Source organism: Acanthaster planci, linkage group LG13 (genome assembly GCF_054643075.1).
Source record: "Acanthaster planci isolate LZ-2023a linkage group LG13, COTS_SCS, whole genome shotgun sequence".
In the NCBI taxonomy this organism is placed as follows: Eukaryota; Metazoa; Echinodermata; class Asteroidea; order Valvatida; family Acanthasteridae; genus Acanthaster; species Acanthaster planci.
In genome coordinates, this window is record NC_141789.1 from 6,922,114 (window position 1) to 7,036,660 (window position 114,547).

Below are 114,547 nucleotides of genomic sequence, written 5' to 3' on the forward strand. Positions count from 1 at the left end.
CTCTCTAAAGCCTTTCATGCTATTAACTATTCTATTCTCTCTAAACTTAATTACTACGATATCAGGGGCCCTTCTCACCTGTTTTTTGACTATCTTTCAGATAGGTGCCAATACACTGCCATCCAAAATGTTGAGTCTCCTCAACTCAATATTCAGCATGGAGTCCCTCAAAGGTCCATTCTTGGTCCTCTTAGGCCTGTGCCGGGTACCCGCCCGTCGATTTCAAAACCCGGTTCCATTTTTCCGGGCCGGGTACCCGTAAAAAAGTAAATAAATTAGGAACAAACATTCATACATAAAATGTCTGTGAAATTTCTTACTGAAGGACAGACTTCATGGAAAACCGCCGTGCCGATGAAAACCCGGTCCCGCGGTCATACATGAAACTTGAATTCGGTCATCGACAGCTAATTTTGTTACCCACTCCGCCCATTGCACCGCAAGTCGTTTTCCTAGTCCCGGAATTTCCTAGTTCACAAGAGCGAAAAAACCACTAAAATTCACGGGCGATAGGTCACTCGCAACGTATTTCTTTAAATTGAATAGTCATCTAATGTCCGCTTAATCAAAATGACTTTTTTAGAGTTTCCGTTTTTGTTAATTTAGCGAGAACTGCAAGCTTTTCCCCTACTCTCGGATCGCGCGGCGTTACCACGCAAAGTCGTTGCGAACTCAACTACACGGGCGCAGCAGAAATGTATGTGACGTAATGGGTTCGTCAACTGTGCGGCGTGGGGAGGATAACGTTGATAGCTCACTGTACGGTTTAAAAGTCGAGTCAAACCGTACGCAATTTCTACCTTTTTAATTCATTAATATTCTTATTTTTCATCTAATTTTCTCAAAATTAAAAGATTCTCTATTAGAAAAGCAACTTTTTACAATGGTTTTGGCTGAAAATGGATTTTTCGTGTGGTTACTTTTCATTTGTGAAGACGTTTTTGTCTCGATCCTAAACCGATCCAGAACTAGGAAAGGTGTCATCATCACTTTCGTCGATCGATCCTGTGAATCTAAATATAAAAACTTAGATTTTGAAAAAAAATTGAAGTATATCCAAAACACAAAGTTGACTTCTGACCATATTTCACTCGAAATTGAGGATTTTTCAGCTGCAGTCTTACTGAATAATTTTCGCGACCCGGAACTAGGAAAATGACTGTACCAAACCTATATGAACAAGAGACCAAAGGAGTTTTGTCTTATGAGGGGGAAGCGTTGTTGATGTACACTTGCATGACTGTATTTGTAACTATCAAACCCTGTCGGCCTAAATGACTTTTGTGTGGAATAAGTAATGCTTACTGTTTGAATTAAGAGTATTGTAACGCAATGCATAGCCCACTGGTGCGCTTTCAAGCGTTTGTTGCTTAGCAACGTTGTGCGCGCTGGCGTGTATATAAGCGACCGCGTGCTAAGAGTCGCTCTCTTCCCGCTGCAACAGTCACCGTGTTGAGTTGGAAAGTAACTTCCTGCTGCAGCTGCCACCAAGTACGGTGAGGGGTTCTGATCAGAGATAAAGTGTACTTTTTAATCGTCCTGTCAATTACATTTATTTAAGTAGTCGCAGTAGGGGAGCCTCACAATTTGTGTGAGCTTGATTTGTGATTGTTAATAAATCCTGGCACCTATAATTTTGTGAAGCACTGTGCGCCTATAGGAGAATAAAGCATCAAAGCAAAGGGTAGGCACAAACTGGTGTCCGCCCCCATTTCTTCCCCGGTGGTCCCCCGTCTGTTAGTCCCGTGTGGTGCGAGGGTGTGTGAGTGTGTTTTGGCAGTGGTGAGCTACGGGCCTGGCGGTAGACTTCCGCCAAAACGGATCTGCGTCTCGGGCCGTGGAGGTCAGGCCGCTCACCGCTATCGGTCGAGACCGACCCGGGCAGTCGTCAGAGGCTAGTACCGCTACAGTATTTTTGTCAAATAAAACAATATGAATGAAAATTACTCTATGTCGGGATGGACGACGAAGCAAGAGCGGACTGTGTAATATTCCTGCGATACTGGGACTCCACGCGGCGAGCGGGAAGTAGTGATCACGCACAAATTGTGCGGTTGATCGGCCTCTTTTTATAATCAAAGCACTAAATGTGCGCTACAAACCCAAAGAGTCAGAGAACCAGTTTAGTTAAGTTTTATACCAAGAAATATTCCGTTTCAAAATTATTTTTAAATTAAAGCAACTTGAATTTCCTAAGTCATTCAGCGGAACTGTGGATGAGGAATTGACCAAAAAAGCAGGAATGATTTTTTCTGTATGTACTAAAGCATTTCAAATCCAAGTATTTTTTCATTCGAAAAAAAGGGAAATGTTGACAGGTGCAAGTCATAATACAGTCGGCCAATCAAATATCACTTGTCGAAGTACTTATGCATTAAAATCTCGACAATTTGAACCTCAGGGGAATGGAGTTATCCTGAAAAAGTATTTATAAAACTAAACCACTTCATCGTGGTACGTACCTTCGTGTGGCAAAACTTTTGTATCGCTTAGTCATTTAACCTCGTGAAGCGCTGCTATTTTTTCATTTGGGCTTCCTTATGTGTGGTCACATGACCTTTCTTTTTACGGTCACATGGCTGCTGCAGTGTCAGCGATTGGCCGATGACTGCTTAAAGGGGGCCCGCGTTGCAATCAGGTTAGTTTCAGCGTCTTGAAAGCCAGGATTACACAGTTGCAGCTACGTTGATTTATGCAACGTGCTGGTCCTCGTCAGAAAAGAAATGAACTTGCAATGACTCCTGACCCTATTGTGACACTGTCGCTGTGGAGTTGGCGGGGCACCCCGAAACGAACGAACCAGTTCTTCACCAGACAGTGAGCAACCGTTCTTGCCTTCTGGTCCTTGCATGGGACAGCCTGTGTGAACTTCGTGAAGACGTCCGTGAGGACTAATACATTCTCCACGTTGTTCAAGCCTGGCTCCAAGACGGTGAAGTCTATAGCAAGGATCTCAAGTGGCCGTCTCGCAATCAGTGAACCCATCGATGAATGTAGTTTCTTTCCGGCCTTGGCAAGAATACACCTCTGGCAGTTCTTGCAGTGCTCCTCAACATCATTGATCATTCCTGGCCAAAAACACCTACTACGGACAAGTGCAAGTGTCCTTTCCACTCCTTGATGCCCAGCCTGGTCATGGACTGCTTCTAGAACTCTCTTTCTTAGGACTAGAGGAAGTAGAAGCTGGAGAACATCACCGGAAGCTCCCTTGCTCCTTTTGTACAGGACATTATCTCTGGCCTCCAGCTGGTCCCAAAACTTCAGTAGCTTCCGGGATGACTTCTCCTCTCTCATCAGTTGGCTAACATGTGGCCGCTGTCCTTTCTCCCAATATGTCCAGAGTGGACCGATCTGCTTGTCATTTCTCTGGAGGGCGTACAGGTCTTCTGAGGAAATGGATGGCAATGTGGAAATCGAAGCAGGTGCTGCCTCTTCTGACCTTGCTCGAAGCTCGTTCACTCCAGCATCAGGCAGGGTACTTCTCATGTGTGACAGTGTCCTCGGCGGGATGGAGGTAGTTGCCCGAGAGGAGGAAACGGCCTCTCTGGCAGACATCTCTTCAAGTTGTGCATCACCAGATTCACCACCGTTGGTCGTCTTTCTGCTAAGGGCATCAGCGTTCCCGTTGCTCCTTCCGGATCTGTACTTGATTGTGAACTGGAACAGCTCCAGCAGCCCACCTGGTTTCCGTCGCTCCAAGCTTGGTGTTCGTCTTGAGATAACTGAGGGGGTTGTTATCAGTGTAGACAACAAAATTCGCCCCAAGAAGAAGATCTCGGAACTTATCAGTCATAGCCCACCGCAAAGCAAGCAACTCCAGCTTCATGTTGCTGTAGTTCTACATGTTCCGCTCATTCTCCCTAAGGCCTCTGCTGGCATATCCGATGACTACCAGGCCCCGCTCTTGCTGCTGAGACAGTACTGCGCCGAGACCTTGATAACTGGCGTCAACTTCCAGAATGAAGGGACGAGTGAAGTCAGGGTAGCCAAGAAGGGGCGCCGTTGTCAGGAGGGACTTCAAGGCATCGAAGGACTTGTCGCAAGATTCATCCCATGCTTCTGTAATCGACCTTGACTGGGCGACCTTCTTGCACCGCCTCTTCCCAGATCCTCCAAGGAGTGCATGAAGTGGGTTAGCGACTTGGGCAAACCCTGGTACAAATCGGCGATAATAGCCAGCAAGGCCGAGGAACCCTCGAAGCTCACGCTCAGTAACAGGCTTCTTCCAGTCTGCAACAGCTCTGATCTTCTCAGGGTCTGGAGATATCCCTCCGTCAGAAATCAAATGGCCCAAGTACCTCAGCTTCTCTGTGAACAGGTTGCATTTCTCTGGCTTGACTTTCAAACCGAGCTCGTTGAGGCGGAGAAGCACCTGTTGTAGTCTCTCCAGTGTCTCTTCAAATGTACAGCCGAAGACAAGTATGTCATCGAGGTACACGATGAGAGACTGAAGTTCTCATCACCAAATGCCTTGTCCATCAACCGCATGAATGTGGCCGGCGCATTGCAGAGGCCGAAGGGCATACGAGTGAATTCGTACAGCCCCCCGGTCCCAACACGGAAAGCCGTCTTCTCGACATCTTCTGCTGCAACCGGAATTTGATGAAATCCATGGGCCAGATCAAGACTACAGAAGAACTTTGCCCCTCCAAGAACATCAAGCGCCTCATCAATACGGGGAAGGGGGTATGCGTCTTTGCGTGTCTTAGCATTTAGGGCTCTATAGTCCACACACAGCCGGAGCTTCCCATCACGCTTCCTCACAAGTACAACTGGAGAAGCATAAGGGCTCGACGACTCTCTGATAATACCCCTGTCGAGAGACTTCTGCAAGTAGTCGCGTACTTCCGCCCACTGGTGAGGTGGTATCCGCCGGTGAGGTGTGCGAACAGGCAAATCGTCAGTTGTCGTGATTGTGTGGGATATTTTGTCGCAATACCCGATGTCGTCCTCATCTCTACTGAATGTGCTGACGTGGCTGGCAATTAACTGGCGGAGTTTGCTTTGCTGGTCTCTGGTGATCCCTGTGCCGATCTTCATCCTTGACATCAGCTGCTGAACCCCATCGGAATGATGAGCCACTTCTCCGTCGCCTACTTGCATCTCCCAAGTTGCTTCTGGCAATCCACTGCGGCACTCAATGAATACACTACTCAGTGTGGCCAGCGGAGTCCTTGGCTGCAGGTACAGGTTGTCTTGGGTGAAGTTGGCAACTTGCACTGGAATTTGCCGCTACTGTCGATGGAGACTAGAGTTGGAGGTACAGCCAGACCATTCGGAAGGTGAGTGACATCTGCCTCGAACTGCTCAACCATCGCCTCGTAGACCTGGTTTCTTGCGGCTGGTCTCACCGAACATTCCACCGTGAGAAGAGAGTTCGCAGGGATGAGGATTGGCTTCGAACCAACTGTACGGACTTTTCCCGTAAAGTCTGGCAAAAGGGAGACCCCACTTCTCACTTCCTCGTATAAGGCAAGAACATGAGCCCATTTTCGTCCCTCACTCCCAGCGTGCAGTGCCTCCAGGTAGTTTGCACCATCATCAACTTGGCGTAGTGTGTCCCGAATGTCCCTGAATATATTGGACCCAATGACTCCTGGCACTTTCTTCTTTCTGTCTGCAATTGATGTACTAGTGGGGTCCTTCACTATCAGGAAACCCGTGTTGGGGAACACATGGCCTAATGCGGAGAGTGACAGCTCTGCATAACCAACATAGGGGATGGCCAGACCTTGCGCTCCAGAGAGGCTGATGAAGGCAGTCACGTCTACTAATTCTGTCTCCGAGAAGTGATCTCTGAAGAAGGACTTAGTAATCGTCGAGACTTGCGCTCCCGTGTCAAGTAGACAGCGCACCTCCGTGGCACCAAATTGAACAACCGCTTCTGGACATTGCCCTATTGCTTTCCTGTAGATTGAGCCACTAGTGTTCCTTTCTGGGCCTGCCGTATGGCTCTCAATGACAGGCCTTTCTAGTTTAACTGCTGGGGGCTGAACTGCTGGGCAGCGGACTGCTGGGGACCAAACATCTGTGCAGCAGGCTGCTGGGGGTTTATCTGTGGCATCTGGGGCTGTTGGGGGTTTATCTGTGGCATCTGGGGCTGCTGGGCGATGGATTGCTGTGCCAGGGGTTGCTGAGCAACCAATGACTGCATGTCCTGGTGTGTCCACGGGAAGATGACCCATATCTCCCTGCTGGTGGATGCTGGGGGCAATCTCTTTTGAGGTGCTCGGTCGACTGGCAAGTGTAGCACCGCCGTTGTCCCTGGTTCCACTGACGACCTGGCTGCCGATCCGTCATTAGCTTGAGTAATGTGTCAATCTGCTGCTGTTGCCTCTCTAGTTTCTTGCCCTGCTCCTCAAGAAGAGACTTCAGGCCTCCGGTGCTCTCTGTTGCCTTCACCTCATGTACTGTTGCCTCCCTCTGGTGTTTGACTTGGCTGTTGCCAAGCCACTCGATGGCGCGGTCCCTGGCCTCAAAAAATGACAAAGTGGGGGAGTCAATATTCAGTCGCCGGAGCTCTCGCCGCAAGCCCTCATCTCTCACTGCCTCCGCCAGCCGCCCCTTGAGGGTCTTTTCTCGCACTGCCTCAAAGGAGTTGTCTAGCCTCGTCATGGTGTTGAACAGCTCCACCAACTCCAGAGAGCAGGACAAGAGGTCTTCCTGCAGACCTTGACGGTAGGAAAAGAACTTCTGCTGGATTTGGGGTAGCGTGTCTCCGTCACCAAAAACCTTGAGTAGGATGCGGAGGATTTGCTCAGGCTTCCCTTTGACTGCGTCACCTCTGCCGAGTACTTCTTGACGGGCTCTGCCGGCAAGGTGGTCGATGATGAATGCTGCTCCATCTTCCTCCTTGAGGTGCCTCGCTGTCAGCTGGCCCCGAACATCACTCACCCACTCTTGCACCGAAGGGTCGTTGGCCTTCTCCGGTTTGCCCCTGAAGCGCTCAAGTCGTCTCCCGGCCGCAACAAAAATCTGCTTGGGGGTGGAGGTCAACTGCATGGAAGAGCTGCCCACGGTATCCGTCTGCCGTTCCTCTTTCTCCTTCTGCAATGCCATCTTCATTGCTTCCAGTTCAGCTCGAAGTTGCGCCACCGTTTCGCTCTCCATCTCTGACGGTACAAGCAGTTCACCGGGTAGACGTCAAACCACTTCTGTCAGCTCATCCTTGACTGGGGGTTACCATGTGTGCACCATCCTGTCCACGACGCCATTTGTGACACAGGGGAAAGTCAAGGCCATTGACGCATGGTCTGGTTTCTTTCCAAATCTTTAATGGTGCAGAAAGCTAAAACCAAAACAAGAAAAACCCTGAAACGAGAAACAAAATAATGCAAGATAAGTACTAAACCGATGGATGTACCATTCTGGCAAAGAACAATCAAACACATATTAAAGTTATAAAAAAATCTGCAGTTCCTTTAAACACAACATGATGCACTAGGCTCGAACGCACAGGGCACGTATATGCTTTTACCTGCACTCCAGTAATAAGCAACAAAAACAAATCACACAGTGACTGGCACACCAGTCTATCCAGCCTACATGCACTGCCACTAAGTCTTCCCACAGTGCTTAACTAAGCAGGAACAATGGGCTTCCTAGTAAGGGGCAATAAACAGTGGTGGCTGACTTCCTCCTTGCTGCACTAAAGGATAGCAAGACTATTTACACATCATTGAATATGCGGCAACTTGAGGATTAAAGACTTCCTGTGCCATGTGCCACATGGGCAGTGTGCCTTACACATGCACCAAATGGATAACTTCAAGAAATCATTAAACCGCAATGGTATAGTCAAAATACGTAAAGGAAGAAAGAAATCATTATAAAAAAGAAAACTGATCCTGCCACTCTCAAAATGGCTTTAACTTTGCCTCTCGTGGATTTCAGTAAATTATTTAAAAAGTGATTCAAAAGTAAAATGTAAAAATAGAAAATGCAACAAACAGAGCTCACATAAATGTTACACAAAATGCCATCTTAAAAGCACTCATGTTCATTATTGATCTTCAATGCCTTAAAATACAACAAAGACGTTCCTGGCTGTCCCCAGATCGCTGAAAACTATCAAAGAACTAGATAATTTAAGTTAAGGCAGCCAGGGAGTTTCTAACTAACTTAAAGAAAAGTCAATCGAGCTAAGGAAAATAATAAGTTAAAGACACTAATTATACAGTATAAGATGGACACTAAATACACAATAAGAATATAAGAAAGTACACTTACCCCGGTCAACCTTGGATAGAATACAAAAGATGAACTGGACTAAATTGCGGGGACAGGCATCATGGCACTTGTTGGCTATGTGGCAGCTGAAGGATGACTCTGGACGGTGCTTACTGGCTGAAGACTCAGTGTGTTATGAGACAAAGGGCAATATACTACAAAGGTGCCTAGGGGGGTCACTAAATGAACTCACACTGAATGGTTGACTGAGCACAGCCAACTGAGGGTGCTATACAAATAACATACAAAAGTGACCTGTCACATTATATAGACTTCCGATTCTTTCAACGCCGTTTGAAGCATTTTGGTGGCGGTTTTTTTAATCAGAAACTTCAAAATAAGTGGATGTAATGGTGTGGGCATTGTTCGAGTTACGGTGGTATTTTTGTACATAAAACTTTAAGCCTTTTAACCCGTGACGTACATAGCACTGATCTGCTCGGCACGTGACACGGCCAGCGCTCGCCATTTGTGCATGCCACATGCGTTCCGCGTGTCCGTGGTCATGCAGCATCTGGGACATTTCCTTTAAGCGTTTGCAGGTGCGTATATCATGTAGGTGGTTTGCAGCTCTGTTCTTTTTTCTGACGTTTCCCGTGAAGATTTATTTTTCTGTTTCATACACCCACAAAAAATTTGCAAACTGAAGGTAACAATTTCGTTTGATAAAAAGGTAGGAGAGATTAACTCCGACGTTTAGAACAATGTTCTGCTTGCTTCGTATGTACCAAAAAGAACCGTGTTTCGGGCACATGATCCACCGGGTTGCGCGCAATGCCATTTGTTATCAGGCGATCTCTTTTCCGGGTACCCGGGTACCCGATGTTAACAAAAAACGGGTACCCGGTTCTAAAAATACCCGCAAATGCACACCCCTAGGTCCTCTACTCTTCTTGATCTATGTTAATGGCCTTTGTTTTTCTTCTCCAACCCTACACTTTACTCTTTTTGCTGATGACACCACGATTTTCTGATCCAGCCCTAGTGTCTCCTCATCGGTTGAAATGCTCGATTCTGAACTTACCAATGTTTCCTCTTGGTTTAAAGCCAATAAAGTCTCTCTGAATTTCTCCAAAACAAACTTCATCTTCTTTAGCAAGGCTGCTTGTTCTAAAACCATCGACTTACCTTCAGTAAAGATCGACGGTATTCCCATCACAAGGGTCAATTCGGCGAAATTCTTAGGTGTCTTTGTCAACCCTAAACTCACTTGGACAGAGCACATCTCTTCTATTACTAATATCGTTTCTCGCAACACAGGCATATTGTCCAAACTTCGTCTCTGTCTACGTCTTAGTTCTTCTTTATAATTCCCTTATCTCACCTTACTTGAATTATTGCAATATTGTCTGGTCGTATACATCTAACACAAAGCTACACTCTCTATACATCACTCAAAAGCGAGCTATCCGGTCGTATTTGCACTCTAACACACCATCGGGAACACTCTGCACCTCTATTTGCACGGTTAAATACTCTTACTATTCACGACTTAAAAAACCGATGAGATATTTATTTATGTACAAATACACACATAATCTTCTGCCCAACAGTTTCTCTTGTTTCTTTTCTTCAATCCAAGATACGCACGGTTATTCTACCAGATCCCGTCACGATTTGTATGTTCCATTCACCCCCAACCTGTACTCCATTTCTACTCTTCGCTTCTATGGTTCCCGTCTCTGGAACACCACTGATAAGGAAATCAGAACAATGCCATCCGTTGGCTTCTTCAAGTACTCCTACAAAAGAGCTCTCCTCTCACAATATGTTACATAGCTTCCAATCCTTAGACAATGTCTTCTTTTTTTTCACTCTTTATCTCGCCTTTACTTCTGTATCTATTCATGTTACTGCTCATTTTCAGTCTTTACTTGTGTTTTGGATGTTCAGTCTAGTCTTTACAGTTTATCTTTTTTTCCTTCTTTTGGGGGGCCTGTTTTCAGTATTTTTGTCCCTTGTCCAATTGTCTGTCCTTAGGCTGTTCTCTACAAACCCTTGCTTATATGAACAGCTCCAAATTTTCTATCTTTTAAAGTTTTCTCTATTTTCTCTTATTATATTACAATGTATTTATGGCTTGTATTTATATTACGTGTATTCTTGATTCGTATTTTAATGAAAGTATGGAAATAAATGTTTTGAATTGAATAATAGCACAATATATGGTTCGACTAGAATAGAAACACAAAACAAGAAAAGTTACATGCACACATATACTGTGGACAACATAACATGTCCCTAAATGTGCATAGTTTCCATTAAAATAAACTTATTGGCATCGCAAAGGGTTTTACTAAACTGACTCCATAAGTTCATACAGGTAAAGTTGAAACAAAATTACATGAGCACATAACGATGCCATTAAATAGCGGCCCCGCCCATGCATGTAGGCCTACTAAACAACACACCAGGCGGCGTGGCTATAAACATCAAACTTTACACAAGAAATATCTCTGGTTTAAAGGCTTTTACTTCAAAGTTCTTTACTGTACTTTCGTTCTAATGTGTAAACAAAATAATAACTCACTTTGCTAAGCTGTCCCAGAGACATAAAGGGAAAATAATGGCGAATTTGGCCGCATGCAAATAGTGTCAGGTGTCTTACGTGACAAATAGACAAGGAATGAGTAAAGGAAAGCGCCCTCTGGCGTGACCAACAATCTGCACCAGAAAAATGAAATAGCGCACTCTCGCAGGCCTTACAAACAACAACAAAAACACTTCTGGCTTCTACATCGACAATTTTTCTACATTTGGTCAGCCTAGAATATGTCAGTTTTGTATGAAATTGCAATAGGGGAATTTGTACCCAAGCAATCTAAGCTGTAAAATGAAATTAACCCTTGTTATAGTGTATGTACAGTCATATTGAAATTGGAAAATTTGGGACTGTTAGAGTTCATGAATTTCAGAGCCAGAGAATATACAATATATCCCAAAAAATTAACATTTCATTTGAGAAGCCCGTTTTAATCTTAACTATGGGTTTTACCTTTGTACCGGAGTCTGGATATATGAGGGCTACGGAGCTGTCATGTGTTGACTGGGCAAAACGTAAAACCTGAGGGTGCCAAACTACATATCTTAGGGAAGGGTACTGTCCTTCATGTTACCATCATTCAACTACTATATGCAAAATTTTCATTCAGACATTGTGTTTATATTTCATTTATCTATGTATTGTCATGTAATTAAGAACACACGTATTTTTTTGTAAATGATGACAATGTTGAAATAAAGTTGATTTTATTTTGATTTGACTTTAGTCAGCGTGTTTACGAGTGACGCCGATTTACTCGTGCTTGACATGCATAATATGTGGGCGCGAGTATGCGGCTTTGGAAATACGGACGCGACTGACTTAACGTTCATGTTTATTCATCTTGAATAGCCAAACAGCGTCATTTTTCATATTCTACACGACCCAAGAGCTAGGCTAGTGAAGGAACGCTCATGCAGCCCATGGAGTCGAGGCCGGGTGACCAGACCCTTGATTCGTAGTCTGGATACCAGACCAGATGATCTGGCTACTCTGCAAATCATCTACGGATACAGTATTACCCAATGTCCACGTGACCAAGACTGAAGGACTTCTTCCAGTTTTCCGGAAATCACCGAAACATTCCGAAGTCGTCCCGTCTATATTCAGCATGTTCAGATTGAAAAATATCACCCAAATTCCAAACATCGCCCAAACCCCCAAAGGTGCCCTTAACCCCGCGGGAACGCAACCAGAGATCACGGTCCCGCGCCCACAGGGAGCTCTCTGACAAATACTATTACGTTTCAAAAATAAACCGCCAGACCAAAAATCGAGAATGCCAGGTCAACGAAGAAAGCAAAAACAAAAGCCAAGTAGCAGGGAATGGTTCAGTGACAATCTTAAAAACTTGAAAAATCTTTCAATATCTCTCTCTGCCGCGTTCTCTCAAAAAAAGTTTTAAAAATCTAAAATCCCAAAATTGACGACAGACCATGGATCTCATTTTCGCCAGCCAATTCGAATACGCCAAGATGGTGGCCGCGCACTCCGCTTGGTTACTTGTTTCGGAATCGACCGCCGGCGCGGACGAAGACGTCATAGCTCACGCTAAAAAAAAGACAGCAGCATCACATCTTCTTGGTGAGGGAGATAAAAGACGGTCCTAAATATTATTGTATCACCCACAACAGATATTTATTCCTAGTTATTTACTTTAATGATTCGCGGTGCCCTCTGTTTACAAAAAATGAAAAATATTTCATTCCACATACAAACCATATCCAACCATGCTTAACCAAAATTATATCATAACCGACGGTCACGAACGTCTCAATGCCGACATTGTAGCCCAACCGTCGTATACAGTCCCTTTGACCCCAACAAACTCGCGATAGCAGAACCTGTGGTGAAAGAAAGTGAAACGATAACGCAGGGCTGTTCACTCATTTTTTTATATTAACGATGACATAGCAAAATGTCTGTTGATCATGATGCCAAAAACGATTTGTTACGGTCTAAGTCCCAGTCTATAAATTTGGCACTAGAGACAAAATTCCCGAAAATATCGTTGGACATCAAATTTGCTATCAATTCAAACAGCCTACGATCGCTTACAAAGCCAGTCGTGATTTAGACGACTCAAAACAGATAGACTTTGTGGTTAACTGCCCTACACAAATAAAAAGGCATTTATGTCAAGCTACATACCGCAACCACGCTGTTTGACCAGTGTAAAAAGAATTAGCGAAAGATCAATTTGACGACTATATTAATAAATATTGCAACGCAGAGTCTTTCATTACGGCACACATGGAACTTTGTCTTGTGGCGCAAGCGTTAGATATAAGGTCGAAAAGGCTATTTTAAATATTAACAATGCCAATGTCATTTCAGATAAAACAGCATTGCAATTTGTTAAGAGAATTTGACAGTGATAGCAGGGACTCAGACTCGGAGTAAACTTTGAACAAACAACATATATATAAAATATCGAATCATCTATAGCATGAATGAATGCTACAAAATTAGTTATTATTTTACTTAAAACCTCCTTGAACTTTGACCAAACGTCAAGCAAGGTCGGGGATCTGTTTCAAGTCTCGGAAAAACACTGGAGAGACGCTATCAATAAATCTAGTTTATTATAAAACAACATGTCGAATCAGACAGAAACGCACACTTTTTTTGGTCTGAAAATCCACAGACGTTTAAATTGAAACACGTCATCGACAATACAAAAGGCGACAAAGGCATTTTAGTCAAAAACATATGTGACCCACTGTGTTAAAATGAGTCTTACATTGCCAGAGCCACTTTTTAGCTTTTTCGCCGTTTGCAAAAAATGCATTCTTTTTGTTTGGTTTTATTTTGCTTTTTCGCAGTTTTGCAAAAAAGCCTTTGGAATCTTCAGGATTTTGGGGGGGAGGGGGTTCTTCTTTTTGGGCCCAAAGTCCATAGACTTTGCACACGTTTTTTTTTCTGTGCAGGACTTTTGCCATAAATCGTTGTCGCACAGCATTCAAGGTTGGCATATACATAGTCATTATCGCATAGATTTATGCCAAAACATGACGTCAAGATGACGTCATCAAGTGATTTATTATTGATTTTTAAATATTTATTTCAGCCCATTTACTTTGTACAAGTTTTCGAGGCACTATTTTGGTACTTTAGTAATCGTTGATCGTCGTCAAAGTTACAGCATGCACTATAAAACGAAGATACTACTGAAATATTTACGTCATGATGACGTCATTAAGTGATTTTTTATTAACTATTGAATATTTAAATAATCTGTTAAATTTCTAAAAAAATCCATATAAAATAAACCTTGGCCTCCCGCAACATTCTTTTTGCAGCAAGTGGCAGGATAAAATGTGGCCTTGAATTCATCTCGTGTGGGTCATATCACGTGACCCTTCCTTCCGGTCGAAACCGGAAGTGGTTTATTGTTTAAAATGGTAATAGGTATCAAGTTGTTTTCAACTGTGTAAGTCTGTCGGGGTATTGTATTCTTCAATTCATCTACCGATGACGTCACCTAATTATCGAGCGCCCTCAAGCGACAGGTTAAAATTCCTAAAAATGAATTTTGAATAGATGTCTGTCGTGAAGTTTGTCCGAATCGGCTGAAAATTGATGTAGATGATCATCTTTACCCTGTCAACACGTGTGTGAAGATAGGGGCTGATTACGTCATCAGACCGGAAGTTACAATAAAAACTTCTTTTATTCTTCAAAATCCGGTGGAAATCAACCGTACGAGATATAAGCGTGAATTTTGCATGAGATGACAGGTAAAACATTGGGGTCAGCTGCATGAAGTGCATAACTGGTGTACTTTTTCACACATGTGAAGCACCGCCGACAAAACCCCCCTTAAAATATAAATGGCCAACGCAGAAATCCAATTTCGGCCAGAGCTGTGCATATGCTACTGTGTGTGTGTGGACGCCCAATATCTGCCTGCAACATAGACGGCGCAGAGTGCGTCGGGTCATCAGTAGACAAGTCATGTGACATTAAAGGTGTATCCTTCAAAGCCTTATATCTCCAAAAGTACATGTCCCAACGGGATGAAACTTTGCACATATGCAATCACGACGATGGCCTTTTCAATGAAAAGCGAAAAGCCCTTTTTCTGTTGCAAACAGACATAGAACCTCTCGTTGGCTTTTTCGCAAATTTGCGAAAAAGGTATTCTTTTTGTTTTGATTTTTTTCTTTTTCTTCTTCTTCTTCTGCCCAAAAGGCCATTTAATTTGTGCACGTTTTTTCTGGCCACCACTTTAGTGCCTAAACAACTTCCAAATGTCATTAAACTTGTGCAAAGAAGCATGACGTCATGATGACATCATCAAGTGATTTTTTTTTTATTTATTTTTCAATATTTTTTCGGCCCATTCACTTTGTACACGATTTTGAGGCACTATTTTCTTACCTTAGTAGTCGTTGGTCACCGTCAAACTTGCAACATGTACTAACTATCAAACAAAGATAATTAAAGATAATCTTTAAAACACTCCTCAATCCTTCACCTGGTAGAGGACTGAGGAGTGTTAGGGTTACAGCATTGTATTTCCTAAACAGAGTCCCAATTGCTTTGAAACTTCGGCGCAAGATTACAATAAGAACGAAGGAGAAATCAGGTACTTTACGCTGTGTTATTTTATTTGAAATATGCCGAAGAGTCCGAATATGAAGTAATATTTCATAAAAAAATTTTCAGTTCAAGCACAAATCACGTGACATGAACTTAAAGGAGCAGTGTTTCTGCAAACGAGTTTATGGCCCATTGACTTTGTACACGTTTTCAAGGTACAATTTTAAAACCTTTCCGACGTTTGATCGATGGAAAAATAATAGCTAACAGAGACCCCGATGCAAGATTTATAGCTTATGTATGACCTCACGATGAAGTCATTGCCTTATTTTTATATTCATTTTTGAATATTTAATTTTTCCCCATAGCTTTATACACGTTTTCCTACCTAACACAAGTGAACAAGTAGTCTTTAACTTTGGCGCAAGATTACTATGACACCGAAAGAGAAATCGAGTACTTTACGCTCTGTTATTTTATTTGAAATATGCTTAAGAGTCGGAATATGAAGTAATATTTAATTAAAATTGTTCAGTTTAAGTGCAAATCACGTGACATGAACTTAAATGAGCCGAGTTTCCGCAAATGAGTTTTTTGCCCCAGACTTTGTACACGTTTTCAAGGTACAATTTTAAAACCTTTCCGATGTTTGACGGTTATCAAAGTGACAGCCAACAAAGACCGTGATACAAAAACTATTGTAAGTAAAGGACGTTATGATGACGTCATCAAGTGATATTTTTTTTTTAATTGATTTTTCAATATTTTTTTCGGCCTATTCACTTTGTACACGTTTTTGAGGCACAGTTTTGGTCACTTGGCAATCTTTAATCATTATCAAACTTACACCAAATGACGACCCACATGCAAAGTATTTTCCAAATTGATGACGTCATCATGACGTCATTATATGATTTGGTATGCATTTTTAAATCTTTAATTTTCCCCATAAACTTTGTACATAGATTTCAAGTTGCAATATCTTCAGCTAGCAGACCTGAATCGGTCTAAAAGTTACACCAAGCACAGATGATCAGGCAACTATTCTACCAAAGTAGTGATGTCCTTATGAAGTCATCATGTAAATTATTTTGAAATTTTCAATCTTTATTTTTTCCCATAGCTTTTCTTAGACAGATTTGAAACGGCTTCATTAACTAAACTACGTGCCCGACCGGGTTGAAACCTTGCATGTATTCACAAAGGGATGTGTTTGAGATGAAAATTGGCATGGTGTGTTGACAATGTCACGTGACATTGAAAGGGTGCTCTTTAAAGCATTATATTTCCTAAACAGAGTCCCAATTGCTTTGAAACCTTGCGTGTATCTTATACATGCTCCACCACACTTTTATTCCCTTATTATTAAAATCAATATATCTTCTAAACTACATGTCAAATTCGGCTGAAACCTTTTATCTATTGTATCTATAAATGCATATGTTTTAGTCAAAAACTCACACGATTTGCAGATGACATCATCATATGATCAGGCACATGAACATCATCACGATATCACATTGAGGCACTATTTTCGTATCTTAGTAGTCGTTGATTGCCGTCAAACTTGCAACATGTACTAATTATAAAACAAAGTTAATTCTGAATTATTTACATAATGATGACTTCATCAAGTGATTTATCATTAAATTTTGAATAAATTTTGAATATATAAATATTGACCTCGTGTGGGTCAAATCACGTAACCCTTCCTTCCGGTCGAACCCGGAAGTGGCCTTATTGTTTAAAAGTGGTAATAGGTATCGAGTTGTTTTCAACGGTGTTAGCCTGCTGGGGTATAGCATTTTTCACATTATCTACTGATGACGTCACTTAATTGTCGAGCGCCCTCTAGCGACAGGTTAAAATTTCCGAAAAATGAATTTTGAATGGATGTCTGTGGCGAAGTTTGTCCGAATCGCCTGAAAATTGATGTACATGACCATCTTTACTCAGTCAACACATGTGAGAAGTTTAGGGCTGATGACGTCATCGGACGGGAAGTTTCAATAAAAACTTTTTGATTCTTCAAAATTCGGTAAAAAATCAACCATAAGCGATATAAGCGTGAATTGTGCACGAGATGACAGCTAAAACATTGGAGTCAGCTGCATGAAGTGCATAACTGGCGTGCTTTTTACACACGTGAAGCGCCGCCGACAAAAACCCCCTAAAATATAAATTGCCAACTCGAAAATCCATTAGCATGCTGTGCATATGCTACTGTGTGTGTGTGGACGCCCAATATCTGCCTGCAACATAGACGGCACACAGTGCGTAGAGTATTATACTCGGGACTTGGCAAAATGCCGACCACGTGCTGCCAAGAGCGGATCGCATTCTATGGAACGCCAAAAGGGACAGGTGTTTAAGATATCTAATCTGTGCCTTTTCCGCGATAAGTAATATGTTTTGCATTGTATATTGTATTGTACATGTCATATTGGGTTGAAACCTTGCAAGCAATTAGGAAGGAAAGGTTTACGAACGGAAATTGACCTCAGGTGATGACAATACGCCAGAGTATACATTGGGCCTTCACTTCATCTTGTGTGGGTCAAATCACGTGACTCTTCCTTCAAGTGGAAACGGGAAGTAGGCTTATTGTTTAAAGTGGTAATAGGTATTAATTTTTTTCTATGGAATTAGTCTGTCGGTATTAGTGCTGGGTTGAAACCTTGCTATATCTCCTGAAGTATATGTCCAATTGGGTTCAAACCTTGCAGATATCTTGAAAAGCAACTGCTTTAGACGAATATTTACCTCATGTGAAAATGACCTCGTTAAGTGACAAATCACGTGATATTAAAGGTGCATACTTTAAAGTACTACATCTCCAGATGTATACGTTCAATTGGTTTCAAACCTTGCAGATATCTTGGAAAGGAAGTGCTTTAGGCAAACATTGACCTCATCTGATGATGACAAATCATTAAGTGACAAATCGCGTGATATTAAAGGTGCATCCCTGAAAGTACTATAAGTCTTATAGATGAAATTGACCTTATGTAATAATGACGTCATCAGATAACCATGTCATGTGACATTAAGGGGGCACTCTCCCAGGCGCTATGTCTCTTGAAGTACATGTATGACTGGGTTCGAAACTTGAACCTTTCTGGGCATGCTCAAATCATTTCACCAAAAGGTTTATGCTATAGCTGAATTGGTCAAATTTCAAAAGGCGAAAAAGCCCCCTGTTCTGTTGGCAAACAGACAGATAAGCTCTCGTTTTTTCTTCTTTTTCTTCTTGTGCCCATACCTTTGTACACAGTTTTTCTTCGCGGCACTTTAGTCCCTTTGCAAGAGTCAATCTTCATCAAAGTTGCCTTAAGCAAAGACCCTATTGCATAGATGTGCTCCGAAGCATGACGTCATGATGACGTCATCAACTTATTTATTATTGATTTTTAAATATTTATTAGAGCCCATTCACTTTGTACACGTTTTTGATTTCAGTACCTTAGTAATCCTTGATCGTCGTCAAAGTTACAGCAAGCACTGACTATGAAACGAAGATAATACTGAAATATTGACGTCATGATGACGTCATCTAGTGATTTATTATTAAATACTGAATACTGAAATATTCCGTTAAATTTATAACGGTCACGTGATATGACCCACACGAGATGAATTCAAGACCACAATTTATCCTGCCAGTTGCTGCAATCAGAATGTTGCGGGAGGCCACGGTTGATTTTATATGGATTTTTATAAATTTATGGATATGGATTTTTAATAAATCACTTGATGACGTCATTGTAACGTCATAATTCGGCATACATCTATGCAATAATGACTATGTCTATGCCAACTTTGAATGCTGTGCGACAAAGATTAATGGTTTTCACCATTTTTACCTGCACAGGAAACACGTGTGCAAAGTCTATGGGCTTTGGGCCCAAAGAGAAGAAGAACCCCCCCCCAAAAAAAATCTGAAGATTCCAAAGACTTTTTGAAATTTAAATCCTGAAGATTCCAGAGGCTTTTTCGCAAAATTGCGAAAATAAAAGGAATCTTGCCAATAAAAGGAATCTTTACAAAAAGAATGCCTTTTTCGCAAACTGCGAAAAATCCAAAAATACTAACAAAAACAATACTGCTTCAGCAGTGAAGCCGAAGCAGCTAACAATGATACCATATTCTAATACTGGCCGAGTATAACCCATATAGATAGTAATGAGGTCTGTCACCGGTAAATCAAAACACTTAAGACATCTTAGCTTATATAATTTACAATTGTATTTCTTGATCATTTCATTATTACATGTGCATCCCACTTTAAGTCACATTGGACTATAATTCCAAGGATCCTAGTAGTATTGATTGATTGATCAAATCCAATTGAAATTGGTTATGATAAACATGGTTGTTTTGAAAAGGAAACTGTCGTTTTAAAGCATTTGTTTCTGTTTAACCTCATATCATTGGTATTAGACCAATCCCAAAAATCCTTGAATACATCTTGAATAACAGACGGTCGCGTGGGACTCCAACAATCGACCAAGGTTAAGTCATCTACATTCTTGATGACAGAAATCGATGAATCGGTACATACATCATTAATCATTATTGAAAACAGGATAGGCCTTAGTTAAGTTGCGTACCCTGAGCTACCCCAGCATTAACTGTACTCCATTCAGATCTGGTCCCGAAATATTTAATACACTGAGAAAAAATCAAAATCCAACTAATAATAGTAGGCCTTACACTGAATTGAAATAATTTATGAGCTATAATATTATGGTCTATGCGATCAAACGCCTTTGAGAAATATGTTAAGACCACTGTAGACGTTGCCTTAGGATTTTCTGCATTTGCATAAATTTCATGAAGTAAGCCAATAAGGTAATGTGAAATAGACAATCCGCGGCGATTCCCATATTGGTTTGGGTCTATATTCATTTCTGAGTCTTCCAAAAGCCACTTCGAAATAAATGATTCCGCAGTTTTTGCAAAGTGGCTAGTCAGCGCGATAGGTCTTAAGTTCTCTAAGGTTACAGGATGCGACCTAGGGATTGGCACAATCTCAGAACATAACCACCGATTTAGCACTCGAGCACTTCTAAATGAGGTATTCAAAATATGAGTTAACGGATAGCACAACTCATACGCGAACTCACGTATAATGCGCACTGATAAATCATCAGAGACACCGGCCTTACCTAGTTTAAGTGATCTAAATTCACGATACATATAATCATCCTGATTCATTGGAAGGAACGCTGGTAAGGTACGCCAGTCAAGGTAAGGTAAATCTGAAGCCAACAATATTCATTAATCCTATCGGCAACCAAACGAAAATGATGTTGGGTGTCCTCAAATTCCATACCAGGGATCGCGATCGGGTTAGGACCTTGCTCACGACTAGTCAATATTTTAATCTGATTATACCATGCTCTGCAATTGGTCGTTTTAAAATTACAAACCCGGGTATTATAGTATGTCACCTTAGCCTTAGCAATACTACATATTGTGTTATTTCGAAGATGACGCCATAAAACAAGATTCCATTACTGAAAGCTCGTTGTCTCTGGCGTATACAAGCTTTAATCTGGGAGGAAATCCAAGGTTTATCAGTTCTATGCAGGTGGATGGCTTTCGTTGGCAAGTAAGTATTAAGTTTTTCCTTGACTGAATTAAGTAACATGCTACACTGCGCAGAAGATCATCCAATTGAAAACACTTGTGCCATGTGTGATGGGTTATCCAGTTTCCAAATTGTCTCAACCCTCTTCCCTTGAAAGGGCGGAAAGTTTTGTTTGTAACATTACATTGAGTACAATGGATATCCTGATATCGCAGATGTGGTCGCTCGTACCGAGTGGAGCATGGACGTCAACATCGGTATACAAATTTGCATAATTAGTTATGATCTTATCCAATATGTTACCATCCCTAGTAGGGCAATTAACAACTTGTGCAAAACCATTATGATCCAGAATTGACTGAATATTTAAATCGTTGAAATCTCCCGCTATAGAAATACCAGCATCCAGATATTGCAACAAAAGAGACTCAATAGTAAAAGCAATGTGATCGATATATTCTTGTGCATTATTTTTCCGAAAAGGATAGTACACAATACAGACTATCAAATGAAACATGAAACTTGGCGAGGCAGTCGGGGTGGTTTCATTATTGACCATAGGGTCTCCACTCCATTAGGAATCAGTACTGACAACAATTTGGTTTGAAAAAGATGTTTAACGTACAACGCCACTCCACCACCTGAGTGACCATCACACCTTGGCCTCGATAACATAGAAAAGTTTTGTAAGGTATACAATTGATTTGGGATATCAGGAGACAGCCAAGTTTCAGTTTCCTATAACATCAACATTGTTAGTGTCCACATAAATTTTGAGTTCATCAAAATCAGCGGTCAATGAACTTATATTTGACAATAGGAATCTAGGCAAATCATATTGTCTTGAGTCAACTTTACGATCAGATCTTCTCAGCTGAGTTAAATACACTGTACTCACGACCACGAAGGTTGACCGTTCTTTCAAATCTTGGTCTTACGATAACAGGAATTTGGTGCTTGTCACGGAGGATCCTAGCCTTATCATTCGATAGTTGGTGTATCTGTTTCCTGAGACCAGCTCGCTTACTTTTATGAGTACTGAGTTTTCAATTGATGCCGAGGTTCTTGATATGGCACAATACGCCTGGGGTGACTCTAAATTTATCACACTGTTCCTTAATCTGTAGAGTTGAATAGGAGTATTATAATCTTGTGCCTGTGCGTCTGGACCAGGGTTTGGATCCATTCTTCCTCACAACAAGGGCAAACTACTCATTGGGACATGTTATCGACCCCTGTCATCAACAACCGGAGTTGATGAAGCCCTTTCCTTCTCGATCAACCGCATCCTTCCCTGCTCACATCAATTTCAAGCAATCTTTCTCCTCGGTGACTTCAATCTACAAATACCCTGCTTGGCATCCTCTGATGAACACAATCCTCCATCTCTGAACACTCGCTCAGCTGCTGTTCTCAACATCATTGACTCTCTAAATATGTCTCAACTGGTCTCCTTCCCTACAAGACGAAATCCCAATGGAAATGATGCCATGCTGGACCTCATCTTCTACAATGAACCAAACTGGACTCAGAATATATGCAAAGGACCTGGGTTGGGCAACAGTGACCATGACTCCGTTCACTTCCAGATCGTCACAACATCCAAACACCAATTTCTCCATCGTACCTTTCACCAGTTCCACAAGGCCGACAAACAGGATTTTCAGACCACCCTACAAAGCATTCCATGGCAACTATTCCATGAAGATGACGTGGATGAGACACAGGAAAATTTCACTTCACTCATCCATGCGACAGTGAAGGATGTCGGCCCTATCGCCACCTCCAAAGGACACCGCCGGTCCCCATGGATAACGAACGACATCGTCAAAGCGGCGAGAAAAAAGAACCGTGCGTACAGACGTGCTGTAAATAACAAGAACAATACGAACTTGTGGGACAAATACAAAGAATTACGGTTTTTGGTTAATTAACTCACAAGGAATTCTTATAATGATTATATTCATAGTTTAGCTCTTGACTGTAAAGACAACCCCAAGCGTTTTTGGTCTTTTGTTAACAGCAAGAGAAAACACCAGACGAATGCCACTTTTATTCACAACAACCAAACTCTCTCTGATCCAAGTGCAATTGCTCATGCTTTCAATCTGTCTTTTCAAAGTAACTTTTCTCCACAGCAATCTTCCTACCATCTACCTGACTTGGAGTCCTGCACTACACATCCAGGTATGGATCCTCTCCATAGTTTCTGCGGTACTCAAGGAGATGTCATTAAGGCTGTAGCAAACTTAATCCTTCCAAACCACCTGGCTTGGATGGCATATCTCCAAAAATTCTGAAATTAGCCGGCTTCTCGATTGTTCCTATGTTAACTAGCATATTCAATCTCAGTCTTTCAACAGGTGTCGTTCCCCACAACTGGAAACAAGCGAATGTTGTCCCTTTGTTTAAACATGGCGATAAATCTCTCATGAGTAATTATAGACCTATCGCCCTTACTTCTGTTCTTTGTAAAATGCTTGAAGGTTTTATAAGCAAGACACTACTTGATCATTCTTCCCAGCATCAGATCATCCCAGATTCACAGCATGGATTTCTACCCCAACGTTCTTGTATTACTCAATTAATTTCCCTCTTTGACACGTGGTTTCGAGCGCTTGACATTTCCAATCCTCCTCGCATTGATGCAATCTTTCTTGACTTGTCCAAAGCCTTTTACAAATGTGACCATTAAATCCTTCTTCATAAACTACATCAGTATGGAATTTGCGGTAACACACTTTCATGGATCAGTTATTTCCTTTCCAACAGAGAACAACGAGTCATCTTTTTAGGAGCCAATTCTGACTGGATACCGGTAACTTCAGGAGTCCCCCAAGGCTCAGTCCTTGGTCCTGTATTATTTAATTTCTTTACATCTGACTTAGCTAGCCGTGTAAAATCTTCTCTTCCTCAATATGCTGTATAGAATTGTTAGATGTGAAGATGACATTTCCATTTTACAGAATGACCTCAACGCCGTTTCCAAATGGTGCTCTGATAACCAATTGAAATTCAACGCAACCAAGTGCAAAATTATGCATGTAACCAGCTCAAGAAAGCAAATACCAACCACTATTTTCTTCCAGATTCTAACCAACCTCTTGATGTTGTCCCATCCTACAAATACCTTGGTGTCATCCTCTCTAATGACCTAACCTGGACCAAACATGTAAATTTTGTTCGTGCCAAATGTTGTAGACTTGCTGGCTTCTTACGACGCACTGTAAAATCCAAAAATGCTAAAGTTCTAAATAAGTTATACTGTTCTCTTTGTAGGCCCATCTTAGAATATGCTGCACCGGTTTGGCTACCTCATCAGAAAAACCACATCCAATGCCTTGGGACGATCCAACGTCACTTCACCAAGTCTTGCTTCCCTACAGTATTGCTATTTCCTTTTCCTACGAAAAACGTCTATCCAAACATCATTTGCCTCTCCTCTACAACAAACTTGTACACCTCAGTGCTTTGTTTGTCATTAAGTGTCTTTTCAACAACATTTCTGTTTCCTCACATTTTCTTCCGCAGGCCAACACTAGAAAAACCGACACCCTTCTTGTCAAGCACCAGTACAGTCGAACAAATTGTCTCAAATTCTTTTTGTATGCCCTCTTTCCCAGATTTATCAATTCTCTTCCCTCCGATGTCCGAGAACTCTGCATTAAACTTTCCCCTAAATCCTTCATCAATTCTTTGCATATTATCTTTTCAGTCTGAACCCCATTTCTCATCCTTTCTAGAGTTTCACTCCCAAAGTATTTTCCTCCAGCCCTCACCACCTAGTATTTACCCTATCATTTCTTTGCCTCTTTTTCTTTTTACATTTTTTTCTAATGGCTTAATATTTCCAAAAAATATAGTTTTATTTTTGCCAGCCTTCAGTTATATTATTCGGAATTATATATAAATCTAATTTACATTCTATAGTTTTCTTTTTTGTATTTGTTTAGATATTTTGCTATACTTAGTGCTTTTTTATGTCGCCAGCCTTAAGCTATATTATTTGCATTTAAGTATAAATCTGATTTACATCTTGATAAACTATATCTGTAAATAGTCACATTTCCTATATGTTTTATCTAGTTAGTTAGGAGAGCCCCTCGACAGAAACTTGTTTCTTTGGGTAATCCTGCGGGAACTGATTGGGTATTATGTTTCTGTTATGTCTATTGCAGTTTTTGTTTTCTTGTCTGTAATTTATTGTATGTATTTTCCCGAAAAATGAAATAAATGAAATGAAATGACATCACTACACACAAAAAACCCTGTTTGGAAGGTTGATGTTGAATTCAACTAATATCGGGCTCGTTTTCCACAGTATCCCCGACGTATTAATACTACAGCATCAATACGTGCCGATATCAATTCATGACGATAGAACTGATGGGCATGGCGGCTCGAAAAATGGGGTTCAGCACCGATCATCAGCACCAAGAAGACAACATAGGGGAGTGCATACATAACTGGCTTAGTATTCAGCATTGCAAAGTACCCAGGTGTGACATTCAACAATGGTAGAAGCAACGGGTGTGGCCTTTCAACAATAGCAGAAATAACTCGAAACTTGTCATGCAACGATGAACCAAGGCAATCATGGACGACACACTACGCCAACTCACACACGCACAGTCAAACACATCATTAGTACTGCATCAGTTCCTTAGGCCTAATAGTTAGAATACCAGGGCACAGATCTGAATCGTTGATACTGCACTTTCATCAATAGTAAGAACAGAAGAGTCGATTTTTCCGAAGACAGCTAGCAATGTGACATGGCACTCAAACGGAGGATTCAAAAAAAGGACAGTAGAATAAAAAATTATATAAGTTTTAGGGAGTTCATCAAAGCAAGAAGACACCCAAACACAAAAGAGAAACAAGTATACTCACAGTAACAGCTTAATAAAAACTTAACAGAAAAACGTGAGCGACTTAACTGCGTGTCAGCAAGTTAGGCGTCATGTTTGTAGATTTTGCAAACATTTTATGCACTATTAGCTCGATGTCCTTATATTTCAGCTAGTTGCCACTTTAAGTGAACAAAGTTGAGATATAGAGTCATTACGTTCTATTGTCCTATCGACGATATCCAAGGTTGTGATGTTAGCAATACCTTGCCGGATACACATAATAGGCTCATATAAACTCAGACAATTCTGGACAAAAGTGTTGGGACACGTGTCAAAAGCCTTTGCAGGTCTCCCGCTCCCCCGGTCAATGTTGTCATCTCGAGCTGGAGCCCAGAGCGCGTATTGAGACCCAACATTGAGAGGGAGCCATGAGGGGGCAACGAGCTTTGGCCAGGATTGTAAGATTAAGGTTTATGATAATAGGCAAGTCCCCGGACATAATGATGTTCTGCCTAAAAAAGAAGCCTTCAGCTGGGACACCGGCTGGTACACCCGGAAATTCACAGCCTTCTCTGTCTATCAGGTATGTGCATTCTAGTTCGCCGGAAATGACTTTTATCTTGGTTACGCCCGCGCCGATCAGTTCCCCCCGACCCGATTGCAACTCCTCATCCCATCATCAATTTCCGTATGCGTACAGACAAGGCCAGAAATACCCGAACATCAACGATGCTATCCGAATGTGGATGGGACATCGAGTTCGCAATATTTTGGCTATTTTTGGAAACTGGAGAAATTCGTCCAGTTTTGATCACATGGACTTTGGGTGATACTCGACCCAAATCTAGTTGGAATCATAGGGTCTGGTATCTGGACTAGCTGCGCCCATGCGTACACACTATCGCTGTTAGAGGGCACTATCTCCAGACCAACTGATATCCTCCACGAACCACAGACAGATAAATGCGTTTACATGTCTGTGCACGAACCCAAGTAAATATGGCGCCCTTTGCCAGCATCGATCCATTTGGGCGAAAAGCAATGCGACTTAAGAACTTGGGAACCAAGACGTTCGTGTGGTACAAGCATTACTAAAAGGCCTAAGCATTAGCCTAAAACACTGTTTCTAACGCAGACGTTATTACAAATATGTCATTTATTTGCACAATTAAACTTGAACTTCCAACGCTGGACATAACCGTCACTGCTGAAAAGACCAAAGGGTCAACTTACATGTATGCTATACCTTGTCCCGTTGCAATAGTTATCCATAAAAGCAAACTACAGCCTAATTTTGCAATGAAGCGTCAAGGATGTAAAAAAAACCATGAGACACATAGACTGGCAAGGTACAGATTGACATTTCTAATGTCCAATTCATGCTGTAAAAACTGCTAACTTTGCGTAAGCACACTGCAGTTATAATTATCTGCATACGCAGTCGCGGGCGTATAAATTGGATTGCAATTTCGTGCCTGTCCCCATTCCCAAAAGTGTGTAAAAGAAAAAAGATACAATTATAAACGCGCAAAGCATTTTCGGTTACTTTCTGTACGGATTTTTTGCATGTTAATTCAACACGCTGTTTAATGAGCAAGCTGGTGTTCGTTGATCCTTGTTATTATTTAAGAATTCTATCAATGACAGTTTACAAAAACCACATCATGCCTACCGTCAATATTGTCGTGCACGACCAAATTCACGAATCGCTCTCTGGTCGCCAACATTGCCGTCAATATTCACGACTCACTCTTCAGTCGCGAGTATTGACGTCAATATTTGCGACAAAATTCACGACTCGTTATATCCCCGGTGGCAATTATTGCAGCAATTTTTTTCCAGCAAGCTGCAGTGGAAATGAAATGTTCACGCGCACGCGCAATAACCTACATTTGTCGGCTTGATCTCAAGTCGTTGTTCGGCTTTGCAGTTTTGGCACACTGCATGGGTCACAATGTTAAAAAGTAAGTGCTGTGTCTGTAGCCGAGTAACCTCTCTCTACCCTGGCTTGCTGGAAAAAAATCGCGGCACAATTTGCGACCGGGGATACAGCGAGTCGTGAGTTTTGATCGTGAATATTGGCGTCAATATTCGCGACTGAAGAGCGGGTCATAAATTTGGTCGCAAATATTGACGTCAATATGGGCAATGTCCCTCCGCGGCCACCATACTTTACCCTTTCCGGCGCCCTACAAACAACAAACCAGCCGGCCAGCTGCCCTAAGCCCACCCGCATCTACTCACCTCGCCAGAATGTTTCTTGCCTAATCAATGCCCACCAGGGAAACAGTTCCGAAAAATGTAATGGGTTTGGCTGAACAGGAAAGAAAAGAACGAAACAAAATACAATAAACACAGAACTGAAATGAATGGCAAAAAAGCTTGTCATTGCAAAAACAAATGAAACAAACAAATAAATAAATAAATCAACTCGATTTTTAGTACTATGGCAATTGGCAAAGAGGCGAATTTATTATTTTCAACATGATGTCCGGGGACGAAACAGAAATTGTCTGATTTTCCTTTAATTATAATATAATACTCTCTCATAGACTAAGCAAGGGCCAAACAAAAGATTGACCAGCAAGGCCAGGAAAAAATCTGTTGCTCCTTTTGTGTAAGGCTGCCCTACGCAAAGCATGTAAACAAACAGACAAACAAGCTCGCTCACTCGCTGACAATATTAGGGTAGTGCAAATAATACTGGACAATCTAATATTGTAGGTGATGAAATCCAATCTTGCTCTTATAAAAATAACACTATAGCTCTCGGTTGCCAACAGTTACTACGACATAAACCATGACAGAATTAATAAATACATGTAAATGGACTATATTAATATAAATATATTAAAATACACAGTAAAAAACACATTATATTCAGTTTACCATCATTAAAAGAAGCGAGAGAAAAGAAAAATGGTTGTGGTCAAAGCAGCTTGAACGGGACAAACGTTTTTAAGATGTTGCACATGACCCGTAATGATGTCCTCTTTAGGGACAAAAACTTAATCCTGTTTCAATAAAATTCTAATCCGAGTGACTATCTTGGCTTTTTTATACAACACTACCCCATGCTGCTCTATTCGCCAACCTCCATCGCTGAATCGATTCGGTGTTCAGTCATCCGTATTAGCGGCTGTATATCAACACTGTAAATGCTCATGTACAGCTTAGGTACGCTCAACCCATCGATGGCCAAAATCTAGATGCCAAGGTTTCACGCAATTATTTGTCGCTATAGTAACCATTCTTCCATTCTGAATTCAATTCAGTTCCAAGAGATCGTGTATGACCCCGGGGATCTGCCTCCGGGGTGATTCTCTATACATTCGCCCGAGTGCGTGTGGACGCAACGTTCCTCCCAAATAAGATTCACGCAGTCATTCTTGCTGCAACTGCATTTCCTACATCATGCACCATTGGAAGCATCGCCAGGAATCATTACCTGAGGTCGGACGGTGGCAACGAGAGCAGTCGCATACGGCTCCACTTTGTATGTTTCTGCTCATTCCCATTCACCACAAGTACGCATCAATGCATCACACAGCAGGATTGCCTCAGAGATACCTGTGCTTTCGACGATAGGATCACCAAGCTGATGTACCCAGCTGAACAAGGCACTGAACACCATCGATACTTCTTCATAATTAATTTGCCCATCGTTTGTTTTTGAGCGAAGGATCTTGTAATTCCTGGGAATATAATCAGGACAGTGTAAACGGACTGGATGTTTGCCTTAGTACATGTCTGCCCCTGCTAAAATCGAAATGTCTGTCAGCTATACACACTTTCAACTGGACAACAGAGGCTCTCCAAACTTATGGAATCTAACCAATACAACTAATTTCCAACAAAAGAACAAATCTGCCACACTAAATCTTCCCATTTTGCTGCTTCTTGTTCTGATTATTTGGACATTCTTCGGTAACGTGTTAGTGCTAATTGCGGTGTATAGAGAAAGAGGGTTGAAATCTATGTCTAATTATGTGATAGCAAGTCTTGCTCTTGCTGACCTGCTACTGGCTGTGCTCGTCATGCCTCTCGGCCTCGTATCTCTGGTAAGTTTAAACACTGTTTTGTCGTTTCACTATTCTTCATTGCAATTCTGATCCTTAAATTTAAAGCATATGTTCTTCCCTTGTTGTGGGCTTGTACGTGCACTATGTTGTGATGAAATGGAGCAAAATCTGTCTGAAGTATCATTTTCTCCCCGTCTTGGAACGATGAACCTGTCAAAGTGCGTGAGATCACGACCCATTGGAGAAATGCAGGAGATATTTTATCCCCCGAAGCAACATACGATAAACTGTCGTGGGGGTACCACAATAGTTTATCATATGTTGCTTTCAGCACGTTTGTATACTTACATTAACAAGGTCAACTCAACTGCATGGGCGCGCGTACACTAAGTGCTGCACACGGTTCTAAATCTGAATATACTATGACTATCTGATCCGTGCATTGGAAATAGAGGGCGACTTGTTTCGTTCAGGTATGCAGTCTTTTAGCATACCGATGCTCCCTTCCTTAAAGTCTCGTCATTTCATACATTTACCACGACACATGGAATCATGGAATCCTTCTGTAGAGATGACTGAATCGCATCGGCTTAAAGCATGATTTTGCGATAGCTGTGTTGTTACAACTTTCACCAACTGTCACAAAGTTGAGAAATTTTATTTAAAAATTCCAAACCGTAGCTTTAACGACTTCGAGCAGCACAAACGGAATGTCGTATTGACTGGGCATTTGTGTAGTTAGTTTTATATACATCAATTATTCTCATATTCATTGTAGTTATTGAGTGGGTGAATTGACATTTCTCATTAAAATCTACACTATAAAATGCGTATTTCCTGGAGTAATTCGATGCATTACGACGCGCGTCCCTATAGTAGATTCAGCCATTTTCGAAGCTTGATTACGGATTATCGATTGGCTAGTCTATTGGCTAGCCAGTTTTCACTGCAGGAGGGGTTTTAATACTAACGTAATACGAATCTTTGAAAATTACTCAACTGGGCACATTATTACGTGTTGTCTCATTCCGATCCAAAGCAAATTTAAGAACCCCTTGTCATTCTCTGTAAATCGTTTAAGTGTAGAGTCAGAAGCTCCAATTAAGCCCCGTATTTGCTCCGGTATGGTCTGTCAATCCTGTGTGGATTTTGGATATAAAAGCATAAAGATGTACGTTAAAACAGACCGGATATACTTTGTAAAATGTGCACTGAAATCCCATGGAGTGTTGAATTGCACTTCTAAAATGTTGAATGTGTTCATTAGCTCTCCACTTCCTGAGAACAGTGACGTCATGACAGCGTATTACACTGCAAAAACGCTGGGCAATTCTTTAATGTGGGTACCAGATGAATTTCTTACGTTTTGGGCAAAAAGAGCATAAAACTGGATAGAAAAATGGTTGTACGAATAACGTTTCTTCAGCCAGTGGGTAAAATGAGACTGGTTTGCCTATATATCTGGAGAGAGTCAACGCAGTTGGGTAATCAGTTTGCCCAACAGCTATAGGCGAATCACTTGATAGGCCTACTCAACGCTACGCCAGAAAAAAATGTCCAGCGTTTTTAAAGCTATTATTTGTTTTCTCAGCCTAATACGGTATATATGACTCATTTGGAACGAACATTAAATTTAATATACGACGCAGACTGTTGCTAGACTTGTGAAAGCACTTAAATATATAGATTTACATGATTACAGCTTTCTAGGAATTTTCTTATGTGCATCGCTGACATGTAATTTGTCAAAATTGAAAAAAACTGTCATGGTGGACTGAAATTGGAGAAAACGAGTTCACCTGCAATTAATTCGTCCAAACCATTATATGCACTAAATAATGTGTCTGTTTTGCAATGGAATTCACTCGTGAGGATTTTTCTCATTTGATACTGGCGGGGAGCTCTACTCTCAGCGTCCTGATTTGGCCTGGTATGCCAAAGTTGAACGTGCCCAAACAAGAAAAGAACAAAGAAAAGGTTTTTTTTTCATTGAGAATTTAAAAACCAATAAAATTACTTTATGAAGATTTCAATTCCCTTTACGTCATAACCGCAGAAAGTAATTCCATCTCTCTACTGGCATGCCGCGGCACCTGTCGCAAGGCATTAGTTGTGATTATGTGCAATGCACCCCCACAATAAGATAATAATGAAAGTACGAATTGTGCCTCGTCACCACCTGTCTTGACATAAGTCAGTTTATATTTTCCGATTGAGATACGCCGTGATGTTGATCGTGAATGAAATCGTAGGACGATTTCTACACTGAAAAAAAATCGTTTTTTAGGGAATTTCCTGGCAGTTTGGACGCCAGAATTACTCTGTAAAAATAACTGGGTATTGTAAAATTACGCACGTAGAACGGAAGCGTATAAGGGCCACTTGCAATTTTTTCCAGTTACTATCTCGCCGCAGCGCCTTGAATCGTTGAATGAGTATCTCGCCGCGGCGAGTTATACGTTCTCGCCGCGGCGTGAAATTGAAATCCCGCCGCTTCAAGTACTTCGGTGATTTTATAAATCTTATTTAGCTTGTCATCATACTCATGTATAATCAGGCTAGAAGTGAAATTGGGTTTCAGGTTGCTTTAAACAAAGTTTGATTCAACCAAGCTTGATTCCCATCACAAAAGAAAACAAAAGAAATCTATTTTGGGAGTATGAATAGCCATATTTGGAAGTGGGGTAGATTACTTTGACTCCTTGGTAGACTGCCTGTTGAAAGGATTACGATGGCTTTTTATTTATACATATACAAATAACCCTATTTACGTATGCACCGCAAGGGGTATCCTGAAAAGGGGGGAAGCCAAAGAAATTAAATTTAGAAATGAAACAGAACATAATTATTTGCTTGAAAAAAAATCGACTCCCCCTCCCGCAATTAAAAGTTACTGTTTTAACTAGATTTTTACCCCCCCCCCAAAAAAAATTCTGGCGACGCTAATGCATATTTTCAGCCAATCTGCTTTGCCATTTTGGACCAAACCTCGATGTTGATATCATTGTAAGGTTAAATTTGCTATGATTCAGGAGATATTAACAGACAACAAGAAAAATAAAGTGAAGGTGAAGGGAAAACTAACACATTTTTTAATCAACTGTATTGAAATCCCCAGGCTCTTTGAACTCGAATCCATGCGGTCAATCGTCACAAAGCACCCATACAGTGCAGGCACTGGAAAGGCAAATACATAACGTGTTTTTTGTAGAGAACTTAGGCCCGCTTCAAACGTCGACCTTCTGCCGTGTCTAATTCAAATAATGACCAAAAATTTGAATTAGACAGGGCAAAAATTCGACGTTTGAAGCAACTGCCGGATTTCTGCCGAAAGTTCGACAGGTCTTGCCGCTATTAACGGCAGAAGAGCGGCACGGTTTCAAATGTCGAATTTCTGCCATGTCTAATTCAATTCAAACGTCCCAACTCGAAACATCATCAGGGTCATTTTAAAATGCGCATGCGCCCACAACAGCTGTTTTCGTTTTGGCGTTGAAACAAGATGGCGGCGCACCAACACCTGTCTTTTCCGCTACAGTATAATTGTAGTCACCTCTGGATAGTCTGTAAAGACAATTCCTAAGCTGTGCCTTGGAGATATGGGGATTTCTGTTACTGTGTTCCGCTCCAAATCATGTTTTATGTGTGACAGGATGAATTCAAAACACGAAATGCCCTTTTGAATCTTTTCTCAGAGTTTGTATTAAGCATCAACTCTAGCCAACCTGTATCTTGACCAACCGTCGACAAGACCAGGGTCTTGTAACATTTTCCCTGGAAAGGAGGAGTAGCAGGACCAGTGAACATACGATCTGAACTCTCCTTGTTGCAATATTATTGAGTAGTACTGATTGCTGGAAGAAAAAGCGTCTTCCTCTCGCAATGAGAATATGTTACAATATTCTCATGTTTCTCGGTCTGCCATCATGGTTGTAATTTTGCATTAAGGTCAACAGAAAACCGGCGTTTGGAACAACTGCCGAACTTCTGCCGTTTTTATGTTGATCGCAATTAATTGAATTAGACAGGGCAGAAGTTCGACGTTTGAAGCGGACCTTATTGAAAGGAGTTTATTTTAACATCTGGACACGGGTCGCCACTTCCGGCCTGGTGCGCATGACACGTGTGCACTTATAATATATATTTGGAGATTAGAGCACTGAGTTACCTACAGTGCTTTGGGCGTCCAAAGCTGTGAGGTATTTCATGCGCTGCGTTTGTAAAAGTACTGTCTTCGATCTCCATTCTAAATACTATAAATTAATAAATTTCTACTGTTAAAAGTTCAAATGTAACTTTCAAATCTGCTTGCTTCTATTTGGCACTTGAAAATGTAAGAAGGCATTAAAAGCAGCCTACCCCTCCGATCTGAGTGTGAAAATTCACACCACAAAATAAGATTTCTTGTGTATTGGAAAAACAAACTTTGTTGAAAGGTAACATCCCTTTTGTTCCAATTACCAATCTAAACCCAATTCTCACTGCATTTCACCTGAAAGATACATTTGAAAACGGCTCGCTGAATAGGACTTTTGAAACATTCGCTGCGGCGGGATGTCAATTTGACGCTGCAAAATCTTATAACTTGTCGTGGCGATATAGTAACTCCAAAAAATGTGTCTGCAAGTGGCCCTTAAACGCTTCCGTGCACACGTACCGTTAAATTGCAGTACAAAATAACGGCCCCGCTGTTGTAATTTTACATTGATGGTTTATAAAAAATGTGGCGGCCATTCAGTAAATTTTCGTCCATTTGTTTTTAAATATACAACATGTCATTTCTATCTTTACGGTAATGGCCGTATGAAATTGCTGCTTCAGTAACGTAACTTCTCGTTACGTCCTGTAAATTAACAACCCTTATGTTAGTTAAAGAACATAACCAGTTCAGTGTACCCAAGGGTTCAACCTGTCATTTTACACAGTTCTTGGGATGACATTACAAGTTAAAATTACACAAGTAGCCTTTAATATCAGTGTCCTAGTTATGTAATTTCACGTTCAAGTTTAGTAGAATAATAGAAATTACGGTGGTGGAACAACGTGGACTGTCTAACAGAATTGAGAGCGTTTCCCCACTATTTAACACCATTGCATAAAAGTTGAGCACCCACTCCAGTAATTTTGTGCAAAAACTGTTATGAAAGTTCTTCAATAGTGCTGGACTTGAATCAGAAAGTCAAATAAAGCTGTATACTAAACGGAAAACAGAAACAACCAATAGACATCAACTCATGCAGAAATCCTCAGTACTCAAGTGTTGTTTCCTTTTATTGAAGTCTTGACAATTTCCTATTGACAAATCTTCAAACACAAATACTCAGCTTTGTAAAGAAAATAACGTACTCTACAATGTTTAATGGCAACATGTTTAAACGCGCTTCAAGAAATACTGAAACGTACGAGAAACTGTAATCTTACAACGAAGAAGCCAGTGCAGCGTATCTCTATGCATGGTGCAGAACCAGTGGCGATCCCGCGGTGTTGCCCTGAAAATTGCCTGGGTTAAATTTTAACCCAAGCGAGGGTGAAAACTGCAACTACCCAATAGTTTAGGTTGCTTCAACCCAATTTGGGTGATTGAAATAAATTTCTGGGTCGTTTTAACCAAAAATGGTTAATATGCAATCATTTTCTGGGTACAAACTGAAACAGAAAGTAATTCTCAACCCAAAGTTGGGTTAACATAGCCCATTTTGGGTAGTTGCAGTTTTCACCCTTTCTTGGCTTAAAATTTAACCAAGGCAATTTTTCAGAGGGGGGGGGGCAGAGGGCAGCTTGCCTCCCTGAGGTTTTTTGTGGGGTTTTTTTGTTGTTGGTTTGTTTGGTTTTTTTACAAAGAAAACATTCATAGGGAAGAGGCACCAAACATCCTAACAAAACAACACAAGCAAATAAAAGCAAGGATGTTGGGATCGTAAGGCTTTTGATATTTTTATCTCCTCCAACATCATGCTGAATGAGCCCGAAGCCGCATTCACTTTTGAATACCCCCCACACACACACACCAAAAGTTGGATGCGCTGCTGTGCAGAACTTTATATCATCAGTATAATTCAGTAAATGCATTTCATAACTAGCCTTAAGATTCCAATTGTATCCTCAACGTTCATTAAAAAGCAGTGAGTGAGACTGAGACTAGTTAATAAAATTTTACGTATTGCACCATATCTCCAAAATCGGGCAAGATAAGATTAATTTTTCTTCTATTTGCAACTGAGCATGTTTACTATAGTTTTTCCAAGTTATGCTTACATCTAAATGTCATTTTCAACCTTCAATCTCCCTTCTTACGAAGAGTGACCAGAAAGCATAGCAATACCCTGACATTTTATCGGCCTTCACGGGCAAGGAAATGAAGTGTCATCCAACTGACGCAAGAAATCGGAAAATGTGGAGCCTGCTTTTCTAATCAAAGAATTAAAAAGATAAAATTCAGGCTTGTCGTTACGTCACTTTAATGTAAGAGTTTGCACTGTGTTATAAAATAACACACCTGACCCGAGAACAGTACTAATTTAACGTATATACTACAAGTGTATTAAAGGTTGACGCCTTTCTAAAATGTAGCGTTCGAATTTTCAATTTTAGACTCGAAGTGTTTTCTGCATCACGCGTCCAAAAGCATGCACATTCTTCGATTTTGTTTATTCTGATTTTTTTCTTACAACAAAGTACACGTTATCATCATGTTATATTTATGGGCATTGAAATTTTCATTTTCCCTCGTTGTTAGGTAAATTTCTTCTAATTTTAACGACCTGGTACTGTCAAATTAAGATTCTCCGAAGTGCCCAGGATTTTTAAGCTTTGTGGTCTATTCGTTGTTGTTCATAGTCGATCTGTGTGAAACTTTAAATGTTCAATTTAGAATTGATACGGCTCATATGAAAAACTGTTGTGTATCTTTCCTGGACAACAGATGCTCCATAATCAAATTTGAGTTTAAAATTCCTGTTTTTACTTGAGATCGTTATTTGTGCGAGGCTGCCTCATTAAATTCGGCCGAAATGAATGCAGGATGGTCTTCTTGATGTTGCGTAAAAGAAACATTTGTGTTGGTTTTATTTCCATTTCTGTTTATAATTTAGACCATAAGATAGTTAATAATTTAACTTTTAAGAGTTAACCAAAGTATAAACTAAAGCAGTGCTCTTGTTTTAACATGAAACCAAATTTATTCACATCCTTTTTTTCCCTTGAAAAATACACTGTAATAGCTATCCAGTCGTGCTCAGAAGTTTACATGCGCTGAAGTGGAATACAACTGGCTTCTACTTAAGCCTCTGTTCTCCACATAAACCATAATTCCTTCCATATATGATAAACCTTTGACCCACTGTTTTTGTCACGTCATGAGTGAACTTGTGAATGAAGCCATGAATCCAACACGAAAAATTACAGAAACCTTTGATAGAAATAAAGAAAAAAAATGGTTAAAATTATTAAAGGAGTGGGAAAAATGAAAGAGGAAAACAGTATAAAATAAAAGGAATTCAATCGTATTGTGTCCAAAAGTACGTACATTTTTGGGCACGGCTGTATGTAAATACCATGGAAATACGAATCGGGAAGCATTTGCCAAGGATAACCAAACACGTTTTTTTGTTGTTGATGTTGTTGTTGCTTTTTGCGGTTTTTTTCTTTCCCCTCTTGTTCTATACAAATGCGAATAAGGATGAATGCTTGCTAGAGAAATTAAATTGGTTGGGGGCAGGTTGAAATTTGTTTTCTGTCAAAATAAGAATGAAACTTTTTGAAGAACCTCTCCCCGTGCCCGACGAATTTTTATGAACGATACCATTATGTAATTTGAATTAACTTATTCAACGAAAATCGAGATACACTAATTGGTGTTTGAATGCGGATATAAAGGCATCAATTTAAAACGAATTTGAATGGGTCTTGTGTTATTCAGTATAAAATTGGGAAACGTACAGTTGTTGGAAATTTGCGTACCCTGGTGTTCAAAGTATTTGGCTTGAATATTGAAGTAGTTTTTACAATTTGTAGCAACGCAGATTCCATTATTACACTTTACCTTGCACTTGTTTTAATACTCACTCTTTATATAAACCCATTAAATAAAGAGTAAGTATTAAAACAAGTCTACTAATTTTCTCTTCCCATGAAAACCTTCAAAACCTGGACATCTCACAAAGTGATTTTTCACACCTGCATCAACTTCTGGAGATCATCTTTTACAATCTATCCACGATTTTTGTAAGCCAGTCAAATTAATCATCCATGGATCAATTCTGCTTTTGACTCATAATCTGCTTGGTGTAAGCTGGCTAGTGCAGCAGATTTAAAAGCAAATTCAATGGTGCCAACATTAGGTAAGTTTCCATTACGCATGTGTACTCATTCTCTGAGCAGACGCACCCCTCATCGGTCGAAAAGAGCCGTGTTAGTCGGCAGTGTTCGTTTTATTGGTAGCGACAGGGACGCAACGCGTGCATCTCATAGTCGTTCGTGAACCAGCAAATGGAAGTTCCTCCCAAAGAAGCCTCCCTTGCTATGAAAATAGCCCCTGTCTCTATTCCCGCTGGGGCCCGTAAAGCTTGGTGCTGTATTCAGATGACTAGTGTTTATTTGCTGCTGGTACTATATTGCTGTAACAAGTGAGATGTCAAAATTGTACAGAAGGAAATGTCGGTTTAATCCCATTTGATTATTTTCTGAGGGGTTGAAGAATAATATGCAGGGTCCAACGAAAAAAAGAAAAGATACACTCTTTTTGTGATGTGTTTCCTTTTTTTAAATCAGAAGTGTTTTGAAAGCATTTTTCCATGGATAAAATTGGTGCAGATTTTATTAATAATTTCATAAATCCATTGCGCCAAAAATTTACATATTCTGAGTTGACCTAATCGCAGCGATTACATTTTTGAGGGGAGAAGTAGAGGAGAGGCGTACAGTCCCCCAAAGACCTTACCGGCTATGAAGAATGTAGAAGGCAGTATCATGTGATCGGGATGGTTTGCTTTCGGTGGTACTTTGTCACTCCATAAAATTGATGGTACCGTAAAGAAGGATGACTATCTCGAGGTCCAACAGCAAAACCTCCAGATGCCAGCTCCGAAGTCACCTTTGTCGAAATTGGGTCTGCTAAGAGAGCAATGATCAAAAATATTCATCGTGATGTATGACACATGCCCATGAAGCGTTATAGCTATCTTGGCTATTAGTTCCCAGTTTACTTACATCATTTAATGCTAATGTTATTCGTCATCGTATAGTCGGGAACCATGACGGGTCGATGTAGCATCGATACAACAACGCGTTTGCCACCACGCAATATCATAATATCGGACGTCGCAGCAGTCAATTCACTTTGGATGTTCAGAAGTCAAATTTAGAAATACATAGAATGTGAAACCCCGATCTAGTTTTATTCCAATCTGAGTGATGTGAATCTAGAAATAAGTTTAATGGCATTAAGGCCATGTGGTGTAAATTGTAAGAAACAAAACTTTTAATGTTACTGACAGTGAGTGATTTTGATATTCCGTTGTTTGTCTTAACCCCCCCCCCAAAAAACATAAAGTCATCCATGCAGGAATCACTGTGGCTGACAGCATTAGGCTTTCATAAGCGTTTATTTAGTCCGTCGAATTACATGCCCTCTTTATGGCAAGCTTTCTCTGTATTATCATTCTTGAGGTGCGTCACATCTCGTCACGTATGTAAAGTTCCTATATGAAATGATCCCTAATTGGTTGACCTTTAGTATGATGCTTATAATCTGTGCCTTCACACAATGGGAAACGATGTGAATTGTATTTTTATGTGTACTATCAGTAATATCAGTCTGTATCTATTCGCTCTTCTTCAGCAAATTTAACAATATGTCTTTATGTTATCTAAAAAGGATAACATAAAGTGCTATTCACCTTATCGCGAAAATTTAAGAATCCCTTACGTAGACACTGCAAAGAAAATTTCAGCCAGAAATCAATCCAATCAGTTGAGACAGAAGATTATCGCCCGATATTCATCTGGTTGCCAGGGCGAGTATATTCCGAAACGCATGTTTCACTGCATTTAATAGGATTCTGTAAACCGTCGGAGTACCCCCAAGGGAAACCAGAAAGACGCACTTTTGATCCTCGGACACAACTTGTATGGACTGGCTCATTCGGCTCGATAACATGACCTCCGGGAGATGCTTCCTGAAATAATATGTGTATGGGTGCGGTGTGGGATTGTGTCCTGTTTACTGTTCATCACAAGCTAGAAAATGTACAAGAACGAAATTGGGTAAATTGCGAAAAATAATAGAGATATTATGTATATTAAAGGCATGCATTGATACTGGTCTTTCTATAAAAATGACCTTGACCTATACACTGCCATTTATTTATTGTCGCCTCGTGCCTGAAACTTAATAATGAGACAAATAGGTATGAGCAATAATATGAAATACAGATCTTCAGGTTTGAAAGTTGTTGGACATATTCGATTTCGAACATCAGCTGACACGGTCCCATTCAACATACCATGTAGGCCGTAGAAATATCAGAATGTTCACCACGTCGCGTATATATATTCACGACTAGTGTGTGAATTCGCGACATCGCAAAATACATTCACACCTGGACATGTCCCTTCAGGGCCACCATAATACTGAAGGGATAGTAAATGAGCTTGGTACTTTTACCTCTCATTTAATTACTATCAAAAACGTTTTTGTAATTTGTAGTAGTTGTTTGGTTGAGATGATCAGCTTCTGCCACGTTTTTGTATCGAAGTAATTCATGCTTAATACGGTATTCTTTGAAGGATCAATTTCATAATAATTTGCAAATTAATATTTAAATTTATGAAACCGGTAAAATTTTAAAAAAAATTACTTTCGTTACCAAAAATAGACAGTTCCTTTCATATGAAGACTGAAGCATGGTAATTAACAGTTATTCAACTGCCCAATATTTTGCTTTGTAAGCTTTTTGTTTCACCTCAAACGCGCAAAACGCTACGCCTATGGGTGCCACGAAATACAGCGCGAATTACTGCTTATCCATCAACATCGGTCTTTTGTGCTAAAGCTTCCGCTTCGGTGGCTCAGTACACACAACTCGAACACATTTTCAGTAAGGTCAGATGAGGTAATGTCACAATCAAATTTACTTGGGGGTAGAAGCAGGTGTCAATTGTACACCTTGCCTCCGGTAAAAGACCTACGACAGTTTCATGAGTTTTGTATTAGATCTCCACCATATTTGTTTTTAGATGTAATGCGGTATTGAAAATAAAGGCTGCAAACCTGACAGCGTTTGGTTTATTCAAACACTACGCTATAATACTTCCAACAGTATACACAGTTGCGGATACAGTAAGTCTAGAGCCAAATAACTTGAGAACAATCTGAAATTTAAGTTAAATGCATCAGTGGTTTATAGCGAGACGCCTATGGAGCTTCAAAAGTGGACAACCCCATTTTCTCATTTTCTGCTGGTAGATTTTCGGGATTTTGGACTTTGCGTATAGCATTTTCAAAAACGCAATTTTCCGCCAGCAGGAATTTGGATTTTACTCAAGCGACTCTCGTGGCGCGTCAAAATTGGACAACTAAAAACTTCAAATTCCCACTGACAAATTACTGTCATGCTCCAAAAGTGGACAATGCCATTTTTTGCTAGTAGATTTTGGGTTTGGGGAATTTGCGTAAAGCAATTTCAAAAACTCACTTTTCTGCTAGCAAAAATTGGGAATTTACTTGAAGAAGTCTTCGTAGTGCGTCAAAGTGGACAACTAAAAACTTCAAATTTCCACTAGAAAATTTTATTTGATGCTCCCAAAGAGGACAACCCCATTTTCTCCTTTTCGCATAGTTTTTTTTTTAGATGTTCGGTTTTTTAAAGTTACACCACCCCTTTTCATAAAACCCAATTTTCTGCTAGCAGGAATTTGGATTTTACTTTGCTGACGGCGGGTTGGTCCAAAAGTGGACAAGTTGAAAACTGAAACGACCGCTGTGCTCCCTACGCTCAGAATGGAACGGTCTTGGGAAGATGGGCATCCAAAATTAACGGTAGAGGGTCCATGGTCTGACGGATGGCGTTACAGCTTGGAAAAATGTGGATGATTCCTATTGAGCGACTTTTAGAAACCGACCGCCGAAAGCCTGACAGTTCTCTTTGGTACCGCAAACTCCCCAGCACCCATGGTATTAGAAAGATAGTGGCGTCCCGTCGGACATTTCCGTTTTAAATAACTGAGCACATGATGATATGTGTCCCCTAAACGATGCTAGCTGTAACAAACCATTTGTCCTTTTCCGGTAGTATATTTGAATTTGTTGTGGAATGAAAAAAGCTCTGAATTGCAAAACGTCGTGTTAAGAGAAGAAGCTAAATCCTGTTAAGTCAAGTGAACCACGAGTTTCAAAAAGGGGAAAAATAGAGAAAGTAAAATGGGAAACATTAAAATGCAACTTGAACTTGCTGAACTAATGTTGACACCCCACAAATTCCAAAACACATATTCAGCCAATAATTCCAATCACAAAAACAGATAACCATGACGAAAATAAATCTTTCAGCCAGTACACCAGTCGGTCACTGATATGACATCAAAAATTTAATTTAATATTTATCACACAAATCTTTGTTCAAGTCATCAATACAAGTGGGCAGTTATAGTGGAGGCCTGCATCATTGTAATGTGAAGACAAATTATTCTAAGTGACAATATGAAGAGTTATTAACGCAATGAAAGCACAAACTTTCAAGTGACGTCCCAGAGCAATCATCAACAAATCTTATATCTGGATATTAAAAAAAAAATGGTTGTTGCACTTTTGGCACTCGGAGTAAATTCCACTATGCTAAGTTCATAATTTTCGTCAATCCTGGACATATTGTTTTCAATAATTTCCTTTAAAATAATACTCCCCTCCGATAAATCCCATAAAATTCACATCCTTGACGTGAAGAAGGTCCGATCTTTTTCGCAAAATCGGCTAAATGGAAATACAAGTTGCAGGAAAAAGCAGTAAGGGAATGTCCAAATGACACCTGATGCCCGTCAACAGACGGCTCCGAACCTTTGCAGTACTAGTACAAAGGACAATCACTCTGACAGCCACTTTGCAACTTTCGTCGACAGTATTATTATTTTTTTTTAGGGTCGGGTGATGCCAATCTTCCCAAGACCGTTCCATTTCAACGTAGGGAGAAAAGTGTCTTTCAAGTTTTTAATTTGTCCACCTTTGGACCACCTTGCAGTCGTCAAAGTAAAATCCAAATTTCTGCTAGCAAAAAATTGGGTTTTCTGAAAAGGGATGGTGCAACTTCAAAAAAACCCAAAAATTTTCTGGCAGAAAATGAGAAAAAGGGGTTGTCCTCTTTGGGAGCATCAAGTAAAATTTACTAGTGGAAGTTTGAAGTTTTTAGTTGTCCACTTTTGACGCGCTACGAAGACTTCTTACAGTAAATCCCAATTTTTGCTAGCAGAAAATTGAGTTTTTGAAAATGCTTTACACAAATTCCCCAAACCCTAAAATCTACTGGTAAAAAATGAGAAAATGGGGTTGTCCACCTTAGGAGCATGACATTAATTTTGCCAGTGGGAGTTTGAAGTTTTTAGTTGTCCACTTTTTACGCGCCACGAGAGTTGTTAAAGTAAAATCCAAATTTCTCCTAGTGGAATATTGCGTTTTTTATTATATTTTAGGCAACGTCCAAAATCCCGAAAATCTACCACCAGAAAATGAGAAAATGGGGTTGTCCACTTTTGACGCTCCGTAGACGCCACGTTCATGAAGGGCAACCTTCTTGTTACCAATTGTAGGGTTGTTTATTTGGAAAGCATTCACGTGTTTCAAGTTTGGCTGTGTTTCTGATACATTTTAGCAAAAAAAAAACTAAAATAAGGTCTTAGGAATTAAATAGGACTAATTAATTCCTTAAATATGCTCTGATGGTAGAGTTTAATTTTTCCCCCACGGACCTTAAATGCTCACCCCCCCCCCAGCAGGTTGAGCCCTCGGCAAGTCTCACTCTCAGTTCCCCTCTATCAACTGTTTCTACCGTGATCTGCCCTCAAAACCTCGGAAAATATTCTACAATGTTACAAAAATACGGGCGATTCACAATAGTGCGTTTCCAAGAAATCTGTCGACCCTTTCCAAACGCGCGTTGGAGGAGGAGGAGGAGGGGGGTTAGATTTGACGTTGAAAACTGTTTATTTATGCACATCGAATGCCCTCTTCACTGTAACGATTTTTACATATTTGGTCTTGTCTTGTTCATAAGTCTGCTTCTCTGATTTTGCCCAAATCTCAAAAGCATTTAGGCCGTTTCTCTGTCGGCTGTAACGCCATTATAATGTGGCCTCCAATAATCGAGGTAGCCATCAATACAGGGTGCCCCCAAGAAAAATAGAAACACAAAAGTAATATTTCTTTGCGCCAAAAGTAAATTTCAGAAATTGTTCTTGATACCAAATTGAAGCTTACGATGTTTACTCTTCAAAACATAAGGTTTCATTTAAATTTGACCATGCATTGCGAAGATAATCTTGATTACATAAGTCGAGTACCTCTGTAAAATAGATTTACCACAGCAATCAAATATAAGCCCTTTAACACATGGAATCATTGGAAAAGCCGGTAATTGAGGTTCCTGAACTAAGAGGGTTCTGCTATTTTAGACCCTATTTTCCACTATCAAACAAAAAACATCCGGAAATAGTTTAAAGCGGCTACAGGAGTAAGATTAATACCTTCAGGTAAATTGCACAGGTTCAGCTGAAGTTGCTTCCTCTCAAACAAACTTATCAAACTCTGAAACTGAACAGGTTGCTTTCTTAAATAAGTATCAGTTTTACCAAGTTTAGAGCTAGAGAGAAATTTGATAGTATTAAGGGACCTGTACAGTTTGTAATGGAGGATAAGCCACTGGGTGTCAGCTAACGTCTTTTATATTTGTGATATTTTAGGCTCCTACCACTTAACTGTTTAAATGACAAATTTAACGTTCCTTTCAAGCCATACTTGTAACAGAGAATAGGAATGTGAACTGCCCCTTTTTCCACTTCAATTTTGAAGCTCTTTTACGGGAGAACAGAGATTCCAATAGATTATACCAGACTTTTACTTCTTCGGAGAAAGTAGCAAGGAAATATGTAGAGAAGTAGAAAAACAAAGTACATATTTATAATGATTTACGCCAGTGGTCATTAGTTTTCGACGTATCTTTTACACGTACAACAGACACAAAGTTAAGATGGTTTCAATTTCGTCTAATTCGTTTCTTTAAACGCGTTTCTTTACAAGATTGACAAAGGTTGATTCAATACTTGTACCTTTTGTAAAACTGAGGAAGAAACATTGATTACATCCACTCATGTAGGCCTAAATGTGAACTGACGAAAGAGAAATAAATAAGTTACTGCAATATATTGGGGGGGGGAAATGAAACAAGCAAAAACCAGAATGCTGATATTTGGTTGGCTTCTTTCTAATCGCATAACGATGACCTTGGGATTCTCGATTTACGGCTCCGCTCAAAATCTGCTTTTAGGGCCTTATTGCTGACAAAGATGAATAAGTTACAGGGTTTAATAGATTAATGCTCGTATGTTTACTTGGTACCTCTATAATTTCTATGCAAAATGTGGCCGTATCTCAAAACAAGCTCTTCTTACCCACAGCTTTCCGCAAAATGTGTATTCATTATTATAGGTCGCTGTATGACTTGGCGGGTAGGTTATTGCAGCCGCGTGCGACAGTTCGTGGTGTTCGCTTGTGCAAGTGTAGCGCACAATGCGCAGAGATGAACGGACACACCTAAGTAGAATGCCCATGTAGTTTGACTGCAGCAGCTTGGCCTAGCGCTTTCAGCGATGTCAGCTGTCCGCCGGCCCAAGGTAATATTATACAACTACTTCCTACGGTATAATTGTTTCAGTACACCTCATAAAATTATCCACAAAACAATATCGACAACATATCATATTCAAGATCAACAAATAGTTTGTTTCTGAGCTGTAGAGTTTTGCATGTCCTGCAAGAACTACAACAGACGGTCATGCTCTTTAGCGTCAACAAGCGTCAACGAGCGTCAACAAGTTGTTGAAGCATATTTATGTTTATTTACAATATTAATTCGGGTCTTACATGTCATATCTATCTGAAATGATATTTGAGTGTGAATATTTGAGTGACAAAGTCGGGCCTGCTGGTGCAGCCCGACCGGCTGCCATCTTGCTTTCGCGTGGACGCGTCGAGGGCAGAGAAAAGAAAGATGGCGGCCCCTACACATCGGGATCAAATTTTGATTTCCTGCGAAAACCTAGAAGCATATTCAGTGTTTCTCTATCACGGTGGAAGGTGTTAGAGTATCTTGAATATGATAAAAGCAGTTTAAAATCGTTAGAGGGTATTTTCAAGGGTGTCAGGTCAACTCCCTCCCTGACCGACTCACCCCTAACCGACTCGCCCCTTTCCAACTCGACCCTTCGTAAACACGCCCCCTGACCGACTCGCCACTTACCAACTCGTCTCCTGGCCGACTCGCCCCCTGACTGACTCGCCCACCGGCCAACTCGCCCCCCTGACCGACTCGCCCCTAGGAACGTCAAGCAAATATGGCCGGCCCAATGTGTTTTTTTGAAAAATGGTTCTAACCAACGACGCGACACGAACGACTCACGGACGTGAGGATATTTGGACATCACCACTAATCACTTACAAGTAGGCTAATCTTGTTGTAGTGACCCGATATCCAGTTCTGTTGTAGCCAGTTCAGACAAGCGCTGGCAGAGTCGACCCAAAATGTTTAAATTTATTTTTCGTAATATTTTTGGGAGTGATTTTAACTCGTGATATTCGTATTTTTCTTCCTTGTAGTTGAGAAGACATTCCAATCTTGTCAATTTCCTTTTGGTGTTTCCCTATCTAGCTATACCTGACTACAATAATTATAACTTACTCCTTTGTCATAAATCACGTCTCCTTAACACTTCCATAGGTTTGCGTCGCCGGACATTATGCAATTATGTACCTTTTTTATCCGAAATAGTCCGCAAAGTTAATTAACATGGTAGAGTGTGGGTGTTGTGGCGCACAAAATCCCATATTGTTACCCCCCAAATTCCACAGAAAGGGAATATCCACCAAGCTTTAAACAGTTTAACTATCATAATTCTCAACTTTCAGTGCCCGCTGCAAACCCCAGAACCTATTTTTAAGGGCGGCAATCACCGATTCCATCTCTGACTGATTGTGTTTTTTATTAAATGGTGAATGGGCAGGCCATACGTGCTTGGATAACTTAGGGCGCGAGTTGGCCAGGGGGCGAGTCGGTCAGGGGGCAAGTAGGTCAGGGGCGAGTTGGCTAGGGGGGGGCAAGTTGGTAAGGGGCGAGTCGGCTAGGGGGCGAGTCGGTCAGGGGGCAAGTCGGTCAGGGGCGAGTCGGCCAGGGGGCGAGTTGACCTACAATCTTTTCAAGTTGTTGACGCTTTGTTGACGTTACTTGTGTGTGTTGACGCTTGTTGACGGCTTGTTGACACTAAATAGCATGACGGAAACAAGACTTGTTCCGTTAAGACTCCATGCTACAGACTACACGTTTGTGAGGCTGGTTCAAAAGGAAATTTGATGCTGCCAGAAAAAAAATACCGCACGGCAACGAGCTGAATACTCACCGGGATGACGTAACCTGCGCGCGTATCAGCTCTACTTCCCGGACACGCAGAGAAATCGGCCTATGACGCACTACAGTTTGCTTGTGAAAAATATTGATGAGGTGTAGTAGTAATGCAAATCCGAGGAAACGCCGTTCCTACGGGGCCATCACATTCACGGGCATGCCTCGAGCAGAGGAATTTAACGCGTGTGTATCACCTGCTTGCGAACAGGAAGGCCCCACGGTAATTTCGTTGGCGCCGGATTTGTTTATAGAGTACCGGTGTATACACACACACATAACACGTAGACCACTCGTGTTGTAAGTATAAACGTGATTTTGAAAAGCGTGGGCAAGCAATGGGCGAAGCCGTGGATGGCAGCGCGTCCAGAGCGAATTGCGCGTGACGCACTGGAAATGCAAGTGTTCACGTGTGCTCTCAAAATACGTTCACTCTTTTCCTCTTCGATTCTGCTATCTCTTCTTTTAAAACGTTGCAACAGCATTGTTTCGAATCTGCATGGACCACATGAACACTGTCGGTAGCGTAGGCGAGCTGCTGGTAACCATAACCTGGAGCGTTGACGATCGATCAAAACCATTTGCCCGATACTCCAGCACGCTTTTCTCGAAACTAAGTGAAGTTTTCAGTGGTCTGAGGTTGGAAAGTAACAATTCCTTGTCTTTAAGTTTGACACGCATGTCAAACCATACTAGTGCAGAAACGGCGATAGTGACGCGCGCATGGAGATTTGTATTGTTACGTCATAAATTTAAGCAACTTTGTCAACCAGTGGTAGCAACGCGCATGCGCCTGCTTTATTTGCATATTTCATTGGAAAGGTCCATTTGCCCACGCTTTTGGATTTAGTCGGGTGCTGTCTCGGCTACGGTCCCCCGCCGTTGTTTTGAATAGCAGCTGTCCATCAGTGGGTTTATATGTCTGTGGTCTTTTGGTACTCCCCGTATAGGCACGCAAGTTTATGCATGTTTGACGCGTAGCATGCTGATTACGCGCAACGATTTTAGTCTAGAATGTGTGGTCTTCGCTTCCTGGTTCAAAATGACCCCATTTGAACCAAGAAGTTCCGTACAAACGAATGGAGCACGCAGGAGTGTTGGTTCACGCGCTGGTTCTTGGGGTGCAAACCAGTAAATAAGCTGCCATAGATAACATTGATAACTATCCGAACTTCAAAAAATCCAAAAAATTCTGACACGTTTCTCAGGTTTGAAGACATATATGAATTAATTACATATGTAATTAATTTCAATTGTCAGTGGCTTAACCAATGAGTTTAAAAGATATTTCTCTCCAGAAATAATCCCCCTCAAAACAGTCACGAGGCCCACCGCCATTTTGAAAATTGATGCCTACACTTCATTGCAACAAAAAGCGATTTGTAGGACCCTGTTTTGTCCGATAAGACTATTTCAGAAATACAAGCTGGCAGTCCTGCTGGTAGATTCCACGCCCTTCTTTACAAATCACGCAGTCCACCTGCCACAAAATGCTCTGCTAGCGAGAATTTGAATGGCTTCAAATAATGCAATAATTTTGGACCCGTTGTATGACCTGCAACCCTGTGGCCAATGCCTTTCAAGTTTTCCACACAATTGTGCGCATTCCTTATTCACTTCGGTACTCTGTAGCTTTAAAGAGGCCTTGGTGTGAAAAGGTCTACCCAGTTTAGAATAGATGAGTACGTACCATTATTTTGTTCACTCAAGCTGTTTCGGCAACCGAAATCTCCGAACAGGTTAAAAGAAAACTAGAGGTTTTGTCATTTTCTTTTTTCTTTCTTAAGAAAAGGGCATTCTTAAATTTGAGATACTACCAAATTTTGATTTCTCACTTCTTACATAAACATCTATCCCAGAGTTTCCAAAGTTTCTCATAATATTTTTGGTGACCTCATTATGACGAAATATTGATAGCCTTTCAGACATTAGGAGATATAACGAATTAACGTTTGCACCCTTTACATCATGTCACATTGTCTATAACACTTTCCATTCTACCTAGCTACGAAATTCCAGCCCAATCCGACAATCTGACATGTAGTTCACGAGATAAAGTCTGTAAAGAGGGTTCATATCTTTTGTATCAGGGTCTTTGTTCGATGTAACTTGGATGACAACTCAAGATCGCTAAATTACTAAAATTATGCCTTGAAAATAGTCAAACGGCTAAAACACATGAAAAAATGGTCCTTTCAACTCATGTCATGTGACCCCTGATGATGTCATTATGACGATTTTGTTGTGGGATCCTCTCTACGTGGTGGACTACGAGTGCACAAATATAAAATTAACTAGACTGACAAGAGTCCCGAAGTCTGGCTGTTGAAATACATGTTCAAAACCTATGGGCAGAAATTAAATTTTTAAAAATCAATGAAAAACTCTGGTGACAATTGAAGATTGCTAATGTACAAAGTTAATGGGCTAAAAACGCTGCAGAAAACTGCTCCTTTAAGCTCATGTTACGTGATTTGCGTTTAAATTGAAAACATTTTCTGAAATATTACTTGATATTTTGAGGGTATTATTTGTAATCGAAATAAAGGGAAAATTTAGTCTGATTTCTCTTTAATTCTGGTAGTAATTCTCGGTCGAAGTTGAGGACTACTCACTCATTAAGCTCCTTAATAGTGTGTTGTAGAAGACATGTACAAAACCTATGGAGGACAAAGGCAGATTTAATCTCATGTCACGTGACTCCTGATGATGTCATTATGACGACTGTGTCCAAGGACCCTCTCTACATGATTGACTACGAGTGTGCACAGATATTGAATCTGTCCGATTGACCAGTCTCGAAGACTGGCTGTGTAAAATGTGTACAAAATATATGGGGAAAATTAAACATTCAAAAATCAATAAAAAATGAGGTGATGACGTCATCGCGACTCCATAATCTCGGCATCATTATTGCATAAAGGTCTTTGTTCGCTGTTACTTTGATGACTATTAAGAATCGCCAAGTTTCAAAAATGGTGGCATGAAAATGTGTACAAAGTAAATGGGATAAAAATCCCAATGCAGAAAAACTACACTTTCAAGTCACATGATTTGCGTTTGAACTGAAACATTTTTATGAAATATTACTTGACATTGTGACTTTTGAGTATATTTCAAATTAAACGAAGAGGGAGAACACACCGTTTATATTTCGTTCTTATAGTAATCCTCAGCCGAAGTCTGGAGTTGGACTACTCACTAATTCATATCAATAAACGTGTACGAGTACGAAAACGAGTACAAAATCTACGGAGGAAAACTGCAGCTTCAGTCTCATGTCCCGAGACCCATGATGATGCCATTGTGACAGTTTTGTTCTGGGACCCTCTCTTTATGGTGGACTACGAGTGTACACTAATATGAATTCAATCAACCAGTCTCGAAGTCTGGCTGTTGGAAAACATGTACAAAACCTAAGGGAAAAATTTAATATTCAAAAATCAGTTTTAAAAATCACATGATGACCTCACCATGACGTCATAAATTTTGGACTTCTTTTGTATCGACGTCCTTGTTGGCTGTAACTTTGATAACTAGTGACGACCGCCAAATTACAAAATTAGTGCCATAAAAAGGTGTACAAAGTCAATGCACTGAAATAGATATTTAAAAAATCAGTAATAAATCACTTGATGACGTCATTGTTCGTGTAATAAGAAACCATCAAACAAAAGTACGACAAAAAGCTTCAGTTTAATTAACGGAAACCCCATATTTTACAGAGGAACAATGGATAAGAGATTACAGCTTTTAAAGTAAAAATCATAATGAAATTTCCTAATCCCTACTTGTTGAAGAAGTGATGTTGATCAGCATTAAGTAATTGGCTTTTAAACACTTTTCTTTTTCATATATGGATATTTATGCGCCATTAAGAGACATGGTTTTACAGGCTTACTACCTTGTGTCATGAGCAGATCTTTTTTGTTTGTCCTTTTGAGCTTTCCTTTTCAAGAATTCTGTTCTCTCTATTTTGGTGTGTATCTTTGCTTTTTCGCAAGTTGTGGAAAAGGTCTTGTTTTTGTTCTTTTTTTCAAAGCTGTTTCGGCAAGAGCCAGAACAGCTTTTGATTTCGTTAATATATATATATTTTAGCTGTTTTGGCAAGGGCCGGAAAAGCTTTTGTTTTCGTTAATTTTTTTTTTCTTTTGCGGCTTTTTCGCAATTTTTGCGAGAAAGCCTTTTGAATCTTCAAGATTTTGGGGGGACTTTTCCTGCAATTTTTCGAAAAAACCTTTGGAATCTTCAAGATTTTGGGGGGCTTTTTCGCAATTTTGCGAAAAAATCCTTTGGAATCCTCATGATATTTTTTTCTGGGGGGGTTCTTCTTCTTTTTGGGCCCAAAGCCCATAGACTTTGCACACGTTTTTTTCTGTGCAGGACTTTTGCAATTAATCTTTGTCGCACTGAATTCAATGTTGGCATAGACATAGTCATTATTGCATAGATGTATGCCGAAACATGACGTCACGATGACGTCATCAAGTGATTTAATATAAATCCATATCCATAAATTTATAAAAATCCATATAAAATCAACCGGGGCCTCCAGCAACATTCTGTTTGCAGCAAGTGGCAGGATAAAATGTGGTCTTGAATTCATCTCGTGTGAGTCATATCACGTGACCCTTCCTTCCGGTCGAAACCGGAAGTGGTCTATTGTTTAAAAATGGTAAAAGGTATCAAGTTGTTTTCAACTGTGTTAGTCTTCAGGGTATTGTATTCTTCAAATCATCTACTGATGACATCACCAAATTATCGGGCACCCTCTAGCGACAGGTTAAAAATTCCTAAAAAATGAATTTTGAATAGATGTCTGTGGCGAAGTTTGTCCGTTAAGATTGGGGCTGATGACGTCATCAGACCTGAAGTTACAATACAAACAGTTTATTCTTCAAAATTCGGTAAAAAGTCAATTGTAACAGATATAAGCGTGAATTGTGCATGAGATTACAGGTAAAACATTGGAGTCAGCTGCATGAAGTGCATAACTGGTGGACTTTTTCACACACGTGAAGCGACAAATCACCCTTACAATATAAATAACTCGGAAATCCCATTTCGCATGCTCTGTATAAAGCTGCAACGTAGACGGCGCAGAGTGCGTAGGGCATATACTAAGGACTTGGCAAAATGCCGGCTACGTGCTGCAGAGAGAAGATCGCATTAGATGGAACGCCAAAAAGAACAAATGTTTAAAAATCTAATATGTGCCTTTTCTGCGGTAAGTATAATGTTTTGTATTATATATTGTATTGTACATGTCTTATCGGTAGTTAGGAAGGGAAGGTTTAGAAACGGAAATTGACTTCACGTTTCAGGCCTCAACCAATTTTGACTCTCAACATAACCGTCCGTGCTTTTTATTGCTCCATGGTGCATGTATCGACCATTTGCGCGGTCTCACGTACAGGGATTTGATCGGGACGATATTTTCGACGGGCCCGTGTGTTCAGGACCTCTTGGGACTTCCCGGACCCGAAATTACACCAAATGAGTTCTGAATGGATTTTGCTTGATCAGAGGATTCCAAAGGTAATCCTGTAAAAGCTGAACTGAAACCAAATTCATGCACCGGCACAAGAAATTGCAGGAGTTGACACCTTATAATAGGCATGCATGATCGCAATGATCGTTAGCAAGGGTGCACAGAGCCAGCAGCTACACGTAGTGCGGCGGGCAGCTGGGTTTAGAAACTGGATGGATCATGGATGAAGTGCTGCCGGAACTGGGTCTGGTAGGCAAAAGTATACGTATTAAAAACATTCTCAATTGCAAGTTTTTGTCTGCACTTTCTGTGCTAAGTCTGGACAGATGTTAGGGCAAGAGAGCTCACTCAAATTAGCTCTGAATTTGCATTGACATACATGATGTAACCCGAGAAACTTGAACTCTACAATGGGCCTTTTTATAATTTCAATATGCTCACCTTAGCTTATGTCCAAATGACGAATGATGAAAAGGCGATTAACAGTGGTTATGTAAGTCCTACACGTTCAGCACAATGCAATGATCAACTTGCACATATTCATTTTATTCAAAGGCATCTCAAATCAGGATAGAACATGTACACGCACATGTACATGTGCAAGTTTTACAATTGCACTGAACATAGACATCAAAATGACTAGAGGCCCTCACAGCGCATACCGTCTTTTATAACTATGCTCCCAAGAACAAACCATATCATTACGGGTTGACGGTACATGTGTAAATATCCAAAAATTCCAAATCGAATGTAGACCTAGGGTTATTTATACATGTCAATGTAGCGTAAGCTGATTACATGGAATAGATGAATTTCCTTATTTTGCTTCTTGTGTATACATGTACATGTAGGTGTCCTTTGTACTACTGCTGGAGTGAAAGCTACAGATAAATCTGGTCTCCATGTTAGTTCCAAGCATTGGAATTCAACGTAACTATAGTTACATGTAGATGTCAGAGGCACGGATACCAACAATAAAGGAAGCTCCTTTAGAACAAAGCAAGGGAATTAACAGGTGATGGTGAAAAGGCCTACTGTTGCATTGACATACAGACAAATTCCCAGTTCTGATTAATGCAGTCATGAATTAAAGTTTGTGTGTACAATGTATGTGCATGTGGGGGGTACATACTGTACATGTGCCGCCATCATAAATGGCTCCCCCATCGAAATCCATGTGCATGGTCCTCCGCTGTAACATTCATTTCCCAATGAACCCCCCATTTAGAACGCAAGATTATTTGTTAATGAATACATTTATGCTGTATTTGAGTTCGAGTTCTGATACAATTTTTCTCATGCATCAACACATAAACTGATCCACCTGTAATAAATGTTTTCCTTTTGCGATGATACACATGTTCATCAGCACAGACATGAGGCCTGTCTTCACACATTTTGATGTCCCCGGTACAATTGAAGAGCAGTTGAAGCAGGAGTGATCCTGAGAAGGATAAGAACAGCTTCGTCAATCTATTCGTAGCAAGACTGCAACCTACAGGAAGTGAGATTTACTTGTATGTGTACATGTAACCACCACTAATTAATTGAAAGACAACTGCAAAAATTGTTCGTACTCGTTTCCGAAGAATACTGGAAAGTTTTTAGCATTCAAAAAATCCCAATGTTTTCAATTGGTCCCCATGTCGTTAGAAATCTTTGGAAATCTTCTGAACAGAAAAGAAGTTTGCAGTTTATATGGTACACTTCAGAAAATACCCTCAAACATAATGGCAGTTTTTCCTTCATTTTTTCACAACACTTAATGTGCATATTTCATTGTTCCCTTAAAACAAAAAACCACATTATAACAGGTTCACGGTGTTTGATTATTCACGTGTTGATATCAGGTGAATATTTCAATTTCCTTATTTTTTCTTGTGTGTAGGCACCCCTGATGCTGCTGCTGAAGTAAAGGCCACATGTTTGCAATTCAACGTCACTGCTGTTACATGTAAATCAGATGCACGGCTATAAACGCTAAAGGAAGCTTCAGTACAACCAAGCAAGGAAATTCACAGGTAATGGTGAAAAGGCCTACCTACTGACATACAAACAGATTGCCAGTTCTGATTAATGCGGTCATGAAGCAAAGAGGAGGGGGACCCATGCATGTACCAATGCAAATCACTCATTGATCAACATCGTGTGTCCAGATCCCCACTGTAACCATTGAGGAATAAGAACGAGTTCCTACTCATAGCCAAGTGATATCAAAAGTGTTGAAAGTTCTTACACCTTTTTTCCATGCAGAGACATGTAACTGACACACAATGAATTAATATTTTCCTTTTTTCTAGATGACACCGAAGAATGTTTACCAGCACATACACAAAGGAAGTCTTTCAACATGTAGGTGTTGTCGATGGAAATGCAATTTGTACCAAGACTGTTCTACATAAGGACTTCATCAAAATAACATGATCGTCTACAAAAACTGCAACCACTAGGACATGAGATAGGTACATGTGTACATGTCCCCGGCATATTTTGTTCAAGATTTCTGCAGAAAATGTGAACACAGGTTTTGGAGTATTATGCAAAGTTTCAATGGTCACAAGTTGCTGATATCTTAAAACTGCTCCCATGTTTCTTAAGTATATAGTGCATAAAAAAGTCTACTGGTATTTATATAATGTACACTAGTGAAATGCCCTAATGCAGTTTTTCTCTTTTCTTTTATAAATATTGAGGACACTTTAACATTCTTTAACATAACTTTAACAAGACCGCTTTCAGTGTTCAATATTTTGAGTATGCATGGTATTTCTTAACATACGCTTAAATTCCACAATCTGAGTATGTGCTGCTGTCCACTCGCAAATACAGTTGTTTAAGTAATCATTTGTCCAGTTACTGTCATTAGGAAATAAGACATACTTTTGAAAGAATTGTGTGAAATTGCTGTTTGCATTATTTTTCTTCCGTCTTTGAAATCGACGTCTCTTAGTCTGTGTATACCAATGGCCCTGATAGTCCCATGTCCTGTGGTGTTGAGATGATTTTACAGCGTCACGGTTATAAAGCCGTACACCCTATTGCAGAGAATCCTCCCGGCAATCAAACCCCTTACGAGAAAACTAAAGTGCGCCCTCACTTGATGCTATTCCACGTTTTGTATTACCTGGCTGATAATTTTCCTACGTTCGATCATATTTTCGCCAGGGATGAGGCAAGAAAGTATGCAGTGAATTGAATTTAGCATTAGCATTTGAAATAACTATTCATTGTTCGTTGCCCATTTTTCTTTAAAGCAGGCGAGGGAAATATTGTGTTTGTCTGTGAGATCCCTAACAACGTCATCTTATTCTAAACAGATATTGAAAGGATGTTGATTTTTGGTCTTGCGTACAAATGAAACAACTGAAAGTACTAGGTTTGTGAAGTCTGTTGTCATTAGCCCTATACACGTATCTCTTGAACAACAAATGCACATATTCCATCGGAATGTAATTTCGCAGATAATTAGAAAAAAAGAAATGTTATAGAAGTAGTATGCGCAGGAGAGTTCAAGATCAACCCCCCTTTTCACCCTTTTCCCCAAACCCTCGATGACCTCATCGACCCTTAGCCCCGTACCTCATCGACCTTTTTCAAAAACCCTCAAAAACACCAACTCACTAAAAGCACTTTTCATTTTCCTTAAAAAAACCCTCCTATACCTTATCGACGGTTTTCACCCTTTTTAAAACTGGGGGTTAAAAAAACAGAAAGAACCTCTCACTCCTATTTACAGACCAACTCCCCCGGGACTTCCCCCATTTCCCATGACTCCCGGACCAACTCCCCGGGACTTCCCCCGTTACTTGGGACTTCCCTACTTCTCGGAAAACCTTGCTCTCTCCTGAAGCTTTGGGAAAAAATGAAATAAAATTTTAAAACCTCTATATAAATAGAAACATGAAAACAGAGATGATAAAAGCAAAAAAACGAACGTCAACTGTCACTATTGCAAAAACACAATCCAGTCTCTCTACGTAATAGATGCTTGGGATTCCAATCATTGTTTAAATTCTATTCATATCGACCGATGTACCGAATGCGTAGATTGCAAATACTGTACCAATTGCATAGACTGTCTAGATTGCACCAACTGGGAAAATTGTGAAAATAGTGAATGTTGCTCATATTCTACAAATTGTAAACAATGCGCAAATTGTGAAAGATTTCGTGACTGTTCTAACTGTGAACTTTCATCGGTTGTGACGGCACCAACTGTTGTACAAACTGCATCGCTTGTGTTGATTGTAAGTATTGTGACCAATACGACAATTCAGATTCGTGCACAAAGTGCGTAAATTCTCACGAATGTGAAAGCTGTGTCAATTGTAAAGAATGTACCGTTTGTTTTAATTCCGATACGTGCGAGCGCTGTGACAACTGTACCGAATGTAAACTCTGTATCGATTGTGACCAATGTAACAAGATGTCGGCAAGCTTTTGAATTTGCCCAGAGGTAGACTCGTTTCAAACGTTATTTACAAGGGGAAGATAAACACAAATCCATTTGAGGAACTTTGGATACACTGCCGATAAATAAATAATCACTTAATGACTTCAACGGGCTACCTTCGCACGGATTGTGTACCATGTCAGACCCAAGCGAAGGCACAAAGTCACTTGTAAACTATCAAATAAAGAGTTTACATTTTTCGTTGAGAAACGAGCGGGGAGAAATCATCAACAGTAAAGACGGCACAATTTTACTCGAGCTAGACATTTTTCAAACGCCTCGAGCTAGACATTTTTTAAAACGCCTCGAGTTACAAATTTTTTTAAAAGGCATGATTATAAAACGCATACTGTAAAAAGATGACAGCAAACGTCCAGCCGAAGATATGCCCTACGTTACATTACTAAGCAGATCATCAAAAGCCAATGAAGCGACAGAAACTAAAATTTAAGATCAAACGAATACTTACCGCGCTCAATTACGTGGAATACGGAGTCGAAGCAATAGGCGCCACTTCAGCCGCTATAGGCATTTCCGCTATTTTGGGGGGTTATTACCGGGCCCGTCGGACTAGTGATGGAAGGTCTCGCTATCGGAGCATTTGACGTACGCGATGTTAAAGTACGCCAGTCGCAGGATGGTCCACAAAACTAAAAAACACGATAAAATCAGATCGCTTGCAGACGCCAAGTTAAACACCATAGACGAGTACCCCTCACACGCGATCGGAGACGGTGACGTGTCTCAAGAAGAATTTGTCTTGATTTTGTCTGAACTTAAGAAGTTTAATGAAATGAAGGAAATGATTCGGTCAAATACGACTACCAGTTGCAAGAAAATAAAATAACCAGTAAAGAAGAATTTGATCGACAGATCAAGGAAAAAGCAGAAGCGCTCGCCAACGAAAGGGCAGCCGAGTTTTAAAAAGACCTTATGAAAAACAAAATGGCGAAGAACTTCAACAAAATATGTCCAGTACGTACAGGACCAACCACCCGCTTACCAAGAAGTAGAGCCCACCGCGCCTCCTCTTTAAAATCTTTTGTAAAACTGGTTTTTTTGAGTCAGTTTCTTTTTGGAACAGTTTCTTTTAAATCAGTCTATTATAAAGTAAAAATTGGAGTCAACTTTAATCGGTTGTCAATCCTAGTCAATAAAGATTATTACTTCTCCGCCGTGTTTCCCAATTTAACTGCAGTGTATGTACCACCGAGAGTGAAAACAGACGACGCCGTTAACACAACCGACCCTATGTATTTTCACCAAAACCAATTTAATTTCACGGTCTATTGCGCTACAACAGCATGTGGGGTAGGTTTCGATCTACTGTCTGATTCAAACCCGTACGTGTCTGCTTTATTTAACTTCCACGTATATTACACGGTGGAAAAGATCTTTTACGACTGCATAATACCCATCCTGAGCGACAACATCTTCCACACGCTGCACAACAACTATCAAATGGGTTGGGAACCGCTTACTGTTACGACGATACAGGGGCTCAGGCTACGTACCGGTCTCGGGTAAAATCTATGACGCCCACTATTTACACGTAATAAACGACAAATACATGGGCTCTACCTACATGGGCTTCGGTTGGGCTAAATCGCCCAAAGGATCGGGTCACGCGAGTACCTATACGGTAACTTGGGTCGAGCAGTCCTACTCAGTTAAATTGGCCTGGTACGACTTTATCTCGAAAAAAGTAAACTTACAGACGTGGCGTCATAAAGGTGAAGGAGTCGATCAGGGCTTACGTATACGCGTTGTTAGGAGCTCCAGCCCAGACAAAAACCAGTGTTTAAGCCTCTGGCACCGGACTAGACGCCCAACAACAATTTATAACCATCGTGGAGTCTTTAATAAATTCAAAGCAAAGTATAGACCAGTTTCAGGGTTCTTTGCACTACGCCAAAATGCCTAAAAACTTCGTAGTGGCTCCCGGTTTGTACTTGGTACCCTCGACATGGATCTACGCATCGGTACGTTTGAAGGATACAACAACAATTTGCAAATCGCGACAGCTGGAATGCAGACGGGTTATGTGCCAAATTTAAACTCGAGCGTTGTTCCTCCGGCCTCCAATTTTACAAAACAGGATTTTACAGAGCCGGAACCTATACCCCCTTTACGCATAACCAAAGCCGACTCAAGAAAAGAAACCGTTGGACGTTCACAACGAAGAAAAACTGTCGTCAACCGTTGGAGCTATTGCCGTTGGTGGATTCGGTTTTATGCTGTACGAAGTATTAACCAAAAAAATAAAAGGCAAAGTATTAACTTAACCAAAAAGTAAAAGGCATGAAAAAACTCCTCCCGGTCGTTTATTACCGAGAGGGTTTAATTTATTTTGGCCTAAAATTGATCCGTTAAGTCAAACCTTCTGAACCGACCTACATCTTCTGCACATAAGTCAAAATCAAAACACCCACGCCTACAAACAACGTCCAAACGTTACTAGCAATCCAACCGACTGCCTTACTCGCCACATTGAATAGCCAACTAAGTGTACTACCAATTACTCCGGGCAAAGCCCAAAGCGCTTTCAACCCCAGTTTCTTCAACACGTTCGCCAAGTTCCACAATTGCCGTTTGATCCAATCGGTTATGCCTCCTTTTGATGGTGGTTTAGGTTCTGGTGTAGGAGGTTCTGGGCTAGGCGTACCAACCGCTCTCACAGACGCCACTATGCTCGATACGATGGTACTCACGGCCAAAATAAAAGCCATCAAGATACTCACGATCGTTACACCTTGTTCTCTAAACAACACCCGATCTTTTCGCGTAAAGTTAAATCACGGTTTCTTTGATGCGATTGATCTGACTTCGAAACTGATTGCTGTTTCTTTTAATAACTTCTAACCTACCTCGCCTTTCCACTTCTGAATCGTTCAACTGTTTTTGAAGTTCTGCACGTTCTCCTTCCAAAGCTGCTTCTTCTAACTCGCTCTTAACCTCTTGAATCTTTGCTTCCAACTGATCCTATTTACCCAGGTTTAAAATCAGCTCTACTTTGACCGTCTGTAAAGCTTCATCTAGGGCTAGCAGCTCTCTGTCATCTAGCCCTTCTATCGGGGGTTCTTGATCACGAGTGAGGTCTTCTACGATTTCACTGACTTGGTCGGCGTCTTGAGGGAGTGCTTGTGTCTTGGCAGTTTCAGGGCGAATTTCTGAAAGTTGACTGGCTATTTCTTGGACTTGTTGTTTTGTTTACCGGTAACGTAGTCACGGAAACCTAAGACGCGTCTTATGAAATCCACCTTTGTTTTACTTTGGATGGTATTTAGTTAAAGAAAGTTATTGCTGTTGTGTTCTCGAGTCAAAAGAATTTCTTTGCCTTCAAACATGACATAGAGACGATCTTTACTATCGAGATTAAAGATGTTTGGATCCCTAATTAACGGTTCATTCCCAGTTTCTTCTTGAATTACGTCATAAAGCCATTCATTTTCTCTTCGATTAATGCCATTCTTAAATCTGACGTGTGTTGTACTTGACCCTCTGTAAACTTCGTTTGTTGTCTTACTAAATCAGGGTTATTGTCTGATATCAAGTCTTGTTCTGTTTGTTCTTCTTGTTCGGCTTGTAGGTCTTCTTGTTTTTCTAAATCATTCATTTCAATGCCATCATCAAATCCTCCGCGTTCTGCCATTTTACTTTAACTTTTCACATTTTACTTTATACTAGACTTATTTAAAAAGAGCCCGGTTTAAAAAAGATTTCAAAAAGAAACTAGTTTTTAACAGTGGTCTAGACCGGGACTTTTTAACTGGTAGGAAAACTAATCTTGTTGGCATCCCGTTTACGTCGATCGATTTTGCGTTACTCATCTTATTATATACCGTTTTTAAAATTATGGTTTAAAACTACTCCACGTCTAAAACTTCTTGTGCGGGTGCTGTTGCTGTTTTAGAAGTTTCTTGGACCGGTTGTAAGGTATCTAACCTTGAGGTGGGTGCTGTCGCTTGAGCAACAGGCTTCTTTCTCAAAAATAAAACTAAAGCAATTGTCCAGACTACCAAACCATCTATAATCCAGTTTCTGTTTTCTGTGTAAAGGTTTTTCAAGTAAAACTTACTGTCTGACTTTACCTTGGGTTCTGACTGCGATTTATTTGCATTTTGGCGAGCTGTTGTTTCATCTTCTTGTTATGTTCCGCCAGGCGTTTACCTTGTTCGACTCGTTTAGGATTTTTAATTTTAATTACTGTTTGGACTTGGCTGGGGCAGGGCTTTTGACTGGACTGTTGGCTGGGGTTGGTGCTGTCGCTTGAGCAGTAGGCTTCTCTTCCGTTGACATCTTCTTTTGTATTAGACGGATATTTATTGATGATCAGATGTTTCGTCGTAATCAACGTTGCAACTAGTGGTGGTAGGTACGTGCCGTACTTGTAACAAACTTCACTGAGTAGGTGACACATACTTTGACTGATGATGGGGTCGTTGTTTAAATCTTTAGTCAGATCTTCTTCAGATTTCAAATCCACGTTGAAGCCTAGGAATTCGACTGGGGTTGCAATGCCCAAGAGTCGCGCGTAAGACTTAAAACCGATTACCCAGAGTTTTTACGATTTCTTTGCCGAAGCGTACTTCGTACAAGTTAAACAGCTTCTCCTGTTCTGCCGGGACGGGGTTAGAGCCTCGATGTCTTTCATAGTGTACTCCTTGCCCAAATATTTCCTCGACTCACTTGAGGCCACTACTGAGCAGAGACTGTCTTTGACGTTGGCTTTGGGTTCGGCGGTTTGTGTAGATTCGCTTTTTGCCGCTAGGATACTTTTGATGTCGTCCATTCTAATACCTACGTTTTAAACTTGTTAAGCGTTTGCTTGACGCGTAAGTACTCGTAGGTGTAATTGGTCAGGTTAACTGCAATAATAGTTCCATAGCTACTTGTATGGAGTGTAACATATGTTCTTTAATTAAACCAAACCAAACAAAAATGCTACAGTCGAGCTTATTAGCCCAACTGTAGCATTTAAAAACAAATCTTTAACAAACGAGAAGTAATTTATTCTGTCTCATCAGTTAATTTAGGTTTGTTTTGGTTTGTTTTGCCTGTCAGACTTCCTCTTGCTTTTAATGTGACCTATAGAGTTGTCTAATTACTCAATCATACAAAAATCAGATTTAACTTCTAAAAATTGCAGTTTAACTTAACAATTGTCGTAATAACAAACTCCATGATCTTCGATTACACCACGGAAGAAATCAGTGTCTATAAACCGTTCAGGATCGAATCTGTTGTACTTCTTGTCGTTGTGGCGGCAATTGTAAATCCATCCGCGAATTGTAGCTTTTATGGGGTTTCTGCACAATTTGCAATTGTTTCTTATGTGCACAAACGCTAGAACCGTCACATTCTATACATGGATGCTTCTGCCGACCATGGGGGCAATGATGTTTGTTCAGGTTCTCTCTTCTTTCGTCGATACATTGGTTACAGCCGAGATTAATGTCACCAGTTGATCTTACTCTAAAATCAGAAAGATCTTTCTGTTTCTTACAGATGTTACAGACTTTTGTTTTCATTCTCTTTTTAATATATACATATATGTAATTATTTTCTCATTTTTATTCACAACAAAGAATAAGAAACCGGTGGCTCGTCATTAACACCAGCCTACTAAACTTCACGTCTCGCGAATGCATTTTAATCGATTCCCTTTCACAGTCGGGCACAACATCATTCTCGTCCAAGCACTGGTCAAAACTGTTTCGATCCTTACAATGAAACATCGCTACCCAAGCCGTGTTCTCTCTAAATTCTTTAAAAACCGGGTTGTACTTCTGCGTCAACAGCCAACATGAATGCATGTAATGTCTGCCACCAAAAGCCGTTTTACTCAAGGCACAAGTGTTGCTTCCGTTGGACTTTTTATGATATTTGATAAACTGATCAGACGCGCAATCGTCCACGATAAACAACGTATTCACACCACCGAAAGCTTTTTTGTAAAGCTGAAACGCTTCGTCGAGGTCTAACTTATCTCGATCCAAATCACATAGATATACATTTTCGTCTGTATATATCCACAACCGGTCCAAGTAAGTCTTATTTTTAAATAGGGTTGGATAGATGATAACTATAGCTTCGTATGTAAATCGGTACTGGGTTTCTAATAGATTCAAGATCCACTGGGTTTTATCGTCACCTGTTTTACCTACGATTAGAGCTCATACTTTTTACTTAAACTGGATTTAGTAAATCAAACTTTAACTAGATTTAATAAACCAAACTTTTAACTTTAACTAGATTTAAAAACCAAACTTAATAAACAAAACTCTTAAAGTTGCTGTCTTCCAAAGTAAACTGCGCGTCCATTACCAAAAACACGTACACTATCAACGGCCCGGCAGTTTCTGCCTCGCGTTCCATTTGGATCGATATGTCTCCTCCACCACCCAACGGATGACCGGACTCGTGAGCCGAGTTGTCGTCAGAACTTCTGAAATCTAACCAGAGGCCGTACTTGTCTTTCAGGTAGCTAGCCATGTCAACGCCTGTCAAGTTTAAATCTTTCACAATGGCTCTACCAGTTCCGTGTCCGAATCCCCGAAACACTTGGAAACTTTGGAAAAGTGTTGGTATTCAAACAGCCCCCGCGAGTACAGCTGATTCAGCTTACTTTCGACCGTTACGACAGTTTTTATCATGTGTGGATTGTAAAATCTTTGCGGGTTCTTTACAGTAGGATTTTTGAACAAAATAAACATGCCTTTCAAGCTTTTAATCGTCTGATCTATACACAACGTGTCTGACTTGTTAAATGCCTGCTTCTTCCACGAGTGAATCCGATCGAATAAGTAGTACACGGGGCCTTTGTGATTTTTCCTCAAACTTTGTGCTAAATCGCGATTGGTTACGGTCTGGTATTCTAACGTTAGGTCTGAAATGCTGTACTCTGCGGCGGTGTCTGTACTTTAAACCACCTTGTCGTGTAAATTAAAAGTCGGTTGATGTGTCAGAAGTTCTTTCAAACCCAAGGGGTAAAATGGCCCGTGATCGGTCAGTATAGGCATATCCAATTGAATAGCGTTTCTGTTTTTATACACGTCAGCGATCGCTTTGTCTCTGCCTTCATTTAAAGCTTCGTTTTTGTCAACTGCTCCCAACTGCAACTTTGCCGCGTTCTCGCGTTCCAACACAAAGTAAGTAATGTTTTTAGTCTGTGTCAGGGGTAGCCAATTGTCTTTGAAGTTGTGGAATACGTCCACGGGCTTTTAACTCTGAAACTAGGTTCCTTACCACGGTGTTATACACGGTTCGATTGTTGTCTGATGCCCCGTCTAGATCCAACTTGAAAGCCAGTTTCGCGGTACTGGGCACAACAACGTCGTCAGATCCCAACGCAGGATACTTGACGCTTAGCGTATGACCGGCTGCTATGGTGCTCTGGTTGTGTGACGTGGTGACTTCACGTCTTTCACCCTCAATAGCTCGTGGAACTTTTAGCCTGCGGCTTGGGTTCTGTTTTTTAGTGTATTGGCTCGTCATGTTTTATAATAGACTGTTTTTAATTAAAAATCTTAAACATGAAAGACAGTGCAATCAACGACACACCGACTTCATATTTAATCAATTGATTTCTCTTGCGAAATGTTTCAAATTCCATTTCTGCAAGCACCTGTCGAATCTCTAAAAGCATGTCCCCTTGGTGACCTACGTCGGCTCGCATATCGCCAAGCATAGATTCGATGTTTGTTTGATCGGCACTGATGTCGGCTAATATATCTTTAACTTCTTGATCCGTGTTTTAAAATATATATTTTAAAATGGCGAGTGATGGTTGGAGGAGCTATAATAAACGCGTTGGCTTTCACGGGCTCCAATTTTTTATTCAACAGCTTATCTAAAAATAGGGTAGACGAGGAACGTAAACGACATGACCTTGCGTTGGAACAAGTAGCACAAGCGAAACAAGACTGGGAAACTCAGGGTTGAACGAGCGCATGAGGCAGGAAAGTGCGAGTCAACAGACATTTGTAAACGTGGACGAACCGTTGCGAGCTTACTCAGAACTGACGTTGTTGCCGTTGCCTCCGGAGCCAAAGTTGACCGATTTCTACGTGCCTTCGGAAGATCAAAAAGTTAGAGAATTGGTGTGAATTCTGGGAGGGACTGCGTTGGTCGGTATTTTGGCGTATCGGTTTAGATAAGTTTAGTTGGGTTTAGTTAACTTTATTTTTAAACAGTTTCAAAACTATGGATTAATCAAAGGATAAATCAAAGGACAAAGTAAAGGACAAAGAATTTTCTAAATTGTTTTGCAGCCCACAGGGCTACTGGAAAGGGGAAAGGGCTGTTGACCACTTGCATCAAAAGACGAGTGCAGACAAGTCAGTTATTAGAAAGGGCTAAAAAAAAAAGCCATCTGGCAAATCTATCTACCTGCCCCTGATTACGTACCCAGGCCGACAATGTTGCAATCGGAATCTGTCATACCAAATGAGGTGCATCAAATGGGATCAAGTAAATCGTAAAACTTTTAAATATGCTTTGACCGTAGTAGACGTGGGATCGAGATTTAAAGAGGCCGATCCTTTGACGAGTAAAATGGCCGAACAAACGTCAGAGGCCGTTAAACAGATTTACAAAAGGTCGCCTTTGATTTTGCCTAAATTTGTCATGGTGGATGCGGGATCAGAATTTAAAGGCGAGCTGAAAAAGTTGTTTACCTAATATAATGTTCGGCTTAACCGAACATCGGCCGAGCGTTTATTTGGCCATCAATACGCACAAGAAATGTTAAACGTCGGTACGAGAAATGTAGAATGGGTAAAGCGCCTTCCCAAAGTAATAAAATCGCTCAATGAAGAAAAGACTAGGCCACGCGAAACAAGCACCAAGCGCACCATCCCAAAAAGAAGAGAAATTGCCCTCAGATGCAATTGTTAGGTACCTACTAGTATATTACGCAGGTGGGCAAGAAGGTGGCACCGTTACAAGGGCAACCGGTCCCGTCTGGTCTGTGGACGTTTAGCAAATCGAGAATCGCACGAGTCAGTTTAAATAGGTCAATGGCAAAAGGTAAAAACGGGGCCTCGTTTTGTTAAAGAAGTGCTTCAAGTGGTACCAGAAGACACTGAGTTACCTCCTAAGGGGTAGGTAAAGGTGTTGGGGTAGGCAAAGGTGTTACGATCTTATCGTTTCCTATCGCCAAGTTTAACAACTTTAAGTTTAGTTGCCTTAAAAACCAAATTTAGAGTTTCTTCCTTGTTTTTGCAATCGGAGGAATAGACCCATTTGTAAATGAGTGAGTCTCGTAGTTCTCTCGGTTTTATGTTTTCTAAGGCGTGTAAGCTTTCACAGGGTAAGGCTTGTAAGTTTGCACAGGGTAAGGCTTGCCTAGCGAGCTCCAGGTCAGTTGCTTTAAACCCCTTTCTAATCGATTTATAATTTCCGTAAGCTAAAGTGCCCACGCCGTTTTGTAACAGGTAACGTTTTATGTCGAAGGGTGACAGGTACAGTTTATTTTGCGTGGTGATGAATGATGTTTGTCTGATCTGAACAATTGCTGCTTTAAAAAAGTGTTGTAACCGTTCAGATAAGCACCTTTTCTAAGCCTCGTGTGACAATTGTTTTTGAGTTACTACTTTAGTAAATCGCCTTTTTTCAAATTCTGTTCTTCCGTTAAAATCGTGTATATTTTTGGCCGTATGCAAATGGCTTCCGATGTCACTTAACCACCAAATTCATCTTTCGTGTTGCCGATTACGTTTGTTTTTCGAATCGTAAAGCTTGTGGGTGGGCGGATCCGAAAATCAAATCCAATAACTCACGCTTTTTACATAGGTACCTGTGTAAATCATCGGTTTGAATCTGAACGAGCAGGCTATCTGTATCAGTGTACAAAAGGCAAACGTCCGAGCCGAAGACCGCTTTCAACGTGTTGTAGTAGAAGTCGTACATTAAAGTTTTGGATAGATCTAACACGCTTACGCTGCAGTAAATGAGCTTATTCAACTTTGTTTTTATGCAATACATTTCGACAAATCCGAGATTGCACTCTTTGAACAGCGTAGTCGTTTTATAGTGTGGTTTAGAAGCCAAGCGTTTGTACCAATCGGCGTCTTGTAGGTCTCTAAGCAGGTGCCCGGTGATGCGGTCTCTTACATTCTCCGTCGTTTGGCCAAATACCGAATTATTCATTAACTTACAAAAGTCTTTCTCGAAAGCAGATTTGGCTAATCTACTCAATTCGGTACATCGGTCGATATGAATAGAATTTAAACAATGATTGGCATCACAAGCATCTATCACGTAGAGAGACTCAGATTGTGTTTTTGCAAAAGTGACAATTGACATTGTTCTTTGGTTTATCATCTCTGTTTTCATGTATCTATTTATATAGGGGTTTTAAAATTTTATTCCATTTTTTCTCAAAGCTTCAAGGGGAGAGCGAGGTTTTCCGAGAAGTAGGGAAGTCAATTAATTCGGGAAGTCCCGGGGGGAGTTGGTCTGTAACTAGGGGTGAGCGGTTCTTTTTGCTTTTTCAAACCTGGTTTTAAAAAGGGTGAAAACCGCCGAGGAGGTAAAGGAGGGTTTTTTACGAAAATGAAAAGTGCTTTTAAAGAGTTGGTGTTTTTGAGGGTTTTTAAAAAGGGTCGATAAGGTATGGGGGTAAGAGTCGATGAGGTCATGGAGGGTTTAGGGAAAAGGGTGAAAAGGGGGGTTGATCTCGAACTCTCCTGCGCATACTACGATTGACGAACATTGAACTCGTGATGATCTCATGGTCATAAGGTGAAAATTCGTACATGTACATGTATTGCATTCTGGAAGTGCTACATCTCCTGAAATACATGTCTGATCAGGTTGAAACTTTTAAGATACATGTATCTCATAGATCTAGATGTGTGATAGATGAAAATTGATCCCATGTGATGACGACGTAGTTAGTTGAAAAGTCACATATGACATTAAAGGTGCATCCTTTACAGCCCAATATTTCCTAAAGTAAACATTTCCAGCGGGCTGAGGGTGAAATTTTCCAGATACATTTATCTTTAAGGGATGTGTGACAGACAAAAATTGACCTCATGGGATAATGACATCATTAGATGACAGGTCACGTGATATCAAATATGCATCATTTAAATTTCTATATCTCCTTGAAATACATGTCTGAGCGGGTTGAAACTTTGCAGATATCTGTAAGGGGGTGTGTAATAGACAAAACTGGACCTCATGGGTTGATGACGTCATCAGTTGACAAATTGACATAACAAGGGGTCGTTCTACACACCACTTTTGGTCCTTTCTTTGGGCCAATTTACTTCAAACCCGGCACATTGTCACACTACCACCCAAAGATGTATGCCGAATCATGGCGTCGACATGACGTAATCACCTGATTTATAATAGAATTTTGAATATTTAAGTTTCCCCTTATGTTTTGTACACGTTTTTCAACTGCCAGAATGAGAATGGCATGCTCTTTGGCCACTCCACAAAATGAAACTTGGTCCAAGCAAAGACCATGCAGCATATGTGGCCATATAGGAATGACATCGGTCTGGCATCATAATTGGATTTATTTTGTAATTTTGAGGATTTAATTTCTCCCATCGACTGTGTACACATTTTGAAACCCATTGACTTTGTACATACATAGAAGTGCCATTTTGCCCAAGCGTTTGCGGATGTCCATAAGTTGCTCGATCAGCTGACCTGCGCAATCGGTCTATAGCCCCACGATGTGAGCGTTGTCGCACTGTCCTATTGCTTGAAGACCTAGCTAAATTTGGCTAGAAGGTTGTGAAAAAATCATGCAAAATATATCGAGGGGAATGAACTCTGAGATTTCATATTTCAGGCTTCAACCAATTTTGATTCTCAAAATAAATCATCCGTGCTTGTTTTATTCCTCCATGGTGCATGTATCGACCTTTGTGCGGTCTCGTGTCAACACATGGACTTGATCGGGACGATATTTTCGACGGGCCCATGTGATTTCTTAGGACCTCTTGGGACTTCCCGGACCTGAAATTTCATCAATTGAGTTCTTAATGGATTTTGCTTGATCAGAGGATTCAAAGGTAATCCCATAAAATCTGAACTGAAACCAAATTCATGCACCGGCACAAGAAATTGCAGGAGTTGATACCTAATAGGCATGATCACAATGATCGTTCGCTAATAAGGGTGCACAGAGCCTAACAGTCACACGTAGTGCGGCGGGCAGCTGGGTTTAGAAGCTGGATGGATGGAGTGCTGGAACTGGGTCTGGAAGGTAAAGGTATACGTATTACAAAACAGTCTCAATTGCAAGTTTTAGTCTGCACTTTCTGTGCTAAGTCTTGACAGTGATGTTAGGGGGAGAGAGCTCACTCAAATTAGCTCTGAATTCGCACTGACATACACTGTACATGACATATCCCGAGAAACTTGTACGCTGCAAATGGCCTTTTTTAACATTTTGGTATGCTCACCTTAGCTTATGTCCAAATGATGAAAGATGAATAAGGCGATTTACAGTGATTATGTAAGTCCTACATATTAAGCACAATCCAGTGATCAACTTGCTCATATTCATTAACTGCCTCCTGTGTACATATTATTCAATGGTTTTAGAATGATGGAGTTTATTCAAAGGCATGTCAAATCAGGATCCATGAGCACATATATGCAATACATGTACGTACTGTACATGTACATGTGCAAGTTTTACAATTGCGCTGAATGTAGAAATTGAACTGACTAAAGTCCTTCACCATAGTGCATACCGTATTTTATAACTATCTCCCGAGGACAAACCATATTACGGGTTTATGGTACATGTGTAAATATCCAAAAATGTGTGAAATTCCAAATCGAATGTAGACCTATGGTTATTTCTACATGTCAATGTAGCGTAAGCTGATTACATGGAATAGTTGAATTTCCTTATTTTGCTTCTTGTGTATACATGTACATGTAGGTGTCCTTTGTACTACTGCTGGAGTGAAAGTTACAGATAAATCTGGTCTCCATGTTAGTTCCAAGCACCAACGATAAAGGAAGCTGCTGTAGAACAAAGCAAGGAAATTAACAGGTGATGGTGAAAATACCTACTGTTGGATTGACATACAGACAGATTGCCAGTTCTGATTAATGCAGTCATTAATTAAAGTTTGTGTGTACAATGTATGTGCGTGTGGGGGGGATACATCCATGTACCACCATCATAAATGGTTCCCCCATCGACATCCATGCGCATGATACTCCACTTTAACATTCAGGTCCCCACGAACCCCCCATTTAGTGAGAAAATAAGGTTGCTATGCCAATGAATACATGTGCACATGAACGCTGTATTTGAGTTAAAGTTCTGATACAATTTTTCTCATGCATCAACGCATGAACTGCTGCACCTGTAATGAATGTTTTCCTTTTTGCAATGATACACATGTTTATCAGCACAGACATGAGGGTGGTCTTCACACATTTTCAATGTCCTCGGTACAATTGAAGAGCACTCTAAGCAGGACTGATCCTGAGAAGGATGAGAACAGCTTCATGAAACTACTCGTAGCAAGACTGCAACCAACAGGAAGTAATATTTACTTGCATGTGTACATTTAACAGCTAACATTTATTGAAAGACAACTACAGAAATTGTTCAAACTGGTTTCAGAAGAATAGTGCATTATCAGCCTCTAAAAGATCCCAAAGTTTTCAATTGGCCCCCAAGTCATTTGAAGTCTCTGCAAATCTTCAGAACAGAAAGGACTCTTGGCAGTTTTTGTATGATACACTTCAGAAAAAGTGTGCCCCGAAAAATGAAGGCAGATTTTTCCTTCATCTTGTCAAAACACTCCAAGTGCATACTTTGTTGTTATTCCCCCAAAACAAAACCATGTTATTACTGGTTCATGGTTTTTTATGATTTACTTGTTGATATAAGCTGAATGTTTCAATTTCCTTATTTGTTTCTTGTATATAGGCATCCTTCATGCTGCTACTGAAGTGAAAGCCACAGATCTCAATGTTAGGAATTTAACGTCTCTGCAGTTACATGTAGATCAGATGCACAGCCACCCTTGATAAGCTGCTGTAGGCCTACAACGAAGTAAAGAAATTCACAGGTAATGGTGAAAAGGCCTACCTACTGACATACAAACAGATTGCCAGTTCTGATTAATGCGGTCATGAAGCAAAGAGAGGAGGGGGACCCATGCATGTACCAATGCAAATCACTCATTGATCAACATCCATGTGTCCAGTCCCCCACTGTAACCATGGAGGAATAAGAACGAGTTCCTACTCATAGCCAAGTGATATCAAAAGTGTTGAAAGTTCCTACACCTTTTTTTCCATGCATCAACATGTAACTGACACACAATGAATTAATATTTTCCTTTTTCTTAGATGACACCGAAGAATGTTTACCAGCACATACACGAAGGAAGTCTTTCAACATGTAGGTGTTGTTGATGAAAAGGCAATTCGTACTAAGACTGTTTTACAGAAGGACATCATCAAAATAACATGATCATCTACAAAAAATGCAGCCACTAAGACATATGAGATACATGAGATGTATTTGTACATTTCCCTTGCATATTTCGTTCAAGATTTCTGCAGTAAATGTGAACACAGGTTTCGGAACATTATACAAAGTTTCAACGGTCACAAGTTGCTGATACATGTATTTTAAAACTGCTCCCAGTTTTGTTAAGTATCTAGAGCATAAAAATTTTTCCGGTATTTATATAATATACAAAAGTGAAATGCCCTAATGCAGTTTTTCTCTTTTCTTTTTTAAATATTAACATTCTTTAACATAACTTTAACAAGACCGCTTTCAGTGTTCAATATTTTGAGTATACATGGTATTTCTTAACATACGCTTAAATTCCACAATCTGAGTTTGTGCTGCTGTGCACTCGCAGATACAGTTGTTAAAAGTAAACATTTGTCCGGTTACTGTCGGGAGAAAATAAGATGTACTTTTGAAAGAATTGTGTGAAATTAAAGTTTGCATTATTTTTCTTCCGTCTTTGAAATCGACTTTTCTTCGTTTGTGTATACCGATGGCCCTAACAGTCCCATATCTTCTGGTGTTAAGATGATTTTACATCGTCACGGTTATAAAGTCGTACACCCTATTACAGAGAATCCTCCCGGCAATCAAACCCCTTACGAGAAAACTGAAGTGCGCCCTCACTTTATGCTATTCCACATTTTGTATTACCTGACTGATGATTTCCCTACGTTCGATCATATTTTCGCCAGGGATGAGGCAAGAAAGTACCCAGTGAATTGCATTAAACATTTGGTTTTGAAATAACTATTCATTGTTAGTTGCCCATTTTTCTTTAAAGTAGGTAAACGAAATATTGTGTTTGTCTCTGAGATCCCTATCAAGGTCATCTTATTCTAAACGGATATTGAAGGGATGTTGATTTTTGGTCTTGCGTTCAAACGAAACTGAAACTGAAAGTCTAATAACAGGTTTGTGAAGTCTGTTGTCAGTAGCCCTATACACGTATCTCCTGAACAACAAATGCACATATTCCATTGGGGTGAAATTTTGCAGATAATTAGAAAAGAGAAATGTTATTGACGAACCTCATGATGATCTCATGATCGTCAGGTGACATTTCACGTGACATTAATACATGAATATGTATTGCATTCATTGAGGTGCTATATCTCATGAAATACATTAAGTATGCATCATTTCAATCTCTACATCTTTTGAAATACATGTCCGAGCGGGTTGAAACTTTGTAGATATCTGTAAGGGGGTGTGACAGACGAAACTGGACCTCATTGGTTGGCGACATCATCACATAACAAGTCACATGACATCAAATATGTATCATTTAAAGCTCTATATCCCTTGAAGTACATGTCCATGCCAGGTTGAAACTAGATACAGGTTGAAACTAGATATCTCTAAGGTGGTGTGTAATAGACCAAAATTGACCTCCCGGGATAATGACGTCATCAGTTGACAAGTCACATGACATTAAAAGTGCATTCTTTTTCTTCTGCTCAAAGCCCCTTTGTTTGGTGCACGCTTTTTCTACGCACCACTTTATTTATTTTGCAACTTCATATCTTCATCAAACTTATGCAGAGTTGGTCCTAGAAGCATGACGTCATGATGACGTCATCAAGTGACTTATTATTCATTTCTACACTTTTGTTTTAGCCCATTGACTTTGTACACGCTTTAAAGGCAAAATTTGGGTTGCTTCGCGATCCTCGATCGTCATCAAAGTTACAGCCGGTGAAGATCATTATTCAAAATCATTTTCTATTTTATGACGTTACGGTGACGTCATTGCCTTATTCTATAATGATTTTGTAATACTTTAGTTTTCCTTATATGTTTTGTACACGTTTCTCTACTTATCACAAGTGAACGAGTAGCCCTTTTCTTCGGACGAAAGGACAAAAGAGAAGTTAGCTACTTTACGCACTGTTTTTTGACTGAAAATATGCCTTAGCGTGCGAATATGAAGTAATATTTCATAAAAATTGTTCAGTTTAAGCTTAAATCGCGCGACACGAACTTAAGGGAGCAGCATTTCTGCAAACGAGTTGAAGGTCCCTTGACTTTGTACACGTTTTCGAATCACAATTTTGGTAATTTTGCAATGTTTGATTATTGACAAAGTGGTAGCCAACAAAAACCCTGATGCAAGATTTATTGAAAATGAACGACGTCATGATGACTTCATCACCTTATTTTAGATTGATTTTTGAATATTTAAGTTTTCCCCGTAAGTTTTGTACAGTTTTTTTGACTAGGCGTGAAACATGTAAACTTCAAAGCCTTTTATCTCCTGAAGGACATGTCCTATCTGGTTGAAATTTTGCAGACAACTAGAAAAAGATAAGTGTTACAGACAAATACAGGCCTCCTGTGCTGATGACGCCATCAGGATACCAGTCACATGACATTAAAGGTGCCCTTTTTAAGGCCTAATATCTCCTAACGCACATGTCCGATCGGGTTGAAATCTTACAGATATCTCAGAAGGGAAGTGCTTTAGACAAAAAATGACCTGATGTGATTATGGCGTCATCTTATGAGGAGTCATGTGACATTAAGATTGCGCTTTTCAAAGCACTATGTCTCGTGAAGTACATATGTCCCATTGGGATAAAATATTGCAGATATCTAAAAAAGGGTGCTTTAGACGAAAAAAAAGACCAGATGTGATGATGACGTCATCTTGTTACAGGTCACCTGACATTAAAGTTGCACTCGTCAAAGCACTATATCTCGTGAAGTACATGTCCGTTTGAGATGAAACCTTGCAGATTACTTAGAAGGGCAGTGCTTTAAACATTGACCAGATGTGATGATGACATCATCTTTTGACAAGTCAGGTGACATTAAGGATGCACTCTTTAAACCACGGATTTTTTAAAATTAATCTTAAACAATTCTTTCAAAACCTCAAAATAAGAAAAAGCCGTGTGTTTTTTCCCTCGAACAAACGCACACACTTCTAGTTGGCTATTTTGCAAAAATGGCATTTTTTGTTTTTTGTTTTTTTCGGCTTTTTCGCAATTTTGCGAAAAAGCCTTTGGAATATTCAGGATTTTTTTAGGGGGGTTCTTCTTTTTTTTGGTCCCAAAGCCCATAGACTTTGCACACGTTATTTCTGTGCAGGACTTTCGCCATTAATCTATGTCGCACAGCATTCAAAGTTGTCATAGACATAGTCACGATGACGTCATCAAGTGATTTATTATTGATTTTTTCAGCCCATTTACGTTGTACACGTTTTCGAGGCACTATTTCGGTACTTTAGTAATCGTTGATCGTCGTCAAATTTACAGCATACACTGACTATAAAACGAAGATACTACTGAAATATTCACGTCACGATGACGTCATTAAGTGATTTATTATTAAATATTAGATAATCCGTTAAATTTATAAAAATCCATATAAAATCAACCGTGGCCTCCCGCAACATTCTGTTTGCAGTAAGTGCCAGGGTAAAATGTGGTCTTGAATTCATCTCGTGTGGGTCATATCACGTGGCCCTTCCTTCCGGTCGAAACCAGTAGTGGTCTATTGTTTAAAAATGGTAATAGGTATCAAGTTATTTTCAACGGTGTTAGTCTGTCGGGGTGTTGTATTCTTCAAATCATCTACTGATGACATCACCTAATTATCGAGCGCTCTCTAGCGACAGGTTACAAATTCCTAAAATGAATTTTTGAATAGATGTCTGTGGCAAAGTTTGTTTGAATTGCCTGAAAATTTATTTAGATGATCATCTTTTACCTGTCAACACGTGTGTGAAGTTTGGTGCTGATGACGTCATCACACCGGAAGTTACAATAAGAACCTCTTTTATGCTATAAAATTCGGTAAAAAATCAACCGTTAGAGAGATGACAGCTAAAACATTGGAGTCAGCTGCATGAAGTGCATAACTGGTGTACTTTTTCACACACATGAAGTGCCGCCGAGAAAAAAAACCCTTAAAATATAAATTGCCAACTCGAAAATCCCATTTCGGTACTGCGTTTGTGTATTGGACGCCCAATATCTGCCTGCAACATAGACGGCGCAGAGTGCGCAGGGCATATACTCGGGACTTGGCAGGATGCCGACCACGTGCTGCCGAGAGCAGATCACACTGTATAGAACGCCAAAAGAGACAAATGTTTAAAATATCTAATCTGTGCCTTTTCCACGGTGAGTATAATGTTTTGTATTGTATATTGTATTCTACATGTCTTATTGGTTTGACACCTAGCAGGTAGTTAGGAAGGGAATGTTTACAAACGGAAATTGACCTCACGTAATGACAATGCCATCAGCAGACGAGTCACGTGACATTAAAGGTGCACAATTTAAAGTACTATATCTCCTTAAGTGTATATTCACTTTGTCGAAAATTAACAGGAATTTAGAAAGGTAAGTGTTTTAGACAAAACAGACCACCTCATGTGATGATGACGTCATCAGAGGATCATGTCACGTGACATTAAAGATCCACTTCTCCAAGTGCTTTATCTCTTGAAGTCATTATCCGATTGGGTTAAAACCCCTGTGATATCTTGGAAGGGAAATGCTGTAGGCAAATATTGACCTCGAATGTCTCACGTGACATTAAAGGTGACTATTTAAAACTCAATATCTCCTTAAGTATATATCCAATTGGGTTCAAACCTTACATATATCTTGAAAAGGAAGTGCTTTGGTGAAATTTTTACCTGAATGTAATGATGACGTCATCAGGAAACAAGTCACATTTAAAGTGCACACACCTCAAAGCACTGTATTTCCTGTAGTACATGTCCGATTGGGTTCAAATCTTGCAGAAAAAGCCCTCTGTTTTGTTATCAGACAGATAAGCTCTAGTTTCTTCTTCCGACCCAAATCTCCTTTGTTTAGAGCATGTTTTTGCTACCCAAGACTTTGGTCCCTTAGCAATTTTGGATCTTTATCCAACTTACGTCAATGAACAACCCTTATGCACAGAGGATCTCAGATCAATGACGTTATGGTGACGTCATCAGCTGATTTATTATTCATTTTTTAAATATTTATTTCAGCCCATTGACTTTGTACGCTTTTTTCAACAGCCAGACCTCATGACTCTGGTCAATCTTACTGATTTCATGTTTGGGCACACTCGTACTCCACCACGTAAGGAGGGCCCCAGAACAAAATCGTCATAATGACATAATCAGGGGTCACGTGGCATGAGATTAAAGGTGCAGTATTTCTCCAGAGGGATTGTACACGGTGTTTTTTTACAAAGTGGTGTTATCGATCTGAATGACTTTGGGGTTCTCAACTTCAGCCAAGGATTACTATGAGAACGACAGAAAAATCGTACTTTTTGGTTTGCATTTGATTACAAATATACTCTAGTATTTAAATATGAAGTAATATTTTGAAAAAAGGTTTGACCTAGACGCAAATCACATGACAGTGATTTAAAGGTACAGTTTATCTGCGTGAGGTTTTAGCCCATTGACTTTGTACACGTGTTCGAGGCACTATTTTAGTCTCTTAGCAATCTTCAATCATCATCAAACTTACACCTAGCACAGACCCTAATAGCAAATAATTTTCAAATGTAGTGACGTCATCATCATCATCATATGATTTTTTAACGTAATTTAAAATCTTCGTTTTTCCCATAGACTTTGTACACAGATTTGAAGGTGTATTTTCTTTGCTTAGCAATCTTCAATCTGTCTTAAAATTATGCCAAGCACAGACACTGAGGCAAATATTCTATCCAAAAAATGACGTAATGGTGACGTAGTCATTTAAATCAGTTTGGAATTTTTGAATCTCTATATTTTCCCGAAGACTTTGTATGCAGATTTGAAGGCATATTTTCTTCGGTTAGCGACCTTTCATCTGGATCAAAGTTATACCAAGCACAGATACTCCAGAAGAGATCCTGGCAAATTAGTGACGTTGCCATTACGTCATCATGAGGCTAGTCACATGACATTAAATGTGCTATCTTCAAAGCACTATATACCGTGAAGAACATGTCCGATTGGGTTCAAACCTTATCCAAATATGGTAGTATCCCAATTGAAGGATTGCCCTTTTCTTGAGGGCAAAAGAAAATGCGAAAAAGCCCTTTGCTCTGTCCTTAAGACGGACAAAACTTCTAGTTCAAGATTTTTCCCCAAAGGTTTTGTAAACGTTTTTCAACAGCCAGACTTGCAGACTGTTCTCTATCTGACTCGATGGATGTCATTTCGGGATCCTGAGCCCTGCAGTTTGAGAGGGTTTAGCAAAGAACTGTCATGATGACGTCATCACGTGATTTATTGTTGAATTTAGAATATTTAAATTTTCTCCATAGGTTTTGTACACTTTTTAAGTCAAAGACTAATGCACTCATACACCTGAGTGACGTTGTATTGGGAGCATAGGTATTCCATCATTCTGTGGGGCTGTCAAAATGAAATCGTCATGGTGGCGTCATCAGGGGTTAGGTGACATGAGACTAAATTTGCAGGCTCCTCCGTAGGTTTTGTACACGTTTTTCTACTACGCAATGTTATCGGTCATAATGAGAGTATTCCTGAACTTCGGCTGAGGATTACTATGAAAACGAAAGAAGGATCTATATTTTTGTCTTCGTTTGATTACAAATATACCCAAGAGTCCGAATATCAAATAATATTTCATATTTTTTCAATATAAATGCAAATCACGTAACGTGACTTTAAAGTTGAAGTTTTTCTGCGTTGGTTTTGTGCATGTTTTTCGAGCGTTAAAGACTAGTGCACTCAAAGTCACTCAAATGTATATTTGAGTGACTTTTTATTAGGATTATGGTAGTCCAACACTCTGTGGGGCCCTCAAAATAAAATTGTCACGTTAGTATGATCCCGAGTCATGACATGAGATTAAACCTGCATATTTCTCCATATGTTTTGTACATGTTTTTCTACTAATGACTGAGTATTCGTCATCTTCGACTTAAGATTACTATGGGAAGGAAAGAGAACTCAAAATTCGTTCGGCTATAGATATACCCAAGAGTGAAAATATCAAGTAGTATTTCAAACTTTTTTTAGTTTGACCGCAAATCACGTGACATGTACTTAAAGGAGAGTTTTTCTTCGTGTGTTTAAGCCCATTGACTTTGTACATGTTTTCAGGACAGTATTATGGTAACTTCAACATCGGTGATCGTTTTCAGTTACAGCCAAGAAAGACCCTGATACAAGAATTATTCCAGATTGATGACGTCATAATGACGCCACCTTGTGATTTTTTAGCTAATTTTATTTTTCCCCATTAAACAACGTGAAATCTGGAACAGTTCTGTGGTTGTTGCTGTAACAACCACTATTTCTAGTTGATTTTGGGAATATTAATTTTTTTTGCCATAGGGTTTGTACACGTTTTCTCCCTTCAATCGACTTTGGCAGTTTACTAATTCTGATAGGCTCCAGACTTGGTAGGTACTCAGACATTAATTCAAGGATGATCCTAGAAGAAGTTCATCATGATGACGTCATCACGAGATATATTTTTGGACTTTCAATATTTAATATTTTGCCATAGGTTTTGTACACTTTTTTACGACAGTCTGTTTTCCAGTTAAATGAGTGAGTAGTCCTCCCCTTCGCCGGAGAATTTCCACCAAAACGAATCAGAAATCAGACTAAATTTTGTTCGATTACAAATATACCCAAGAGTTAAAAATTTCTAACAATATTTCATAAAAATATGTCAGTTTAAACAGAAATCATGAGACATCAACTTAAAGGAGCAGTTTCTCTGCATGTGTTTCAGCCAATTGATTTTGTACATGTTTTGAAGCCACCGTCATAGTAACTTCGCGATGTTTGATTGTTATCATGGTGATAGCCCAACAAACCCTCATACAACAATTATTCTAAATGGACGACGTCATAAGAACATCACCATCTGATTTATTATTACTTTTCAGTATTTATTTCAGCCCATTCACTTTGTACCCGTTTTCAAGCCCCGATTTTGGTAACTTCCCGATGTTTGATTGTTATCGAAATTACAGCCTACAAGGAACCTGATAAAAAAATTTCAAATTTATTGCGTCATGATGACTTTGTCACCTATTTTATTATTAATTTTTGGATATTTAGTTTTCCCTTTAAGTTTTAAACACGTTTTACACACAGCCAGTCTGCGGCACCCTGGTCGATCTGACGTATTTCACTTATGTACACTCGAAGTCCATCATGGAGAGAGGCTCCGAGGAAAAAAAATGTCAAAATGACATCATCAGGGGTCACGTGACATCAGATTAAAGCTGCCGTTTTTTCCCTAGGTTTTGTACACGTTTTACTACTGAAAACTCATGAGTGAGTATCGTTAACGTAGACTCAAGATCACTAAGAGAACGAAAGAGAATTGATATATGTTACGCTCAGCTTTTTTATTTAAAATATACCCAAGAGTCTAAATAAATATCAAGTAATATTTCATGAAATGTTTTCAGTTTAAACTCTAATCAGGTGACATGACTTTGAAGGAGCAGTTTTTCTGCATTGGTGTTTTTAGCCCTTTGACTTTGTACATGTTTTTAAACCACAATTTTAGTGATTTTGCAATGTTTGATCGTTATCACATTGATAGCCAACAAAAACCTAATACAAAAATTATTCCGAGTGGATGATGGCATGATGATGTCGTCATCTTATTTTTTATTGATTTTTCAACATTTATTTCAGCCCCTTGATTTTGACCCCTGACCTACTTTTCCCCTGACCGACTCGCCCCCGGCCAACTCGCGCCCTAAGTTATCCAAGCACGTATGGCCTGCCCATTCACCATTTAATAAAAAACACAATCAGTCAGAGATGGAATCGGTGATTGCTGCCCTTAAAAATAGGTTCTGGGGTTTGCAGCGGACACTGAAAGTTGAGAATTATGACAGTTAAACTGTTCAAAGCTTGGTGGATATTCCCTTTCTGTTGCGCCACAACACCCACACTCTACCATATTAATTAACTTTGCGGACTATTTCGGATAAAAAAAGGTACATAATGGCATAATGTCCGGCGACGCAAACCTAGGGAAGTGTTAAGGAGACATGATTTATGACGAAGGAGTAAATTATAATTATTCTAGTCAGGTATAACTAGATAGGGAAACACCAAATGGAAATTGACAAGTTTGGAATGTCTTCTCAACTACATCACATCGTTTAATTAAAAAAGCTACCCGAAGAGTATACATTAAGTTACTAGTAAAAAAATTAAAAACACTCTCAAAGATATTAAATGCCAAAAAAAGGAAGCAAAATACGAATATTACGAGTTGAAATCACTCCCAAAAATATGAAGAAAATAAATTTAAACATTTTGGGTCGACTCTTTCAGCGCTTGTCTGAACTGGGTACATAACAACAGAACTGGATATCAGGTCCCTACAACAAGATTCGCCTACTTGTAAGTGATTAGTGGTGATGTCCAAATATCCATCACGTCCGTGAATCGTTCGTGTCGCGTCGTTGGTTAGAACATTGGTATTTTTTAATACATTGGGCTGGCCATATTTGCTTGACGTTCCTAGGGGCGAGTCGGTCAGGGGGCAAGTGGATCTGACACCGGTTTTCCAACCACCATGCCTGTTCAAACTCGAAAACTGAGAAATTCTGGGAAGCCTGTGCCAATGTTTCCCTGCATTACGTTTATTCAAGATGACGTTATATTTCGGCAGCATGCAGTGCAAAAGTGTCATTTACCAAATGCTAAAATGTAAAAGTGGACAAAATTAATTTTCAACAAGTTAATCGCGCTCCTGGGGTTGGGTCCAAGTTAACTCAGGGTGGGTCCGAGTTGGTCGTAGGTCCGAGTTAGTTTTGGGTCCGAGTTGGTTTTGGTCCGAGTTGACTCGAAACCCTGAAACCCACCAGGCCAAGCAACATAATCGCGTCCCCCTCGGACTTACATACCACTGTCGAAACGTCCCGGTACGCAATGTTCTTATCAAACATTTTCATACACTCTGACATGATGCGGCCAGATGATTTTTCCGCGTTCATTCAGAACTGAATCTGCTTGCCCTGAAGAAGGTACTCAGTTACCGAAAGCTCGGTAATCACATATTCCAAAGCACTGATTTTATATTATATTCTTGTCAATAGGATTGGCAAGTTGCTGAGGACATTTGCGTATGGTTCACGAGGTTCCGGACAAGTACCCGCCACGCACTGTCGAAGTCGTTAATTTCCAAACGTTGAATATGGGGAACCCCACCTTCTGGTGACAACACTGCTCCTATGGTGCAGTGGCTAGCGTCTGTTTACAGAATAATAGCGGTGTTCCCCACCATTTTAATGTGGGGAAACGATTAACATAAATAAATTATGATTTCGTTTAATAATTCACTAACTGGACCAGTGGAGGGCGATCGTGTACTTACTGCTAAAGTCAATTGCCAAAAGGTAGCCAGCTGCATATGGAAATTAATCTAAAAATAGAGCTGTATCCATGCAGAGGAGGGATATGTCTGCAACGACTTAAATTTTTGGCTGGTAGAAACGAGTCGAAAAGAAAAAGTAGTTGGGTTTGGAAGGGGAAGAATGTGAGGGGTCTTCGTAATGGCCTCTCTTGTGAACCCTAAGACACACCGCGGCTGGTGCAGATTGCTTGCTTCCTCCCATGCGACTGCGGGAACGATTATCAATGTGATTCTAATCAAAACTGTTTTACAATAAATCAGCACATCTGAAGCTACTGGACGCCTGCTTCTCTGGAGTATTACTCTGGTGCTTTTATTCGTCGCAAGTGGGACCAGACCCGGTTGTCAAATCTGACATGTTCACTACGTGCATGTCAAGCTGAGCACCCAGCAGCACAACTTCGCGCATACTACAGTAGCGCAACACCGGTACCGTAACCAGTGTGTCTTTGCAGTGCTCGAACGCCGTCTGACATGACAGTCAGCCGACTAAGTGAAAGCCTTCCTGACTCTTTGTTTGCGTGGGTGTGAAGAGGACGATCGATTGCGGCAAAGTCTGTGATAAAGAGGGGATAGTAAGACGCAAGACCCAGGAAACTCCGGACCTCCCGTCAGGTTCGCTGGTTGCGGCCAGATTCTGATGACAGGAACTTTCTCTTTGTCTGTTCTTACCCCCTCGGCCGACACCACATCATCCAGATAGGACACTTCCGCTCATGAAAATGTCACACTTCTTGGGTGGCCAGTCTCTGGTAGTGCTCCCAAAACCGGTAGTCCGGTAGTCCATGCAAAAAAGCGAACAGAGCCGTCCTTCCTGGCGAGCAACCACAGGTGAGGACCACGGGATACTAGAGGGCTCAATTACACCCTGGTGCACCATTTGGTCTACCTGTTCCTATGCCTCCCGCCGTTTATAGAGCAGTAGCCTCCTCGGTGGAGGCCGTATTGATTTTATGCGGGACCAACTTTGTCCACCCAAGCCTGCCGTTTGGACCACTGAACGCCTCCAAAAACTTAGAGAGAAGCTCTGCCAGCCTTGGAGCGTCGACTCCAGCAGCCCGCAGCACCTCGACCAAAGAGGTCCTGCACTTCCTCTTGGGCTCTTTTCCTCTTCCCAGATTGGCTGAAGGGTAACGCTGGGCAGCTCTTGGCTCGACCACGTCAAAGTCATCTGTCGGTGAGAACAACACTAGCTGTGTCCCCATATAGACCGTCACGTGGTCAGCTTTTAGATTGAAGACCCTCACCGGTACAGTTCAATTTTTGTGTCAACCGAAATGGTGGCAACCGTAATTTGACAACTCTCTGTTGCATCCAAGCTGGGATAAACCACCCTCACCATCGCCGCGTTGGCTGATGACCCCCGGAATGATAGCCTCGTGTCAGGCTGGCACCACTATGTTATTGTCACTTGCCCCCTTCTAGTGGAACTGTCTTCCCGTTGATAATGACCGCCGTTGTCGCCCAACTCGCAGTGGTATTTATATGGGAGATAGGTGCCCAGAATCACCTCCGGTTCGATGTTGGCATGATTTATGAGCTGCTCCCCGGCCTGCAAGTTGGCCAAACCTTTTGCTGCCATGGAGCTGCCATCTGGCATTCTCAAAGAAATTAGCTTGGTTTCTCCACCTGGGGCAAGGCATTGAACACCCGCTCCGACTTCAACCTCACTGCTGCTCCGGTGTCTCCAAAGTAACGAACCGCCTTCCTGGCTACTTTATCCGTCGACAGTTTCCCCGAATTTTTCCCACTATGGCTGATGATGTCACTTCGCACTCCCAAATGACGTGGTAGCATTTGTGGCAGTTGTTGGCTTCTTGGCTGCCACAAGAACCACGGCCTTGTTCAACTGAGTTGACTTTATTTGATCTATGTCCAGTTACCTCAGAGTTGTTCCCCAATATTCTCCTTGTACAGAAGCACTGGCCGAAAGGGAGTGATTCGTACGGTAACCGACGATTCCTTCTTGTTTACACCACCTCGGCAACAACCTAGGCTAGTTTGTGACGGCCAAGTGGCTGAGTAGCGTAACAAACCTGTCCTCTCGGCTGAGCTTTAGCGGTTGCAAGTAAAAAACGTCTGGTCGACAGGGGGACAGTGACGCTAGTAACAGTGTAACAATACATTGCTCTCTGTCTTCTTTGTTCTCGTACGCATCCACGACCTTTGACTGAAGGTGACGATGTTTTAAGCCGCCTTGGCTGGTTTTAGAAGCATCCTCTATGTACCTCAGGAACTTGTCACCATTTGAAGTTGCGACGATTTCCATCGCAGATTTCTGTGTTCCTGTCTACCACGTAGGGCGAAATTCAATCAATCAAATACACCAGTGTGTTGAGAAGCTGGGTGGGATTGCAACTGCCGAGAACACTCTTCTGCCACAGTGACTCTTCCTCCTCGACCGTAATCTCCTCCGCTTGTTTGCGACGTATTCCCAAACCTGCCTTAGCTCAATCCATCAAGAGTCATCAGCTGTAGGAAATCTGGAGCCGACAAGAACTTATAGCTTTTGCCTTTCAACTCATAATGAAGCTGAACGCAGATCACCATCTCATGAAGCGCCCCCCCCGGTAGTCTTCACCAATCTTCTGAAAATGAGCGGAGGCATTAACGCTGTTCTCGAATGACTGTTACGTGTATTCAGCAACTGGGAGAAGGTCAATCCGTGACCTATATCATCAAGTACACGTGTATGGAGTGCCTTTTATACAATATTACACATCACATATGAATCGAGTAATTAAGCTCATCGTGATGTTCGGTGATGCATCACAGACATCTTTCATGTTGCGAAACATCTGCCAATCGCGAAACGAATCAACAGCCCACTGGCTTTTCCGTTCCGTACTCTCAGCAAATCTGTAAATGGAAAATATTAATTAACATTTAAAGACGTTACGCGCTATACAGCAGATTCTCCCTTTCTTAACCCTTATATTTAGCCTTTTTAGACACAAAAAAGCTCTTAAAAAGCTTGCCGAGAATTAGGAATCTTGAGAAAAACTTTTATTGAAATCATCACAATAAATAAATAAACAAACAGCTACATGTACTTTCTTCTGCCAATGTCCACCATTTCCGAGTCTCCTTTGGGTCCTTATATTGTTTTTAGTTCCTTGCAACGTCTGTAAGGGTAGCACATCCCGGTTTTTCATCTGCTTAAGCGACCATGATTGCTGCCAATAGCTCGTCATCAGAAATGACACTTTTTTTTTATGTTTTATTTTGAAGTGGGAAAGGATGTCTTTTCTGTATTTAATGCATGTATCTGACACGCTGGCGGAATCTGCAGTGTCCGAGCGAAATGTGCTTTGCCGTTAAGGAAAATATTACAATCACTTTAAGAACTAGCCATGTTTTCACCTTGGTGTTCAGAACAAAATTGGCATAGGTGCCATTTGAATCAACCTATTTTATGTACTCAGATTGTAGCTGGAGCGTAAAAACACCATAGAACAAAAACAACAATGTAGCTTACGTAACTGTCCCAGCATATCGCTAGATATCACTTGAAGATTGTATTTGCACACATTCGGTAACGGCGTTTTTTTCCACTTACACAAAAACACGACATTCACATAAACAGTCAAGGCGAGTTTTCAAAGGGTGCAGCACCCAGCACGCTGTTCGGGGTGAGAGTGCCCTCAGGCTTTTCCCTCGGGCCATTCTCACCCACGAACGGCGCACTACTCGTGTTATTATCCTCAACCTGAGTGCCAGGGGCATCGCTTTCTCCGCCTCACTCCAATTGTTGATCGCCGCAACTCTCTCGAAATAGATTAGGTAGTTGGACCATGGCCCCGTCAAACTTATCTGGAATCATCACTTGTCTCCGAGCCTTTGTCTCTGGAAGCCTAGCTTCTGAGGAAACTTGTTGCACGATTACCGGGTCCGCTTCCACAAGTACAGGTGTGGTACCGCCCCCAATTACTTCAGTAACTGGTAGTTGTGCGCCCTTGACGTGTTGGCGAGGCATGGCTGACGGCCCCTCCACCGTTGACTTTTGTGGAGCAGCTCTGGTGGCTCCCCTTTGTCTTATTTAGGAAAACTGGCGGGTCACTGAAAGTATAGCCTCTCCCCGGCTGTCTCGACAGGCGTATCTTGGCAAGGTTCTAAGTGGAACGGAGCTACTGCCGTGGTGCTGCATGGAATACGGGGTGATCCTCCGGGGAGTCTCGCCTGCACTTCTTCAGTGTAAATTTTTCTGGTTGAATCAAAGCCCTTACTTCCTTGACAAATGCAGTTTGACTGTGTTCCACATGGAATATTAAATGTTTTGTCCGCCGCCACACCGTCAGCAGCATAGTAAGAAGGGGATACAAATCAATAATTGCTGAAAAATGCTACGGGAAATATATCCCTTTCCCTGTGAATGGCTTCTAAGGTTGATTTTGAGTCCCAATAAATGGAAACGTTTATCAACAGAATGTGTGGCCTGTTATCTTCCAGGTCTTATCAAATTCGCTGTCAGAATACGCGTGTATGGAAGGGGTTGCTCAAAGTTTTCCATAATGATGGTATTTCGTTCTTGTATTTGTTATTTTTTTTCACACATTTAATTCCAACTTGTTATCAAGGTGGTTTACCTTAAAAGAGGGATAACAATTTGAGCTTCAAAGCTCAGTTTGAACAGAGATACCCTTCGCTTAAGCTGCTGATTAACCAACAAGTCTCATATAGTTTTAGAAAACTGGTGTGATGGTAACACTTGACCTTTTCTAGATAAATTTGGAACACCTAAATATGTATAGAAATACGATAGCAATTTGTGAAAATTCTGGCACACTCGTGAGTATGAAAATGGTGATCGCTTAAAGCAAACTTTAAGGTAAGTTTAAAACATTTTTGAGCGTTTGCTTTTTTACTACTCATGTTCCTTTTATTATTTTTGCTCAGTCTCATTCATTCGGAATTAATAAGATAACCGAACCTGCCACTGTGAACTACAGTTTTTTAATTGATTTATTACGTCAGCACAGAGAGCAAATTTTGCAAAATCCTTACTTGTATCTGACAGGCATCGCCATCTCTTGACACAGCGTAACTTATAAAAATTCATTCAACAAACTCTCAGTTGAAAATAAGGACTCGCACATATGAAACTTTACCAAAAAGAGGCATAAGATGCCAAAATCTGGGATAGTTATTGATCACGTTAAATGGACTTCCAGCTTTTCACGTTCTAAGATGCTTTGCCGTTGCTTCCGCTGGGCAGTCAAGCGAGTTTTATATCAACAACTACATCTGAAAGTTAATTATACTTAGAATATTGTGCCCGGTTTCAAAGATTAAGTTAAGAAAAGCACGGCAGCAACAAGGCCTTGAACAAACCAAATTAAGTTTCATAGACTCTACCAACATGATGATGAAGGTCACGAAAAAAGGCAGGGATCATTCCACGGTAAAAATCCTGCGACAGGATTCCTAATACTTTTTCCACGTGAATCGCATAACTGTATAAGACCAACCAAAACACTGAGTTAAAAAAGGTTAGATAAATAACATTTTGTATAGCTGTTCGGTGAAAATTTGCCTAAAGGATTGAATCAAGACGACAGATAACAGTTACACGCTAACCGTCCGCAAGCAGCACATGCCCACCTTCTTCCTGTCTGTTATCCAAAAATTATCCATCCCACTACCTTTATTTCCTAACATGATATTGCAGACCTTCATCGGTTGGGTCGATCTGTATTGCAAAATTTCTAAACAATGCATGACATTTTCCATTTACAAAAGGATCAACCTTAACGGGCATTTTCACCCTGAAAAACTCTTCCCATAGCATTTTTCATTGATACAAAAAGTTAAATTTACCCTTCTCACACCACCATCGCTTCCTTTTTGCGTGAATATAATTCTATTTTATTTATTTTTTTTATAATTCTGAGAGTTTCTGAACAAGCCACACTTGTAAAAACTTGAAAAATGTTGAAACTATTCAATAATTCCTTCTTGGCTATACATCAGGGGAATCTATTTTGTAACTAGTGCACATTGATATATTTTATTATGCATTATTCATTTGACCTTTCTTCAGAAAATGTCAAAATGTACTAGAAACCAAGTATATCACTTGTAGGCTACAAAGAAACTGGGCACCTTTGGAGAAAAATTTCCCTTCTTACTATATTTCCCATACTTACTTCAATTTGTTATAGTTCTGATGTGTTCGATTCAAGAATTTTTCAATGTTTCTGTCCACAGAAATGTGAGTGTTGGATTCCACCAGAGTCCTAAGCATTTTACGTGTTTCATGATATTAACGCCCCAAATATTGATTTCCACAATGATACAGTTTGATTGAATGGATAAAAGTGCAACTCTCCGTGTTTCAAATGAACGCTTTTATTTAAAGAAATAACAATTTGCTAAAAAAAAAATGAATCACAAGACTTTTCATTTTGAGATTTATGTCATTTCGAGTGCTCTTTTGGCGTTGTGTTTAAATCAATATCCACAAGCAAAGAAAACAAAGGGCATCCAGGCTTTCCTGTACCCCTGCCACAACAAAATTCTTTGTTTCAAATTTCTTTGTTGATATAGCATGTTTTTCCATTTATCATACATGTATTTGATTTTTCTTCAAATTTTAACCCTTGTAAAGTGAAACTTTATGGCTGTATGTACCGGGAACTGAGGTGGACCCTGAAAAGAATTTTATAAACAATCCTGTTTTTCTTCGGGAATATTGGTATCCTTTTCCATTTTCCCTCTTAGACTATTATCTGATATAGACATTTTCCAAACAAATATAATAACCAAAGCCAACGAACCAACCTCAAAGGTTCAACGCGATGGTGACTGACGACAGCCATTATATTCTCGTGTACTTCCTTTTAGTTTCTAAACAGTCAAACTTTGTATACGTTTCCAAAAATGCACAGAAAATTTGCAGTTCAATTTTTTGGGCAATTTAAATTAGACCATTTGTATGAGAACTTTGATGTCTTCAAATTCGTTTGTAAAGGCCGAATTCGAACACAATGCTATTTCTGAAGTACTTGTATTCCGACTGGTCTTTCTCTTCTTTTCTTGTTCGTGGCTATTTTGGAAACATAACTATTGACAGATTATTTCATTCACTGCCAAATTTTGAAGTGCTGTTAATATGTTGAAAAGAAAGGATAATAACGTTCATTTCAACCTGTTGTCGATTCTGAAATTCTCAAAGTGATATCTCATTTAGCAGATATAACGGCACATATTGAACAGTGACATTTTGCATGTATTATATACCCACGCAAATACGCCACTGAACTATCGGTATGTGATGAAGTAGTAAAGTTTCAGAAACAAAAACAATAATTATTGATATAAGAATACATTCATTATGTATTCAACCAGTTCTCATGAAATAAATTTCAATTCTGATTCAATGGTAAAGGTAAACATGTCAACGTGTCCTTTCTTTATCTCTGTTTTATTCACAGGTGCGTGGCCACTGGGGATTTGGACTTCCATTGTGTGTAATCTATCTAGCTTTAGATGTAATGCTGTGTACTGCCTCTATTATTCATCTTTGTGCTATTGCTGTCAACCGCTATCTAGCCGTAACCTTCCCACTTCACTTCTCACGAGAAAGAGTGAACTCTCGTCCACGGATTCTTGGAACTATTGTACCTGTGTGGATGGTATCACTGGCTATATCTATTCCTCTCTTCGTTCAAGGATTTTTGGACCCTGATAGTACATTACAAAATGAAGGGCGTGATTGCGGGTATTTTAATTCCACGTTCATCGTCTACTCTTCCATGTGTTCATTCTATGTGCCGCTGGCGGTTATGATCGTGGTGGACTGGAGAGCCGTCAGGAAGCTTCGCGGAAGAAAAAAAGCTGTGGAATTTGGAGAACCTTCTCCTCGAACCCCCATTCAGCAGGTTAACAGCAACTCAACAACTGTCAGCTGTGGAGACTCCCCGGCACATGACAACCCTACGGCAAATGGTAGTAAAAGTGTTGATGCAATCAGAAAAAGATCACTTCGAATAACATTCTGTGCTGGAGTGAAAAAGTCCAGTGTTGGTTACGGAAGTACCCAAACAGAAGCAATTAAAACAAGACAACGGTGGATGACAAGCAAGAGAGAACGTCGTGCAGCCAAAACACTTGTGGTTGTGTTTGTGTGTTTTATTGTTCTATGGCTACCTTTCTTCGTCGTTCACCTCATGAGTGGTGTTTGCTCGTCGTGTCACCCACCCAATGAACTTTTCATTGTGTTTACTTGGCTTGGCTATATTTCTTCAGCAGTTAACCCGTGCATATACACGTGTTTTAATTTAGACTTCCGACGAGCATTTATGCGGATCATAACATGTGACAAGCACCCTAGACGTGTGTCACGACATGCTGATCTTACAACTACCCATACTCTACGGACAAGCTTACGATCATAACTGCATGATGTTCTACGGTTTCAAGCCTTGGTAAAATTACAGTGCGGATGAGCATCACTGAAGGACAAGATATTTTAGTGAAATGAATTTTAGGGTCTAGTTTCCAGTCAAGAAAGTTTGAGACATCTGGACTGGTACAATACATTTTAGGTTCGACGTAAGACAAGTAATGTAACGTTTTCTCAAAGTCAAATATTAAATATACTTACCGCGTGCTCACACTCTGACGCAGTATCGCAGTCTTCTAGTCACAGGAAACTTGTGTGATTCCCCAGAGACGAAAAACTTTTGGCTGTATTATGTTTGCCTTGTTTCAAAATACAATCGAAAGTCTATGCAAAATACTTGGATGAAAACCCGTACAATGAATATTTGTAATAGTTCATTTTGCAATCTATGTTGGTGACTTCTACGGCACCTATAACGCAAGTGCAGTAACACATCTGATACAAAACGGATTTCGGTCATCGGGATTCAAGTATTAATATTATAAGCATACTGTTAAAAAGGGTAAGATTTCTCACAACCTGAAATATATGTGGCTCGCATGATTTCTTCCTCAGCCGTGTCACGTAATTTGCAGCTTTCGAGGTTATTAATTTCTGCACGCTGGCTGTCGTAATACAAATAATTTATTTTAGTTACCTAATAATGCTTCAAATTACTTATAACTGGTATCACAAGCATTGTGTATTTTACTACTTGATTGCATCCATCTTGAAGTACCAGGCGTCTTTCACCGAAAATGTACGGGTATAGCGTAATTTGTTAGAAGTATCGATACGCCCATTACAAAAATCTGCAAAATAAGATGTACGTATATTTGGACTTTCTTTTTTTTCCCAAAATATCTTGGAAATAACAGATTTCTTTCTTTAAATAAACTTTAGTAGATTCCTACATTTGAAAGTCCATAACACGTCAAGAAACTTAAAATAACAATAGTCGCGGAATCGTATAGATGAGAAGTAGGTCATTATATTAAAACCAGCCAGTTAACGGGTCCAGCCTACGCAAACTATAGCCTTACAATCAAAATGTTACTTAAAAAAAAATTAACATGTTATAAAATTCTCAAATTTTCTGACCCTCGCTTCAGGAATCTTACGAAGTAATATATCCGTCTTGTGTACGAATAGAAAAATGGGGCTTCGAATAAGTAAGATAGTGGTACAATTGTTTCTTTGTTTTGTCTCATTTATAGGTATTAAATTAGTTCACTCTCAATGTTCCCTACCGTAATTTCCATCGTCAACCATACAGAGAAAACATGTCAGATCTCTTTCTTCTTTTACTTGTGACAGATAACCTAAACAAAAAAAAATCCACATATGTCTACAGGTTCGCTGGACCTTTTTTAATACCCTTGCATTCTGCTAATTTAAATATATGCTGACTTGTGAATCTGCAATGAATCTGCAAGAACGTATTTATCAGCCCCACAAATTTCTGTTGTGTCAAATGTATGATAAGTGACCCAATTAAAGCTGATGCGTGTTTTTTAAATTAAGCTTGTGGTCATGTGAATTTCATTTCTATATTGCGGAAGTTAGAACGTTTGTTAAAAACCTACCCTGGACTTGGCGGATGTGTATTTGCAAATGCAGCCGTTAGTATGGTCATGAGCACAACAACTTCTCACTCCTTGTCTCCCAGATTTTTGACATTGCAGTCATATCACTTTTGCCAATACCTTACCTCCTTTTATGATCTCTTAGCTCTGAGAAGATGTTGATTCCAGGTGTATTTCTGCTTTTGAGGCTTCTGTCACTTCCTCCACGGCGGGAGGTTTTGAACTTCTCTGCTCCAATAGGATGGGACTTGGTATTTGTAGTTGTGGAGGTTTTCTGCAGCACTTGGCTCATCGGTTGAGTACTGCAGTGTTTCCCATGAGCGTCTGACATGAAGGAACCCAATCCTACAGGATTGGGTATTTTCGATGCCTTTCCACTTTTTCATATCCAGTTTTTGTGTACTTTTCAGCATTCCATGGATCCTGAAGTTCTACTTGTTTTGCTTATACCTGATGTACTTGTTACCCAGAGTGATCTTTTCTTGCCGTGCACCCCAAGCACATTTTCACCTCATTGAGTTCAGCACCTCTTTGACGACCTCGGAGACGTTTGAAATGGAAAGACAACAGCGTGACAGCCTGTGTCGCTGCTTTGAAAGCCAGAGGCTGTAAAGAAGGAAGAAGGAGACGAAAACAGAAGCAGTTATAAAAGCGGTTCTCAACAGGACATGGCAAAATTTCAATGCGTCTGATAAACTGAAGTGGGTGTTGGAGCAAAAATGAACGTGTTAACCTGACAACAAAGCAGGCCCTGCATTTGAGTTCGATTCAATGTCCTGGCGCCCCATCTTGGCTGTTACCTTTTGTTGATGCGCCTCGGACACAAAATGATTCACCTGTATGTTGTAAATATGTCATTTACGACCACTTACAAACATCAAATTTCCTCCGTGTTCAACTCGTTCTTGTTGGGGACTTTACCGCCGTCAGTGGTGATTAAATGTGAGGGCTTCAAGGAAGTACCTGGCAATTTTGGGTCTAGCTGCATCAATGACAATTCTCTTTCCTTGCCATCCATCTCTGCATTTTCAAGTTAGCCATCGTAAGTTTCTGATTTAAAAAGTATTTTTCACTTCCTTTCAAGGATTGCCCAAAGGGTAAGGAGCTTTAAATGTCCCACTGATTTTTATATTACGGTGTAGTAGCCTCCAATGATCAACATCCGGTTGTGGTCATCAAACACTTTAAATGCACTTGCTGCCACCAGCGCCCACGAAAACCTTTGATTAGCGTCATTGTGAAACTGCGTAACTGCTGTTAAGGAAAAATTAATTAAAGCATGTACCAGCACTGTGCTGCAGTACAATGTGAGGGAAGAGCTCCAGAACATAATAAAGTTTATGAACAGCAGCAAATGTTTATTTCCAGTGATTTTGCCTACTGGTTAAATTAGAAAAATATTAAATTTCGTTAAATAGAAACAGACATTTTAAATAAAAAACCAACGTACAAAAATCTGCTATATGTTTAATAATTACATTTTATGTTTGCAGTTTATCGTAATAGCAGTATTCATAATCTTCAATTAAACCGCGGCAAAAATCGGTGTCTATAAACCGATCAGCATCGAATCTATTGTATTTCTTGTCGCTTTTGGCGGCAGCTAAAAAGTCATACGCTATTTGTTACTTCTTTGGGATAATTTGCACAGTTTGCACCGGTTTTTCCTTCTCTTATGTTCACAAATAAAAGCTCCACAGCATTTGACATATAGATGTCTTTGTTTCTTATCCTCACAGATTGAAGAGCCTCTGCATTGGATTCATAGGTTTCTTTCTTTGCCGTTGGGACACTTACTCCGATTATAAATAAATCAATATTTATTATAAAAAATAAATAATAAATTGCCAACTCATTACAACTGATACGGTTGTATCGCATAATTCCAAATCTTTTTCTTTTTGGCATTTATTACAAAATTTTGTCTCCCTCTTAATATCGATGTTGCATAAATTGATTTTTTCTCTTTTTTATTCACATTAAAAAGTATGACACAGGCGGCTTAGTATTTAACTCAGTTAAACATCGCGATCAAAGCAGTCTGATTGCAGTAAGCACTGAATTAAATTTCTGAGTAATGCCTGCCACTGAAAGCGATTCGACTTAAGGCACATGTACTGCTATACCTAGATTTTTGGTGATATTTAATAAACTGATCTGAGGCACAATCGTGAACAATAAACAACGTGTTTACGACATCAAACGGCTTTTCAGTAAGGATCCTCGGCATTGTCTGTGTTTTTATTCACTTTATCGTGCCCGTTTAAAGTCAACTGGTAAGTCAACGTCTCTTTAAAACTCGAGGGATAAAAATGGTCCGTGATCGGACGGCACGTCCAACGGAATGGCATATCTGTTCTTCTACGCGTCGGCGATGGATTTATCTTTACAATTGTTGGGCTGCTTCGTTTTTATAGCCTGTGTCCAGTCGCAACTTTGCCACAATTAAACGTTCCTAGCCAAAATAAGCCATATTTTAGTTTGTTTTATCGGCAGCCAATTGTCTTTACAATTGTGAATTACGTCTGCATTGCCATTTTATTGCCGTGACTGATATTGATTGAGTTCTGAAATTAAGTAACGCACGAGGTTGTTCTATTGGTATCTCGAGTTTAAATGCCATTTTTGCAGCTGGTACAACATCGTCGTACTCAATGCAGGAAATTTGACGTTTATCTTGTGACCTGCAGCGTTTGTGTTCAGGTACGTGTAATAGTGACCTCAGGTTTTTCGCTTTTGTTCGCGCGTGGTATTTTTAACCCGACGGCTTGGGGCTCAGTTTTTTGTTTATTGACTCACCATGTTTTATTATAGACAGTTATATATTCTAAACCATTTACCTCCAAATTGCAAACACAAATGAAATAGCGATCAGTGATACACCCACTGCGAAAAGTACGTTTTCATATTTGCCAATAAATCACGCTTGTGAAACATTTCGTAGCTCATTTCGTTAAATACCTCTTGGATCTCTAAAACCATGTCACCCAAGTGATCAATGTCGGCTCGAAAGTCACCTAGCATAGATTTGATGTTTCGAACATCGTATGGGGCGTCGGTCTCCATGAGTCTGTCTATGGGATGTGCTCAACTACGTCCCGTGGTTCTGGTCTTCCCAACGTAACAACATTTGCTAAATAGATTTTGGAATGCTCGACACCCCTCTTGAGCCGTTTCTCAGCATGTAACCAGTGCAGGTGCTTCTTATGCAAATTTGGCAGTGACTCGAGAGCTATTTTTAGACATTCTCCTTCAGCGTTGCGGCAGTGTATCACAACTGGCACTTTCAGCTCATCTTTGTGCTGATCGTGGCTATGCAGAACATGGCTATACACCCTCTGAAGCCTTCACTGTCGAGGTCAAGGCCAGTGAAGAATGAATCTACGCTTTCAAGTGTCCGGAGACTTGGAACAACCTATCAAGGTGGCTGTGGTAGTCTGCAAGTGCCAGTTGAGGAATCGTTCCATAATAGGAGGCGCTGTAGGAATCTCCACTGGAACAATGCAGATACGCACATAGAGTATTGTAAGTTTTATTCAAAAATCGTAGGTGTGCTTCTATAATTATCGTGCGACTCCCAAGCACAGGATTCTTCCAGGATAAATGCTGAATATTCGTCTCCCAACTGATGCTGGCAAACGATATCCAGAAGTTCATTGCAATTCTTTATCTGATTACACATGAGCTCCTGATGGGGGTCCACCTTTCTGACCAACTCATGAAGATCAGGCTCGGGAACGAATGGGCCGTGGCGCTGGACGTGAGGGGCAATTTCCCACCGTTGTTGGCAGGGAAGAATGGGAACACCCAGGTTGAGGACAAGCTTGTTTCTTGTCACTTAGTTTTTCTGGGGATGCAGCTGCTTCAGAATCGCCTTGGGGTTCTGGTCCGGGCAAGCCATCCGACCCGGCCGAAGCTGATGAGCAAGGGAGGATAGTTCTAAAAGGGGTAACTCGAGTTTTCATCACTTTCTCAGTGTAATCTGGTACAAAGTCTGCTTCTTCCATTTTTTCCTATTATTTCATCAATTAGTACAAAAATCACGTATTTAGAATTCTCTGTTTCTTTCACAAATACAATATCATGATATTCTGAAAAATGGGAAGGGGTTTGCTAATTCTTCTGCTCCTCGTTGCAACTGTTTTAAGAGGCAAGTTAAGCGTAAACATTAGATTACATTACCTCTCAACTTGTCCGTTGGAACTAGGATCGTAACGTGTAGTGCGTGTTCCTAGCTATGTTCAACATGTCGCAAACGGCCTGGAAGAGAGAACTCTGGAAAATTACTGCCTTGATCGGAATGAATCTGTAGGGGATCATCCGAATCTCGAAACCAAATTATCAACCTAGCAACGCCTTCCGCCTCATGGTCTGGGAAATGGTAGTCTTCAATACAGTTTGTGAATTGGCAGACAAGCATGAAAATATATTTTTTTCCCTGACTTCAAAGGGTTAAAGGGGCCTAGGATGTCGAGATGTATGTAAGACATGGCCCACTTTCGATTTTTACACGGCCTTTTCCCCATTACATTCTGTGCAAGATCTGACATAAAGAGAAACATCAGCATTCAATCCATACCAGTGGGCAGTGTGCCTTCTCTTTTGTTGCGTTCCTGTAATGACTGGATGACCGGCCAGTTTAACCAATTTCTTCAGCAGTCAACCCGTGCATATACACGTGTTTTAATTTAGACTTCCGACGAGCATTTATGCGGATCATAACATGTGACAAGCACCCTAGACGTGTGTCACGACATGCCGATCTTACAACTACCCATACTCTACGGACAAGCTTACGATCATAACTGCATGATGTTCTACGGTTTCAAGCCTTGGTAAAATTACAGTGCGGATGAGCGTCACTGAAGGACAAGATATTTTAGTGAAATGAATTTAAGGGTCTAGTTTCCAGTCAAGAAAGTTTGAGACATCTGGACTGGTACAATACATTTTAGGTTCGACGTAAGACAAGTAATGTAACGTTTTCTCAAAGTCAAATATTAAATATACTTACCGCGTGCTCACACTCTGACGCAGTATCGCAGTCTTCTAGTCACAGGAAACTTGTGTGATTCCCCAGAGATGAAAAACTTTTGGCTGTATTATGTTTGCCTTACTATGCAACATACTATGCAATATACAAAAAAACATGTCAAGTCTAGGCGTCAGAAAAAATGATAAAAATTTTATAGACCTACATATAAATAGAGACATGAGCAACCCACAACACCGACCTCTACTAACGAACTTTAATCGATTTAAGAAGGCGTTTTTAGAAGATTTTGTCAAGCGGTATAACATCCCATTACTGGCAATCACCCGTAAATCTCACACTAAACCCGCGCTCATTGAAGCTATACGGGCAGATCAAAAACAATTTAGGTACCTCCCGCGTCAGTCATATCGGCAGCTGTTGAAAACGGTACAAAAATATAATATTCCTTTTGCAAACAAAGACAGATACGTCATACAGGACTTTATTGAAGCGATCAAAGCTTACACTAAGCCCGAGGAAATTGCGGAAGTCGACATTAGAAACTTCAGGCGCTTTCAGCAATTGGGAATTGATACCTCGTTTCTTTGAATATGACCTCATACCCTTTTTGATTTTTACAAAACTTTCATCGAGAAAAAAGCTTTGGAAGAACTGAAAGAAATTGGTTCGTACAAATTGCAAACAAATATCAAAGTTCAGTTTAGATTGGAAAAACTCGAGAAAGTTGAATTTGGCGTATTCCCCATTCCGAGCGACAACGATGCAGTCGCAAACAAAGCCGACGTTAAAAATGCACTCACTGAACAGAGGGAAAAACAAATAAAAGAGGTGGAGGCTCATACACAAAAAGGCTCGGGTTGAATCTTTGACAAAGTCGTCGCTTTCTACATCAACGTGGTTAAATATAATCCAGTGGGTTCTTCTTACATTCCGTTGCCTAAGGAACTGTTAGACAAAAAAGCAATCATAAATGTCGAAAATAAAGATCAAGAATGTATCTGATGGGCGTTGCGGGCAGCTTTAAAATTATATTCAGACGGAGTCAAAAGCCAGCTAGAAACAAATCCAAAATATAAAATAAATAAGGAGCGGCCTTCGACTTACCGGTCAGAATCAGATGGTTTAAATTTTACAAACATAAGCTTTCCAACACCGATTTCACAAATCCCACGTATCGAATCGCAAAATAAGTTGGCGATCAATGTGTTTGGTTACACCAAAAAAGACGGTCTTTATATTCTTTACAAAAGCAAGCGTCCAGAAGGAACCGATCAATTTACTTTACTTTAACAAAGGTGACGACTTTACTTTAACAAAGGTGTTGGATTAAAAACTTTTCTCGGTTGACGGGTGATATCAATCATCACGAGCATAAGAAACACTGGTGTTTCAATTGCATGTCGCATTTCCAAAAAGAAGAAACGTTAATCAGACACAAAAGAAGATTATCAAGGCTCAAACGTTCCCACATGTACGGTCGAGTTGCCGGTCAAAGGCGAGAATATACTCAAGTTGAAAAATTACAAAAATAAACAAGATGTTCCATTTGTCATTTACGCCGATTTTGAGTCTGTTTTAGAAAAATTACCGCCGACAGATACAAACACAGTCAAAACACAGATTCACAAGCCTTGTGGATACTCATACGCGGTCGTCAGATGCGATGGAGTTTGCACTAGCCAAAAGACGTACAGAGGTCAAGACGCGGCTGTTAATTTTATAGGGTCACTTTCTCAGGAAACAAAGAAGATCAACGAAACGTTTAAAAATAAAGCGAAGTTGATTTGGTCACCCGAGTTACAAAAAATCTACGAAAAATCAAGTTGATTGCTAAAAATACTGAAAATTACATTTCGTTTTCTTTTGGCCAACTCAGATTTGTAGACTCATTTCATTTCATGGCGGCTTCGCTAGATCGGTCGGTTAAAAATTGTTCACCCGATGATTTTAACTTATTATGCGAAAGGTTTCCAAATAACAGTCATTTATTGTTGGAAAAAGGAATTTACCCTTACGAATATATCGATTCCTTTGATCGATTTCAAGAGAGACAACTCCCACCAGTAGACGCTTTCTATAGCTCTTTGAAGCAGGGAGGAATAACCGAGCAAGAATACGCTCGTGCGAAAACAGTATGGCGGGCCTTTGGCTGTAAAAACCTGGGAGACTACCACGACCTATACGTGGAAACGGACGTGTTATTGCTAGCGGCTGTTTTTGAGAACTTTCGGAAGGTATGTAAACAACACTACGGCCTTGACCCAGCCAACTATTACACGTCACCGGGTCTGTCGTGGGATGCACTCTTAAAGCATTCGGGTATACAATTGGAACTATTAACCGACATTGATAAGCACTTGTTCTTTGAAAGGGCAAAAAGAGGTGGGATTTCTTCTGTAGGAGCCAAGCGATATGCAAAGGCCAATAATCCAGAACTACCTGATTACGACCCAAATAAGCCAGAGTCGCACATTTTGTACCTAGACGCAAATAATTTATTCGGCTGGGCGATGAGCAAATATCTGCCTGTAGGGGAATTTACCTGGGAAACAGACTTAGAAAAATTTAATTACTATTACATCCAAGAGTTGCGACTGACGACTACGGTTACATGTTTGAGATCACTATGGATTACCCGGAACGTCACCATGACAAACATAATGACTTTCCACTTGCACCCGAAAATATGTCGGTCCCGAATGAATGGCTTTCGAGCTATCAACAGGATTTGATTAGCAACGGAGTAGCGAGCGAAGTGACCTCGGTAGACAAACTCGTGGCCACTTTGGACACCAAGCGAAAATATCTTAAGCTCGGGTTGTGGATCAAAGAAGTTCACCGGGTAATTCGTATCCGTCAAAAGCCGTGGATGAAAAGCTATATTGACAAAAACACAAAATTGCGCAAATTGGCCAAGTCTGATTTTGAGAAAGACTTTTTCAAATTGATGAACAACTCGGTCTTTGGCAAGACGATGGAAAATGTCAGATATTAAATTGACGGTCATTTATTGAGGGACGTACAGGACGCTGACAAGTACAGAAAATTAACTTATAAACCGAATTACAAATCGACGGTACCATTTGAGGAGTGCGAGCTTTCGTTTGTGGAGATGTACCGAACCAAAACAAAATTAAATAAGCCTATCTATTGCAGTGTAAGTATTCTCGATATCTCAAAAACGTTGATGTACGATTTTTATTACAACGAGCTAAGAGCCAATTTTGGTGAGGGGGTACGCTTACTTTACACGGACACTGATTCTCTATTATCAAATCGAGCAAAGCGAGCAATCCTTGGTCGACTACCTAAACGAAAAGCACAATTTATTTGACTTTAGTAATTACCCGCCCGATCATCCGCTTTACAGCACCAAAAGTAAAAAAGTCATCGGCAAAATGAAAGACGAATTTTCAATAAACAACAATTATTTAGATCGGATAAACATCGGGTGTTCACGATCTCTCAACAGAAACTTAGTCTGTCACCGTTGGACACAAAGCGCTACATATTATCAAATGGAATCGATACGTTGGCTTACAGGCATAAGGACATAAGCTAATTCGGTAATTCGGTGTCTTCGGCTACTACCTGAAGTTCCTCTTTGACAAAACTCCTATTTGGTCCGTTTAACAAATAGTACAAAGTGGGGCCCGTTTTTAGCCTCTTGCCTTTCACTCGTTTAAATTGACTGGTGCGCTTTTCAATTTGGTAAACATCTACTGACCAGATCGGATCCGTCGCCCTCCTGACGGTACCTCCTTCTTGCTCGCCCGGGTAATATAAATACCTAACGACCGCGTCTGGAGGAAGTTCTCTTTGGCACTCGCTTCGCTCGCTTACAGGTGCACTGGGTGTTTGTTTCACTCCGGTAACACTCGCTCCCCTCGTTGCTCGCTTCGCTAATTTTATAGCTTCTGCAGGAACGGCATCGATTAACCGCGTTTTTTTCCTCGTTTAACGATTTTATTACTTGAGGCAAACGTTCTACCCATTCAACGTTTCGCTCGCCCACGTTTATCCTTTCTTGAGCGTATTGGTGGCCAAATAAACGCTCGGCTAAAGTGCGGTTAAACCTTTCCACGATTCCTTGAGATCTGTGTACCCCAGGTTCACCCACTTGAATTTCTACTCCGTGTTTTGTCATTAACCGTTTGAAGTCGGTTACCTAATAATGCTTCTAATTACTTATAACTGGTATCACAAGCATTGTGTATTTTACTACTTGATTGCATCCATCTTGAAGTACCAGGCGTCTTTCACCGAAAATGTACGGGTATAGCGTAATTTGTTAGAAGTATCGATACGCCCATTACAAAAATCTGCAAAATAAGATGTACGTATTCGTATATTTGGACTTTCTTTTTTTTCCCAAAATATCTTGGAAATAACAGATTTCTTTCTTTAAATAAACTTTAGTAGATTCCTACATTTGAAAGTCCATAACACGTCAAGAAACTTAAAATAACAATAGTCGCGGAATCGTATAGATGAGAAGTAGGTCATTATATTAAAACCAGCCAGTTAACGGGTCCAGCCTACGCAAACTATAGCCTTACAATCAAAATGTTACTTAAAAAAAATTAACATGTTATAAAATTCTCAAATTTTCTGACCCTCGCTTCAGGAATCTTACGAAGTAATATATCCGTCTTGTGTACGAATAGAAAAATGGGGCTTCGAATAAGTAAGATAGTGGTACAATTGTTTCTTGTTTTGTCTCATTTATAGGTATTAAATTAGTTCACTCTCAATGTTCCCTACCGTAATTTCCATCGTCAACCATACAGAGAAAACATGTCAGATCTCTTTCTTCTTTTACTTGTGACAGATAACCTAAACAAAAAAAAATCCACATATGTCTACAGGTTCGCTGGACCTTTTTAATACCCTTGCATTCTGCTAATTTAAATATATGCTGACTTGTGAATCTGCAATGAATCTGCAAGAACGTATTTATCAGCCCCACAAATTTCTGTTGTGTCAAATGTATGATAAGTGACCCAATTAAAGTTGATGCGTGTTTTTTAAATTAAGCTTGTGGTCATGTGAATTTCATTTCTATATTGCGGAAGTTAGAACGTTTGTTAAAAACCTACCCTGGACTTGGCGGATGTGTATTTGCAAATGCAGCCGTTAGTATGGTCATGAGCACAACAACTTCTCACTCCTTGGTCTCCCAGATTTTTGACATTGCAGTCATATCACTTTTGCCAATACCTTACCTCCTTTTATGATCTCTTAGCTCTGAGAAGATGTTGATTCCAGGTGTATTTCTGCTTTTGAGGCTTCTGTCACTTCCTCCACGGCGGGGAGGTTTTGAACTTCTCTGCTCCAATAGGATGGGACTTGGTATTTGTAGTTGTGGAGGTTTTCTGCAGCACTTGGCTCATCGGTTGAGTACTGCAGTGTTTCCCATGAGCGTCTGACATGAAGGAACCCAATCCTACAGGATTGGGTATTTTCGATGCCTTTCCACTTTTTCATATCCAGTTTTTGTGTACTTTTCAGCATTCCATGGATCCTGAAGTTCTACTTGTTTTGCTTATACCTGATGTACTTGTTACCCAGAGTGATCTTTTCTTGCCGTGCACCCCAAGCACATTTTCACCTCATTGAGTTCAGCACCTCTTTGACGACCTCGGAGACGTTTGAAATGGAAAGACAACAGCGTGACAGCCTGTGTCGCTGCTTTGAAAGCCAGAGGCTGTAAAGAAGGAAGAAGGAGACGAAAACAGAAGCAGTTATAACAGCGGTTCTCAACAGGACATGGCAAAATTTCAATGCGTCTGATAAACTGAAGTGGGTGTTGGAGCAAAAATGAACGTGTTAACCTGACAACAAAGCAGGCCCTGCATTTGAGTTCGATTCAATGTCCTGGCGCCCCATCTTGGCTGTTACCTTTTGTTGATGCGCCTCGGACACAAAATGATTCACCTGTATGTTGTAAATATGTCATTTACGACCACTTACAAACATCAAATTTCCTCCGTGTTCAACTCGTTCTTGTTGGGGACTTTACCGCCGTCAGTGGTGATTAAATGTGAGGGCTTCAAGGAAGTACCTGGCAATTTTGGGTCTAGCTGCATCAATGACAATTCTCTTTCCTTGCCATCCATCTCTGCATTTTCAAGTTAGCCATCGTAAGTTTCTGATTTAAAAAGTATTTTTCACTTCCTTTCAAGGATTGCCCAAAGGGTAAGGAGCTTTAAATGTCCCACTGATTTTTATATTACGGTGTAGTAGCCTCCAATGATCAACATCCGGTTGTGGTCATCAAACACTTTAAATGCACTTGCTGCCACCAGCGCCCACGAAAACCTTTGATTAGCGTCATTGTGAAACTGCGTAACTGCTGTTAAGGAAAAATTAATTAAAGCATGTACCAGCACTGTGCTGCAGTACAATGTGAAGGAAGAGCTCCAGAACATAATAAACTTTATGAACAGCAGCAAATGTTTATTTCCAGTGATTTTACCTACTGGTTAAATTAGAAAAATATTAAATTTCGTTAAATAGAAACAGACATTTTAAATAAAAAACCAACGTACAAAAATCTGCTATATGTTTAATAATTACATTTTATGTTTGCAGTTTATCGTAATAGCAGTATTCATAATCTTCAATTAAACTGCGGCAAAAATCGGTGTCTATAAACCGGTCAGGATCGAATCTATTGTATTTCTTGTCGCTTTTGGCGGCAGCTAAAAAGTCATACGCTATTTGTTACTTCTTTGGGATAATTTGCACAGTTTGCACCGGTTTTTCCTTCTCTTATGTTCACAAATAAAAGCTCCACAGCATTTGACATATAGATGTCTTTGTTTCTTATCCTCACAGATTGAAGAGCCTCTGCATTGGATTCATAGGTTTCTTTCTTTGCCGTTGGGACACTTACTCCGATTATAATAAATCAATATTTATTATAAAAAATAAATAATAAATTGCCAACTCATTACAACTGATACGGTTGTATCGCATAATTCCAAATCTTTTTCTTTTTGGCATTACAAAATTTTGTCTCCCTCTTAATATCGATGTTGCATAAATTGATTTTTTCTCTTTTTTATTCACATTAAAAAGTATGACACAGGCGGCTTAGTATTTAACTCAGTTAAACATCGCGATCAAAGCAGTCTGATTGCAGTAAGCACTGAATTAAATTTCTGAGTAATGCCTGCCACTGAAAGCCATTCGACTTAAGGCACATGTACTGCTATACCTAGATTTTTGGTGATATTTAATAAACTGATCTGAGGCACAATCGTGAACAATAAACAACGTGTTTACGACATCAAACGGCTTTTTAGTAAGGATCCATTTTTTCTCTGTCTAAATTGGACAGGTGTACATCGGTGTATATTTCTTAAATAACGTAACGATTGCTTCAAATGCGAACGTGTACTCCCGTTCCAAAATATCTTAGACCTACTGAGTCTTCCTGCTGCCGGTCTTTACAAACAATTAAAGCACAATGCCAACTAAACTTTTAAAGTTACTGTTGCGAACCTTCAATTGCGCATCCATTATCAAATAAACGTAAATGTAGAGCAGACCTGCCTCTATTTCTGCAGACCTATTTCTGCTTGTCGTTCAAGCTGAATCGAAATATCACCAGCACCACCAAGAGGTCTACCAGATCCATGCGCCGAGTTATTGTCGGAACTTCAGAAATCGAGCCAAAGGCCGTACAATTATGTTTCAGGTCGACGCCTGCAAGATTCAGATCTTTACTCTGCCGGATTCCGTATCCGAGTCTCCAAAGAACTAGCTGTGTTGATAATTGAACAGTCCGTGCGAAAATAGCTGATTGGGCGTTAGCGACGGTTACGCTGGTTTTTGTGATATGCGGATTATAAAATCTCTCCGGATTCTTTACAGTGGGATCTTTGAACAAGATCAAAACGCCTTTCAAACCTTTAATCGTTCAATCTATCCTGATGTTCCACAACATGTCTGATTTATTTACGCCCTGCTTTTTCCACGAGTGAATGCAGTCGAACAGATAATACACATAACCCTTATGCTTTCACTGCAAACTTTGGGCCAAGATTCGATTGGTTACAACTTCATATTGCAAAATTAAACCAAAATGCTGTACTCCTCGGCATTGTCTGTGTTTTTATTCACTTTATCGTGCCCGTTTAAAGTCAACTGGTAAGTCAACGTCTCTTTAAAACTCGAGGGATAAAAATGGTCCGTGATCGGACGGCACGTCCAACGGAATGCCATATCTGTTCTTCTACGCGTCGGTGATGGATTTGTCTTTACAATTGTTGGGCTGCTTCGTTTTTGTCGCCTGTTTCCAGTCGCAACTTTGCCACAATTAAACGTTCCTAGCCAAAATGAGCCATATTTTAGTTTGTTTTATCGGCAGCCAATTGTCTTTACAAGTTTGAATTACGTCTGCATCGCGATTTTATTGCCGTGACTGATATTGATTGAGTTCTGAAATTAAGTAACGCACGAGGTTGTTCTATTGGTATCTCGAGTTTAAACGCCATTTTTTGCAGCTGGTACAACATCGTCGTACTCAATGCAGGAAATTTGACGTCTAGCTTGTGACCTGCAGCGTTTGTGTTCAGGTACGTGTAATAGTGACCTCAGGTTTTTCGCTTGGCTTGGGTTCAGTTTTTTGTTTATTGACTCACCATGTTTTATTATAGACAGTTATATATTCTAAACCATTTACCTCCAAACTGCAAACACAAATGAAATAGCGATCAATGATACACCCACTGCGAAAAGTACGTTTTCATATTTGCCAATAAATCACGCTTGTGAAACATTTCGTAGCTCATTTCGTTAAATACCTCTTGGATCTCTAAAACCATGTCACCCCAAGTGATCAATGTCGGCTCGAAAGTCACCTAGCATAGATTTGATGTTTCGAACATCGTATGGGGCGTCGGTTTCCATGAGTCTGTCTATGGGATGTGCTCAACTACGTCCCGTGGTTCTGGTCTTCCCAAAGTAACAACATTTGCTAAATAGATTTTGGAATGCTCGACACCCCTCTCGAGCCCTTTCCCAGCATGTAACCAGTGCAAGTGCTTCTTATGCAAATTTGGCAGTGACTCGAGAGCTTTTTTTAGACAGTCTCCTTCAGCGTTGCGGCAGTGTATCACAACTGGCACTTTCAGCTCATCTTTGTGCTGATCGTGTGCCCGAGTGGTAGCCTAAACCAAGTCTCACCAAATACACAGAATTTGGGACATTCAAGAACCTGGCGATGACAGAGTCGGCTTCTGGGGTGATTTCCTGGCGTTCTTAGGGTGGAAACCAAAAACACCCGTAGTAGTCAATTCTATTCTTTTCTGCTTACAAAAAGTGCCCTCGTCACAGAACATGGCTATACACCCTCTTAAGCCTTCACTGTCGAGGTCAAGGCCAATGAAGAATGAATCTATGCTTCCAAGTGTCCAGAAGAGACTTGGAACAACCTATCAAGGTGGCTGTGGTAGTCTGCAAAATTTTCGGTGCCAGTTGAGGAATCGTTCCATAATAGGAGGCGCTGTAGGAATCTCCACTGGAACAATGAAGATACGCACTTTTCTGACCAACTCATGAAGATCAGGCTCGGGAACGAATGGGCCGTGGCGCTGGACGTGAGGGGCAATTTCCCACCGTTGTTGGCAGGGGAAGAATGGGAACACCCAGGTTGAGGACAAGCTTGTTTCTTGTCACTTAGTTGATTTTGACATTTGCCACCTTTGGATAACTGAAACACCTATCAGGTTTGGGAGACATGTCCTTGCTGTTTACTTATATATCTTATATTCAAATAAACCATTGCTTGGTGATGAACGCCATTTCATGTCTTACCAATTCCAAGAGCTCAATTTGATAATATCCACTACACATATCTAGCGTACTGAAGAATTGAGTTCCTTCCAATACATCTAAAACACTCGTCAATATTTGAGATTGGAAAATCATTTTTCACAGTCACATTGTTTAAAGTTCTGTAGTCAATACAATAATGGACTTTACCGTCTTTCTTCCCGGCAAGGATGGGAAGCCCATTCTGAAGAGGAAGGCTTTATAACTCCTACGGGAAAACAATGAATCTAAATTTTTTTTCCTTCCCTTTCGAACCCCATTTGCGTTCTCCGTTTGCCTGATGGAAATTGTTTGATTTCGTGAAATCTACCTAGATCGATACCATTTTTTAAAAATGCATCGGCATATCCCGCCAATGCGTCAACTAAGATGTGCGATTCGTTTGCACTTAGGTGTTCAGATGATCTTTTCCAAAGGTCTTGAAGGGGAAGTTTCTCGATTTGCTTAAACAAGGGAGGAAGGATTTGCTTAAACAAGGGCAAGCACTTTCCCTAATTCCTACCAACAATACGTTAAGGTCCGGCTAAAGCCGATCCTGACTCGTATTTTTGGTTAGGGTTTGCATTATCACAAGTTTCGTCTTGGACATTAGGCGACAAGGGATTCAGACCAAGCAGAGGCCGGTCTTGATTCCTTTTCGAGAACAAATCAGTCTTTGTATTGTCATATACTTCTTGCACCTCTTCAGCTCTACCTATTACATGACCCCTTTTTCAGGTGAGTATATTCATCGCTATCATTGTGCAACATAATAGCTTAAGCGAAACCCAAGGTGTAGGGTATGAACAATCCTTTTGTGTTCTTGCTCAGGAGCATGGATAATGTAGGTCTTAAACCCTGGTCTCAGTTGAGGTCAACATTTGTCTGCAAGTTTTTGTCAAGTACGATTTTCTGAACAGAATACTTTTCTTTCCCAACTTTTCTCATCTGAGCCTTGAATCGGTTTCCCTTGTAGATCGACTATATCTTCTTCCAAATTGATGATTGCAGCTTGGGGTTTTTAAGGAAGTATAATTCTAAAAAAAATGTCTTCGATGGAGGCCCTGAACAAGTCCAAACTATAAGTTTGATTTTTCTTTTTCTAGTGTCATATTTGGGATCATTTGAGTAACATATTACAGTAACTATTCTCCATCCCTTAAAAATTTTTTTTTCAGCGGGATTTTGAAAGTGTTTTATATATCTGTGCTGCGGTATATACAACAGCGTAGGTGTTCAGTCCTTGTACGGTAATTGAAATTATCAAGCTAACAACTTGATTATTGGATAATTGTAGTTCTCGTATTGATTGCTTAATCGTTTACGCGGAAAGTGATGTTTTGGCAAGTCCCCGTAGAATCTAATACCGGCTGTCGGCCAGCACAGTCGGCATTTAACATTTTAAAGAGGGAGTCCGATTACTAGGTTCGGCGGAGATGAAGGCCGTGGCAAAAATTTGCTACAGCGTTCGGGAGATTGAGATATGTTTTTGGGACAATCCCTAGCAAAATAACCCTGTTGGTTGCATTCAAAGCAAAGCTCACTAGATGGAGACACCAGGGGTACTCGATTACGGTATGTTGTCATTTGACCGTTCAGAACGTTAGTTATGCTTTTCGGCACATCTCTGTTTGTTGTTGGGACTGATAAGTATACGAAACGTCTCTGCGAAAAAGGCATAGCAGGAATGTGGAGTGTTTCTCAGGGTCTATTAGTTTATTAGACTGCATATTTTAAGATGCGCTAGTATTTCACGCAAATATTCTGATTGAGTTCAGACCAGTCCAAACAAATGTCGATCTGGTCCTTTCCTTTTTACCTAAACTTGGACTTGTACTCTCAAGGACTCGGCTGTAACATGTAAATTAAAAGATACATGCCGTACTCTGGGGCTGCTAGATCGGGCTAACAATTGAACTGAATTGCCTCAATAAGAGTCTTGGGGTCACGATAAAGTGCTAGCTCTGCCGCGTTTACATCAGAGCAGCCTCTCAAAAATGCTTCCTTTGCTATTTCGGAATATATTTCGGAACCGGCGCCGCGATATGGTCGTGTGATTAAATGCCTCACGCTCTGTCCAAATTCGAGTACGGGCTCATCTTCGCGTTAGTGGATATGAGTTCGATATGAGGAAAGCTCAAGCCCGGTATATTTTTGGATCCTGTATTTCCCCAAACATTTTTAAGAATTGTGATTTGATCTGCAATTTGGTAATTTCGCATTGTATGGGGTTCTTGCCAGGCAATAGCAATCAAGCACTTTGCCACTCAGTGCTCCAACCAGCTGCAATAACTTGGTTCTGTCATCCCATTGACAACATTCAGCAAGGGCTTTTAATTTCATAATAAATGCATTGGAAGTTCCCTGTTCCATCTAACGGTTCAATTTTAGGAAATTAGCAATTTGGGGCGAGCAGTCGTAGAAGCATTGTGCTTTACTTCTGGTCTACAAAGGGACATCCCCAAAACTCCCTTGACTTCTGGTCTAAAAGGGAATTCCCCAATCAAAGATTTTTGCCCTGCGACGCAATTTCACAAAAGGGTTCCAAGGCGAAAGAAAACTAAAAAATGTTTTCAACATTTCTCTAAACGTTGATGGCCCTAACTTGTTGCCAGTAAATTTTATATATACTAAATTAACCGCCGCTCATGCTGTGTGGTTAATCTTCAACGGTTACGAAACGAAACAAGATTTAATCGAAGCAAGCAAAAAGCTGGACGTGCAAAACCCAAAAGCATCGCATTTGTTTGGTGAGAACGACCAAAGCCGGCAAAACAAGTTTATTAAACCAAAGGAAATATTTATTCCCGTTGTCACTTAAAGTTGAAAAATATTTAATAAGTTAAATAGAAACCAGACAAATATAAAATAGACATGCTAAATCAAACTACTAACGTTAATTGGTACCTTTTGCTAAGACACGGTAAATTCAATTAATTTAGTAGATTCGTACGGTTGCTTGCGCTGTTTACATTCAGACGTGTATTCGAATGCACCGATTGTAAAGAATTGTCCGACTTTCACAAATGTAACGACTGCAATTGCGTAGCCTGGTTCAATTCGTACGACTGCAAAGATTCAAATGCTTTGGACAGCTGCAAAGCATGTTTCGACTGCGGCAATTACATAAAGTGTTTTGGTTGTACCCTCTGCACGTACTGCGTACATTGCAACGAATTGGAAGGTATGGATCACGTTGCACTCGTGGACATCAGGCAAAAAAAAATTACGCAAGTGCGAGAGGACGAAACAGCGCCTTAATCCTGGGTGGAAACTGGATTCAGATTTATATAAAATTGGGTTAATAATCGACACGACCTAAGACGTTGAATTAAAGTACATGTTCTGCCACCAGATTTAATAGATGCGGCCAATTAGCTCCAGAAACCCCCCCCCCCAAAATTTATCAACTCAAATTTACATCTTTAATTTATTATAGTCACGAAGGCCCAGAAAAGCGCCTGCTATAAATAGGATGACGGACACGACTTATCACGCCATAAACCCTTTCTATAAGTACGGCTCGCGAGATTATACTGTCGATAATATTTTCTTCAAAACAATTGATGTGGCTTACGAGTTTATTGAGAAGCAAGCAAACCAAGTCTCTCATGCCATCTTGCACGATAAATGCCCACAAAGCCAGTCGCAATATTGAGGATTCGAACAGGATAGAATACGTGGTTAAACCACCCTACACAGACAAAACCGTATGTGCGTTAAAATAGATTCTTACGCTTCGTTATTTGACCATCGATAGAGGCCCATTACGTCGTCAAATATCAAGAAATTCATAAATAAGCGATGCGATGCTTAATTGTTCATTTACCAGAAAGACGTGCATAAGGGAACCCACGGTACGCTGTCTTGCGGTGCCAGCGTTAGATATACGGTTTCGACTGCTATGTTGAAACTTACAAATGACGGAATAATTTCAAATAAATCGGCATTGCTCGAGAATCGATGATTCGATCGTGCAAAAATCAAAGAAGACATACAATAAATTTGAGGCAAAATGAATTGCAGCTTCAAATAATTTATCGCCGCGGGAGATTGGAGGCTCTTGACTAAGTGGGTCAGTAGTATTCACTTACGGTTGCTGGCACGGTGATTTAATGCCTCGAACTAGTTACTGGCGTGACCTCAAAAATGTTAGTAGCACTGGACACTCCCGGTCACTTTTGCTTGAGCAGCCGTGGCGTTTGGTTGGAAAAGAGAAAATCTGTCTGTTTTTGCAAAAGCTATTTTGTTAGTTATGCCCAACGACGATTACAAGCAGCGGGCTTCTTCTGGGCCAACGGATGGAGCGAAGCGTTCCTGAGGTGGCGTCGCAAGTCTTCCCGTCAAGATGCGTCGCGGCCCTTGCAGGGTCTAGTGCACCGCAGCTTGCATCGCCCGGTACGGATAACCACTATTATACCGTTGGCTACGGTCGGAATGATTCCAGAGAGTGCAAATGACCCCTTTTTTACGGGCTTTTACTCAGGACTCCAACAGTTTGCAAGAAGGTTTTTTGCAAGGTTTCCGGGTAGCTATTCAGGTCCCAGGATTAGTACCTCTGCTCGTAATTCTGCATTTGCTCGCAAACATCCCAACATTCTGCAGTCAAAAATTGATCATGAAGTTGCTTTTGGGTCGCGTTGCTGGCCCGTTTTTGTCCCAGCCTCTTCTTCATTGCTGTTATTCACCTATGGGGCCTGGTGCCCAAAGAGACTCTAGGTGAATTTCGGTTAATCCATAATTTGTCCTCCCCTATCGGCAAATCGGTGAATGATTTCATTGATCCCGCAGACACCCACCATTTCATACACGAATTTAAGTGAGGCGATAACTATGATCGCAGTGCCCTGATGGCTTCAGATATTAAGTCCGCTTTCCATGTACTTCCCGTCCATCCAAGCGATTTTTATTTGCTTGGTTTTTCCCATAACGGCCAATTTTATTTCAATAAATGTATGCCTATGGGCTGAGCTATAATCCTGTGTTACGTTCGAGCGGTTCAGTACTTTCCTTGAGTACTGTACTCGCAAGGTAGCCGAATCTCCTAACATTGTGCATTATCTGGATGATGTCCTGTTCGTTGGGGCTAATCATGCCGAGTGCGCACGTTCCTTCCAATCTTTCAGAGTAGTTTTTCAGCGATTTGGGGTACCTATCGTGGGAAAAAAAAACGAAGGTCCAGCTACGAACCTCACTTTCCTGGGTTTTAGCGATCGATACGGTTGCACGACAGATTCAAATCCCGACTGATAAGCAAGTTGCTTTACAAAGTGCGATTGTTAGTTGCTCGCAATCTTCAGTCCCTGCTAGGTCGTCTCAATTTTGTTTGTAAGACGGTAAGACCTGGTAGGGCCTTTCTCCGTCGTTTGCATGATCTAGCTAGGGGTATCTCCAAACCTCATCACAAAATTCGCATCACTTCAGGTGCACGAGCAGACTTGCTCGCATGGCAGCAGTTTTTGTCACATTTCAGCGGAACGATAATGTTTCCAGATTCGGTATGGTACAATAGTGACCAATTGCACATGTACACTGATGCTTCTGTTGAAATTGGCTTTGGGGCTTACTTTGCTGCGCACTTGGTGTCAAGGGAAGTGGCCCGAGCATGTAAAAAGTCAGTCCCTTTCTATTGCCTGCTTGGAGTTGTTCCCTGTTGTGCTAGCGGTCCAGTAGTGGGCTGTCCCATTGCATAATAAACGTGTGATATTTTTTTGTGACAATCACGCTGTAGTTAGTGTCATCAACAGACAAACGTCTAAATGTCACTTAATGATGCGTTTGGTGCGCCGCCTCGTGGTGACATGTCTCACATATAATATCCAGTTTCGATCTCAGCGTGTTCCATGCCTGGATAATGGCATAGCTGATGCTCTTTCACGTTTTCAGATGTGGTCATCTGATTTGGTCATCTCGCACCCGCTGGCAGACCGCGATATGACCCCCTTACTCGACAACCTGTGGAGTGTCTTCAGTTAGAGGTCCAGAGCCTTTTGCATGACGCGGTGCCCCCGCACGAACTTGTCTTATCAGGGGGCTTGGCATCTTTTTTTAATGTTTTAGTCAAACCCACGGTTCCGACGCCGTCAGATAATTCGTTTTATTGGATTTTGTCGGTATCTGGGTATGCCCCCACAACGATTACCTCTTACGTCTCGGGGGTTTCTTCCAATTTGCAGTTAATGAGTTATCCTGATTTAACTAAGCATTTTCTGGTCAAACGTTTACTGGAGGGATGTCGTAGGCGTAGTAGTCGTCGCGACCGACTAGCACTTATGATATTTTATGTTGTATGGTCCCAGCTTTGCAGGCAGTTTGCTCGAGTAAATTCGAGGCTCGACTTTTCTGAGTGGCTTTCTTACTTGGTTTTTTTTTGTTCCTTTCGCATTGGGGGATTTTTACTGCCCAATCCCACCAATCTTCTTGTCCGTTGTGTCGTAAAAGACTCCCCTCCAAGGGTCGAACTTGTCCTACGTCACTCCAAAAAACAGATCAATATGGCCATGGTTATGTAGTTTCCAGCCCAGCAACGCATAGCAGGCACAACATGAAGTGCCCCGTCCGGGCGACTGTCTTATCTTGCCTGTTCCATATCCCCCAACGGCCCGTTTTTGTCACATTTCCATGGGCGTCCTGTCGCGCGTTACCAATTTGTCGCGGTACTCCGTCATGCCCTTGAGTTTACAGGGCTTTACGACGCCAGATTTACCTCTCATTCTTTTCGCATAGGGGCAGCTACGTCTGCGGCTATGGCAGGTGTGTCTGAGGATGATGTTAAAATTTTGGGGCGTTGGAAGTCTGGGGCTTACCGACGTTACATTTGGATTCTCCCAGCTATTTTGCCATTGAACGCTACATGTTGTATTAGTACTTAAGTACTTTGCTTGTGTTTTTGTTCCGATTTTCTTTTCATTTTTCTTGCGAAAATTGGCCCCCCTGCCAAAGCCAACTGTGTCGGCCCTTGGGGAGAGCGCCTTAATCGACTGGCCTATCTGGATGGGACTGCGAAGACTCCAGATGTTCCAGTTCTCCGATTTCCTGTTGGAAGCGTCCTGCTTCATCATCCTGCAGTTTGGCGCCAACGACCTTGTACACAAACATTTACTAGCACGGCAGTGCATCAATTTGGCAAGAGAAGCACTGCCGTACACTGTCATTTTTTATTCCGAGTAACTGCCCCGCCAAACTTACTCACGCCCTAAAGCAGAGTTCCCTCGAGCGTACGCGACGTTCATTCATTATTTCGATACGCTCATGGGGGTGTTATTTGGCACCCTAGATCCAGTGGTCGTCCGCGGACGAATCATGCAGACGAATTTCATTCGACTGATGATAGTTGTTCGGCGCCATATTGATTGCCTGTTGCATCTCCCTTTAATACCACCACCTGAGGTCTATTTGGCGGCGGTCATGTTGCCGACTTTATTTTCAGCAACAAGCCAGTTTGACGTGAATTTCATTCAGGGACCGCAAATTGA

General features: G+C 40.5%; 1 protein-coding gene, 2 long non-coding RNA genes and 1 pseudogene across 12 annotated transcripts; 2 read left to right on the forward strand and 2 right to left on the reverse strand.

Annotated features, from left to right (window-relative positions):
- Window positions 1-5,861: 5,861 nt before the first annotated feature.
- On the reverse strand, window positions 5,862-7,844 carry LOC147796954 (uncharacterized; annotated as a pseudogene).
- A 20,458-nt stretch (window positions 7,845-28,302) lies between these two features.
- On the forward strand, window positions 28,303-92,032 carry LOC110989484 (D(3) dopamine receptor-like). Of its 8 annotated transcripts, XR_002599627.2 has the most exons (6): window positions 52,381-52,668; window positions 52,858-53,181; window positions 53,784-53,947; window positions 54,302-54,436; window positions 54,821-54,953; window positions 55,233-55,823. XR_002599627.2 is itself a non-coding variant. In XM_022253888.2 (2 exons), the coding sequence occupies exons 1-2, from the start codon at window positions 29,509-29,511 to the stop codon at window positions 90,679-90,681; spliced, it is 1,278 nt and encodes a 425-aa protein (XP_022109580.2). In that variant the 5' UTR covers window positions 28,303-29,508; the 3' UTR covers window positions 90,682-92,032. The 8 variants fall into 8 exon arrangements, 1 of the variants encoding a protein (XP_022109580.2); XR_002599630.2 differs by lacking the exon at window positions 52,858-53,181 and having other exon boundaries at window positions 52,394-52,668; window positions 54,302-54,449; XR_002599625.2 differs by lacking the exon at window positions 52,858-53,181 and having other exon boundaries at window positions 52,500-52,668.
- LOC147796955 (uncharacterized) lies at window positions 35,030-41,220 on the reverse strand. The gene is made up of 2 exons (XR_015427463.1): window positions 38,723-41,220; window positions 35,030-38,399 (listed from the first exon to the last, which is right to left on the reverse strand). It is a non-coding gene; the product is annotated as an uncharacterized LOC147796955 (long non-coding RNA).
- Window positions 68,073-72,360, forward strand: LOC110989485 (uncharacterized). Of its 3 annotated transcripts, none has more exons than XR_015427462.1 (5): window positions 68,073-69,626; window positions 70,308-70,421; window positions 70,787-70,922; window positions 71,313-71,454; window positions 71,738-72,360. It is a non-coding gene; the product is annotated as an uncharacterized LOC110989485 (long non-coding RNA). The 3 variants fall into 3 exon arrangements; XR_002599632.2 differs by having other exon boundaries at window positions 68,074-69,620; window positions 70,792-70,922; XR_002599631.2 differs by having other exon boundaries at window positions 68,075-69,620.
- Window positions 92,033-114,547: the final 22,515 nt, after the last annotated feature.

Excerpts from the sequence above, each read along its gene's own strand:
- LOC110989484 (XM_022253888.2), top strand. The coding sequence starts at position 29,509 with ATGTCTGCCCCTGCTAAAATCGAAATGTCTGTCAGCTATACACACTTT. Across the intron at positions 29,824-89,718 it reads CTCTCGGCCTCGTATCTCTG|GTGCGTGGCCACTGGGGATT; the intron begins GTAAGTTTAAAC and ends TTTTATTCACAG.